Source organism: Haemaphysalis longicornis, unplaced genomic scaffold (assembly GCF_048455015.1).
Source record: "Haemaphysalis longicornis isolate Haplotype H1 unplaced genomic scaffold, Haemaphysalis longicornis Haplotype H1 scaffold_1, whole genome shotgun sequence".
Classification (NCBI taxonomy): Eukaryota; Metazoa; Arthropoda; class Arachnida; order Ixodida; family Ixodidae; genus Haemaphysalis; species Haemaphysalis longicornis.
The window spans coordinates 58347105-58491283 of record NW_027526203.1 but is presented as its reverse complement, the minus strand read 5'-3'; the positions used below and the strand labels follow the sequence as shown (position 1 = coordinate 58491283).

Genomic DNA, 144179 nt, shown 5'->3' with positions numbered 1-144179 from the left:
GTTGTTATCATAGACAGTTCACGGTATTCTCAAGGAAAGTTATGTATGACGGGGAATAGAACTCGCGTCCTTGGGCTCAGACCACGGCGGGGTGCGCGAGTGATAACTGGAGTAATGAAGTTCACGAGTGAACGACGATGAGGCCAAGCCTGCGTTCGCTTGTTTTAAAAGTTCGCTGTGTACAAAAATTTAATTGTTCTTTTTTCGAAGTTTAGGGATTTACACCAAAGTTTTGCTGTTTTTTTTTCTGAGTATTTATAGGCACAATTTCGTCACTGGAATATTCTTGTGCGTTTGGGTTTGTGAGATAAGTATTCATTTCTGCAAAACAGCGCTGTTAGTATCGTGCCTCCACAGAAAAACACTGAATCATCGCACTAGGATGCGATGTCACATATGCCTTTTGTAGATGTAGCAGATTGAATCGCGTTTTAAATGTACCTCCTCCCCACCTACCTTCCCGGAACACAAGGTATCACAGCATTGTATGTGTGAAAAGAGGTAGGGGGAGTGACGACTTTTTTTTGTCCCCAGAACTGGGACCCGAGATGTGTAGCCTCCCCCCCCCCCCCCCCCCGCCTTTCCGTTTTTTCCCGGCGAGATATGCATGCTTCATGATTCCGCTCCAACTTTCCCGGAAGACTGACTTCGAATATGTCCACTGCCGCTAAAGCGGAAGCTTAGCAGCAGTAGTGGAGATTGCTCACTCATTATGTCAATGCGTGCTAAGGTATAAAGAAGAAAATGCGCTGCTATAGCAAGGAAACGATTCCGCGGGAGTCACGTGCCAGAAGAGATGAGTCACTAGAGTTTTGTCAATGTTTATTTCCATTGTTTTGTGCAAAGCATGTTGCGGCAGTATTTGAGGAAATGCAGTCAAAAATTGTCCAATATAATTGATTTCCCCACTTAGCAGGTATAATTATTATTTGGGCGAAGATGCTGCCAGGCGTTGCGCTGCTGAGCACGAGGTCGCGGGTTCTATTCCCGGCCGCGGCGGCCGCTTTTCTGATGGAGGCGAAAAGCAAAAACGCCCGTGTGTGCGAGATTTCGGCGCACGTTAAAGATCCCCAGGTGGTCAAAATTAATCAGGAGCCCTCCACTACGGCGCGCCTCATCGTCTGCGTTGCGTCAGCGCGTTAAACCCTACAATCAATCAATCAATCGAAGATGCTGCTGGTAAAGGCTACTGGCCTAAGGAGTTTTATCAGCTTTGAAAATTAAGCTCGAACCATAAAACATGGACAAAAAAGAAGGACACTGGTATATATTTAAACAACGTAGCACCAACTAGCTCGACTCTCAATTTTACTTGATTTTTGTCAGTAGAAACTCTATTGAGTTTCAATTAAACGAAGTCATTTCATATTCTGTTGAGTTTTGTCCATTGAAACCTTGTTGACTTTTTATTGAGTGCACTCAATAGAAATGTCAATGTATAATAAAAAAACATAAAAGTAACCTAGTAGTCTTAATTCAGCAGACACAGTGGGCAGCGCTGAAAAAAATAACCCTTCAAAGTGTATGTTTCAGCCTGATGAGTTTTGTCAATTGGTTCTCCAAAGAGTTTCAATAGACTGGTGTCAATTGCTTTTGTATTGCGTTTTCTCAATACAAATCCTTTTGAGTTTCTACTGACACATCTCAATAGCCAATTGAGTTTGAATTAAGTTTCTGTTGATTCAATTAAAACTCAACAGGAAAAGAATTGAAACTCAAAATCCATTTTTGTAAGGGCAAGCCGACCTTGAAGAATTGCTCCGGCCTTGAAGCAATCCATCACCGTAGGAATGAATTCCTCGGCTAACAGCATCTCTTGGCCTATTAGTAAGCCGGCAAAGGTCCCTTTGAAAAACACCTTCTTAAAAGTAGCGAATAATTTTACGGCATTCAATGTGAGCCCGAGGTGCCATTTTTACAGATGCGACGGGCAGAGCGAACAGACAATTTATGTGAGTACGTATTGCTATCATTTTTAAGTAATGAAGTAGGAAGCAAAAACATCGAAATAATTTTTTTTATCAAACTTGCAAATCGCCTACTTTATGGGCAGCGGAGAGCGAGCTGGAATATATGTTCAGTGGCCAAATTACACAATGAACAAGGTGAATAAAGGTTCGCTATTCATATAGCTGGCATTTCGTCATCGGTAGCGCCGTACCGTGAGACTGTGCTTCGTACGCGCTTCATTCGGGGACGCCGTTCGCAAGCCGCTAGTCTCATCATCTGTGAACGATAAAGAACAAAACAAACAAATAAAACATGACGCGCAAGTGTTTATCAGGACGCGAGCAGCACTTGCGCCAAAGTCCTCGCAATCGTCACGTTAGGCCCCAAATGTGCCATCGGGAAGGAAGGAATGCTACAAAGGCGTCGCTATGCGGTGCTTGAGTGACCATTGCAGCACCGCTGCAGGAAGCGAGAAAATCGGCGTGCCCGCAAGTAAAACAGGACGCGCATGCGCGCCGCGCCGGACTCTACAACAGGCGCCGGGCCTCCAGAGCGCGCATCGGTGGCTTTTGCCACGCGCTCGCGTGGTCTGCAAAATTAAGTCCCCGACTGTACGCCTGAGGGAGCATCATTTCTCTGTGAAAGGAAAGCCCTACACACACCTGGCGCTGCACTGTTGTAAATGCGGTTGTCAGCCACGCTTCACAGACACGAAAGTTGTTTTTAAGCACAGAGACCGTGCCACCAGGGAAATTGCAGAAGCCTTCCATATCCGGATTAAGGGTTCCGATTGCATAAGTCACCCGTCGCTGAGTATTTTAGATAAAGAAGTGCAACTTCTCAAGGAGAGGGGGTAGATGATGAGGGAAAGGAGAAGAGAAACGAGAAGGGAATGGGGCGGTTGTTCTCTTGTACAGCCGTACGCATGTGCGAAGGGCACACGTGCTTGGTTGCTCGGTCTGGGGGTGGTATAAAAGTGTTTTCGTTTTCAATAAAACTTTCATTTGATGGTAAGCGCCTGTGCCGTTCCCTTTCTCGTCCCTGTAAAATGATTTGCGCTTAAGTTTCACTCATGGAAATAGAATTGGGAAAGTCTGAAACCACTTAAAAATTCCACGCCGCAATCAATAGCTTTCTAGGCGATGATCTGTAGGCCCTGCACGCCTTGTAATGCGCTACCGCGAGCGCGAGACCTATCTAGGTGAAGGGCTGGCTAATTGCTGTATTACGTATAACGTCTACAGCGTACGGTGGGAGAAAATAACGTGGCCATGACGACGAACCAAAAGTTCGTATTTGGCCTAACCTCCCGGTATTAAATAAGCTTCATTACTGTTTACCATAATTTCATGACTTATCGAACAACATAGCCCTCTCTCTTGATTGACACCCCGAACTCCTTCGTAAAGGGGGCCAGTCAAGCTGGACGTTGGCTTTGCGACGCCACGAAGTGTTGGTCACCTGCAGGAAGGGGTTGAAGAACGCGAATATGGACGCACTGCACCACCTTCACATATCGCGTGGAGGGGGCGACAGAATCGATTCCCAGCCTCAAAGAGCCTGTGAAGGCAGAACGAAATATGTAATACACATTGAAAAACTCCAAAATTTCGCATTACAGTGACGTATTGTAGGCAGTGGTGACATAACATTTGGACCAGCATTACAAAGATAGCCATCCCTGTGCTAACTGCATGTTGCCATTCAAGTGATACAATGAAACAGAACAAGATGCCTCCGACAGTCCCCCTCTTGTATTTCCTTCCGGCGGCTTACGTCGGCGGCCGCCAAAAAGAATAAGCAACACTTCGTACCGTCATGGAGAAATCTCAGGAAAGTTGCTTGGGAGCACCACTGCTTCATACGTTATAGTGAACATCTCGGTTATTTTAAATTTTTGCGACAAATCTGGCATTAGCGTTATCCAGAAAAAGCAGCCTTTTTAAGGAACCAGGGTATTTACCCTTCATTGCCTCTTCAATACCTCAACAGCAGTCTTCAATGTTCCCGTTGATCCATTTCTTAGGGCCGTGAATAAGTGTGTGGTTTTTATGCACTCCGAGATATTTTAAGTGCAGAGCACTTTAGGGGCTCGCTTTGTCGTCTTCCCTCACTGTAACGCGTAACGCATAATTAACGCTCTAAGATGTCGAGTAACTGCCGGAATCAAGCGGCGCAGCGAGATAACGGACCCAAGTCGCGCATGGCGTAGCGTCGTAGCGGCGTCCCACAGAGGCTTCGAAAACAAAGCGCGTTGTACAGTCATAACCGCTTGAATCTCGTGAACCGCTGGCGCTTGTCATACATGTCCCCGTGGTTTAGCGCAAAGAAAACTGGAGGTGCGTTTGAGGCAAAATATACGCAATTAACCGACAGCGCCAGCTTTCGTTTAGGTAGGAACGCTCGTTGGATTGGTTTTTACGATAATAAGCGAAAGAAAGTGGCTAAGGCGTTGTGCTGCTGAGCACGAGGACGCGGGTTCGATTCCCGGCCGCAGCGGCCGCTTTTCTGATGGAGGCGAAACGCAAAAACTCCTGTGTGTACGAAATTTGTGCACACGTTTAAGATCCCCAGGTGGTGAAAATTAATCCGGAGCCCTCCACTACGGCACGCCTGATCGCCTGCATTGCGTCGGCGCGTTAAACCCTACAATCAATCAATCATCAAGGGTGTGTGAAAGAGGACTGATACAAAACAGCCCAAAATGGGTTATTTCATGCAACCCCTCAATGTTCTTTATTTAAGTTTCTTCACTATGCTACATTAAGAAGAGAAGGTTTCATCAGCGTACTGTTGACTTTATGCGGGTGTCCCAGGTGTCATGCACCAAGATTTAAAAAAAGACTAATGGCGTAACTCGAAGAAAACCTAATGCATAACGTTTGTAGTACTGTGGAGAAGAGGGCAGCATTTTTTCGTTAATTAGACTTAACTAATAAATTGTAATTAATTATCTATCTCGAGAAGTACTGTCGTAATCACTCAAGTGTCAATGAGGCACTTGTATGTACCCACGAGAGGCATCTAACTGCAGTATTTTCAGCGAAGAACTAATTGCGTACTCATTTATTCTGACTGATAAAGAAAACCCGCGAATTATGAAAAATACCACGTGACGGCTCCTCCGCGCGCGTTAGAGCGCATCGTAAAACAATGCCCTCAAACAGGCTGCCTCTGAGTTAGCCAGAACGAAATAAACAAAAGACAGAAAGAATCGCGACCGCGTTAGTGCCTTATCTGCATACGCAGCCCGCGAATCTTGCTGTTGCTGCTCCTTCCATGCATGCCATTATCAAGGTGATGCGCTGTCTCTTCTGGCGGGTGACAGGCGAAGCGCTTTCAATCAGCTTATTTGGGGACGCTGCTTTACAATGCGCGCAGAAGCGCCGTCACGTGGTATTTTTCATATTTCGCGGGTTTTCTTTATCAGTCAGAATAAATGAGTACGCAATTAGTTCGTCGCTGAAAATACCCCAGTTAGATGCCCCTCGTAGGTACCTACAAGTGCCTCATTCACACTTCAGTGATTAGGACATTACTTCTTAAATTAGATAAATAATACAATTATTCAGTTAAGTATCATTAACGAAGAAAATACTGCCCGCTTCTCCACAGTACTGCAAACATTACGCACTAGGTTTTCTTCGAGTAACGCCATTGCTCTTTTTTTAAATATTCGTGCATGATATCTGGGACACCCTGTATAGATGTTGTTGAATCTCCCAATGGGTATGCGTCAGTCATCATCTGCATCATCATGTAGATTTCCAGTGCGGGTAAAGTGACCATCCCCGCTAAGGGCAGACATGGCACCGGTCTCGCTTCTCTCGTTCTCCCGTTAACATTTGGTGCCGTTAAGCCCCGGAGAATGAACACGTGCGGCGAAGGAGACCACCGACGTCCCCTCCGGCTTGAGGTTCACTGAGCCCAGCTGTTTTGACAGTTTTTTTAGGCTGCTCAGCCCCACCCTCAGCCGGAGGTCAGCATGGCTGGCCCTGACCACCTACCGACGACCGACCGAATGCATGCGAAGGATAAGCTGCACCGGCAGCAACTAATCCTTCGCGGCGCTACTGCGAGACTTCTGAAGGCAGCGACGAATCTTCTGGATACCAGCATTCGCACGACCTGCAAGATGCCATTGACCAGCTGGAGAGCAAGTACACCGCACCTCATGAGGTAGATCAGAAAATTATCGATCTTCTTGAGAGTGAAGTTGAATGTGACTATTTCGAAGCCTTGACGTTCCAAGGAAGGATATGTCATGCCATAAACCGCCTGCGCTCTGCTTTGAAGTGTCGGAAGGCTGTCAGCCTGAGACTTAAGGTCACGTTCGCACATCCAGATGACGCCCTTCAACGCGGCTCACGCACGTCGACCTCGGCAGTCGTCTTTCCAAAGCTGAAGGTTTCTACTTTTGAAGGTGGGACACGTGGGTCCACGTGGATTTGAGTACCATGTGGAAGCGACGGGCGACAGTCACGCGAACCGTCCCGATATCGTCAACGTGAGCACTACGAACCGTTTGGAGGTTTACCTGCTGGCACAGCAGACATATGTCTTGACGTTCATGTCCCCGACGGGTAGCGAACGAAACAAATGCCGATGCGACTACTTTGCGCTCACCATGACGTCCGCAGCCTCTCCTCAGGCTAGCGTGAGGCCAGAAACTTCTCTTGCGAACACCTGCTCAATGACGGCGTTGCAAGAACCCGTTCCGTACAACGCACAGAAGGAATGCCTACCTCAAACTGGCTGCCTACCTCAAACCGAACAATATCAGGTGATCGAGAACAATTTGTCTGACAACGTCCCGCAAGTCCTTGTACAGAAGCAAGCCGTCGTTGCCGCACAAGATTCTTCAGACCAAAAGACTGAAGATTGGGTTCAGCCGAAGAACTTGCAAGAGGGAGCCTTCTGCAAGGTAGTATTCAGCGTCCCAACATAAGACGGGTGTGAACAACGTGAGGCTACGCTTGCCGCAGACAAGGACGACTGGGCTGCTTCCACCCCAGCAGGCGACAAAAAACGTGAGGCAAAAGACATGCAAGAAAACGTAGAAGCCACACCGTACGTGTCCGAGCAAATCGTTGTTGCAGAACTCACACACAGCGAGTCCTTACTTGAAGTTTTGGAAACCCGTGGTACGAACAAGACCGGCGTCGCAGCGCCGCTACACTCGCTGCACAAGGGCTACCGCAAAAGCGAAAGTTCGAGAGCTGCACAGCCTCATCTTCAGCAAAATTGGTGCATCACCGAAGGGCTGGAAACGTTTCGAAGACCTTGGAACGCAGTTTTGTTGGCGACGGCTTCAGCTTGAAGCCTCTTGGCTATCCTGAAAGCGGCGACACGGTGCAAGCACCGCTGGAAATGGAAGAGGAGACAGAGTTTGCCAACAGCTATCCCTGTTTTGACCTGGATGGAGAAGCAACTTTAGGACTGTGGACATATTGTTCGTCGTCGCACCGATTCTCTCGTGGGCGGGAGTGACATATGTGGTTAGTCGTTGAATCAGTGTAGCCTAATGTTATGGTGCCCGTGTCTAACGACCGATGAAACCTAACAGGCTGTCTTATCCCACTGTCGCGCTCTACTCGCTAGACACCAGAACATAGGCATCGGTCCGTCGAGAAAAGGAACGCCGTCGCAAACCCACCAGGAGCGGCTCATCTCGTAGCGGAACGAGTAGTCAAACTAACACTTATTACCCCCGAATTCATAGATGTATCTTCTTCTCAACTTAAACCGAGCTTAACTTGCCGCCGTCTAAGTCGGCTTCCCTCAATTCATAGACCCAACCCGCTCTTCGATCGCACTTCAACCGTACTTCGACTGATCTTGGTCGGCCGAAATTCAAGTCTGCTTCGTAGCTACCTTGAAGGCTTGAAGTAGAGTGAACTAGAATAAAGGAGTGTCCCGAGCGGCGGCGCCGAGCCGCTCCGGTTGGCGTCGACACCGCGAGGTGGCGCGACTGCGCCCTTTCGCAGCTGGTCTGGCGCAGTGAGACTACGCGTCTGGCCTTGCACTATCATGTTCTCGCGTTATCTTTCGGCTTTCAAATGCATTCAGAAGCTAAGCAAGATTCTAAACGGCCACATGTAATTTTTGCTTTATTTACTGCTGCTCCAGGTCGAGCACAAGACCTGTGACCTCGATGTGGTGAGCCGTTCTGGTTGCAGGCACTTTAGATCCGCTATCCACGATTTTGATTAACCCCGAGCTTTATATCTGGCGCGGGTGCTTCTGAATGTCAATGAACTGTCACCTGTGTTCTCCGCAACCCGCCGAATACTGCCTGACGATTGACAATGAACTACTTTTTGCGAACTGGCAGGTGTTCAGCATGGACTGTTAGTCCCTGCAGAGGGCAGAGCATCGCGGTTCTAAAAACACGTCATTGCTCGTATAGCAGCATTTATGAGTGACAATTTTTTTATCCGAGGTGTTGCAGTAAACTCTGATGTATTATTCGGCGCATGTGCGCAAATAAGCACGTTGACCCCCCTCACCCCCAATCTCCTAAAAGGAAGATTAGACCCGCCGCATAGCACAAAAACGAACTGCTGCTTGCTTGCCAATATGGTATGGAGTCTTTACTATTTTTCAGAGATCAAGGATGCTATCAGGCGAAAGGCAAATTATTTTGTAGTTATTTCTTGTTATAATAACTATAAAAAAGAACAGTCACTAATGTTAACACTTACATGCAATGCTACATGTTAAGCAAAGTTATGTACAGCGCTTCACCTTTTTCAAACCCGATTACAATTTTTATAATATACATACACTGAACAAGATAGAACAGATTACCTTTCAGTGTGCTGTCATGTTTATTTCGCAATTTGGTCCAGTACTACGGGCATTTACCTAGTTTAGCATACTTTGCAGATTGCCGACTTTTTGCATTGCTTCTGTTGATGCTTTTGATGTAGAAGTGAATGCGGGTCGTGAGGTAAAACGCACCTCTATCGCAACAGCCTGACAATGATCACTGCACCCAAGTTCCCACTGCTGCTTAGCCTTCACCACATCAAAATGTCAAGGATGCTATCCCAATGAAGCTCAAGAACACTGAAGCATTCAGTGAACGCGTTCTCTATGTTTAGCACAAACCGGTGCAGAACGGCCTGTACACAAAGTGGAGCTCGCACAGTGCAGCCGGTTTGCCCATTCAGTCAGGATGCATCTGTTATTTCCCACACAATTCGACGCACAATGTAAATTATGTACGGAACCAGGCACTCTATGGCACATAATATGGGAGTGCGTCAAGAACCCAGACCTCCCACCTCCTTTTCCTTCCACTACTCCTGAGCAGTGGGACATACTGCGTTCCAGCTCCCTTTCTCAAGATCAACTTCTGCTGGTCGAGAGGGCCAGTAGAGCCGGGACGGCACATGGTTACCTGAAATGAGGAACCACCCCACCTAAAAGCTTGATTAAAAAAAAAAAAAAACTTTGTCTCTCTCTCCTGCCGGGGCAAATTGCGCTTCCACTTTTTTCGAACCTCTTCGTCTCTTGGGGCGGCGAACAAATACGCCTTTGGAGCGCCCTGATAGCCGGCGTGACAGCCTGGTCAAAACAGTGAGCATCAGTTCTTTTCGCCATCTTCCTCACATGCTGGTCCTTGACGAAATGCACTCTCTCACTGTTTTAAAAAACACGTCAGAACCTCCGCACCGATTCCACCGAACGCACGTGCACCCACCGCCTTCCAAGTTCTACGTTTCGTCCGGTCTGAGGGCTGCGGCGACAGCGCGGGCGCGGCTGACCCGGCTGACCGGCTGCGAGATCGTGCACGAGCGCCGCTAGCCACCCTAGCGGTGGTCGACGGCGCGCGGCACGCCGAAAGCAACGCCGTCTCCGCCCGCTCGGGCCACTCCCCTATTCTAGTTCACTCTAGCTTGAAGTCAACTTCGTCGCTTCGTTATTCCAACATGGCGCCTCGGCAGCGGTAGCGGCGCGACGTTGCGCGATGGATCGCCGGCTTCGAGGCAGTCTGTCGTGCCACTGATGGTGTGTTTGGTGACGCGTATACGACGAAAAGCCGAACTTGAAGGCAACTTCGTCGCTTCGTTATTCCAACATGGCGGCTCGGCACCGGTAGCGGCAGCGGCAGCGGCGCGACGTTGCGCGATGGATCGCCGGCTTCGGGGCAGTGTGTCGTGCCACTGATGTTGTGTTCGGTGACGCGTATACGACGAAAAGCCGAAAATACCGCTGCAATCGTTGAGCGGCCACCAAAGCCGGTGTACGATGATCGCCGGGGACTGCCACTGCCTACACTGCAGCAGCTGATGCTGACCCTCCGTTTTCGCCAGTTTTTACGGCGCCGGCTCCTTTCAAGCAGCTACGGGAGACTGGTGAAACCTACTGTGTGCCACACCGTAAAGAGGGTGACGGAGCTGATCGGAAAAAAGCCACTGTTTGAGCGGCTGGTGCACTTCCCGGTCGCGTCGAGGTAGTGCTGCAAATAGTATTATTGCCATTCACGGCCCTCTGATGACTGATATCAGCCAACTTGCTTTTGCGCTTCGGTATCCCTTGAACTTGTCACCGAGTATACCTTGTCGCATCCCTCCCGAAAGTGGCTTCACGTGGTTAGTTTGAACATTTCCTGGTGTTGTTTTTTCTCTTTGTTGCAACATTGTGTGATTGTTAACAGTGTTTTTGGTCTACACAGTAAATCCAGCGAAAAGGGAATGTTGTGCAGGTTATAGTGCGCAGGTTTCTCCTTGAGAGGGACCATGTATACAGCATACATCTTTGTTTTGCATTAAAGGACTGGCCTTCAGTTACACCCAGTTCTTCTGGCCCCAAAAGTGGTCTCACATGCACAAAGAGTTATTGCAGCTCCAATTTTTTTTACTCTACAGTGTAATCAGTAAGGTCATTTGTGAGGTAACCAAACAGCGTAGTTGGCGTGTTAACTGCATGCTAGCATTCAGGCAGCACAATCCAATGGAACCTAGGGCCCAATACAATTACACAGTCATGTTTATTGAAAATGGCTTTTGTCGACCGTGTACTACAGCACTAGTCCAGTCCCAGTGACGACACGGGCAGTGCGAGTTGCTGGCTATAGTCTCCACTCCGTCATCTGGGGACGCCAACCCACACTTACCAGTTACGACGTGCTCGCTGAGATAAACGGGTGGTAATTTCTTGAACAATTATAACGAATAGCCTGATGTTACACACAGTTATGTGGAGACCGCACTGAAGTGCTACTTTTTAAGCAAGCCGAAAAGAAATTGTGGGGAATGCTTCGGTGTCACTCTTTTTTTTCTTTTGCCGCCTGAATAGCTGTCACGTAAAGACTGGGGAACGCTTCATCTTCAGGCTAGAACAGCAGTGATTGTTCTTGGCTTGCTGAACTAAAGAGGCCACCCACATTTACTTGATTTTAATCGGCTTAAATAAATGTTTTTGCAACAACCGGGTTGGCTGGCCGCAAACTCCATCACTGATATCGTGTGATTTTCACATGTTCCTCAAACCGTTATTTTCTTGTGAATTGCATTATCCTGCTATAGCCTTCTTGTGGGGTTTGTTAGCTTGATGCATGATAAAAGTGGATATTGATGACTGAACTTGGGCAGCGACTCCTACGTAGATTCAATACTGTGAGCTGGGGAGGCACATATTCACAAAACGCTGATGTTGCTCAAGCAGCAAACATCACTGCAATGCACCTACATGAACATCCACGTTTCAATTCGAATCAAGCAAGTAGTTCCCTGCCCGCTAAGTATTTCTGTATTTTATTCTAAATTGCTCGCCATTCTTGTTGCCCTTAGTGCAAAAAAGCTGCCACTAGAGTGTGCAAAGAAAAATACCAGACCAGTAACAAAATGCCTGTACGAAGGCATTTGGTTTTGTTCAAGTACTCCTAAAAGCTCTAATAGCCACATTTGTCAAATAAAGGCAGCAGACTGAAATCACAAAGCTTACACATACTTTTATTATTTCTGTTGCAAAGCCTTGGCCATAAAAATTAAAAAAACACTGGCACAAGAAGAGATCCAAACCTTTCAAAGACAAACACGTTTTGGTTTGCCTATGGACAACAAAACTCTAGAAAATCCAAAATGTCGTTTGTTTTTGTTTTTAAAAGTTCTTCGGCTGGTGTCCAACACAGTCCAACAAGAAACACCACTCCAGAAAGGACAAGGCCCTGACAACATCCTCCTGCTCGCAATACGATAAAATTCTCTCTCCCTTCATCCCGACTACACGGGCTCCTGTCGAATTCTCACTCCAAAGCCTGGGCGAGCAAAGTTTTCTCACGCTTAATTTTATACTCAGGAGCTCTAACTCAAGCTCTTTTTGCTGGTTTATCAGCTGGTCCTCTAGCTGTATTTTCTCAGGTGCACCTCCTCATCAGCAGAAGGTGCAGGTTGTGCTCCTCCTGCAGGAGCTCCACCCTCGTGTTATCGTCAGCCCAGAGCTTTCACTCGAGGAGAGCCATATGACCGTTTGGATGCCCTGCGGCCTCCGTAGCGGGCGCTGCTGCATCACTGCCGCTGCAACTGCCGGCTGCGGAAGCTGTAGCTGCCGCCACCAGACTTGGCTCCCAAAGAGACTCTCGTGGTAGACTGTCGTCTTGCGCTGTCACAGCCCATGTTTCCCCTGGAGATGAGTCTGGCTTGGATGAGTCATCTGAAATGAACAAGCAAACTATATCTGTTGAATGTGAAATCTTATGCGATATGTGAGTGCACGGAAGGGTAGGTGGAGGTGATCTTCCTTTCAAGGCAAAGGTGACGCCACTGCCTATTCCACGATACACAAATTGGCTGCCTTACTCTTTACACAGCCATTTGAGTATGTACGGGGAATTAAAGGGGCCATGTGAGTTACCACTCCGTTTTTTTCAGCACATGGCCTGGGGCAAAACTTAGAGTTAGCTTAGAGTGTGCCATGTGACAGGTAAATGTGATGGCATGCAAGTACAAAAGGTGCGCACTGTAGCTGCGGAGAACTATGTTTGTGGGGTAGCCGCGGCGTGACGTGTCGCCAGCCTGCTTGTCCAAGTAATTCGCACCAAAAGACAAAAAAAATGAAAGTAAAGCAGTGTTTGGGTTTTCAACACTGCATCCTTGTGTGTGTGCCACGTCTATTAGAGAGCAGTATGCCACACGTGAGGCTGGTGTGCAGGACACGTCACTCCATCGTTACACCGAAGTGCAACTGAGGTGATTACGAGACGCACCGTAGTGGATAGTTAAGAATTTAGACCACCTGGGGGTCCTCAAAGGGGCCATTAAGACAAAATACACCTTTATTCTATGTTTATGTATTCACTTGTAACTTCTACTGTTTACCCAACACTTGCTACTGCTATAAAAAGCATGTGCACTAAATGTAAATGCAGAGATCTTGTTCTGCAAGCTTTGTACTTTGCATCGGATTTTGTCGGCCTCAGCGAATTGCAGCGAGCTGCCAATAATACGTCGTCAGTTCAGTGCGGAAAAGTAGCTAGGGTATTGCAAACCCATTATCTGTTTTCCTCATTATTTCATTTATTTGAGTCAAGTCTGTGTTAAAATTTGTGCAGTGTTATTCTAACGAGGCAATCTTTCCAGTCAACCAAACTTTAATTTTGTCTTCACGGCCCCTTTAACATGAGCTGACCTTCCTTTTTTCAACCTCAACCAGAAAACAGGCTGCAGCAGCCTGCATTAAACCTGCATGCTAAAAAATGCGGATGGCCACTGCTTTTTCTTTCTTCTGCGGCAAAATGGATTCACACGTGATTAGGCCCCTGTTTAGAAACCAAAGCTAATTAATTCAACCACGAGCCCTCACTGCACTGCAGCTCAGAGATGTTGGACAGTTTTTTTCCCTAAAGATGGAAAATTTGTACCCACCTGTGGCATAAACACGGTGTCCCTGGTGCTGTCCACCATTGCCTGCACCAACTGTAGGACCAGTCGACTCTGCACAGGCAGCAGGTGGCGTGTTCCGACCAAGTAATTCTTGTTTTCAGGCCGTATGCCAACCATCTCCATGGTCGGCGACATGGGTCGAGGTAGTGGTCCTCCCCCTAGAAAGCAATGCGTAACACACCGTCAGTAAAAAAAAAAAAAGGCTGGAGTGAATGTGAGCACTGAAATGGCTCTAACAGCAGCATTCCAGTGAAAATAGTCACACGCACACACACATATACCTGTGCTTCTGTGGTCACATTTTGACTTCTCTTTCAAACTATAGTAGACAGTAGTTGAAATGTGAAAATGAAAGCTTCACTTTAAGGCTGCTGTGCTATAGCTAGGGCAGGCCTCCACGTACTGCAGTATGCTGAGGTTTCACAGTACTGCCGATAAGCTCTCAGTACCTGGATGTGGACAGATTATTTGTCAGGGTTCAGAAGCTGAATCTGGCTGGCACACATTTCCTTTGTGCACATGATGCGCGGTACACTACAGGTTCGGTTACTAAATTTTGTATATCCTTGTTGAGGGGAGGTTTTTTATTTTGAAAGGCTTGAGATTCAAAATTCGGCTACGTTGAAACGGATTATTATTATATCCAAGAACGAAACAGGGATGACATAACATCCGCGGCCCTTAAGAACCGGCAAAGTTCTTTTAACACAGGAAAAAAATCACAGCAGGACGCGTGAAAGAAGCAGCTTTCGAACGTAAGGCGCGACGGCAGTAACATCTATCGGTAGCGCAATGCTAGGGTCTTTCAACGAAATTGCGAACGTGTTACTTACCGGCCTTCAATTCCTCTCGCTTTCCGCGGAACCGTTCCTCGTTCCACTTCTGCTTCATGTTGTTCCAGCATTGTTCAGTCCTGCCGCGTCGCGTTTTGTGACACCAAAGACGGAGTTAAAATTCCGTAGCAACATCTCGCCACTGGGAAGCTTTCGCTGCAACGGAAGATACGTCGTCCTTGCGCTATAATTTGCTTCGCCGCGTCTTTAAAACCAACACAAGAAGAGTCTTTTCACCTTCTGTGAACCTTGGTGCAACTTTTCTGCGCATTTCTTGGATCATTTTGCTGCGCACGCACAAAAATACGAAGAAACGAACATGAAACCAACGAAACGCTGTCGAGAACGCCGATGCGGCTCGGTTGCGAGCGCCCGGGTTGCCAGATCACATCCACTAATGTCTGAAACACGCGTTATGCTTTGACTGTAGATGATTGGGGATTGCTATTTGCTTAAACAGACCATTGTTAACAATTACTATGGGTGGTTTTTAGTTAAAGGGACTGTTTTATGACCTTGATTTGCATCTTAAACGAAATAATTCCCGGTTACTCTCGATCCCAGCCGCGTCCGTCGCCGCCCCGCTCAAGTCGCCCCCTGACTTGATGAAGCAAGCTCGCTCCAACGTCTATGAAACGCAAAGGTCGTCTTAGACCCGTTCAAGCCGCCTGCTGTCTTGGAGCGGACTTCATGAAGTACGCTCGCTGCTTAAGTTTAAGATAGGTCTATGAATTCGGGGAGGCACTTTGCGCAAGCATCCTCCATAAGGAACGTGTTGCAGGACGCAGTAAGGGATCAGTTTGCGCTGCAACGCTTGTGCAAGAACATTGAAGAAAGCTGCTTGTACCCCTTAATAGCAGACGTGAACGTTGCGCGCGCGAGAGTGCGTTGAATCTCCCGATGGGCATGCATCGGGAGATTCAACGGGAAGCCATTACCCAGGTCTGCCTTGCGTCGTTCTTCCGCTACAGATGTTTTTTTTTTTTTTTTTTGCAAAAATACGCTAAAGAGCAGCCAAGGTGGTGATTTAAAAAAAAGGTGCCCATACATGGCAAATTCGTCCAGGAAACGTTGCCCACAAGTTCCACAGACGTTTACGCAAGTATATTCTCAAAATATGCCGCAATATGCAAAACAGTGTATGTACACACAACTCAATCCTCCCGTACAGTGGTTTCTTTGCACAGCGCTTACAATGTCGGAGGCTGGTATGCAGCGCTGTCGATGAAATCAGAGCCAGAGGGAACGCTGGGTGGCTGGTAGCTGGTCTCGGCTGGTGGCTGAGGTGACACGTACTGGTCACCACTGCCAGGTGGTGGCGGGGGCTGGTACGTGTTGTTCCACGACATGGCGGCTGGGCTTTCCTCTTAGAAAAGCCACGTAGAGAAATGTATACCTGCAGTCATGCACGCAATATATTTTGAATCGCAACGCTGTAGGCAAGGCACTGCGCTCAAGATTTGGAAACACCGGGATTCGTTCCCATAAAGTCTGAGATACACTCGCATTGCTACAACAGACACCTTTTCAGCCATCGAACTCAGCTACCAAATTCTGTAGTTTGAACGGAACGACATACATTTGCTGGAGCATGGTCAAACGTTATGCAATTTATTTATTTATTGTTTTTAAAAACACCGCAGACGGTCCAAAGATGTCAAAACGATCAGGTGGAATAGCATGCACACAGTCGGAATGCAGTGAATTCGGTTCAACAGTTCCTACAAAAAAGACTATTTAAATGAGTTATTTTGAAGACCATACGCTGGAATATTTTTTGAATGATTTATACTTGCCGATCGCTGCGGAGGTGGCACAATATACGAACAAGATAAGTTATTGTGCAGTTTATAAAACGTTTATCCTCGCAATTCTTCGTCTTGTTTCGAGCGATTAAAGCCCACTAGAGCAAGGCAGCTTCTGCGTAGTCCACAGCGATATAAAAATAGCACCGCTGCTGGTGTTACTCCTTTGAATGACAAACTATTCTCCCTATATCGAGCACAGCATTGCCTGTGCTCGATACAGCATTGGTCCCGGCCTCTACAGTATATGTCGTATCGTATCTTTACCGAAATGTAAGCATTACAAAGAAATCGCTTACAATAACGCCTGGATGTCTACTACATTCCTAATTCTCAGCTCGCGAAAAGGGGTAGGAAATTACGACAAGACAATTCAAAACTAAGCTTAGTCCTCATATACTAGCTGGAGACGAATCAAGACAGTGCGTAAATGTAACCGTTCCAAATGTAACCGGTATAATAGCGTAAATTCAAATAACTGGTAGAACAAAATTTAGAAAAACAAAAACAATAAGACACATATTAAAAATATAGAAAATGGCTAACCGTGTTACGCCTGCATTTCCACAATGATGCAGATTTCGCAAAAGTTCTAAATGTAATCGTTGTAATAGCATAAATGGAGATGATTGGTCGTACAGGATTTAGAAAAACCCAAAAACTTGGCTATAAAGAACTCGCACTCAATACAACCGGCATAACAGTGCTACGCTATAGTAGATAATTCTCTCCATTTCTGATGAATTTTTTCGTCTCCACCGCGAAGCCGAGCGTGCTCAATGTTTTTTGTGCTTTATATTTTGGTTACACGAGCCGCTATTCGTCAGAAAAGGGTCAGATGCGGACACTTTATACGGACGACATCCGTGAGCGCATTCTGCGGACGATAGCCACGTGCGAGCTTCAAGAACCTAGCGTAGTAACGCTTTTGCGTTGGAAGAGCTCTTTATGAACCCACATTCTGGCCCAAAGAAAATGTGGACTCCCCTTGGATAAATAAGCAAAGGCAAAGAGCCGCGTAATGAGGAAAAAGTGAATTAACGACGGCCGGCTGAGCAAGCTCATAAATAGCGGACGACAAAGGACGACGGCAAACTCAATCACAGGTGATGAATTGCTTCGCAAGCTGGTGCAGTGGCGTCGAAAATAACTAGAAAGAAACAAAAACAGATCTGCTGCACGGAATTGCCCAGCGTGGCCAGGTCACTTTATAAAACCTGGTGGTGCTAAAGTTGACGGGGGAGGGAAAGACAGTCAAGATTTTAAATAAACCTGACGGCTTCAAAAAGCAATAAACAAATGCTTCAATAGTGCGGTAAACAACGCCTCCTGTGTGGGAATACACTCACACGCCAACCCTTGAATGTTAGCTGCCAGAAGGAATCACTCGGATCCTGTGTGCTCTAGATATGTGCGTGATATCTCATTTTGGCAAGCTGAAGTAGGAGGGCTTTGTCAACAGATTGGTCTGTATGGATGCAACGGTAACAGATAAGCAGTTTCAACCGCGTTGCCTCCCCTGCTGGAAAATTCTCCTTGCCTCTGCGGGTCCCCGATAACAGCTGAACTTCGAACTTCCGGTAATAAAGTGTCTACTTCTGAACCACTACGCTGCCATGACCTGGACGCTCCCAGAGAGCGCGTACATAGAAATAGATGTCCTTTGATACTATAAAAAGATGGCTGCTAGTACAGCAGTCTATGCGCAATTACAAGCACGGGCGGAACATATTATTCCTTGTAGAACACAATAGTTAGGCGAGTCGGTGTAAAAAAATCCCGTAAAAACGTGCCTACGAGTGTTATCGAACGGTCCGATTCAGACCGTGCAATCCTCCACCCAAGCAATGTTCCACTGCTTAGTCTTTGTAACTAAAATTTGAAAGATGGCAATATGAACATAGCAGATTTTTTCCTCGAATATGTGTTACTCAGACAAGCTGACAATATATTAGTGCAGATATTATTATTCCGCCTTCTACCGCTCAGAACAGCTTTTATTAGTCCTCATTGGTACTAAATTATATAGAAATGCCCAAAAACGCCTACTTGAGATATGGAAATCAAAGAACCGAGAGTGCAGCGAGAGCGACATATGGCGCTCCGCAGGGACACCACCTGTGATCGCTCCGCACCTTTCGTTGTGCCTCAACAAGTTTCTCACGTGCAGCATAGAGAAAACGCCGATGTATTAAGGGCATAGGGTACGGCGAAATTTGAACGAATGACTTCTGGTTTTTTCGCAACTACCGAAGTATATTTTCTTATTCGCATTTTGCCTAATCACACTTTTTCTCAGAAAGTCGTTTTTCTGCCTCAAAAACAGTTTTTCCCTAAGCAAGTGGTAAGTGACGACGACCCCTTTTAGAATGTGCTCCGTGTTTATTGTCATTTTTTCCATCAAGAAACCTCCAGCTACATATCAAAACGCTTTTTGGTAATAACTGTATTAAGAAATACCTTGGCACCATTGTATAGCTGATTTTTGAGCCAAGGCAATCAGAAGACACTGTGCACGTTTTTTCTACATTTGTCCTTCGGAGCCGCGCATCAAAAAACGTCCTTTTTGGGGTTCACACTCTCCAGATTGCTACATCGGATGCTGTTCTTTCATTCAATGATGATAGCAAAGCACGAGCCAGTATTTTGAAATCATTCGTATCGAAATCTGGCGCAACACCACCACAAAGTGGCTAAAAGAGGTGGATCACAAGCGAAGATATTTTGCGAACAGAGCTATACGAGAGTTCGCAAAATAGGCAAGGCAGGCCAGACCACAGGCTTAATAGCAAAAAAAAAAAATCACTTCGACGGTGATTACGAAGCTGGTGCTTACTAAATAAATCACTCAAGGATAACCACCTGATTTTTCCCTGTCATATACGTACGTTGTCATATCTACTGTGCCAGAACTGAAAATATGCACGCAGCGGTTTTTTGTCACGCAATTTTTAATATGCAAATAAAGAAAAAATTTAGCTACTGGAGGGAACAAAGTTCATAAAAAATTAGTTTCAATCTGTTTTAAATATTTCTGGTTCATTTAAAAGAGCCTAAAATCTGAAACAAATGTGTCTATTATATTTAAATATCTTTAGTAGATGCTGAGAAAAAGGTTCCTGTGTATCCGGAAACATGCTCAACACTATAGAAAGCTACTTGTCTGAGCGAAGTTTTCGCGTAAGGTTGGGAGGATCACTTTATTAGAACATACATTCAAGAAAACGGGGTCCGCAGGGTGGAGCACTGAGTTGCACACTTTTCATTGTCAAAATGAACTCACTCCAAAAGGCACTTCCACCCGCAATTTTCTACACAGTCTATGTTGCTGATATTCAAATCAGCTCTAAATCTTGTAGTCCCTCAATCTGCGAGCGGCAGTTGCAACTGGGTGCTAATAAACTTAGAAAGTGGGCAGATGAAAGTGGTTTCAAGATTAATCCCGAAAAGAGCATAGGCAGCGTGAAGTGCGGCCTCATCCTTCATTTCGAATTAATAATGTAGTGACCCGTCAAGAATGAACACAAGCTTCTGAATATTCTGCTGGAAGAAGCGTTCACATTTATCCCTCACATTAAACAAGTCATAATTAAATGCACTAAAACTATCAAGTTATTAAAACAGTATGCAACCAATCATATGGTGCAGATGAGACATGCCTGCTCCGTCTTTTCAATAGTTTAGTGCGGTCGCGCATAGAGTGAGGAAGTGTGGTGTATGGTTCTGCTTTAAAAACAGCTTGAAACATGATCGATCCAGTGTTGCATTTAGGGCTCCGCCTTGCGTCTGGGACTTTCCGGACAAGGCCTATAGAAAGCCTGTATGGTGAAGCCGACCAGTCGTGCTTAGAGCACCAGCGCACATACATGGCGCATTCCTACTGCGTGAGGGCTATGTCGATAAGGAATCATCCGTTGAATGTTATTATTCGAAACAAATCATCTGAAATGTTGCTTTTGAGCCGTCCGTCACTCCCTCTGGCAGAAGACCTTGGCTTCACCCTGACCGATACCTACAAAACAAAGCTCACCGTGTTTGTTGCACCTTGGAATCTCCTCCGCCTCATCTGTGACATGTCTTTCAAGAAAAGTGGCAAAGGACACGCACCCAACGAACTCACTTTACAACACTTTCTACACTTACAATACAAGTACACATACACTGCTTTTTATACGATACCTCAAAGTCTGCCACTGCTGTGTCATATGCGGCACATGATCCCCACTTTTCCAGCACAAGAACGCTAAACAGGAACACAAGCGTATTTACGGCAGAGGCACATGCTATTTTAATAACCGCCCGGACAAAAAGACCAACAAGACTTTCTTGTTGGGCTGACAGCACGCCTGTGGGGCCAATAAGAAGTTCTGTCGGCACTCTATCGCCCAATAGCCTAGTCTTCCAACAGGGAGTTTAACCTTGATGGCGTTTGTGGGGCCAATAAGAAGCTCTGTCGGCACTCTATCGTTCCCACAGCGTAGTCTTCCAACAGAGAGTTCAACCGTGATGGCGTTTACCGGCTTGCCAACACGATCAGTGAACGCCAACAGACGCCTTGTTCGTAATCAGCGGCGCGAGCGCGCCATCAGACAGAACCGACAGACGCCCTGAAGGTGCTTTTTAGGGCCTAAACAGCAGCGTCTATGTCTCGCATAGACGTTAGACGTCAACGTTTGTGTTCTGATTGTTCCCTTCAATAAGTAACAGTCAGACGGACGATAACATAAAGATGTGAAGATATGCTTTGGCTCATACTGCTCATACCACGGCAAGCACAATCGTTTGTTGCTGCAGCCTCGGTTGCTCCTCGTCCACAACAAACTGAATCGGCGTTACAGCTTTATTCGAGGGCGAGTATGCAGGGGTTCTATCTTCCTTTTTTGCGCAGGCCGCCGGGGGCGGTCGTGTAAAATCATTTTCGCTCGTCATTGCCGTTCTGCCTACCTGTTTGCTGTACCTATTACGTCGCCGCCACCGCATGCTTCGGTCGCTTTCTAATAATCCCCACTTGTTACAAACTCAGAGGTTTTCGCACTCTTAGCAGTCGTTTTACAAGACGGGTTTGATGCGCCTGACATGCCAGGAGTGACATCGCTGGTAGTAACAGCAGCAGCAGCATATAACAGCAGCAGCAGCAGTAGTTGCGGCGGTTGGACGTTGTAACTGACAGTCTGCTTCCCTGCAGGAATTCCTTGGCGCATGTCACCTTATCGGCTGCCTCGGCGCCTTCCAGTCACTCACCGGCAATCTTTGTGAGCGTTCGACAGCCCGGAACAATCCCGCGACTGCGTGAACATCACCAGGAACCTGCACTTCGCCGCCAGGGGCCTTGCATAAAAGGAAGATCCCCCATCACCAGCCATCCCATAACAGCAGCAGCAGCAGTAGTTGCGGCGGTTGGACGTTGTAACTGACAGTCTGCTTCCCTGCAGGAATTCCTTGGCGCATGTCACCTTATCGGCTGCCTCGGCGCCTTCCAGTCACTCACCGGCAATCTTTGTGAGCGTTCGACAGCCCGGAACAATCCCGCGACTGCGTGAACATCACCAGGAACCTGCACTTCGCCGCCAGGGGCCTTGCATAAAAGGAAGATCCCCCATCACCAGCCATCCCATAACAGCAGCAGCAGCAGTAGTTGCGGCGGTTGGACGTTGTAACTGACAGTCTGCTTCCCTGCAGGTTTGTTCACTTGTATTTTTAACCTTTCCGTTTTTCTGACATGCCTTGCCGCAACTGCTGCTGATTGCTGATTTTGTTGGATAGGTCTTGTTTGCACTATCCCTGCCACTGAAGCAAACTTGCATTCGCTATGCCGACCTGCGCAGAGTTAGCGAGGAGGATAGATGAACTCGAATCAGCCTTTAACGATAAGCTGTCAGGGGTATTTAAGGAAATAGAAGCGCAAATTAAACTGAAGTGCTGTGAACTCGGTCTAGATGAAACTGCAAATGTCCTTGAAAGTATAGATTTCATGGGCAAGAAATTCGATGAATTGAGTGCAAAGCAGAATGAGCTCGTCGCTGCCAACAAGGCCTTGATGGCGCAAAACAAAACACTGGGTAAAAAAGTGGCCGATTTGGAACAGCATTCCAGAAAGAACAACGTTGAAATAAAGGGTGTGCCTTCAACTCAAAATGAAGACTGTTCTGCGATCTTGAAACGAATGGGCGAAGTCGTGGGCTGTCCGGTGTCCACGGCTGACATCGACACCATTCATCGCGTTCCTTCAAAGTCTGGCGATAAGGCTATCATAGCTCGTTTTGTCTGCAGGGACAAGCGAGACGATTTTGTCAGGAAAGCACGCAAAGCGCGATTGCGGACTAATCAGATTGGCTTTTCCAAAAGCGCCGATTCCGCTATCTACGTAAATGACCACTTAACTATTGAAAACAAAATGTTGTTCTCGAAAGCTCTCGCACTCAAAAAGGAACACCGTTGGCAGTATCTCTGGACGGAAAATTGCCTGATAAAAGCCCGACAGACTAACGACAGCCGCCAGTTCCGCATATCCTCGGAATCGGATCTGCGCATCTTTGGTTAGACCGACAAATCCTTAGCGCCGATGTCTCTGATTTCCTCAGACGAATTCCAACATGTTCTTTCCGAAAACAATCGCACTTTTATTCATTTCAACTCTCGAAGTTTTCGTAAAAACTACGACAGCATCACAAATTTTATTTCCTCTTTAGATCATTCATTTTCCTTTATTTGTTTGTCTGAGACTTGGCTCACTCCCGGCGACGGCAACTTATATAGCATAAATTCTTACAATGCAGAATTCTGCCATCGCTCTAATAACACTCATGGTGGTTCAGCAATTTTCATATCTACTGACATCGCATACACACGAAGGTATGATTTATCACTCGACGTAGCAAATTGCGAGTCGGTTTGGGTTGAAGCGAACTCATCATTCTTAGCTATCGACAGTTCAAATTTCGTTTTGGGCAGCATTTACCGGTCTCCATCATCACCAATTCAAGACTTTCTTCTTTCCCTTGATAATATTCTTCAAAAACTGTCGTCTGAAAATAAATACGTGATCATTGTGGGGGACATAAACATCAATTTACTTGATATTCATTCTGCAGTTTACAAAGACTATACCGACTGTTTTACAGGCTACGGCTTTGAGTGTTTAATTAACTGTGCGACAAGACGCCCCGCCCGGGGATCTCACTCGCTAATTGATCATGCTCTATGCAACCTACCAACACGGCCAATATCTGGTGTTGTTGAAACCGACATAACTGATCATGACCCTATTTTTATTGCCCTCAAATCCGACGCCTCTCGTTCTGATGTTTCTTATTTCGCCTCAGTTTTCAATGAAGTAAAATTTGTCGAAAAAATTGGCGATACTGATTGGTCCTTTATCAAAGTAATGCTCGATCCTGTGGAGGCCGTTACTTCCTTCTGCTCGACATTTTTGCAAGCAGTCACTATGAGCACCACGACTGTGAAATGCAAAAGAAGATATAAACAATCCTCCAACCCGTGGGTAACCGATAGCTTATTGACGTGTATGCGGAAAAAAGATAACCTATATAAAAAAACTAAAAAACAACCATTTAACAATTCACTTGATATACGTTATAAAAAATATCGCAACATTCTTAGTAGCTTACTTAAGCAAGCCAAAAAACGCTACTACGAAAAAGCGCTTTCTCAAAGTAAGTATAATGCTAAGAAAAAGTGGAAACTCTTAAATGACTTTTTAAACCGACGCCCACCAAGATCTCCGATATCTAGCATTAGCTACAACGACACTGTATATCACATGCCCTCCGACATTGCCAACGCTTTCTGCGATTACTTTTCCTTGCCCCAAACGCATGTACCCTTTGCGGCACTTTCGAACCCACGTCATACACCTCACTCCTTCTTTCTTCGCCCCGTTTCTTCTGAAGAAGTATACGTTACTATCACTCAGCTTAAAATTACAAGCCCCGGCCTAGACAACATTTCTATCCGTCATTTAAAATTAGTTGCCCATCTCGTTTCCGACCCTATCTGCCACATAATTAATTTGATATTCCAGTCAGGCGTGTTCCCTGAAATGTTAAAACGGTCGAAGATCATCCCTGTGTTTAAAAAAGGTAACAAAGACATAGTTTCTAATTACCGACCGATTTCGATTCTGTCCTCTTTCAGCAAGTTAATAGAGAAATTATTCTGTAAAAGGCTAACTAACTATTTAACAAAGTTTAATTTAATACATTCTTGCCAATTCGGTTTTCGCTCGGGCAGCTCTACCAGTCTCGCTTTAATGTCTTTACTCGACTTTGTCAAAAATTCCTTAGATAAATCACTATTCGTTGGCTCAGTGTTTTTAGATTTTACAAAAGCGTTCGATACAATCAATCATGATATTCTATTTAACAAGCTACAGTCCTATGGTGTATCCGGCCCCCCGCTAACCTTCCTGAAAAACTATTTACTTGATAGACAATATGTGATATATGCTGCGGATGCTTTCTCTGAGACCAAAATATCTAACCAAGGTGTCCCACAGGGGTCCATTCTGGGCCCTTTGCTTTTCCTAATTTATATCAATGATCTGCCTGATATCGCTGGTTCATCTCATTGCGTCTTATACGCAGACGACACAACCGTTTCGATGTCTGACAAATGCTTAAATTCCTTGACAAATAAATTAAATTCTGTTCTCATTATTATTTTGGATTGGTGCGAAAAGAATCATTTAATTATTAATCCTAGTAAGACTAAATTTATGGTTTTTAGGTCAAGCCACAGACACTTGCCGCTGGTCCCTTCCTTGTCGCTCGGTAATACTTCAATTCCCCCTTGTGATTGCACTACATTCCTAGGTATCCGCCTCGATTGTTGCCTTAAGTTTAACTATCACATAGACCACCTAAAAACAGCGACTGCGTTCGGCATTCGAGCACTACTCAAGGCTAGGAATTATTTCCCTACTCATACGTTGCTGTCGCTCTATTTTTCATTCATTCACAGCCACTTGAATTATGGTATAATTGCATGGGGCAACACTTATAAATACATTCTGCACTCTGTTCAACACATCCAAAACCAAGCATTGCGCATCATTTCAAATAGTACTGTTTACTATAGTTCGACATTACTGCAACGCAAGTTTAATGTATTGTCAATCAACTGCCTGTTTAATTACAACATTGCTGTGATGTTGTTTAAACTACTCAACCACCAACTCTCTTTTGAATTTATCGATAATCAGTATTTGCGTAATCCGAACCCAACTAGATTTGCCTGTCAACGAAATTTTTTACTGCCAACAGTTTACACTGACTACGGAAAAAGGAGTGCTCACTTCGCTTCGATTTCTTTGTGGAACACTCTGCCTCTGCATCTAAAATCCGGCCTGTCCCTATCGGCATTTAAACAATCGCTAAAAGACCTTCTTTTGCAGAACTAGTATCTTTCTTTGCAGTTCATTTACCCCGGTTTAAAAGTAAATCTTCAATATATCTCATCACACTGTGTTTTAATCTTATCACCTCATTAAGATTACTTTTTTTTTTTTCGGACAAGTGCTGTCTTTATTGCACGAACTATTATGCATCCTGAACTTCTTAGTGTTTAGCATGTGTGTGTTTGTGTGTGTATAGCTATTGTATCTTTGTACAAGGTTTCTACCTACTGTATAATGATGATCTGATAATTATTTTACCTTTGCTATTGCATAAACTTTTCAATGCTGTTTCTTTAAAAGTCATGATTTGTAACTGCTCATCGAGGGTCCCGTGGCAGTCATGGGACTTTGGGACCCTCGTCTGTATATTTTAAGAATTGTACCTCTCTTGAACGGCAAATAAACTCTCTCTCAGTATTAGCGCGACGTTGCTTGTCTGCAAGACGGTGCCCAACAAACAAGCGTTATCAACGCCATAATTCTAACGGCACATTCCATTTCATTCGTGGCTAGCGTCGCTTGCGCAGAAAAGGTCGGGTTGACTGCGATAGCTTTTCATGAGTCAAATCAGGGAGCTTTGGCTCAATCGCTTGCAGCGCTAGCAATGCGGCCTCGTCTGCAAGACCGGTGCGTGAGAAACAAGCGTTAGGACAGCCAGAATTTCAAAAATTCAGCATAAACTAGACACAAGCGACAATATTCGTTGACAACTAACGTAAGTATAGAGTTGTTTTAGGTGCCCTCAAACCACCCGCCGAGATAGCTGAGTGGTAACGCATCCGTTTACTGTTTTTTAGGTCACTGGTTCGAGTCCTCGTCGAACCTCGCTTTTTTTTATGTGAGGGTTACATTAGCTCTTTTTTTTAGGACCAGGGTAAGCGCCTGTTCCTTGCTTTCTAACACGCCGACGTTTACCCCCCTCTTCCTAAACCCAAAGTAGCTCGTTTTCTCGTACCTTCTCTCTTGAGAAGCCCGCCGTGAAAACAAAACCAAAACAAACGACAAAACCTTTTTACAGTATCAGTATATATATATCAGTTACTTTATATATATTCACTTTTGCATTTAAAAACCTTAAATTTAAGTTACAAAGTAACTAAAAATACTCTCTTTTACCTTCAATAATCGTTAAGCGGGTCGCCAGCCGCGGATGCCAAGCGTGAGCGCTTAGCGTGAAAGCGCACCACGCCTACAACAAGCGTGCAAAAAATATCATTTACTCATGCTTTGCACGCGTTACGCATCCCGTGAGTCATGCTTAGGAAGCGTGATTTTTCAGCGTGAAAGCACACCAAGCTTAGAACAAGCGTGCAAAAAATCGCCGACACTCACGCTTGCTAAACGCGAAAACGTTTACAGTATACCTTTTCACGAGGTTCTTGCTCACTATCATCTCTGTCGGAGGGCCTACCCACCCCCTCATTCAAACCTTCTCGGTCTCAGAAGTCGGCATTGAGAATTCTCCAGATTCCCCTTCGCTTCGCGGGGCAGGTGCATTGACTTTGCGCCCAACCTTGAACAGAGCTGAGCGTACTAGAAGTAGGCGTATTGCTCTTCAGCTCATATGTTATGGCAATGTCTTGCGTTACCCGAAGCTGCCTTTAAAAGGGAAGAAGACTGAAAGGCAGCCCTTAAAAACGTCGAACTCTCCGTCCAGCTCCTGGCTGTCCAGAGGGCCTACGAAATGGCCGACGGCCACGCCCTTCCTGTACCTACGTGGGAGCGGCCAGCAACAACAGGCGATCGCCCTCCGAAGGGCGTCCCTACGTAGTTCTTCAGTACTTATATAAACCTATTTACTGATTTCTTTATTTAGCAATACTGCAGGCCCCAAAATGGGACCATTGGAGAGTGGTGTCTTGGTAAAAGAACAAAAGCGACACTATAAGGCTGAAGTCGCGGCACAAAACAATGCAATTCAAGCAACAGAGAGACTGCATGCAAACAAAAGCAAACATTGCTGGTCAGTTAGAGATCAATTTTTAAAATTCGTCGATATTAGGTGTTTCAACAATTTTACTTTCAAGGTCATCCCATTATTTTGCAGTGCGTGGAATACAGTGTGTTTGTGACGTTGTCTGGTTGAATAACCGGAAGATAACTTTAAATATTCACCTGTGGTTCTGTTTATTCGACCATTATCTATTTTTTAAAAAATCGCGCTTTGGCAACTAGTTTAGAGACAGAAGTGTGGCCGTATTGATTGGAAATAAATTTTTGTCTGTGTATCTGTCTGTCTTTGTCTGTCTGTAGTAAATGTTAAGGTATACCCAACAGGCTGTAACCAAAATTATTTACCGTCTCTCAACCTGACGAAATGTGTAGGCAGGTCATTATTTCGTAACAGGGAAACCAATATTTATTCAAATAACAAAAATTCAAAGCTCTATAACCCAACCCAGTCCTATAAATACTTGGTAGGTCCGCCGACATCGTCGTTATCCTGGACTACTTATTTTCAAACAATACTCTAACAAATATCCCGCACCTTTGCTTTTGTCCGGCAACAGCAACGGTCAGCATTAGCCAACATACGAAAATTTCCACTTTTCTCTGAACTCGCATACGCTTTATAGTCCTGGCACCATTTGCAAGCCAACCTCACGCACGATTTAGGCTGCACTCCAACAAAGCTGCACCATGCTCTCGAAACTAGTGTTACTGAACTAAAATGAACACTGTTTCTTGTAAGTCATAGGGCGGCCGTATCGACTCCCGTCCCTGCTTCCATATCTGCGGCACAAAATCGGGTACTTGGTTATTACGGGAATACATCTCACTAGCGAAAAAAGACAAGTACGGAGAAAGTTCCACACATGGCGCTCGCAAACCTCCCGTGTGCATCCCTGTTTGTCTGCGCGTTTTTTCGCTAATGATAGGTGTGCAACCTCCTGCCTTCGTTCTAGGTATTGCCACGCCTAAGCATCCCAGGGTAAATCTTCGAGTCTTCTTGTGCAACGATTCTTTCATCGTGCAAATTCTACGCCTGTATTTCGATATAAAGGGACCAGCCTGTCCTAACTGTCCATAGACAATCAGACGGATCGCTGTGGCAGCATTGAGGCTTCTAGAGACCGCATGACTATAGGTACTAGGCTGAAAAGTAATCTTGGTGGAAAACCATTGTAAGAGTTATCATTGCTTGTCAGAACTTTACATTGCATTGTTAGAGTATTAGGATTGCAGCTTTGCTCCGGTACATTGCTGCTACATTCCGCGTTTACTCGTTCGCCTCAATTATTTCGTGCATAGATATCTTTGCCGACTACTCCCACTGCTGTAAACGTATAACGCCCAGAATTTGCAGAATAATGCCTAATTAGTGAACTTGGTACATTTATTTGCATAATAGAGTAAATATAGATACTTGGTCCTAGGATTTTAAAAACCACACAAATTTAAAGAAATTAAAAATGATAAATAATGTAAAATTCAACTAACGAAAACAAATATCTACCTTTCCACACCCCACAAAATGCCAACACGAATTCAAAGCCCCGAACAAACAAACCTAAAAAACCCTTTTCCACTCGTACTACTCGTAAAGGTGTAAAATAGTTCAGTGTGCAAGACATTTTGGTACACATGAGACGTAGTTGACTCTTTGAGGATTCGTAAATATCAAAATTGGCGCACACAAATGCATTTAAGAGAAGGCAGAGTGTACTGAATGCGCTCTTTCCCAGTGTTCAACGGAGCTGTACTTACCGACCAAGGTTCATCATTCTTAAAAGGGTAATTCACTTATTTCTGTCGGAACCAGGCCAGATTACAAATATCGTTTGTTTGTGTTTATGTTTTCAGTCGGCTACTAAAGTGGTAATTTTACGAGTTGAAGGTTTTTATACCACCATTTTGAAGAAAAAGGTCCCTGGTTGGCTCCCTGCAACCTCCGTTTGGGAAGCGACGCCGACATTTTTTTGAAATAAAGAAAATTGTAAAAAGGTATACTTTGCAGTACCCTAAACAAGTTGACAACTTAACTGAGAGTGATCCTCCACTATCGTATCCTCTGCTTGAGTCTTTTCTCTGATCGTGGCAGCTCGTTACTTTCCCTTAACGTCACTCCTATCATTCTAAGTTTGTTTTCAAGTTGTTCAGTAAGGCGCCAAGTTTCCGCTCCAAATGTCATCCCCGGCAGGACCCACTGGTTGTATATTTTTTCCTTTCACTCATAGACGTAGAGGATACCAGAAGGCATAATTATCGAACAAAATAAATAAAAAGTAAGCGTCTTATCTATTCCTTCCTCAAAGTAGCAGAAAAAAACTCCGAGAAGGAAAGCAGAAATACGAAATAAAAACGTGAAAGCGGGCGAATCATGCAACGTCCTGCATTTGAACAAAAATGCCCATTTTTCGGCATTAACCCTTATAAGAAATGGAGGGATATAATTGGTAAAAGAGAACTTCGGAAAGCAGAAACACGAAACACAGAAAACCGAAGAGTTATAACGAAGGAACCGAAATAAAGATGTCAGTTATGCACCTCCATAACAAAACTAAGGCAAAAAAAGTACCCGGAAAAGCATAACAAAACTGACTAAAAATCGTAAGAAGTAATTACCCGTGCATTTCTGCTTGTACTAGGCACAGCACATAACGGGCAAAGTCACATCGATTCACGCAGCTAAACGGTGTAAATGTTGGTAATTTTCGAAAACAAACACAGGAAAACTCTAAAACGTTACCATACCGTAACGTATTTGAATACTCAGAAAAATCTGGAATAAAAAAATGATAATGAAGACAAGCAGCCTAAATTGCTGCGATCAGGTCACCATTCTCTCTGAATTTCGGCACTTTTGTGCTCCTTTGCCTTCATTCCTCATCACAATTTGAAATGTTTAGGATCCTGGACGGCTCAAATTGAATAGAGGGATTTGTTTTAATTTCTCACCAATTTTCATCACCGCCACCACCATAATTTCTTATCACCATCACAATTAGCCGGCAGACAGAAAGTGCACTACGCGTTTTCTCTGCGTCTGTTTCTGTTACTGCCAAACGTTATGGCCCATTTCTTACAACCTTTGGACTAGTCTGGAAATCTATACGGATACCAACCTGGTGTACAGTTCAAACGCGTTGTACTGATACAGCCATTTAGGATGCAATTTTGATTTCCGCACAGTCTGTTCTGACGGGGCATAAATCGACTCACAACGAAGAGCGACAGCTGCGACACTGACTTTACCAAATAGAACATGTGATGTGTAAAAACGCTTAAAATAGAGGTGAAAACAGGAGCCGTCTGAACTCACTTTTTCACGCGTCACCAGAACAGGATGAGATGCCGTCTACGGACCCTCGAAGCGAAAGCGCTGGTATGGCGCCTATCTTGCGGTTAAGAGCCCATGCTTACGATAAGGCACCTCTTATCACCAACAATCCCCGGCGTTCCGTTTACATGGGCGAGTCCACTTTTCTGTGCTTCAGCTCAGTTGCACTCGCAATGCTCTCTGGAGATAGTTTTTTATATGCAGCAAGTCTAGTCAACACTCAAGGCACGGAGGATAGAGTTGCATACAAACATACGCTTGAGGGGACACTGGCGCTAGTGTCCATGCGAGCCATCGAATGGCGGCTTCAAGCTCTATAGAGGCCACCTGCCTGGGGCCCTATTCTCGACGCTGTAAAGTAACCGTCAACTGTGAATTACCGTAAAAACCCGCGTATAATACGAGGTTTTTTTTCCATATTTTACTATGTCAAATTTGTGCCTCGTATTATATGCGGATCCCAAAGTTTTCAGCCGAAAATTTGCACTTTCGGTTTCAGCGAAGGGTGCGCCATCTTGCGGTGGCGTTAGCTGGCTGCTGCTTCTCTCAGCCGGCGCCATTTTGATTGTTTTGACCACGCGAAGAATCTCGGCACGTGCACCGCAAGTCTATCACGATGTAGGGTGCACGAAAACAGTATTCGGCTGCAATTAAAAGAAAAGTTATTTTATGTGCCGAGACCATTAGGAATTGCGCCGCAGTACGGCAGTTCAGCGTCACCGAAGGCAGCATTCGTGGGTGGAGAAAGCAACTGGTGCTTGACCGGATAAAGTCTGTGTGGTTTCGGTGGCCTGGAGCACTGTTGGGGATTCCCGTCAGTGCTCGTGTTGGGCGCCTTTCGCTGCCACCTGGCCGATTCCTTGAAGAAGTTGTTGCGCGAACCCCGCACCCAACTCATTCTCATGCCAGGAGGAATGACATCCCAGCTGCAACCGCTAGACGTTTGCATCAACCTTTCAAAGACTGCATCAGGTCCTGCTACCAAGAGTGGATAAGGTCAGGAGACCCGTAAGTGACAGCTACCGAATGGCTGACGCGGGTTTCTCCAGCGGTGCTTTGTGGCTGGATCGCGGATGCGTGGGCCAGCATCCCACAGGAGCTCGTCAGTCGCTCTTTTAAGAAATGCGGCATCTCGAACATCCTTGATGGCACTGAGGACCACTTTCTGTGGGAAGACATTTCCGACAAGGCGACTTCAGGAGACAGCGGCAGCGAACCTGACGATGGCTGGACGGACGTCGGGAGACAGTGCCAGCGAAACCTGACAATGACTGAACGGTAACTGCAGTGCAAATAAATGTTTTCTATGCTCTTTACCTCGCATTATATGCGGATGAAAACTTTTTTTCTGATTTTGCTGTCCCCGAATTACACCTCGTATTATACGCGGGTTCGTATTATACGCGGGTTTTTACGGTATGCGCAAGCTTTCTCTGATTGGGTTTCAGTATTACTCACGTGATTCCGGTTGACAAAGAGACTGTGTGTGTTTACGTCAATTTGACGATTTATGACGTTTGCTAGCACTAGTGTAGTTCTAATTCATGGCCGGCAATAAAAAACAAGACGATACGCAGTGTACATGAGAATGTAGGCCTGTCCTTGGTATACAACAACACGGCTTGAACATCACGCCCTCTGTGATTAACTGAGAAGAGGTGCGTAATATAACAGCTGGCGGGAACGCTTACGTCACAAATTGGCAACTTCAGCCTCCGTAAAAGTCACGTGTGTTACGTAACCTCTCGCAAACGGCGGCTGCCGTCGCCGTGAATTAGGACAAAAACTTTCACCGACCTTTGGCGCCATGAAATCCCCGTGAAGTTGCAGCAGGCGCAATTGGCCCGACGCGCGGTTTAAAACTGTATTCTAGAGAAAGAATTAATAGTTTTGACTGTTTCCAAGTCAAGGATTACGGAGCATAAAATAACGTCCCGTATTTAGTTTTTATGTTTGAGAATAAAAGAGAAATTATTTGTTTGGCGTAACAGTAACATAAGAGCGAACGGCATGCCGCTCCTTTACAAAGAACCCAACTCTTGACATTTGTCCACAGTCCTAGTAAGCTGGTGGGTAACATAATCGAAGTCAAGAGACAAAGAAAATTGACTGTTTCATTCCTTTCTGTGAGACAGTAGCGTCGCGGCGGTATAACGGCCGGGAAGGTGATAACGCAACAAAGTTTGCATTGAAAGAGAGGGCTAAACTACAGTGGATTAGAATATTGTAGCTTCACTATGTTATTAAAAACACTTGAAAGAAATAAATACATATGGTAAAACCTATTATGTGATATTGCTTAGCTCAACATCTGCCCGCCTTTCGCTCGCTTTCGGATCAACGTTACTTGATCACCTCGCGGCGTTCAAGCCAATTTTAACCTGAAGTGGATTTTTATTTTTTTTTGTGCTGTATTTTATAGCTTGGTTGTGATCTTTATAAGCTAAGCGTCCAATTACACCGCATGTCATCATAGCTATACGTGCATCACGTCACTGACTCCTTACGTTTTGCTTACGAAAAAAACATGGCGAAGTCACCGTGAATTTACGCAGTCGAGAATATAACCCCTGGACACGAAGCCCGCGACACCGAGCGCTACCTTCAGCAGATACGCGCGAAACTGGGTCGGTCCCTGCAGGTCAGTACGTTCCTGGCTGGGCCGGGCCCCTGTCTTTGCAGTGGGGATCAAGCGTATTAGTCGCCGCTTTTGGGTTTAAAACGAAGTACAAGAATGCATAGTAATTCTGCCACACGATGCAGGTGAATGAACAAGGATTTATACGGGTGAACTCGCGTATTGGAAGGCAAATAAAGGCAGAAAATGAAACTTATATTTTTCAACTCTAAAAAAGAAGAGGGTTTGTTTGCAAATACTATATCGAATTTCTCCGCGATGTTTCGGCGCGGGGTATTCCGCCCATGTGAGTGCACTTGCGACTGCGTAACTACTAATTGGACCCCACGGGTATTACATATCGGTCTTTGATCCGAATGTAATGCTCCATACATGTAAGAGTATGAAATTCACATTTGTTTGTGTATAGCGGAAGCGCTGACGTCTAAAAGTGGAACTTACGATCTTATACGACGTCTCGAGGACTTTCCAGTCCTCTAGACCTCGTATTCGATCCAATGTCGATTTTGAATCCATGACTTCAATTATAACATCAGCAAATTATTATAAACGTGTATCAGGCTCGTCGTGTTATCTGCTTTTCATGTATCTTAGTTCGGTCCTGCAGGAGCAATGTCAGACAGATAATATCCCCCTTTCCAGCGTCACGGATAGGGGAAAATGAGTAGCTTTTGGTCTATGTTGCACCCTCCGCCAAAAAAACTTTATGGGCTTCCAGGTGTAGCCCAGCACGCCAGCGGTAAAAAAACACTCCCCGAAAAAAAGCAACTTTCACGAGAAGGCTATTACAAGAACTTCCATAGGGTCAAGAGGAGGTAGAGGTAGGTATAAGCAGAACATGTAATAGGCATATCGCAATAAATCACAGAATGCTCATATTCGGTGATGTTTTTCTATCTACGCAAACGGGACCGGCATTACACCTCTGCAGCAAAAGTCACGGGAAAAATTACTTCCCTGAAGACAACTCTCCCTGGTCCGGAGTGACCGCAATACCGACGGGTGGAATAGATAAAAGTTTTTCCTCCTCCTACTACTCCTCGAACGCGAAAATTTCGTCCTGCGTTCATATAATTCCAACTCGTAATGCTGCATATCTTGTCTGTTTTTCTAGGCTTTTCAGTGGCTTTGAGAATAATTTCGTAGTTCATTTTGCAAGAAGAGGCTTATTTTGTGCTATCCAATAGCTGTCGAAACATTTCGAAACATCAACGCCTTAAGCGTCCACCCCACACGTGATAGCATGAATTTAATACGGCGATATAAGTACACGAACTTTTAGATAAAGCAGAGAAGAACCGCTGAGTGATAAACTACGCTGTCATAGCTGTGTTCGGGGGCCCTCATGAAAACATTTAATACGCGCTTATGTGTATTTACCGCCTGCTAACCACCACGCAACAAGCCGCTTGTACATCACAGCAGCACGTAATGCGCCGCTTCCAATCTGCAAAAAAAAAAAGAGAACAAAATCTGTGGGAGAACGCAATTGAACAATCTTCGAAGCTGTGTCTACCTACGGCTCGGAAGCAAGGCAACATCAGCACCCAGTTTTATTTGGAGGCTTGCCCCTACGATATAAGATTTGATGATGATATCTGGATTTTAATGGCGCAAGGCCAGCTAAGGGCAAAGAGCGCCAAACAAAAGTGATTTTATGACAGCGATGTGAAAGTAAAAGTAGAGGGTTTTAGTAAACATACACAATCTAAAACAAGCTAATGAAGATGACTGGTGTAAAGGGCCAGGTTGTCATGATGCATGATAAGAGATGAGATGTAAAAAATTTACATCGGTAAGAAACTTAAAAACAAGCTTGGTGGAAAACATGGGCTCATCTCCTAGAAAGTACAATGGGTGAAACGGAACGTGTTGTCTGTATAGTTGTGGGAAGTATTTGCGTCGTGTTGTGTCAAGTGCCTTGCATTGGATGAGTACGTGGATTACGGATACGCCCTCGCCACACCTGCTGCACATGGGTCTTGGAGATCCAGTGAGCAAGTGCGAGTGTGTTGCATGTGTGTGGCCTATCCGTAACCTTGCTAGGGTCACTTCAGTGTGTCTGTTGTGTGAGTCAGTTGTGTATCGTCCCAAGTGTGGCTTTATTACATGTAGTTTGTTGTCTGACTGCTCACTCCAGTGTGTTTGCCATGTTTTACGCAGGTGTTGTCTGATGACTGGCTTCATGTCAGTGTACGGTACATTTGCTATGTCTAGAGTGTTTCTCAGTGCAGCAGCAGCGGCCATTTCATCAGCAAACTCATTGCCCGCGATACCAGCGTGGCCTGGAACCCAGCAGATGGTAACATTCAGACCTGACGCATACGCCGACATCAAAGATTTAAAAACCAGATTGACAATGTAATTTTTGGAAGACCTTTGGGATGATAATGTACGCACTACGCTTAGTGAATCCGTGAAAATGATGGAGTTTGCGATATTATGTTCATTGATGTGATTTAAAACAAGGAGTATACCATATGCCTCCGCTGTAAAAATGCTAGAATTCACATGCATGGTTTTACAAGCACTGAAATTGGGTCCGTGTGCAGCACAAGACACCGCAATGGATGTTTTTGAAGCATCAGTAAAAACTTCTGTTGCCCCATATTTCGCCTGAAGATACCTGAAATGCTGCAAAACGGCAGTTGTGGGCACCGTGTTTTTCTTAAATTGCGTAAACGACAACTCACACAATACAGGACGAAGATGCCACGGGGCTATAGAATCAATGAGAGATGCTGTAAAAGTGTCTAAAAACGAGACAGAAAGTTTAGAGGCTTTCTCCCTCGCCCTGAGCGAGAAAGGCGCAGAAATAGATGGATGATTTAAAAACAGTTGGGATGTAGATAAATCGACATACTCGCGCTGGTATCCAAGACACCATCTGTCACACTGGACGTACAGACTTTGCACGGGGCTAGTCCGGAAAGCACCAGACGCAAGTCGAAGGCCCAAGTGCTGCACTGGGTCGAGCATTTTCAAAGAAGTTTCCCTTCCCGAACCATACAAAACACTCCCATAGTCTAACCTCGAGCCTACCAGGCTGGTAAACACTCGCAGCAGAAGTTTGTCAGCACCGTACGAGTGATGCGACAAGACCTTTAGAATATTCAGTGTTTTAATACATTTTTGTTTTAGTTGTTTGATATGAGGGATAAAGGAAAGTTTTTCATCAAGGACTATACTCAGGAACTTGTGTTCTATTTTGACCGGTATCGAGACACCATTCAGTTTGATGTCTGGATCTGGCCTGATCCCACGCCTTATGGAGAACACAACACAAGTGCTCTTAACTGGGTTTAGCTTAAAACCGTTCTGATCAGCCCAGCCAGCTAGCTTATTAACACCAAGCTGGACTTGGCGTTCGCAAATGGACATATTACGCGACTTAAAAGATATTTGGACATCATCTACATATATTGTACAGGAAATGGTCCGTGGCAACGCCTTTCGAAGTGAGTTCATCTTGACTATGAACAACGTACAACTCAAAACGCCACCTTGAGACACACCATTTTCCTGCACAAAAACATATGAAAGGGCAGTACCAACTCTTATACGAAAGGTTCGTTCTGCCAGGTAGCTATAAAGAGTGTTAAACATATTGCCCGAAACACCGAATGATTTCAGGTGGATAAGTATCCCGTATCGCCAAGCGGTGTCGTAGGCTTTCTCAAGATCAAAAAAGACCGTAGCACAAAACTGTTTGTGGACAAAGGCATCCTTTATATACGACTCAAGGGCGACGAGTTGGTCGTTTGTGCATCGCCCCACCCTGAAGCCGGCCTGGGAGCTCTCGAGAAGACCATTGTATTCTAAGAAGTACACGACTCTCCTGTTAATCATCTTCTCGAGAAGCTTGCAAAGGCAACTTGTCAGGGCAATGGGACGATAACTGGCAGGAGAGGAAGGGTCCTTTCCTTCCTTCAGGAGAACCACTACTGTGGCCTCCCTCCAAGATTTTGGAACTTGCCCCGAAAGCCATATTTTATTGTATAAGTGTAGGAGTGTTTCAACAGTGTCTGGGTGTAGGTGTTGTATCATTGCGTATGTAATCTGGTCTGCGCCTGGAGCTGAAGGTTTACATGTGCTCAGGGCAGCCTTCAGCTCATAGAGAGTAAATTCAGAGTTGTAATCAGAATTAGACCTGTTATTATCACGTAAGGACTTCTTTTTACAAGCGGTTTTACGTCTCAGGAAAGTGTTTGTGTAGTGTGCAGAGCTGGAAACGTGTTGAAAGTGTTGTGCAAGTGTGTTAGCCTGGTCTTCCAGTGTGTCCCAAAATGAGGTTACCCGACGTGGGGTACCGACGGAGGATACTCCACGCCTTGTTCTGGGCCTCCCGCGCCCGCCTACAGTCCTCATTCCACCACGGCCTCCGCTGGTTGCGCGGGGCACCAGAGGCGTGGGAAATGGACTTTTCGGCGGCGTCGAGGATGTGCGCCGTGAGGAGTTGGGTAGCTTCTTCAACGTGTAGGTGCCATATGGATGTGTGGTGTAGTTTGGTTGTCTCTGTAAATGTATTCCAGTTAGCTCGTGCTTCATTGAACCTATTATGGGAAGAGGGACTGCTCGGGCCTGTACCTATATACGTTAATGAAGTGGGGAAATGGTCACTGCTATATGGGTCAGGTCCCACACCCCACTCGAGAAGAGGAAAGAGAACTGCGGAGCCAATAGCCAAGTCAAGACATGAGTATGTGTTGTGTCCTATGTTATGATATGTAGGCTGTTTATTGTTGAAAAGGCATACTCCAGAGGATGTTGTTATGACTCACTGGCGCCATGTTTGCGCGGGTCAGTCGCCCGCCGGTCGACCACCCCACCGCTTGTCGACGGAAACGAAAGGAGGCCGACACAACGCCGCGGCGGCCACTGATTGACAGCGGCTTTTGAGCGGCGTTGAGTGTTGTTGCCCCAAAAGGGATTAAGGAGCCGCCGGTCTTCCCCCGGCCTGAGCAACTGAACGCGTGTGCGCGTGAAAGCCCAGACGGCGACGACCGGACAATGGGACCCAGTGGCGGCGGCACCGCAGCGAAGAAGGCAGTGGCAATGGTCAAGCCATTAACCCTTCCGGGAGTGATTCCACGAACCTTGTTAATCTGTGCTGTTAGGCTCCCTGGGAACGCAGCGCGCGGCAGACACCAAAAGGATACGCGGCGCCCGCGCATCTTCCGTTCTTCCCCTCTACTACAGGCTCCTGACGAGTGGCAAGGGTGTGTGTGTGTGTGCGTGTGCTGTGCATCTGCCGACATACCTGAAAGGCGTGTCCCTCCCCGAGGGCGGTGCTTCACAGCGAGGAACGTACACATCACCATTGGTCCGCATTGTTTTGTATGGGGATCCCTAACCTAGGGAACTAGGGATCGGGGGTCAACAAAAAGGGCGTGCTGCGGCCCGCCAAGAGCTGTCTTCTGTCTTCATCTCGACAACTCACTGTAAAAATGTAAATAAACCTGTTGAGTTAGCTCTAAGCCCTCCCCTAGTCCTGGCTCGACGAAGCGACGGCGACCGGCCCCGCTACCAGCAGACTGCGGTCGCTACAACTCGCAACAAGACGCAACAACTGGATGGCAAGCGGTTGGATTTGAGCCTGGAGGACGGAGAATGAACAACACGCCGAGATCATGGAGACTGACAGCTGTGAACTGGTGAGTGCTGGCTTTGGTTTTTTGGTTGCCATGCTGATAAGATAGAAGTGCAATCTTTTCGCTGGTAGAGGCTACCACAGAAGCAGTTGTTTCCGGAACTTCTGGGTAGAGAGTGAGCCGCACCACACTAGTTCTCTGTCATGGATTGGAAGCGTTTGTTGAAGAATCAGCTGCTGATTCTGGGGAGGAGCTAGGAGCAGAAGTAGATTCGGGGATGAAGAAAGACGCAATTGGTCGCGCTATCGAGGGCTTGAATCTGAGCAGTGAAGATATCAAAGAAACGTGGAACGAGATTCAAAAGCAAGAGGAACAAGAGCGCGAGAAAAAGCGTGAGGAACAGGAGCGTCAGGAAAGGCGAGAGCAACATGAACGCCAAGAAAAACGGGAGCAACAGGAGTACCAGTTAAAGCAAAAAGAACTGGAGGTAGAACAGTTGCGCCTGCAAGTGGAAGCGAGGAAGATGGCTGAGGTTCAAGGAGTGGAGGTAGCAGGCAGACAAAATCTTTGCGATTTATCTAAGCTAATGCAACCCTTCAAAGTAGGGCAAGATGTGGGCCTCTTTCTTGTGAACTTCGAGAGAACGTGTGAAAAAGCGAAGCTTGGTCGTAGCACATGGGCTCGAAACTTGTTAAGTTTGCTGCCATGTGAAGCAGCGGATGTGATCGCGCGGCTTCCGGTGGAGGATGCGGACAATTATGACAAAGTGAAGGATAGCCTTCTAAAGAGGTTCCGACTTTCGTCAGATGCGTTCCGGCAGCGGTTTCGCAATCTGACAAAGAAGCAGGGCAGCACGTATTCAGAGTTTGCCTACGAGTTGAAGGTCAACTTGGTAGAATGGATGAAGGGAGCCAGCGCTTTTGGAAACTTCGAAAAGGCTCTTGAAGTAGTGGCTCTCGAACAGTTTTTTTCTAAGCTTTCAGAGCCAATGAAGCTCTGGATCCAAGATAGGGCCGGAATAGTAACAGTGCAGGCAGCTGCCGACTTGGCTGATGAGTACGCGTCACGCCGGGGAGAAAGGGACGAGGTTCCTCCCGCAAAAGCGGGAGATAAAGGAAAACCTTGGACGGCGAAGCAGGGGGCGGGCACAGGTATGACGGCACAGAAAAAGGCGGACTTCGCTGAAAGTAGTCAAGGATCGCAAAACAAACAGGAGGGAAAGGCTTCGGAGACTTCTTCCAAAAAGAGTCCTTTTGACGCGCGGCAACCACCTACCTGCTACAAATGCAAGGAGGTCGGTCACATTGCCATAGGCTGTCGTAGGCCCAGGCCAGCCCTTTCGTACACTTGTGACTCTGCTACTAGCGAGGAGCTACTTAGTCCTTACCTTTTTAACCTAACAGTGAACGGGAAGCCATGCCGCGTCTTACGAGACAGTGGGGCAACCATTGATCTGGTGCACCCGGACTATGTGGCACAAGCAGATTACAACGGCAAGTGCGCATGGATTAAACCGGTTTTGCAAGAGGGAAGCATTTGTCTCCCGGTAGCTCGAGTAGTCATCACTGGGCCGTTCGGAGAAGTAGAGACGGAAGCGGCGGTGTCAGACAAGCTGCCCTCGCAGTACTCCTACTTGTTCTCGAATCAGACCGACCGTCTGCTTAGAGAACAAGGGAAAAGTTTTCAGGAGGGAACAGTCCAAGCCTTGACTAGAGCTAACGCACGCAAGCCAGCAGCCGAACTAGAGCGGAAAGAACCGAGTTTCACCGGAAGTACAGCAACACCAGCTGGAGTCAGCACAGCGGAGTCTACTATCCCGTCGCCTACTGAAAAAAAAAGAGAGGGGGCAGAGGAGGAGACTAGCGCTGATATAGCTGAAGGGGAATCGGAAGAGGGGCTGCTCGTGTTGCCTGTATCCAAATCACAAGGCAATGTACAGGGGAAAGTGACAGGAGACGAGCTCATCGAGCAGCAGAAAAGCGATCCCAGCCTTAAGGAGATTTGGAACACCGTCAGGGAAGGGGTGGCGAGGAAGAATGTCAGTTTTCCCGTCAAAAACGGCATCTTGTACCGCCACTACCAGGATGCAAAAGGTCGCACGTTTGACCAGATTGTAGTTACGACTAAGTATCGGCATTACATTGTTGTTCTCTGTCACGGAGTTGGTCGGTTGGGGCATTTAGGAGCTCGGAAGAGCAAAGATAGGCTCCTAACGGAGTTTTATTGGCCAGGATGCTTCACCGAGGTTGAGAACCACGTAAGAGCGTGTGAAACCTGTCAGAGAGTGGGAAAACCGCACGAGAAGGGAAAGGCGCCACTTGAGCTCCTTCCGCTCATTTCAGGGCCCTTTCGCCGGCTGGTAATAGACGTTGTGGGACCACTCCCAGCGACAAAATCAGGCTACCGGTATTTGCTTACCGCTGTTTGTCCACCAGCCAAATTTCCAGAGGCGATCCCAATGAAGGAGCAGAGCTCGGTAGAAGTAGTCAACGCACTACTGTCTATTTTTTCTAGAGTGGCCTTACCTAGGGAGATACAGTGTTACCAGGGTTCAGTGTTCAGCAGCGTTCAGACTGCGGGCTTCCTGGAGAAGTGCGGGATAAGGCTGATGAACCGAGTTCTGCAGGGGGCTGAAGAATACGCTGTTCCCTACTTAGTCGACCTTGCTATGTACTACAATACATGGGAAGACCACCTGTACCATCTTAGCGATGTCCTTAGACGTTTGACACACGCTGGACTGACAGCGAAGCCGGCTAACTGCCAGCTAGCTCGCGCCGAAGTACGGTACCTAGGGCGCGTGGTAAGGCAGGGCAGGAGGCGACCTGACGAGTTGAAAGTAGAGGCGGTTAGCGAATTCCCGCAACCAGAAATGGAGGGTGCTTCCCAAGGCCTCAAAACGGCTCTTGTTAGCTCGCCCGTACGGCATGCACCGAACTATGATCGTCCCTTTACTGTGCAATGCGATGCCCGCAACAGAGGCTTAGGAGTAGTACTCTGCCAGGAGGATGAGAACGTTAACGCGAACCCGGTGCTGTACGCCAGCAGGAAACTCTCGGTTCGCGAAGAGGCCTACAGTGCGTCAGAAAAAGAACGTACCTGCATTGTGTGGGCCACCCAAAAATTGGCCTGCTACCTTTACGGAACTTCTTTTGTCTTCGTCACTGACCACTGCCCACTGACGTGGCTGTCGCAAATGTCGGGAAAGAATCCGCGACTACTACGCTGGAGCCTTGCGCTTCAGGAGCTTAACTTCACTGTGAAGTATAAGAAGGGTTCCGCCAACGCCAATGTTGACACATTAAGCAGAGCCTTTTAGCTTTTTCGCTTTTGCTTTCTTTTGTTTTCAGTTGAGGAACGTTTTTCTGTAGTGATTTTGAGTAGTTTTTTAAGTAATTCAGCCTAAGTTTTTAGCTGTGAGCAAGAGTATTAGTATGGTTGCCATATGTAAAAAAAAAGCGTAGGTGCATTGTAACACCTTTGAAAGAGCAGCCTGGTTGCCGAAAACTCATTGCCGGCGCTTGCTGGTTCGGGGAGGTTGGTCTTTGTGGTTTCAATGGTGCTGGAAGAATGCTGCTACTGTGATCTCTCCCGTCGAGCAGCTGATACTACACGACGTCCGAGATATTCCCGTCGGCGGAGGAGCTGTTATGACTCACTGGCGCCATGTTTGCGCGGGTCAGTCGCCCGCCGGTCGACCACCCCACCGCTTGTCGACGGAAACGAAAGGAGGCCGACACAACGCCGCGGCGGCCACTGATTGACAGCGGCTTTTGAGCGGCGTTGAGTGTTGTTGCCCCAAAAGGGATTAAGGAGCCGCCGGTCTTCCTCCGGCCTGAGCAACTGAACGCGTGTGCGCGTGAAAGCCCAGACGGCGACGACCGGACAATGGGACCCAGTGGCGGCGGCAGCGCAGCGAAGAAGGCAGTGGCAATGGTCAAGCCATTACCCTTCCGGGAGTGATTCCACGAACCTTGTTAATCTGTGCTGTTAGGCTCCCTGGGAACGCAGCGCGCGGCAGACACCAAAAGGATACGCGGCGCCCGCGCATCTTCCGTTCTTCCCCTCTACTACAGGCTCCTGACGAGTGGCAAGGGTGTGTGTGTGTGTGCGTGTGCTGTGCATCTGCCGACATACCTGAAAGGCGTGTCCCTACCCGAGGGCGGTGCTTCACAGCGAGGAACGTACACATCACCATTGGTCCGCATTGTTTTGTATGGGGATCCCTAACCTAGGGAACTAGGGATCGGGGGTCAACAAAAAGGGCGTGCTGCGGCCCGCCAAGAGCTGTCTTCTGTCTTCATCTCGACAACTCACTGTAAAAATGTAAATAAACCTGTTGAGTTAGCTCTAAGCTCTCCCCTAGTCCTGGCACGACGAAGCGAAGGCGACCGGCCCCGCTACCAGCAGACGGCGGTCGCTACACTCGCTACAATGTAAGAAATCTCTCTATCAGGCGACCTCGAGCATCCGTACGAGAAGAGCCCCAAATAGAATTGTGAGCATTAAGGTCGCCTGTTAGAATGTATGGTTCAGGCAGCTGGCCAACCAGCGCCTCGAAGTCAGAGCTCAAAAGTGTAACATCAGGAGGAATGTACATGGAGCATACCGTTATCAACCTATTAAATATTATTAAGCGTATTGCTACAGCCTCAAGGATAGTGTTTAAAGTGACAGGGTGGCATGCTAAGGATTTCCGGACGATTATGGCCACACCGCCAGAAGAGTGTGTGCAGCCATCCCTGTCTTTCCTGTATACCAGGTAATTATTCAAGAAATTTGTGTGTTTAGAATTAAAATGTGTTTCCTGAACACACATTTCACTTGGCTGATTGGTATGCAGTATTTCGTATACATCGTCAAGATTTTTAAGAAGGCCTCTGCAGTTCCATTGTACTATGTTCTCTCTTCCCATTATGAAGTGTTCGGAGCTACTGGACTGTGTTGTTTATGTGTCGTCTTTCGGGGCTGTGACTCTCGTCTTTTTTGGCTTGTCGGGAGGCTTTAGCGTCGGGACGCGTTCCTTGCGGTGCACCGCAGACAAGAACGGACCGACGTCCATTTCATCCTCGGATGCCCTCAAGAGCTCCTGACGGATCAGGCTCCTTGGACCGCGAACCCTTTGGGGCGCGCTTTTCCTTGCCCGCAACCACCGAGGGATTCAGGAACACCTCGGATGGCGCAGGCGGTGCGGTGGGGGTGGGAGCTGCCGCTAGTTCCTCCGTCTCCATCTCGTCTGCGCCCTCGCTTGTGCTTTGGGACGCTGGAGTGGAAGTGGACGATGCAGCATCGCTTCCACCAGACGTGGTCGCCTCCACAGCCGCTGCTGGCTCAGCGAGCAGTGCGGAGGCGGGTTGGGCTGCCCGAGGCAACCCAGGAGGGGGGGGCGGAGGCGGGACGAAGTCCGACTCGCGGTACTGGGTCCCCGCAGAAACCAGACGCCGCTCCGCCCCCCGGCGAGCTGCGTCGGCGTACCTCCCCAGAGGGAAAGAGGCGAACCTCTTCCGCGCCTCTGGGAAGGTGATGTTTTCAGTGACCTTGATGTTAATGATTTTCTTTTCTACTTGAAACTTTTCACAGCTGCGGGACCACGCTGCGTGCGGCCCCTGACAGTTTGCACAGGTGAAGGTAGTAGAGTCACAGTTTTCAGTAGGGTGGTCATGTGCGGCGCATTTCGCGCAGGTCGTTTTGCCGCGACAAGAAGTTGTAGCGTGTCCGAATCGCTGGCACTTGTAGCAGCGGCGCGGGTTAGGTATGTACGGACGTACACCACACCTAATGAAGCCTGCATTGATGTGCTCAGGAAGTTTTGATTTGTTGAATGTCAAGATTCTATGCTTTGTGGGGATTTCCTTATTGTCTCGTCTGATGGTGATACGCCTCACTGCAGTTACACCCTGATCTTTCAGGCCTTCCAACAGATCAGCTTCGGTCTCATTCAACAAATCGGTCTCCGAGATCACACCCTGAGAGCTGTTGAGGCTACGATGGGGAGTGACTCTGATGGCCAGATCTGCCATGCAGGTTTGCGACAGGAGGTTAGTGGCTTGTTGCTGCGTCTTGACATTGACTAGGACTTCACCGGTACGGAGTTTCTTAGCATCAAACGATTTTCCGAGGATGCCTTCCAGGAACTTAGTGATCAAGAATACGAACATGGAAGAAACAGGGTTTGTTTTGTCAACTGCCTCGATAACCAAGAATCGAGAATAGTCGTCAGGTTTCGGAATGTGGATTGTTGGAAGGGATGGAAAGGAAACTTCGTTGCGGCCCCTTTTCGGGTGCCGATCACGTCTGGGGGGGTTTGATTTATCCATATGGCATAGAAAAAAGCAGGGAGACGGGGGTACTTTCTTCTTTGACCTTACCCTGGTAGCCAAAGAGGTCCCGGAGCTCCCTGCCTGGTGAACAGACAGGGAGCCCATCCGCCGGAGATTGACCTGGGCTCCGACGACCACCGTTCGTGGTTTCTAACCCTCCACCTATAAACACATCGCCACGGTTGGATCCAGCTTATGTTTGGGGGCTCGGGGTCCGCGGTATCGCCAGTACCATCACCAAGATTGCTCGAGGTGCCCCGTGCGGGGACGATATAAGATTTCTATATGACTTCGTTGCGGTATGTAGCAGATACGCACGCAAATAAAGTTATGGCACACGTTTTTGCAAAGGTGCGGTCACAATCGCTGAAGGCGGTCGGCGCGGCGTGACCGAGCCAGAGTTGCGGCGGTCTGCCGTGACTGGCGCTGCTGTCGCGCGGCAAACTTCGCTGTCCGTAGCCTATACATATATTATTACTGGTGTAAACGATTGGTACGTCGTGCTAATTTTTAACTGAGGTTTGCAAGCATTCTTTTATTATGCGCGAAGAGCTGAGTTTAGCGGAGCCGGCAAAGTGCTTTTTCTTTTCGAATGCGAGTCAGCGATGGCGTGCGAATGAAGCGGATTACGTATACTGCGTACAATTCCATTCCGGAAGACTACGAGGAGGCGCTTTACTCGACGTGAAGTCGACATAATGGGAATATCCTGAAAGGGTGCTGCGTTTATGTGAAGTAAAAAGCGAGCGCGATAAACGTACGAAGGTAGGTACCTTATCAGGCGGCACAGCAAAACAATATTATAACTTATTTCACGTCCACAACACTGCTCTACTGCAATAAGTGATGACTACCTGCTTAGTGCAAATGAGGTTTCGCGCCGCGATGTAGCCACGCGTGTGCAATTGAAGGTTCACTTTATTTGCCACTGTCACCCATATAAGCGAGCCGAAGCGAATGAAGAGTTTTAAATTACGTGCAACGGTTTGAAGTAGTGTAAATGTTACTGATTAGGCAATGCTTCCCTAACCAGAAGCACCTAAACAGTGCTTCGGCGGTATCGTTTCTAAGTTCAAAACATTTCCTGTATTTCTGTGGTGTAGAAGGATCAACATTTGGGCGAGTTGGTACTGGTTATGTCGTCCTGTCGTCTTTCTCTCCAAGTGTCCCCGTTTTTTACGCTGTTTCGTCAAGATGATTTATGTGGTGTATTTGGAGTCAAACATTCCGACTGCTAAAGACATGTCTTGGTAAAACACGACCCTTTGACAAGATTGTTGGGTCCCTGTGGGTACTTTGTAGGTGCCTTCTGTTTGGGTTAAATGTGTGGTTTTCATGGGAAAGCCAAAGCAATTGAATATGTTGACAGAATATAATTCTGCTTTAAACATCTCTACAAAAGCCCTGCGAAACCTACAACCAGGGCATCCATTTCGCTACAAGTACCAGTACTGTCAACAGTGCCACGAGCAGACCAGCAGGCAACACAAGAGGCTGTTCCAGGCGTGCTACCAGTTTATATGTGAAGATCATTGATCAGCAGTGCAATAAGAGGCACGAGACACTGGTCTGTGAAAAACTGCACAATTCTGGTAAGGGCCAACCCAAGAAGAAGGCAAGAGACGTTGGGGAAAGGTTGATTGCAGTCCACGACATGTAATTAGGTGGCCTTTCACTGTCAGGTTCTGGCATAAAATATGTATAAGATTTCAATGGTATTGGCTACAAAATGTGTATATGGGTGTAGAGGGCCCCTCAGACTAAACATGATGATGCTTTTAATGATGAATAAAAGAGGAGTGCTATTGAGACGTGACATTACCTGGATCCTCAGATGGTGATGCGCAAACAGGGCTAACTGTGCACACGAAATAATCATCAGGAGCTGCCTCAAGGATGAGAGGGTCTCAAGTCACGCACTGTACAATATGAGATTCAAGAAGTTGATATCCGCAAAATAGGTTATAACACATTTGTGGGTGAACATGCAGGATGTGCACTCAATACGTGGAACAGAAAGCCGTTCCCCACACTTGCCACAAACTGGTGGAAGTGAGCTATTCAAAAGATACGCGTCTGTGGCATGAGTGTGGCCTATTTGTAATATGCAAATTGACACGTCTGTAAACCTATCGGGTTTATCGGTGACGTATTTCCCTATGTATCCTTTTATTGTGTGTAGTTTGTTCTGCGATTCTATGCTCCATTCATGCTGCCACAGTTCACGGAGTCTCCGTCGCATACTAGGTTTCATATCTAATTACGCCACCAGAGGTTCATCCACGCCAGTGCGAAGAGCGGCCGCCGCAGCATACTGGTCGGCGATTTCATTTCCTCGAATGCTACAATGCCCCGGCACCCATCATACAGTTATCGTTATCCTTGATCAGTTGTACCACCCTCCCATTGCTGGTCATGTGGGGCTCACCCGCAAGTACGATGATGATGATGATGGTTTGGAATTTTATCCCGCAAGGCCGACTAAGGGCAAAGAGAACCAATGAAAAGTTATTTTATAAGGACGAAGTGATAGTAAACGTAAAACATTTAACTAAAAATATATGTGAAATGACATAAACGACAGTGTAGATGACTGGTGTAAAGGGTCAGGGTATCAACGTGCATGGTAAGTGATGACGTGTAAAAACTGGACATCACTAAGAAACTTAAAAGTACGCTTGTGAGTAATTATGGGGTCGTCCCCTAAAGCGTACGATGGGTGTAGTTGGAATGTGTTGTCTGTATAGTTGTGAGAAGTGTCTGTGTCGTGTTGTTTCTAGTGCCTTGCATTGTATGAGGATGTGGATCACGGATAGGGCCTCTCCACACCTGCTGCACGAAGGTCTTGGAGATCCAGTGAACAGGTGCGAGTGCGTTGCGTGCGTGTGCCCTATCCGTAATCTAGCCAAGGCGACTTCTGTGTATCTATTGCGTGTGTCGGTGGTGTATGGTCCCAAGTGTGAATTTATTACGTGTAACTTGTCTGTTTGTTCACCCCAGTGTGTTTGCCATGTTTTGCGAAGTTGCTTGATGCGCGGCTTCACGTCGGCGTAGGGTAATGTGGTTATGTCTACCGCATTCGAGAGTGTAGCAGCAGCAGCCATTCGATCCGCGGCTTCGTTCCCGCATATACCAGAGTGGCCAGGGGCCCAGCAAAGGACCAGTTCAAATTTGCGGACATACACAGACATAATACCTTTGACGATCAGAGTGACAACGTGGTTTTTCGAAGACTTTGTTGACCACAATGCCCGCACAACACTGAGGTAATCTCTGTAGATAATGGATAGTGGGATGTGGCTTTGAAGTATATGATTAACAACAAGAAGTACACCATACGCCTCTGCCGTAAAGATACTAGTATAACTATTGAGCGTTTTAGTGACATTAGACCGGGTCCATGCCCCAAGCGGAACACAGAGGTGGCAGTTCTAGAGGCGTCCGTATAAAATTCATAACACTGACACTTTTGCTGCGAAGTGCTGCAGAATTGCACATCTGGGAGCTCGGTTTTTAACTAAATGTGCGAAAGATGTGTCGCATGATACAGGGCGGAGATGCCATGGTGCTATAAAATCTATTACAGAAGTTTGGATGGTATCTAAAAAGGAGACAGCAAGCTCTCACGCTTCCTCTCTAACTCTGTAAGAGAAGGGCGCAGAGAGCGATGGTCGATTCAGCAGGAGTTCAATCATAGATGTATCATAAAAAAACGATTTAAAAGGATGGTGAGGCATGGATGAAATTTTAAAAGCATGAAGGAGATCTGTGTATGCTCGCTGACGTTGTAGGTTCCAATTATTACACTCGGCATAGAGGCTTTCGACCGGGATAGTGCGGAAGGCGCCACATTCCAGGCGAAGCCCCAGATGAAGCACTGGGTCCAGCATTTTGAGGAATTTATTGCTTGCTGACCCATGAACTGCACTTCTATAGTCCAATCGTGAACCTATCAGGCTAATAAAAACACGTAAAAGAAGTTGTTGGTCAGCACCACATGAAGTGTGGGAGAGAACATTCAGTATTGTAATAGCCTTTAAGCCTATATGTTTAAGTTGTTTTATATACGGAATGAATGTAAGCTTTTCGTCAAGGACTACACCTAAAACCTTGTGTTCATTTCTGACAGGAATTGCCCTTGAGTTTGATGTCTGGACCCGGCCCAATGCCACGTTTTTTCGAAAACAAAAGCCAAGTACACTTTCCTGGATTAAATTTAAAACCGTTGCTGTCTGCCCAGACAGCTAGCTTGCTAACACCAAACTGGACGTGCGCTCGCAGATAACAGGTTACAAGACTTAAAGGATAATTGACGTCAAACAAGCTTAGAACCCCATCTTGCGGAACGCCGTTTTCTTGCACATGAGCCTTTGAGAGAGCGCTGCCAACTCTCACAAGAAATGTTCTTTCGAACAAATAACTAGCAAGAGTGTTCATCATGTTACCCGACATGCCAAAGGACGATACTATACCGCCAAGCAGTATCATAAGCGTTTTCAAGATCACAGAATACTGTCATACAGTACTGCTTATGTAGGTAGGCATCGTTGATGTAGGATTCTAGCGCTACTAGTTGGTCATTTGTGGATCGTCCCACCCTGAAGGTAGGATGGCTGCTCTCGAGAAGACCGTTGTACTCAAGAAAGTACACGAGCCTCCTGTTTATCATCTTCTCGAGAAGCTTGCACAGGCAGCTTGTCAGGGCAATGGGACGATAACTGGCAGGAGAGGAAGGGTCCTTTCCTTCCTTCAGGAGAACCACTACTTCGGCCTCCCTCCAAGATTTTGGAACTTGCCCCGAAAGTCATATTTCATTGTATAGGTGTAGGAGTGTTTCAACAGTGTCTGGGTGTAGGTGTTGTATCATGGTGTATATAATCTTATTTGCGCCTGCAGCTGAAGGTTTACATGTACTCAGGGCAGCCCTCAACTCATAGAGTGTAAATCCGATATTGTAACCAGATTATTGTCATGTAGGGACTTCTTTTCACAAGCCGTTTTATGTCTAACGAAAGTGTTTGTGTAGTGTGCAGAACTAGAAACCTGTTGAAGTGTTGTGCAAGTGTGTTAGCCTCGTCTTCGAGTGCGTCCCCTGTTGTACTGACCAGTGGCAGGCTATGTGTATGTTGTCCTTTAAGTTTACGTATTCTTGTTCATACCTTGTGAGGGTCTGTGTATGAGTTAATGGATGTAATGAAAGCGCGTCAACTCTCTCTTTTCGCGATGAGGTTATCCGACGTGGGATACCGGCGAAGGACTCCCCACGCCATGTTCTGATAATCTCCGCTCGGCTACATGGTTATTGTGAGGCAAGTTAAAAAGAACATAAAATATTTAAGTGCCTCAGCCTGTGCCACTAGGTATAACAGGCTTAACCCAATATTAACATAAAAGAATTGGCGGAAAGGCAAAAGATGTTTTTGACCACCGAAGTGGAAAGAAATAAAAAGGGAAAAGCTACCAAGCCACACCACAGCCAGGAGAGCGTGCCCGGGGAGACTCCCCTGATCTCCCCTAGGAAGGTAGCGGAAGGGGTTGGGATGGAGGAAAAGGGAAGTTGGAATTCCAGCACGAGCCTGCGATTGATCATCTTCTCGAAGAGCTTGCACAGGCAGCTCGTCAGGGCTATTGGACGGTAACTTGAGGGGGACGACGGGTCCTTTCCCTCCTTCAAGAAAGCCACTACAATGGCCTCCCTCCAAGAGTGTGGAATGTGCCCCGAAAGCCATATTTGATTATATAGATGTAGGAGTGCTCAAGTGTGTCTGCGTGTAGGTGTTTTATCATTGTATATGCAATGTGGTCTGGGCCTGGAGCTGAGGGTTTACATATGCTCAGAGCAGCCCTCAGCTCATGTAGTGAAAACAGGGAGTTGTAAGAAGTCTGTGATTTGTCGTTGTCGTGTAGGGACTTCTTTTCACTACAGTCTTTATACTTCAGGAAAGTCTTCATGTAGTGTGCTGAACTGGACACGTGTTGGAAGTGTTGTGCGAGTGTTTCAGCCTGCGCTTCCAGTGTGTCCCCTGTTTCAAGAATATTCAGAAGGCCTCTGCAATTCCATTGAACTATGTTTTCTCTTCCCATTATGATGTGTTAGAGCTACTGGAGTGTGACTTTTTATGTAGGGTCTTTGGGGCTTGCACTTTTGGGAGGTGTGATGACTGGCGTCCCACGAGTGGGGAAAAACCCGGACCACGGCGCGGAGCAGGTGCCTTGAGAAGAAGAAGACGATGGTGACCGGACCAATTTCCCTTAGAGGGTGTGTGCCAGGAGGGGAGTAGCATCATCATGGAGGGCTGGCCTGGGAAGCGGAGCGGGCGGCGGAGGTTCCGGAGGGCAGCTGGACCAAAACGACCGGCAGGCGGGTCGAGGCTTTCATGGGTTTCAAGGTTCGAGGTTCGTGGTCGCTCCAGCGGGGTGATGTCCACGGGCCTGTGACGCGGAAGACCGACGTCGCCATTCGGGAAGTTGTCAGATCGCCGCGACGACCCTGGGAGCCGCAGTTCCGAGGCAAGGCCTAGCGAGCGGAGCCAGCGGCGCGTGACTCAGCGGAACCGCGACTGGTCCACCGCCTTCCGAAACCCTGCGGCGAGGGCGTCAACGCCGTGGCGACTGAGCGCCATCACTGTGGGACAGAGCCGTGAGCGTGGCATTGTTTTTTTTTTCCCCGCTTCTCTCCCGAACTCTGGTGGGTCAGACCTGTTTGTATTTTTTTATTTCGCTTGTGTGCGCGTTCCGTCTCCAATATATGCAGTGTTGAGTTATCTGTTCAAGACAATGGCGTGAATTTTCTTGTGATCTTCCTCCGCGAGTCACACACCCGTCTGCTTAAACCCAACGTCCTCACAATTTTTGGCGTCCGCGACAGGACCTTGCTTTACTTCCATCTGAAGAGCTTAAGCAGGCAAGTGGGTGTGACGAACGAGGATGGATCTCGAGAAGTTGATGCTCATCGGCAAAGAATTAGGGCTGTCAGGGCAGGACCTCAGAGAATGGATCGACGCTGAACGCGCGAAAGAAAGAGAGAAGCGTGCGACCGAACGCGAGGCGGCTAAAGAAGCCGCAAGGCTAGCACAGCAGACGGAGACCGAGACCCGAGCTCGAATTGAGGCTGAACGTGCCATATTAGAACTGAGGCTACAACTTCAGGAGCGGTCGCAGGGTTCCAACGCGAGTTCCGACGCCGTGGGAAGTGACACCGCGACTAATACGGCACAAAGCTTCCACAGCCCTCACAAGTTGATTCCCGCTTTTAATGAGGAACGAGACGAGCTCGACGCTTATATACAGCGGTTCGAGAGAGTGGCAACAAGCCTAGGTTGGTCTTCGGACAAGTGGGCGCTCTCATTACACTTGTGCCTTACCGGTGAGGCGCTCACTGCCGTTGGCCGCATGTCGTCCGACGATGCACTGGACTACACGAAACTGAAGAAGACCCTTTTACAGAGGTTCAGGTACACCGAAGAAGGCTAACGGTGCAAGTTTAGAGAATCCAGGCCGCTGAACTCAGAAACAGGTCGTCAGTTTGTTGTTCGTCTTCTCAGTTACTTCGACAGCTGGCAGGAAATGGCGAGAAAGGAGCAGTCGTACTCCGCGCTCCGGGACAAAATGGTGTCCGAGCGATTCCTGAGCCAGTGCGACGAGAAGCTCGCCATTTTCCTCAAAGAAAGGGCTGCAAGAACCTGGACCAGCTTGCTGAGACGGCTGATCAATACCTCGAAGCTCAAGGCTTAGTCAACCTGGGCAGAGGAAGGGAAGAAAAGAAAGACAGTGGCAAGCCCCCTGGACTCCCTCGTGCTCCCGATTATCATGATCGCAAGACGACCAAGCCACATTGCTTTTTATGCAATAAGCTAGGGCACCGCCCATCAGACTGCTAGGCTAAATCGCGGGGTTCCAGTCAGCCCAGCCAGAAGACGCTCTTTTGCGGACGGTGCCGAAAACACGGACACCGATCTGACGTTTGCCCCAACCAGCCAGGAAACACGGGCCAAGCTTCCTGTTCCTTGACGGGACACGCATCTTGGACGGAACTGTCAAAGAAGGGGATACGGAATCCAAAACACAAAAAACCGAGAGCTAACCGGGAGCAAATGCCGACAGCCGAAGGACTACTTGAAGGGCAACCGGTGACACTCTTACGCGACACAGGCTGTAATTCCGTAATCGTGAAGCGGTCCTTGGTTCGCGATACCAAGCTCACGGGGAATACCAGCACTGTTTATCTGTTGAACCGAACCCGCCTCGTTTTACCGGAAGCGGAAGTGGAGATCGTGTCCCCATTTTTCTCTGGCCGAGTACTAGCCACCTGTATGGAGGACCCTCTCTATGACGTTATCATAGGGAACATCGAGGGCGCCCCCGATGCCTCCATGCCGACCCGCGACTCGGAAAACAGATGGGAGCAGTCCCAGGAGCCGGAATCTCCTCAGACGAGTATCGGCCGAGCGAACGGAACAGGAAGCGTTTCAACAGTCGTTCCAGAAGTCCAGTGTAGCTGGAGCGAACCGCCCTGCCCCCCAACGAACGCGGAGTCAAAGCCCGACACACGCGTGGGTGCAGCCAGACGCGAGGCGTCGAGAAAAACGGCGCGGCTACCAGCAGTTACTGTTAGCCTTTCTACGATCAGCGTTGCTGAGTTAAGACAAATGCAACCACATGATCGTACGCTTCAAAAGTTTTTCGGTGAGGTCGGGAAAAAGTTGATGGTGAACTCGGCTGCTATCCAGTTTGAAATGGTAAATGGCGTTCTATACCGGCGGTACCGTTTACCCTCGAGACAGGAAATAGAGCAGCTCGTTGTCCCAATCGAGCTTCGAGACATTGTTTTGACAATGTCTCACGAAGGAATCTTGGCTGGACACCAGGGAGTTAAACGAACTCTGGACCGCGTGCGTGAGGAATTCTACTGGCCTAGCATGCATGGTGACATAACACGATTTGTGAAATCCTGCGACATTTGTCAGCGGACTGTACCTAAACATCTAGTAGGCCGCGTGCCACTAGGGAACATGACCGTGCTCGTGCCACCGTTCGAATCGGGCATGCTGCAGTCACGCACCGGGGCTTGACTCCGGCCGTGCCAGTCTGCCAGCAGTTCGTCGCCGGCGCCGACGGGCCGAAGCGCGGCACAGCTGGGGGTGCTCAAGCTCCAACACAATGGCAGAGGGCACACCAAAGTCTGAGGAGGACGCAGAGGAGTCCAGCTACTCCATGGCGTTGCGGGAAGCGAAAGGCATCGTGGCCAGGCTGGCGGAGCTGATGGCCACTTCGATTGCCGACATTGAAGAGCCAAGCCTCGTGGACTTTACCCTGTCCAGCTCACTGTCGAACACTCCAGGAGGCGCTGGAGACGTGGCACGTCACCAACTCCACCAGTCTCCAGCAGGACAGAATGAGGCAGAAGGTAGAAAAAACTGCGCGTAAAAGACAGGACCGTGACAAGTAGACAGGACAAGCGCGCTTGTCCTGTCTACTTGTCACGGTCCTGTCTTTTACGCGCAGTTTTTTCTACTTTCATGATGCTGCACCAACTGGCCCAACAACATGCTGTACGAGGCAGAAGGTGCAGTCTGCCTTTTGGACACAACTAACTCGGAGCATTCACTTCACGTGCCTTCCGCTTCACTCTCCACGGCCATGGACAACCTTCTCATGGGTGATCACCGCGATGGCAAGCCATCATCCAATCCAGAGGAGGCAGGTCAAGACGATTCAAACAAGTTCGTCAATGGTGAAGGCCGTGTCTTTGATGATCACGAGCTCTCGTTGCTTGATAGCCGAAGAGTCGGAGCTGCTTCGACTGCTCCGACCTTCACAGCATCTCCGGCGGAGGAGAGTCCAGTTTCGCTCCGGGACTCAATGCCCCTCATCTACTTTTCCCCGATCGGGGCTAAGAAGCCGACCCGTGGCTACTTGGCCAAGTCAAACTCGGAAGCCGGTGTTCTTGACCAGGCGACAGATGACCACTTGGTGGTACCGCTAGACAAGCGTCTTGGCTCCACCGTGACTGAGACCGTGGCCGCTACAACTTCTACCATGCGTGTGTCCTCTGGCACGGCCCTGAAGAGAAGTCTCAGCTTCATCGCAGCTCCAACTGGGGCTCCGGATTATGCTGAAGTTGTCCAGGCAGCAGCTTTTGCGCCAGTGCCCAAAGTGTTCCAAAAATCATTCATGGGGAAAAAAAATATCTACTCTGCGGAGATCCGAATAAGGTAATCCGCTCCGACGTTTTCGCTACTCTTCACGTACTGAACTGTGAAATCATACTCCATCATTGTGAGGCTCCAGCGAAGGACGCGACTGTTAATGTGCCTCGCGGAGTGTATGTACGCCAAGGGCTGGTGGTCACCCTGTAAGATGAACTGCTTTCTGTATAAGTAGATGTGAAATTTCTTGCTCGCCCAGACCAATGCTAATGCCTCTCTCTCAGCAGTGGAGTAGGAAGTTTCCCGTGGCAAGAGTCGACGACTCGCGTAGGCGACTAGGTGAAGAATCTCCGCATGCTGTTGTATGAGGACTGCGCCAATGCTTCTGGACGACGCATCCGTGCGGAGTACGAAAAGCTTGGAGAAGTCCGGCGCTTTCAGTATAGGTTCGGTTGACAACAGTTCCTTAAGAGTGTCAAACGCTGTTTGTTCCTTGTCGCCCCAAATGAGCCTGTTGGGGGCCCGTGATCGAGACACCGTTCCAGCGGGTTGCCATCGACATAGTGGGGCCGCTCTCCCCCACCACACAGAACGGCAACCGGTATGTGATAACGACGGTGGACTTCGCGACCCGTTACCCCGATGCCGTGGCGTTACCAAGCATTGGAACAGAGAGGATCGCTGAAGCTCTCCTAGAGATGTTTGCTCGAGTGGGATTTCCTCGAGAAATCGTCAGAGTTCGGGGCAAGTCCTTCACATCTGGACTTAAGAACGAGCTCAGCCGTCTTCTGTCAGTTGCACAGCTGCCCACTACACCGTATCACCCAATGGCTAACAGGCTGGTTGAACGATTTAACGGCACGCTAAAGCAAATGATAAGGCGGATGTGCCAAGAAACTCCTAAACACTGGGACCGCTACTTGGCACCACTGCTGTTTGCATACCGCGAGGTGCCCCAATCTCGCTTGGGTTTTGCACCGTTCGATCTCCTGTACGGCAGACATGTCCGAGGACCGATGGCTATACTGAAGGAGGTTTGGACAGGAGAGAGCGTAAATCCTGAGGTCAAAACGTCGTATGTATACGTCGTCGAGCTTCGTCAGCGCCTGGAAGATACTTGCCGACTGGCACACGAAGAGCTCCAGAAGGGTAAGTTGGCGCAGAATAAGTATTACAACCGAAGGGCGAAGACGCGTCACGTCGCCGTTGGTGACAAAGTTTTGCTTCTGCTCCCATCGGACAATAATAATTTAATCCTCACATGGAAAGGTCCATTCGATGTTTTGGAAAGGCGCAACAAAGTCGAATATGTGATTGATCTTGGAACCCGGACGAGCCTTTTCCACATCAACATGTTGAAGAGATATGAAGAGCGAAACCGTCTAAGCCAGATCCACAACGTGTTTCCGTCGCCCTTAGATCCGACGAAACTGAAGGAGGCGACGTACCGTGTGTCCCTCTAAGACAAAAAGAGACCTACAGAGATGTGGACGTTTCGGCGGCTATGACTCCTGAACAACACGCCCAGGCAAGTACGCTTCTGTCATCTTACCAGAAAATCTTCTCAGACCTCCCTGGGAAGACAGACCTGGTTCACTGCAAGCTGCGCCTTACAACAGAGCAACCTATTCAAGTGCGGCAGTACCCGATTCCATTTGCCATGCAAGAACCCGTGGAAAACGAGGTGCAGGAAATGCTGCGAATGGGTATTATCGAGCCCTCAGAGTCGCCGTACCAGTTTCCCATCTTGCCAGTAGACAAGAAAGATGGAATGATAAGACTCTGCATTGACTTCAGACAACTCAACCTTGTCGTTGTCGCCGACAACGAGCCCATACCTAGAGTGGATATGATGTTTGCAAAGTTGGGCAAGAGTCGGTTCTTTTCGAAATTTGACTTCACTAAGGGCTATTGGCAAGTGCCTATGGATGCGGAATCGAAGCCATTCACTGCCTTCACTTCTGCCTCGGGACTATACCAGTTTCGGTTTATGCCGTTCGGCATCAAGACCGCCCCAGCGGTGTTTACACGCCTTATGCGTAAGGTGGTTGGTGGGCTTCCAAATATCTACCATTACTTCGATGACGTTCTCATCGCTACCGAGACTTGGGAGGAACACCTAGAAGCGCTCGAGACATTCCTCAGGAGGGTGCAGAAGGCGGGACTTACGATTCGACCTAGAAAAAGCGAAGTAGGCTTCTCCTCAGTAAAATTCCTGGGACACATCGTTGGCCACGGTCTCCTACGCCCGCAAGCAGAAACGCTCAAAAAAGTTCACGACTCCACACGACCGAGGACAAAGCGGCAGGTGCGGTCTTTCCTCGGCCTCACGGGCTATTACCGGCAGTTCGTGCCAAACTATGCTCAAGTATGTCAACCCTTGACGGAGCTGACTCGCAAGCGGGCACCCAACAGGCTCACTTGGGGCGACAAGGAACAAACAGCGTTTGACACTCTTAAGGAACTGTTGTCAACCGAACCTATACTGAAAGCGCCGGACTTCTCCAAGCTTTTCGTACTCCGCACGGATGTGTCGTCCACAAGCATTGGCGCAGTCCTCATGCAACAGCATGCGGAGATTCTTCACCCAGTCGCCTACGCGAGTCGTCGAATCCTGCCACGCGAAACTTCCTACTCCACTGTTGAGAGGCATTAGCATTGGTCTGGGCGATCAAGAAATTTCTCATCTACTTATACGGAAAGCCGTTCATCTTACAGAGTGACCACCAGCCCTTGGCGTACATACACTCTGCGAGGCACATTAACAGTCGCGTCCTTCGCTGGAGCCTCACAATGATGTAGTATGATTTCACAGTTCAGTACGTGAAGGGTAGCGAAAACGTCGGAGCGGATTACCTTATTCGGATCTCCGCAGAGTAGATAGTCTTTGTTTTCCCCATGAATAATTTTTGGAACACTTCGTTTTTTTTTGGGGGGGGGGGGGAGAGGGACTGACTGCGAAGAACCTTCACTCCGGCACGTTCCTTCGGTGCCCTGTGTCGCCATGTGCGAACATTTTTGTGTGCCGAGTTTTGTTTCCCCAAACAACCCTCTCGAGAAAGGGGTGCATGTGATGACTGGCGTCCCACGAGTGGGGAAAAACCCGGACGACGGCGCAAAGCAGGTGCCTCGAGAAGAAGAAGATGGTGCCCGGACCAATTTCCCTTAGAGGGTGAGTGCCAGGAGGGGAGTAGCATCATCATGGAGGGCTGGCCTGGGAAGCGGAGCGAGCGGCGGAGGTTCCGGAGGGCAGCTGGACCAAAACGACCGGCAGGCGGGTCGAGACTTTCGTGGCTTTCAAGGTTCGAGGTTCGTGGTCGCTCCAGCAGGGTGATGTCCACGGGCCTGTGACGCGGAAGACCGACGTCGCCGTTCGGGAAGTTTTCAGATCGCCGCGACGACCCTGGGAGCCGCAGTTCCGAGGCAAGGCCTAGCGAGCGGAGCCAGCGGCGCGTGACTCAGCGGAACCGCGACTGGTCCACCGTCTTCCCAAACCCTGCGGCGAGGGCGTCAACGCCGTGGCGACTGAGCGCCATCACTGTAGGACAGAGCCGTGAGCGTGGCATTGTTTTTTCCCCCGCTTCTCTCCCGAACTCTGGTGGGTCGGACCTGTTGGTATTTTTTTTATTTCGCTTGAATGCGCGTTCCGTCTCCAAAAATTACCCGCATTTCCCCGAGGGGAAGAATGTGAAAGTGCGAATGCACGAGTTGAATTTGCGCGGTTCGGTAATGTTCGCGAAAGAGAGATCACACACACACACACAACTACAAAGAAAGAAAGATGCATTTATTCACAGACACCTATTCGTGTTGTCGTTGTACTTGATTGCTAGAGCGGATCTCAGCCTTGAAATTTCGTGTCAGTACTCCTTTAAGCAGGTGCTTTAGCCCTTCTCACGCCCGATTCTTGGCCAATCCCCCACGTGGGTATGTGCTATGTCAGCGGCCAGGCAGCGCGCGCCCATCTCCCCCCGTTGCCAAGGAAGACGAGGAGATTCCTGGCCAATCCCCCACGTGGGTATGTGCTATGTCAGCGGCCAGGCTGCGCGCGCCCATCTCCACGTGCGCGGACATCGCCGGTAGACGCAGGTTCAGGGTCGCTTAAGAAGACCATGGCGTCAATTTCTTGTGATCTTCCTCCGCGAGTCACACACCCGTCTGCTTAACCCCAACGTCCTCACAGGAGGGGCTTTTTTGCCTTCTCTGGAGGCTTAGATGGAGGGACCCGCTCCTTCCTCTGCAAAGCAGACAGAAAAGGTCCCACATCTATATTATCATCAGATTTGGAAGGGGTACCCGGCGTACCGGACACCCCCAACCCCCCCCCCCCCCCCCCCCGACTTGGCACCCTTTGCGGTGCCTTTCGTTTGAGCCGCGACCGCCGAGGGCAACAGGAGCGCCCCGGGTTTTCGCAACAGGATTCGCAACGCTGTTTTAGTCGCCGACCCATATACCACACTGCCATAGTCTAAACGAGACCCAACCAAAGCAGTATAGAGCCGTAGTAGGAGTTCTTTGTCGGAACCATACAATTGGTGGGAGAGAACCTTAAGTATATTCATTGTTTTGAGACATTTATGTTTAAGTTTCTTGATGTGTGGAATGAATGTGAGTTTGCGGTCAAACACAACACCTAAAAACTTGTGCTCCTTGTTCACAGGAAGCGACACGCCATTAAGAGTAATGTCTGGGTCCGGATGGACCCCGCGCTTCCTAGAGAACACAACGGAGGAGCTTTTTACAGGATTCAATTTAAAACCATTCTTGTCTGCCCAGCTGGTAAGTTTCTTGACGCCGAGCTGAACTTGGCGTTCGCATATTGACATATTACATGATTTAAAAGATATCTGCACGTCATATTCATACATGGAATAAGAAATTGTAGGCGGCAGTGCCTTCCCAAGGAAGTTCATTTTTACTATGAAGAGAGTGCAGCTTAGAACTCCGCCTCGCGGAACACAATTTTCTTGCACGTGTACATTGGACAGTGCCGAACCAACACTGACGCGAAAGGTTCTTTCCGACAAATAACTAGCAAGGGTGTTAAACATATTACCAGAAACACCGGATGACTTCAGATCAGTAAGGATACCATAACGCCAAGCGGTGTCATAGGCCTTTTCTAGGTCGAAAAACACAGTTAAACAGAACTGTTTGTGAATGAAGGCATCCTTATTATATGACTCTAGTGCCACAAGTTGATTGTTTGTGGATCTCCCCGCCCTGAAGCCTGCCTGGCCGCTCTCGAGAAGACCGTTGTACTACAAAAAGTACACAAGCCTCCGGTTTATCATCTTCTCGAGAAGCTTGCACAGGCAGCTGGTAAGAGCAATGGGTCGATAGCTAGCGGGAGAAGAAGAGTCCCTTCCTTCTTTCAAGAATGCTACAACTATGGCATTCCTCCAAGACTTTGGAATGTGCCCCGAAAGCCATATCTTGTGGAAAAGGTGAAGAAGTGTTACAAGAGTGTCTGTGTGTAAGTTCTGTATCATTGTATATGTAATGTTGTCTGGGCCTGGAACTGAGGGTTTACAAGTGCTCAGAGCACCCCTCAGCTCATTAAGTGTGAACTCAGAGTTATAAGAAGTGGCTGACCTGTCATTGTCATGTAAAGGCTTCTTTTCGGCCACGAGTTTGTGTTTAATAAAAGTGTTTGCGTAGTGTGCTGAACTGGAAACGTGTTGGAAGTGTTGTGCTGGTGTGTCAGCCTGGTCTTCGAGTGTATCCCCTGTTGTGCTGACCAGAGGCAGGCTGTGTGTTTGTTGCCCCTTGAGTTTGCGTATTCGTGTCCATACTTGCCGTGTGTCTGTGTAGGAGTTTTACCTCACCAAACCTCACCGCGCACACGTTTTCCAAACGCCTTGGCCCGTTTGAACAAGAGGAGGTTACTCGACGTAGGGTACCGACGAAGGATATCCCACGCCTTGTTCTGGGCCTCTCGCGCCCGCCACCAGTCCTGATTCCACCACGGCCTCCGCTGGTTGCCCGGGGCAACAGAGGCGTGGGGAATGGACTTTTCGGCGGCGTCGAGGATGTGCGCCGTGCTTAGTTGGGTTGCCTGCTCAACGTGTAGTTGTGTTATCGACGTGTGGTGTAGTTTAGATGAATCTGTAAATATATTCCAGTTTGGTCTTGCTTCATTAAACCTTAAACCTGTTTTGGGAAGATGGACTGCTCGGGCCCTTACCTATATATGTTAGTGAGGTGGGGAAGTGGTCACTACCATATGGATCAGTGCCCACACCCCACTCAAGACATGGAAAGAGAACTGCAGATCCAATAGCCAAGTCAAAGTGTGAATAAGTGTTGTGTCCTATATTATAATATGTTGGCTTTTTTTGGATGAAAAGACATGCTCCCGACGATGTTAAGAATTTGTCAATTAGGCGACCTCGCGCATCCGTGCGAGCGGAGCCCCAAAGAGAGTTATGTGCGTTGAGGTCGCCTAAAAGAATGAAAGGTTCGGGTAACTGATCTACCAGACCCTCGAAATCTGTGCTCGATAGTTGGAAGTCAGGAGGGATGTAAAGAGAACAGTGTTATAAGCCTATTAAAAATTATTGTTCGAATGGCAACAGCCTCTAGGATGGTCTGTAGTTGGACAGTGTGGCACGCCATGGTTTTCCGGGCAATGATGGCCACACCGCCTGAGGATGTGCCACCACCATCTCACCCCTCCTAAATACCATGTAACTACTGAAGACATTTGTGTGCATGGAGTTTAAATGGGTCTCTTGGAGACGCATCACACTTGGCTGATTGGAATGCAGTAACTCATAGGCATCATCAAGATTTTTAAAAAGCCTCTGGAGTTCCATTGCATGATATTTTCTCTTCCTATTATTGAAGTTTAGAGCTACTGGAGTATGTATGTGTTAATGTGTCGGCTTTCGGGGCTTGTACTCTTGGAAGGGGCTTTATGATTCTCTCTACTGACCTGGACGCCGGAGCCCGTTCCTTCCGCTGTGGTGCATGCCGGGACGGCTCGACGTCTAGGTCGTCATCTGAAGTCAAGGGGGTGCCCAGCGGACTGGGCACCCTAGACTTGGACTGGGCACCCTTTGCAGTGCCCTTCGTTTTGGCCGCGACCGCCTAAGGCGTCAGGAGCGCCCCGGGTGGTACAGGCGGTGCGGCGGAGGTGGGAACTGCCTCTTTCCTCCAGCTCCATCTCCTCCTGGCCCTCGCATGTGCTTCGGGCCGGTGGAGGGGAGGAGACAGTGGGTGCAGCAGCATCCCCACCAGACGTGGTTGCCACCACAGCCGCTGCTGGCTCAGCGAGCGGTGCGGAGGCGAGTTGGGCCGCCGGAGGCAACCCGGGGGGGAGCGGGGGGGGACCAGGTCCGACTCGCGGTACTGGGTCCCCGCCGAAACAAGACGCCGCTCCGCCCCCCGGCGAGCTGCGTCGGCGTACCTCCCCAGGGGGAAAGATGCGAACCTCTTTCGAGCCTCTGGGAAGGTGATGTTCTCGTTTACTTTCAAGGCAATGATCTGTTTTTCTTGTTTGAATTTTTCGCAGCTCCTGGAATAGGCAGCGTGCGGTCCCTGGCAGTTCGCACAGGTGAAGCTCTCGGATTCGCATTTGTCGGTTAGGTGATCGTGTGCTGCACATTTTGCGCACGTCAGTTTACCACGGCAAGAGGTTGTGCCGTGCCCAAACCGCTGACACTTGAAGCAGCGGCGTGGGTTTGGCACGTAGGGACGAACCGGACATCTCATGAACCCTGCGATGGCCGACTCAGGAAGTGTTGAGCGGTCAAATGTCAAGCTTATGTGTTTAGTAGCTATTATTTGGTCGTTTCGGCGTATGGTGATTCGCCGCACTGCTGTCACGCCCTGATCGCTAAGGCCGTCGAGCAGATCTGCTTCAGTCTCATTTATTAGATCTCTATCAGAGATGACGCCCTGGCAGCTATTTAGACTTCGATGGGGCGTGATCTTGATGTCAACATCGACCATGCGCGTGTGCTTCAAGAGGTTACAGGATTGTTGTTTGTTTTGGACTTCAATTAGGACTCCTCCGGTTGTGAGCTTTTTAGCCTTGTACGATTTGCCTACAAGGCTTTCAAGAAACTTGGAAATGAGAAAGACAGACTGGTAAGTGATGGGTTTTGATTTATCCACGGATTCCATTACCAAGAAGCTCGAGAAATTATCGGGCTTTGAAATGGAGATCGAAGACAAATGAGGAAAAGATACTTCGGTGCGGCCCCTTTTCAGGGACCGATCACGTTTTGGGGGGGGGTTTTGAAAATGCCTGATGATACATTGGAAAACAGGGAAACGGGGGTACTTTCTCCTTTGACCTTACCCTGGTAATCAAAGAGGTCCCGGAGCTCCCTGCCTGGTAGACAGGCAAGGAGCCCATCGGCCGGAGCTCGACCAAGGCTCCGACGGCCACCGTTTACGGCTTGTACCCTTCGCCTTTCAACACCTCGCCACGGTTGGACACGGCTTATGTTTGGTAGCTCGGGGTCCGCGGTGTCGCTGCTCACCGTCACCATGAATACTCAAGGTGCCCCGTGCGGGGCGCTTCTGTCAAGAGGAAGAAACCATTGACCACTTCCTGTTGTCTTGCCGGCGGTTCTCCTCCCTCCGAAATCGTTACCTGGAGGCTCTACTCCGGCGTATGGGTATCGCCTTGTCCGGCCCTATTGTAATTTCGGGCAGTCGGGCTTGATTGGTGCAACGGGGATGTTCGTCGCGGTCTTCACTTTTTTATTGCAGAATCAGGTCGCTTGCCTTGTTAATACATTAACCAATTTTTAATCTTGTATTGAAATACCTGTTGTTATAGCAGTATTGAATTTTCTTGGTTCTCAAATTGTTAGCATCACTGTACCCTATTTTTCCTTATATTAAAACTAATTCATAAGCTTCTTCAACAGCAAAACCACAATCAGACTTGGCCAATCCGCCAGGTTGCGTACGTGTCATTCTTCTTATGGCTCCAACGAACCAACTACTGGCTAGCTAAAGCTGATCGATTATCGCCAAATACATATTGCTTAATGCTTCCCTGTAACAATATGATGGCAGTGGCAACAAAGGTAGGATATATTTATAGAGACAACTTGCCTTAACATAAAGAGGGGTATACATACGTATAGCAGGCGATAAAATCCCAAAGCCAAGCATGTGTCATGTGGTAAAAAGAACCCATACCCGAAGGGGGATTGGCCCGAGAAGAAGATGATGGAAGAAAAGAATCAGAGTACGAGATGCGAGAAGGATTTGGAAGGGGCCAATGAAGGACATACACGGAGTGATTAGGAGGAGGAGGAGGTTAGCTGACCAGCAAATGGAAGCCTGACACGATAGACTGCGAGGCAAAGAAGAGGACGACGAAGTTGGAGTGGTGAGAGTGGAAGAGCACGAAAGAGCGTCCCATTCAGCTGACGTGTCTGCCAGCGTGGTTGCTTGCTAGGACGTAGTTTCGCCCTAGAGCTGTGCAAAAAGGCACAGCGCATGTAAGCCTTACACGAAATAATTTAGCTCAAGTGGAACGCTGCTCGTGTACCGGAAAAAAAAAATTCCTGCCAATATACAGTGAGGGCCGCTTATAACGCATGTTGCGGGAGCTTCTGAAATCCGTACTGTAAGCGATACTGCACTAAACAAAACGTGCGTGAATCCTACCACATTGCAACCTATCTTTTAGACATTCTTTTGTTTATCATAACTCAAACGAATGCCACTTAAAACAGAGGCACAGTCTTTATATTATCTTTGTTCCACACCAGATGCTGGTGCACGTTCTTACAAACCGGCAAGCCAGACCTTAACTTACTTTGTGCATGTGTTGTGAGGCAGCACGGCTGTGTTTCTTAGCGTATAGAAGAAAGGATGCCGCAAGAAGGGAAAAAGCTGTTTTATGTTGCCGAGACGTGATAAGAATTAATGAACGCAAGCCGGGATTTTTTTTTTTTTTAATCCGCACCTTGCGTTCACGATGCAGCAGGCAGTTGCTTATCAGCACAGCATACAGGTAGTGAAAATGTAGGGCATCGCAGCTTGCTACCTCCAGAGGTACAAAAAGAGAAAGGGCAGTTGCTTATCTGCACATTGTTCTAATAGAAGCAACTAACTGCGCTTGTGCAGAGCCAGCTATTGTCAGTCCCTCTCTCTCTCTCTCTCTCTCTCTCTCTCTCTCTCTCTCTCTCTCTCTCTCTCTCTCTCTCTCTCTCTCTCCCCCCCCCCCTTCCGAGTCGAAGTTAGAGGAGAGCAGGGAGCACGTGCCGTGTCTAATGGCTCAATAATCCATCTTTTTTTTTCTTCTTTGTGACCATAAAAACAATGCCCAAGCTGCCTGAGTCGATCAGTGGAGCCACCAAAAAAACCACACAACACATGGTATTGTGCTTCGGGCAACCACATTTTAAGTCGTATGCTTATGCATTGAGTTCTATGGGAGGCAAACAGGCAAACAAGTGGTCAGAAAAACCCGCATTATATCCGGCCCTGCACTATAAGAAGTCACGTTTATAAACGGCATACACTGTGTGGCCTCAGTGGGGTTACTACATGTTGGCAACACTTACAGTAGCACACGGGTCACAACTACTGCCTTTTTCAATTACTGAGTGAACTGCAGCCAATCAAATATACTTTCCATACCCCATGATAGCAACCATTTCAGGAGTTTTTCTTTTTTTTTTTTTTTAATGAGTCAAATCCACACAAACAGAATCTGAGAAAAAAGTGAAAGTTTGTTTGAGGGCCTACATGCAACACTGTCAAAGCTATTATATGATGTTTTACATGTCAGCTAGAAAAAGTTTACGGCCACAAGTAATTAAAATTATGCGGGAGATTTGACCAATATTAAGGTAACTTTGGATATGGCTTGTATTGAATTGAAACCGTCAATTTGATGTGGCATTCTCATGAAAACTTTATCGGAATTGCCTTCCAAATACAATGAAATTTTCACAGAAAAGCCATGAAACATGTGCGACAGAGCTTCAAGAACACTATAACTGTACATGAAGAGCAGGCGAGTCTTCTTGGCAGCATAAGCAGTTCTTCTTGGGCACGCCGCCTCAAGACACCCACGAAGTAAGCAAGCTCACCATTGCCTTGCCTGAAATTTCTAAAACTATTCACAAGAAAACTGACACATTTTCCTCTTCTAAACCTTAATGAAGTAGCTTGTAACCACAGGGGGGAATTGGCGAGGGCTTTTAAGCGGCAACTATTTGGTTAGGTATGAAATGGTAAATATAGGTGTAAATATCCGGAATACATTCTGTGTACACGTTTGCCGGGCGTTAGTTAACTTATTTCATTGCAACCTTTTTTCTAGGGGAAAGTTGCCGAGTCTTTCTTGTCCCTACCATTTTATCTGACTTAGTTTCAGTTTGTAGATTTGACTCATTTCAAAAAAAAAATCTCATCATTTGTTCGACTGCTCAAGTCTGACAAAGGGCAACCAGTGCCAAAAAATTAACCATTGAATAAAAGTAGTGTGCAGTGCAACAGGTACAACTGAAACTGAATGCGTGAAGTTAGATGGTTTAAACGGTAACCGGTGTACAGGACCAGATTGTGTTAGGTATGTGTGATATGAAATGAGATGTAAAAATTTGATCTCTGCCAAACACTTAAAAAGAAAATTACACCATCTTCCCATAGGGGAACCCTGAGTAGTGTGCGAAGCAGCCATGGGTTCGACTGAAATTCCCATTAGTTTTCAGTTCGTCGTTTCCGTTGACGTTCATCTTCGCGTGCCTTCGTTGTATCAGGGGTGAGACAGCTGAATAAGATTTGGGAGCAGTTTTTGGAGCAGCGAAATCTTGATTTTGGGGCAGAAGAACCTTGATTTGGAGCAGAATGATGACATTTATTGTCCCCTTCGGAGCCTAAAAATCAAACTTTTGGCAACTCAGATTGGGCAACTGCACTTTCTAATCCGTTTTGAACGTACATAACACTAAAACAGCCTTTGAATAAAGTTTTTTCTATCAGAGCACCGCAACGTACGAACTGCACTACCTTTTTACAAACCATTTTTAAATTCTTTGGCTCACAATGCATAGAGAGCTTGCAGACCGTTGAAAATATCGCAAAACAACGAAAAAAAAAAAGCAAAACTAAGCAATCGTAAGGCATTTTAATTATCATGTGAATGCGGAAATTATTATTTTTGTAATCCCACACTCGGCTTTACGCACACGTGTAGAACCACGTCAAAAGGTGCGCAAAGCGAAGTGGCAGTCGTCGCACTTCACAAGCCCTCCCATTTCCATTTCCAAGGTGCACGTTCAGTACATTCATACTGTGAGTAACGTGGGTATCTTTAGCCACCTCCTTTTTGGCATTAAATTTCGCTTCAGATAGATGAACCATTATTACTAGCGTGCAATAATGGCCCGTCCCGCTATCGGACACTGCTTGAACATTTTGCGGCGGTGTAGCCTGCGCCGCCACTTCTGCAGTGTTGATCATTCCATTCCCGCCACTCGCGAGCTCGCTGTCAAAGGCAGGAATAACTCAGCGTTTTATAACACCGCAATGAGTCTGAAATTTCACGTCAAGCACGCACTGAGCCTCAGCCCCAAGGCTGAAACACGGCGAATTCGCGGGCGCCATGTTGTTTTTGATGAACTCCCATCTTTCGAGTCGCGCAACTTCCCGCAACATATCAAGCGATTAAATGTAAACCCAGTAACCCTTATAACCAAAACCACAGTAGAAATCGGCAAAGAGCACTCTGCCTGAACCATGAGCAACTGCTTTGCCTGGCGGCCATGTTTGCCAATCTTCACCAAGACGGCGCCCAGTTATGTCGCTCCGGGGATACGGCGCTCCGAAAATTGCCGTTTTTTTCCTCACCTTGCACAGGTAGTTTGTCGCCTCAGTACACATAAGTATTTTTTCTACAGGACATTGGAATGGTTTTCAATGGGAAAACTTTAAAAACTCACAGAACATAACATGTGCAACCCGACATTGTAACTTTCGAAAAAAAATATCTCGGGAACAATTTTATGTGGGTTTTCTATTGATTGATCAATCAATTGAACCTTTACAAACACTATCACCTTGAGGGAGCTGGAAAATTATACCGTCAGTAAGAATCTTTCCCCACTGAAAGTGATGTGAGCGTTAAAAGAGCCCTCAGACTGTTTTGGAGCAGTTTGGCGCAATTTTTGAAATTACCAAGCTTTTGGAGCAGAAAACTGCGCAATATGCGCAGCTGTCTCACTTCTGTTGTATCAGTAGCTTCTTGACGTAGTTTAAATGAGTGAAGGACATAAGGCGCGTTCGTAGCACATGCTCCCGTCTCGGTTTGTGGCGCAGTGGGAAAAGCGCCACGTACCTCCCATTGCGGCCAGAGAGTCGCGGGATCGAAACCGAGCGCCGCCTAACTATTTCTTTTTATAGTGGACTGCGCTGGCATCAGCCCGAGCGCTGACGGGGCTGAAGAGACGCGCATGTGCAGTAGAGTGCGGACGGCGGACGACGACAACGAGGGAGGGAGGGACACAGCCCCGAGCATGAGATGCTTCGCATCTAAAACACGCCTAAGAGAAAACAATGGGATCGTCAGCTAGGAAGTGAGATGGGCACAGTGGAGCGTCGTATCTGCACAGTTATGGGAGGTGTTCATGTTGTGTTGTGCCTGGTGTCTTATATTTAAAGATTGATTGATTGTAGGGTTTAACGCACCAACGCAACGCAGGCGATGAGGCGCGCCGTAGTGGAGGGCTCCAGACTAATTTTGACCACCTGGGGATCTTTACCGTGCGCTGAAATCTCGTACACACGGGCGTTCTTGCTTTTCACCTTCATCAGAAAAGCTGCCGCTGCGGCCGGGAATCGAACCCAAGACCTCGTGCTCAGCAGTGCACCACCAAACCAACTGGGACATGACTGGTAGCCCCATTCCATAAGTTGTCAAGGTATGAAATAGCTCCGTCACATACAACGCTGCACCTGCCGGAGCATCGCACCAACAGCCATGGAGCGGAAATGGCACGCCAGCCGGCCGGGTGTTTCTTCCTCCAGATAGCCAGCTGAATCAGTCAAGTGCCGCTGGGTGCGCTTCTCCGAGGGCTGGCGCCCGTGCAAAGCTGTTGCGTGCAGGTTTGCTCTGGCTGGCTGGCCGCTCTGGCAGCGGCTGCGAAGTCACTTCAGCTTGGCCATAATGGCCTCGCTCTTCTCAATTTCGGTTTCAAAATCGCCGATTTTTGCTGGCCGTTTGCGTCGTACACACGCGTATTTCAGCAGCCATATTTTGTATCTTGTAGTCTTTTTAGGCAGACTTTATGGAAACAAGGGTTTTAAGACACCAAAATTATGAGTGCAGTTGGCCTTTAACCAGGGCGTGAGCTATGGAGAAGTGCTACACAGGGGTCCTGAAGATGCAGTGAGCAGGTGCGAGTGTGTGGCGTGTGTGTGGCTTATCCATAGCCTAGCTAAGGCAACTTTCACGAATCTCTTGTGCAAAACAGTTGTTCATCATCCTAAACGTGGTTTAAATTCATGTAGCTTGCTCTCTGTCTGCTCAGTCCATTGTCGTTGCCTTTGTTTGCAAAGTTATTTCATGATTTGTGGCTTGAGGTCAGCCTGGGGTGGTGTTGTCATGTCACCGGTGTTCTTACAAGCAGCAGTGGTGGCTTTTCCATCCACCCCCTCGTTCTTGGTGATCCCAGAATGGCCAGGAACCCAGCACACAGTAAATTCCGGATTCGAGGCACAAGCTGACATAATGGCATTGAAAAGTATAGACAAAATGGTTCCCACAGGGCTTTTTGGGTGATCAGCTACGTACAACACTCAAGGAGTCTGTGTAGAGAATGGACTTGCGAATATGATTTCGGACAATGTGATTCACAACAACAAAGAAAGTCCTCCATGCCTGTAGCGAAGACTTGGGTACTGAATTTGTATGGCAAGTTCGTTACAAACCTATCAGCAGAAATAAAACCAATGTAATCGGAGATAGCACCAAATGGAAATGGATAGCTGAGGCAGGGGGAACAATTCAAAGAAGTAAGAAATTGCTTACAGAGAATTCGGTATTGACCTACTATAATCCACCACAGGATCTTGGTACAGTTTGCAACACATCGGCTATGGTGTAGGGGCTACACTTTGCCACAAGGAAGGCTCTGCAGAAAATCCAACTGCTTTCGCATCTAAGACTCTCAGCAAGTCTCACCAGGCATGTGGCGCACATGGGAAAAGAGGCACTCGCAGTTCGGTTTCAGTTGCACAAGTTTGGCAAATTTGTTTGTGGTCAAACATTTAGCGCATACTCTGATCACCAGCCCTTGCTGGGTCTGCTTGTTCCCCCTATTATAAGCCAGTTCCCGCCATGGCAGCAGCGCAAGTTCAGCACGGCGCTTTGTTCCTCACAACCTGCAACCACTAGTGGGTCCATCGTGAGGCCAGAGATGTCTCAAATGCTGATGCACTATCGCACTTTCCTTGCTGCTTCCAAACCAGTCATTGGAATGGGTGGGTGTGCACTTTTTTTTTTTTCTGTGCTCGACAAAATTTCACTGTCTACGAAGGAAGTTGACAGTGGAACTTGGAAGGGCCACGGTGCCATAGAAGGTTCTTATTTATACACAGAACTGACGGTCTTGTTATGTCGCAGATGAAGCACTAGCATTTTATTTTGTTCAGCGTAGTGAGCTCCCTGTTGACCAGGATTGCACAACCTGGGGAAACCGGGTAATAGCGCCTGTCCCTCTCTGTGCAAATGCTTTGTCAATGCTGCATGAAAGCCATCAGGGAATTGGTCGCTTGAGAATTCTGTCGAGAAGCCACGTGTGATGGTGGCCGAAGTTAAAGAGAGTGCAACATTTCACCTGTCTCAAAAACGCATCACCTAGCATTCCCTTCTTGTCCCGGGGCTGGCCAATGCACAGGTACGAAAGAATGCACCAGGGCACTTGGAATTTGCGTATGGGGATCAGCAGTGGTTTCTTTTGCTTGACAACGCACACTCAAAGTAGTTGGTAGTGTTTGCGATGAACACGGAGAACAGTGAAAAGACATAGGGAAAACTTCGCGGTGTGTTTGCTGCTGCCTATGGATCGGCAGAAGTGGTGATTAGAAACTACCGTTTGGAATTCACTTCAGCTCGGTTTGCACTGTTTTACGAGAAGAAACGGCATTCAGCATGTGAAGTCAACTTCCTATCATTCAGCCTCAAACAGCAGTGCTGAATGATGCGTACAGACCATAAAAAAGGGTCTCTTCAAGAAGATCCTGGATGAACACCAGTCCGGGGAAACAACGCCTCTTCAGAAGCACGACAACCAGTTTCTGTTCGGTTATCAAAACACCCCGACTACCACTACCGATGAGGCACCAGCCCAACATTTTTTGCCGTGGAAGCTGAGAACACAGCTCACTCTTCTGCGTCCAGACATTGGAAAAAGAAAACAAAAAAATAGGAACAGGTTCAAGGCAACAGTGAACGAAGCTCCAAAAGTCTGCAGCCTGGAAACGCCAAGTGGGTCGAGGGAACAGTACGCAGGCATATAAGCACCACCACATGCATACTTCCTTGGGGTCGGAGAAGAGCGATACATTCATGCCGATGACTTACAACCATAGACAGTCTAATCCCGCTACAACGAAGTCCACTTCAACAAAATTTCCGCTTCAACGAAATATTTCCAAGTCCCCGTCAGCTAGCCATAGAAGTCAATGCAACAAAGTCCTTGGCACAACGAACCATTAGTCTGGCTTGCTTTCGCTTCAACGAAGTTTTTGATGATTTGGGCTGGGTTTGAACAATTATTTTACAATAAAATAAGCATAGCACCAGCTATCTGTAACTTTTTATACGTTCAGGACGCTTAGTTTCACCGAAAACATGCGCGGTGTGCCCACACTGCCACCAAAAAAAAAAACTCATAGGTGGACGCCATTGTGTGATGGTGATAACAATGTGGCGGGCCGTCTTTACACGAGGCGCAAGTCAGGTTCGCCAAGCCGGAGCTATAGCCAATCCGTATCCAGTTAAAATCGCGCGAATGTGCTCTGCTGCCGGCATGGCTGCTGGCGCAGTGCCGTCATGTATGTGTTGTAAGCAGCTGCCCTTGCAGTTTTCCTGCTACAATTCTTCAAAGTCAAGAGCAAAAATAATGTTTTCGTGTTTAGTCTTGAATTTGCGTCATCCTATCTTAGTCGCGAGCGGGCGGTCGCGATAAATGCAAGCGCGTGCGGCTTGCCTGCCAAGGTCAGTTGCCGCCGTGCCTAGTCAGAGGATAATTAAGATAATGGCGCCGTTCCGGCCACAAGCGAGAGGGGGGCTTCCAACCGCGTAGCAGCTATCTGCAAGTAATCAGCTCGGTGGAAACGCCTTGTTGTACAGCAATACGCTTTTGCGCCTGCATTTCTTCTCCTCTCCCCTTCTCCTCAGTATCGCGCTCTTTGCATGCTGGTAAAAACAGAGAATCATTGGTATGTTTGTTATATGACTAAACACGATGTTACTGCACGTCACTCTTTTTTCTAAACATTGTATTATGCTGCCAATGATGCGGAAATATACCGTGCTGTTTTTCTTGCCCTTCCGTGGCGTGTTGGGGCAGATTTCGCCTCAACGAATTTTCGCTTCAACAAAATTTTTTGCACGTCCCGTCAATTTCGTTGTAGCGGGATTCGACTGTAGGTGGTATTCGTTGAAAAGTTTAGCTGTCAATATCTTCGCTTGGCAACACTGGAAACGGCCACAGACATGGCCGATGCGCCACGGACATGGCGCGGCTTGGGTAACTGCGCCCACACGGCGAAGGGAAAAAAAAAAAAAAAAAAAAAAAACACCGCCGTGTGTTGCCTGCTCCGTTTCAATCCGATTCTCAACGGTGGCATCAACTGAGATGTTATTAATCGCACTCACATTGGACTCGAGGCAATACTTTGCATTCGGTAAGGTAGAGTTTGTAACGTGCAACACAGCCATGTGCTGGCACGGACAAGTACCGCCATCTTACGGTTGCCTGCATGCGCGCCTTGCCAGTGAATGCAAGCAATACCTTCCAGGACGTTACGATTGACCACGAGGCCCTGGACACTGACGTTTCAGAGAGCGGGAATTTCTCAGGGCCCTAGACAAAGCAAGGACTGCAGCCCATATTAGACCCGAGGGAAGCCAGTGCCTGTCCGTGGGTCCAAATAAGTCCGGCTGGCTTACAGTCAGCCCCCAGCAAACAAACCCTCAGTTGTACAGCCCTGCACAGTGAACCCGATTGTGGTCCCTGGCTCCATGTCCGGATACCAGGACTGCAGGACCGCTGTCAACCAAACCGAAGCCATGAACCAGAAACCGAGAAGCTCCAGGATTTTTGACCAGTGCTCAGTCACAGCACTTGAAAAACGCTGCCACCGGAACACAACAAAACTGCAGCACTGATTAAGTGATCAACCTTCCACTTGGGAAGGAATGCTGCATCATTGGTGTCGCGGTTCTCTGCGCTGGGACGTGCCCCGTTCCATCTCGTCTGCTCTTTTCTCTGCTGTGGCTGTCACCACAAAAAGAAGCCACGCCTAACCTGCATTGTTCTTTCGACCAACACCAGCAAAGATGGTCTGCGTGCCTCGTCTTCCTGCTGCATTGCTCTAGCCAAGGACACAACATGACTTTTTGATACGAATCCTGAGATCATTCAGTTTGATCGATGTTAGGGTCCAGGCAGATCCTGCACCTTTGTGCAAATAAAATGCCGGTATTTTGGAGGGGATTAGGTTTAAAACAACAAGCTGGGGCGGTATTCTCGAGTTTTGTCCCTTTTGCGTCCCTTTCAAAAATGTCCCTTTTGGCGAGCCCTGATTGGCTAAAAGCAAACAACCGGAAGTGACGTAACGCAAGCGCGGCAAACCTACTCCCAACCTTTCTCAATGCTGCCAACGTCCACTTCTTAACCGGAAGTACGTCACGATGAAAGGGACGCAAAAGGGACGTTTTCAAAAGGGACAGTTACGAGAATACCGCCCCTGGACTAGACTTTCATTCACAAATCGACAGGTTACATGATTTAAAAGACATTTCAGTGCTGACATTTCAACGCTGTTGAGGTACAAAGAATAAGAAATTCACCATGGCAATGCCTTTCCAAGTGCATTCATCCAAACAATAAATACTGTGCACCTTAAAACTCCACCTTGAGAAACACGATTTTCTTGCAAATGCACCTTCAACAGTGCTGAAAAAGCACGAAATGTACGCTTGGGCAGATAGCTTCGGAGTGTGTGCACTACATTTCCGGACCAACCAAAAGATTTCAGGTTGCTAGAGTGCCATAGCAACAAGCAGTGTCGTAAGCCTCTCCAGATAAAAAAAAAAATACTTGGCTTAGTTACTTGGCTAGGGGAAAGTGATGGTAGGCAGTGAAAAAAAAAAAAGAAAGAAACTCCGTGATTCCGGCATCACAATTGAGGGGAAAGCAGCTCACCTGTTCGAGCTTGCGCTTGTTCATGCCCTTGCGCTCGAGTTGCTTCTCGATGATGCGGGCGTTGTTGGCGTACGAGTCTGCCCCTTCTCTCTGCACAGGAGGAGAACAACATGGACATTACCTTACTGGGCTGCCAGCATGCGAGGGTTGGGCCACCAACAGGAACTACTGCTTCTCGTTCATTCGGGCAGCAATCCAAACGCCCGATGGTGAAATGGTTCTTATAGCACAAGGACTGCTTTATGCGTGCCAAACTACTTGAGGCCACAAAGGCAACAGAGGAGAACACACCACACATACACTTGCACACTTCCAAATGCGCACTTTGCTGGGTTACTTGCATGGCTATAAGTACAAGGCCAGGGCGATGTGTTATGGGGACCCATGTATGCACGTTTTGGCGAGCTGGGAGCCGCCATTTTGGGCAGCCCGCACATCACGTGAGTCGTGACCTCCTCATGACCCCATGCAATGCACCGAACCAGCTCACCGTGAATGTGCACGCAAAGGCACAGGGAAAGGAGGACCAGCTTGTTGCCTTCCTTTGTGCCACCCTCTCCCCAAATTGGGGGAGACCTCCTTTCCACCCGAGCTGACCTGCCGGGACGCGCGAGCATTCTGCTGGGAAGTCAACTGGCAAGTTGGTCAGAACTGGTCGGTTCGGGAATGCCTACTCTCAATGCCCCGATGACTGAGAACCCAGTTGGCTCCATGGGACTCTGCGGAGAGATTCAGTCCTGATAGGTCGCAAGGGAAGCCACCCCCCCCCCCCTTCCCCTTCTGCGACTGCAATGACAGATGTCGAGGTCTTAGTGCCCCCGGCTTGAGCGAGCGAGCGAACGGAGCCACTGTCTCCCCGCTAGCAACAGTCATGTTGTCTGGTTTATGCCCTGTATTTGTCAGGCAATAAAGCCTTACTTTGCGTAGCCAGAGTCTGTCTGGCTATCAGAGAGGATTCCACTGGGGCTAGTGTACTGGGGCTAGTGTAGTGTGGGGCTAGAGGTAACACTTCCTCTAGCGAAGCTTGCCGGGGTCCTCTGTTGTCCTGTGCGTTAACCCACGGTGTGCACAAGTGCAGGTTACCTGCCCAGTGTTGTAAACAAAGAACACTATGAAACGCCCTTCCCACACATTTGTTATGTGCTACACATTGTCGTTGTTTCTCAACTCCACAGTAGCCTGAGTAAGTGCAACCCAACTGCATGGTACTTCTTTTTTTTTTTATGAAGTCATGACAAGCTGAATGATGCGGAGGCGACCTTCCTTTTGTTTCTCTCTGTCAGGTGCAGCTTTGTGGTGGTGGCTATATGCAGCGGCTGATCATACGCATGAAAGTAACGTATTCCTCCCTCCCTGCTTCTGCTCCCGAGGGAAGGGAAAGTTTCTTTTCTAGTTTCCTTCCCACCAAGCATTGTGCTGCAGGTGTGAAAGCAAAATACCGAAGGAAAAAGGAGCGCAGGGCGTGGACACCGTTGCTTGCTTTCCCTCTTCCTCTCACCAGCTACTCCTCCCTTATACTGCCGGAGTTGGAGGGGATAAGAGCACTTTTGCAGCAAGAGGGTGAGGCGATACTTCGTTTCCCCAATACACACCCAGCCCCCTCCCCAGTGGCCTGCCTGGAGTGCGACAGCCAGAGCTCTGGGGCTGTTCCATTTTGAGAGCTGCACTGAACAGTGTGTGCCCTGTTGCTGCCAGTTGTAGAGCAGCTTCTTCTGAGGGAAACCCTCTGCAGCCCCGTACTACTGTGGTGAGGGAAACTCCCCCTTAAAGGAGCCATGAAGAGAAAATACAACTTCGTTTAATTTGAAAGAACTAGGACTCAGTATCTCACTCAGCTCCATTGCAGCCACAAAAGGTGTTTTTTTAACAAAAAAAAAAAAGCAAGAAGTATTTAAAACTTTCAAATTTTGTGCCACAGTGACGTGTTATGAGCAAGAATTCCGTCATACGAGCCAACAATGAAACATAATTTTCAGTGCGTTAACTGCACGTTAGCATTCAAGTGATGCGGTCAAATGGAACTAGAGGCCCCATTACAGTCGTCCAGTCATGTGTCGTCGCAACAGGCCAGTTAGGCGGCCGCCAATCGCACAAACAAGGTTCTGTGACGTCATAGAAAAGTTGCGGGAAATTGGCTAGGGGGCCGCAACTGCTTCACACATTTTCTTTCATATCTCCGTTATTTATTTGAAGATTGCGATGATATTAGTATCATTGTTATCGGGACTAAGCAGTCTTTCTAATAAACCCAACTTGTGTTTTGTCTTCATGGCTCCTTTAACTTAGGGATAACGCACATATACAGTGCTGCAGGTGGCACGGGCACCTGTGTCTTTAAGATAGCCCAGTTTGCGGCGGTGATGGCCAGAGCTCGCCACGTGTGCATTTATTTGGACACTCTCACTCTCTTCCATTCGCACTGCTGTTTACACTCGGTAGCTGGCAATGAGTGTAAAGAATAAACTAGCTCCTTCTTTCACACCCTTGCCCGTTTGTTTCCGTTCGTGCAGGGGTGACTGCAATGTACACACTGATATAGTACTTGTTTTTCTATCTGCTGCAACGATGACTTTCAGTTAAAATAACACCACGGATATATATTTACCATTACTCCAGCATGGAGTGTCCGTAATTTTGTGGTACTTGCCCTTTCGGTACAAAATATATTTTGTTTGCAGGACATAAAAATTTTCCCTGAGCTCAAAACATTTTGTCTTGATACTGCGTCGTTTCTCGAATTTTCTTCTTATGAGCAGGTAGTTGCCACAGGTTTTCTAGCGTTTTATTATTCATTGCTGATAAGCCAACTAAAGCAATACAACGTATTCATGCCATCTTTCTAGCGTCAGGTGTAGCGTCAGGCCCTAAGAAGGCGAATTATTCTAGGTACGTTTGCAAAAAACACTGATTTTCAAGAAAAAAAAAATTGTGGGGCTTTAACAACGTGCCAAAGGTACGTCTGGGCTATGAGGTGCGCCGTGGTGTAGGGCTCCGGATTAATTCAGACCACCTGGGGGCCTTTAATGTTTTCTGCTCCGCCTGAAAAGCAGCCGCCGCGGCCAGGAATCACACCCCCATCCTTGGTCTCAGCAGGACACCAGCCACTGAGCCCCAACGGGGGGTCACTGTGCGACCTTCATAGGTTTGTTACTCAGACATGGATGAGGGCGCCGGTCACCTAAATTGATATCCACAACATCACAGTGGCACAGGAGTGCTACGGTTGTATTTGCCGGCCGACTGGGAACTGCACAGAAGATACTCTTTTTCACGCGGTTCCACGGGCCACTGTGCACAAGCTCTAATTCGGTTCCCCTACGCGTGCCACTGACTACAAAGTCGCAGCCCTCTTAGCGACTACTACTGCAAGCGGTCGGATTCAGAAACATAGGATACAGCTCTTGGTCAGGCATCAGAGAGGGGTTGCTGGCAACGCCGCGAGTGTTGATGCATTCCCTAAAAATTGTGGTACATCAGACAAAAATCAGTTCCTAAAAACATGTACATATATACCTGAGAGGTTTTACGTGCTGCAGCTACGCATGGACTGCGAGGCATGCCGTAGCAGAGGGCTGTGGATTAATTCAGACCACCCGCGGACCTCTAAAGCGTGCTGAAATCTTAACACACGCGCGTTTTCATAGTTCAAGTCTAACAGAAAAATAGCCGCTGCAGCACAACCCCTTAGCCACTGAGCCACCACAGTGGATCAAAGCGAGCTTTGGGCTCAACCACTCTGGATGTCAACCTGTTTTAACACTAACACTGAAAGAGTGATGTAACCACGGCGAATGTATCCAGTGACTAAAATACACTCGCTTGCAGGATATCGCCCGAATGGCCTTTCCTTCTTTTGCAGTGCTGTGATGCATATCGCACACTGCTGCATTTTTCTTTGTCGAAAGCAACAGTTACCCCCTCGATCCTCGGCAGCAGTCTATTAGTGCCTGCTTATGCCAAATCATCGCAATACTCAATGTGTGAGCCTCACTGACCTTTGCAACACAGATTTCTGCCACAGGCAAGGGAGCATGCGCAAACGTCACCGTAAAAGCCCGCACTTTGTAAAATTAAAACTATTTTACAACCTTCCCCTCAAATCAACTATTTATTCTGCCACTGGAACAGCAGTTATGCCCACTGCTGGTTCAGCTAGAAGTTGTGTTCCTAATTAAAATTTGATGAGAGGAGAGAAAATATTTTTAATCCATGGGCCTGTTTTCAGGCCAGTTTTCAGCTATGTCTAAATTGCCGAAAATCTTTCCTGCCTCGCAAATATTTGTTTCCTTTATGAGGTTGCAGGTTCGTTGGCCATTAATTGTTTTTTTTTTCTTCTTCTTTTCTCAATAGATATACGCAGACTGGCTGATTCATATGATTTTTTTTTTCAGTAAATCATCAAAGCACAGCACAAGAAAAGTAAGCTGGTAGATAAATAAATAAATAAACATTAATAATAATGATGGTGACAATGCATCAGAACCAGGAAGTGTCTGCAAATGGAAGAGGAACAGCCTATTCATGAAAAGGGGCTCAGACCACATTCAACCCAGAGAAATTCTGAAAAATCCAGCCTCACTGATGTTATAAATGGATGCAGCTTTCACCAGCTCAAGCGCATCCCATGTGTACTTTGGTGCTAGCACAGTCAATATGTAGGTGTGCCTTGAATGCCAACAGCACAGTGGCACCTCACCCCATCTGATAAACCGCTCATTGCACACGTCTCCACTTGGGCGCCAGAGGCTACAACGACATTCGGCAACGGGCAAGTCAGCAGAGATGCATAGTGCCCCTGTACAAATGCAGGGTGGGGAGAGAGACGACGTTGAACACTCTCCTTGCCCTGACAAGGTGCGCACAAGAATGGGTGGCGTTTACTGAGCAGACGCATTGAACAGACTGGCCTGTTGCACTCCACAATCGCTCTCTAGATGCATCGCTCTCAGTCCTTGTTCAAGGGCTGCAAGTGCTTGGGTAGGTGGAAAGAGTGGTGGAGAGAGTCGGAGATGAACACTGCCTGCCCACTTAGAATCAAAATGTGTTCTCGTACCCGAGTGGAGAAACATATGTTTTGCACCGTCTGCACTACCAGATACGTGCTGCTGCTTCTGGGAGTGGCATGTTTGCCTTTCCAGCACCATATAGCGAAGCCGGTTTGTTCTCACATTGTACTGCCCCTTTTAATCCTAGAAAAGACACCACTGCTTTTGCACACGCAATTTTGGTGGCGACCTCAAACTCCGGCCTGAAACAACACGCTCTTCACAGGCTACCACGAGAACAGGAAAGAATTTCGCCGGGAATGAAGTTAAGAACGCTACGTACCATTTTCCAGCCCCATCCCAGTGCAATAAAACCAGAACCAACATTCAACAGCTGCCTTGTCCAAAGTAGGAACACTGCAGTGGGGCACTGCAAGAGTTGCTACTTCCAACACTAAAAAATTAACATTCACCGTTTGCACTGTTAGTGTTGTCCATATCAAAGAGTGCCTCGCAAGGTGGCGAGAGGGCGAAGGAAAAGAAAGAAAAAGGAACCATGCACGTAAACTGCCACTGTCCCTGCGAGGCGCAGCACATGGGCGTTCAGTTCCTCCTCTCCCCCCAGTTAAGACTCACCGCCGCTTCAATTTCTTCCTCCTCCTCGCCAATTGCTGAGACTGTGACCGAGCTGAACTTGCCCATGTTCTTGGTGTGCTTGGTAACCATGATCTGCACGAGAAGTGCCACAAGGGTTCTCTTAGACTACCGTATAATGCGGAATATAGGTCGAGATTTTTTACAGAAAAATTTGCCGAAAAGTCACCCCTCGACCTATATTGCAGTCATTTGGCAGTTGTCATCTGGCGACCGGGCAGCCCATCGAGCCCATCCAAACCCCAAAGGCACCATCGCCACCACCATCAATCGGACGCGACGCCATCTTTGTTTTGTTGCTTCTCTCGCTGTCGGCGAGTGTGTGCGTGCTATTTTCTTCTTGCTCAAAATGAGTTTAGGCACTTGGTGCCAGTTCACAGCAGCATTTAAAGAAAGGGTGGGGGTTTTCCCAGGCCAATGACGCGTCAGCCTTGCGCCAGTTCGCTATCACCAAGAAGTGTTGCTAGCGGCGTTAGCTGAAGGGGCAGCTCTCGGTATGCAACGCTCGGACGACCTCGCTTCATGGGCGCTGCTCTGTGAACCTGTGCTGCTGTACAAAGGGGCAAATTTTGTCCGCTAGCGTCGTGCGATGTCTCTAGGAATGGATACCCCAAGATGTTTGCTGACCGCCTGCACAGACTGGCTGTCGCTACGGTCTCCACACGATGACATGGTCTTGCGAGTGTTTAAGAAGTGCTGCATAAGCAATTCCCTGGACTGCACCGAGGACGACCTGCTGTGTCGGCGACAGCGAGCCATAAGCAGTCGTCCGACGATAGTTCAGACAGTTTTAAATGAGTAATCTGAGACGAAACAAGTTATAGTCTCAATAAAACAATGGTTGGTACCTAATTATTATTTTTTTGCATTTTTCGGCTACAAGGTAAGGGGGTCGACCTATATTCCGCCTCGACCTATATTCCGCATTATACGGTACATCCAAATGACAAGGAAAGCCACACATACCAGCTCCTACGCATGTGGAAAATGCATTGCTGCAATGCCTCAAGACACAACCCATCACCACTGACTGGAGATCAGCCACCTTTGGCAATTATAAAGTACACAAAAAGAAAGACACCACTGCGTGATGCCCTCGCACATGTCTGGCTGTTTACCTATACATCACATGAAAGTGCTTATGCACGCAAGGTTACCGCAATGTTAAAGGGGCAGTGACACGAAATTTTAGAGCTGAGATAAATATGTAAAATGCTTCCTTTTTATCAGGAGATATATCCCAGCAAGTTTCAACAGCAACCGTTCAGTGTAACATACTTTAAATCCATTTTCATCTCTGCCCGCACGAAAAAGCCCAGAGTGGGGCAGCATGACATCATCTGCTACTTGCCCCAAACTGCCGATGTCGGGGCTCCCATGATGTAGCCGACACGCCGGCTGCGGTCGGCGCACGTGCTACTTTTTGTCATGGCGGCCGCTTGGCATTCGTTTTGTCGAAACTGAAACTGACTCTAATAAACAACGTCGTAAATGATTGTTTACGCTGTGATCGACCATCTAATGTGCCATTCTATGGTTAGTGGGCTGGTAGGCACCCATAGCAGCGAAAAAAATGTAACACGAAAGTTTCGTGTCAGTACTCCTTTAAAACAGGGCAGTCGACACCCTCGCAATACCTGTGGAAAGTTACCTGCACAACAGCAAAGTGGAATTTCCTGCTAGGGTAGTTGGTGGGCGGTTCCCATGCTTTGAAGTGCAACGGGAAAACACGGGCAGCGAACACAAGGTAGATAGCACAGGTGCTAACTCCCAACTAATTTTACTGCACTTGACACAAGCTGAACATTCCCGATGATGCTATGGAAATTTGATCACGGGGAATATTCAGCTCACGTAAAGAGCAACAAAATTATAGTTGGAAGTTAGCACCTGTGCTGTCTACCTTGTGTTCGCTGCCCGTGTTTTCCGTTGCACTTCAAACCACGGGAACAATAGCAAAGCTTGTGCCTCGTTGCACACGAGTTAGATGAGGTGCACAATGTGTGAAAGCGTCATACGGGAAGAGCACAGTTCCTGTGGTCCGATTTACAAACACTCACAGTCAGCAGTGTCACTGGCTGCCCAAGGGGAAAAGGGAATGGCAGTACAATGATGAACGTTGCGGTTCAGAGTAGTGTGAATGTCGGATGCATGTGTGCGAGGTGGCAGTCATTGTGTGGAAGCAGGTGTCAAACAAGAGTGTGACTACGCGCCACTTCAACCCGGGCTGCCAGTGTCGCCATTGAATGCGGCTCGCAGTACTCATTGAAGCGCTGCTACAAGAACACTGTGGACCCAGTAAGCACCGGGACAATAAGCACAGTGATCATGCAGCAAACAAAGAACTGTTCGACACATCAGCCACATGTTTGATCGCTGAAGTGCCTCGATTCCAGCACCAAGGCAGCAGGCACGCCACTCCTCCTGTTTCATTTTATAACAACATACCAGGCAACAGGAGGGGATTGATGAATCGGAATATTAAGGTACACGTATATAGCCAGTTTGGTCAGCAAGTTCACCTTGATGATGATGATTCTTGGTGTTTAATGGCGCAAGGCCGACGAGGGCAAAGAGCGCCAAAACGGTGGTTAGGTATGAAGGATGTAACCGTAAACGCTAAAATCATTCAACAAAAACAAAAGTGAATACAGTAAAAGACAATGAGGATGGCTGGTGTAAAGGGCCAGGTTGTGATCATGCGTGGCATGAAATCGGGTTTAAAAACAACTACGCGTGATAGGAAATGAGGTGTAAAAACTTGATGTCACTAAGAAACTTAAAAGTGCGTTGTACAGGAATCATGGGATCATCCGCTAAAAACAATGCTGGGTGGAGTGGAATGTGTTGTCTGTAGAGGTCAGCGAAGTGTTTCTGTCTTGTTGTGTGGAGTGCTTTGCATTGAAGTAGCACATGGATCACGGATAGGCCGTCTCCACAACTGCTACACAGGGGTCTTGGAGATCCTGTGAGCAGGTAGGAGTGCGTTGCATGCGTGTGGCCTATCCGTAATCGAGCCAGGGTAACTTAATTGTGCCTGTTGTGTGTGTCAGTGGTGTATGCTCCCTTTATAACGTGTAGTTTGTTGTCTGCCTGTTCATTCCAGTGTCCTTGCCATGGATTGCGAAGGTGTTGTCTAATGTGTGACTTAACGTCGGTGTACGGTATTGTTGTTATGTCCACTGTGTTTGCAAGTGCAGCAGCAGCGGCCATATTTGATCTGCTGTCTCGTTTCCGGTGATCCCCGAGTGACCTGGCACCCAGCATACGGTCACTTCAAGACTTAATGCATATGCTGACATAATGGTTTTGTAAACTAAATAAATAACATGGTTTTTACAAAGCTGCTTAGATGACAATGCACGTACTACACTCAAGGAATCTGTAAAGATGATGGACTTGGGAATTTTATGATAAACTATGTGCTTTAAAACCAGAAATATGCCATACGCTTCAGCCGTAAAAATGCTGTTTTTCGAGTTTAGGGTGTTAGATACCCTAACATCAGGTCCGTGTGCAGCACACGACACCATACGGGCTGTTTTTGATGCGTCGCTAAAAAATTCTGCACACTTGTATTTATCTTGAAGGAACAAGAAGTGCTGAAGAATTACAATTGTGGGTACTCGTTTTTATCAATCGCTACAAACGACAAATCGCACGACACGGGGCGAAGCTGCCACGGTGGTAAAAAGTCGGAAAGGGTTGATTTGTAGGTGTCTGAAAAGGTGACAGATAATTCTGACACTTCCTGTCATGTCCTGTCTGACACTTCCTGTCATGTGAGAACGGAGCAGAGATAGATGGACGATTAAGAAGAAGTTGGGACATGGGTGTATCACAAATAAATGGTTTGAAAGGATGGTGGGTAATTGACGAAATTTTAAAAGCGTACAGAAGATCTATGTATGTTCGCTGATGATCTAGGGACCATTTATCGCACTCGACCCCCAAGACAATCATTTCTGATTCAAAGACTGCGATCCAAAATTTCGCCACTGGCCGATTATCGCGAGTGGCACTCAAAATCCTGGGACAATGTCCACCCATATCCCCAGGCCAGACAATTCACTTGACCTGGGCACCCGCACATTCCGGCCTCGAGGGAAACGAGACGGCCCACGAACACGCTTGAGGGCTCACGATCCGGGCAGGGCCTAACCTCTATTCCTATCACGGGGCGCGGTCTGCGAGGGATCGCCTGGTCACATTTAATGATATCACCACACACTACCGCCTCTCCCGCCAAATCTACCCACCGGCGGACCAGCAATTAGATAACCGCAAAGCTCACATTTGGCGTTTGCTACAAATGAACACTTTCCCCAACCCAGCCCGTCTTACCCACGTACACCCGTCTCTACCCAACTGCAGCCTGCCACCTGTGCGGTGAACACGCCACCCTATCTCACATAATATGGGCATGCCCCCAGGATCCGTTCCCACTAATCACCACTGAGGAGCACTGGGAGGCCGCGCTCCGCAGCTCCGATCCGGACCTTCAGGTCCGGCTAATTGACAGGGCTGAGGAGGTCGCTGGTGAGTGGATGCCACCGGCTACAAGCGCGACCTGAATGGCATTAACCGAAATAAAGTTTTTCTGTCTGTCTGTCTGTATCGCACTCGACGTATAGGCTTTGTACGGGGCTTGTACAGAAAGCGCCCGACGCGAGGCGAAGCCCCAAGTGAAGCACTGGGTCTAGCATTTTCAGCGCTGTTTTTGTTGCCGACCCATAAACCACGCTCCCATAGTCCAAGCGGGACCCCACCAAGCTTGTGAAGACACGTAAGAGGAGTTGCTTGTCCGCACCATAGGAGTGGTGTGAAAGGACCTTAAGTATGTTTATTGCTTTGAGGCATTTATGTTTTAGTTGTCTGATGTGAGGGATGAATGTTAGTTTCTCGTCTAATACGACGCCTAAAAATTTGTGTTCCTTTTTTACAGGAATCAAGTCACCATTCAATTTAATTTCAGGGTCGGGTTTGATGCCGCGCCTCTTTGAGAAAACGACGCAGGTACTCTTTCCAGGATTAATCCTAAAACCGTTATGATCTGCCCAGCGAGCAAGCTTGTTTGCCCCAAGCTGGATCTGTTGTTCACATATGGACATATTACATGATTTAAATGATATTTGTACGTCGTCCACATACATCGAACAAGAGATTGTTGGTGGCAATGCCTTCCGAACTCCATTCATTTTGACTATAAACAAAGTGCAGCTCAAAACACCACCCTGAGGCACGCCATTCTCCTGCACGTGAACGTTTGAAAGTGCCGAACCAACTCTGACACGAAATGTTCGTAAAGATAGGTAACTGGACAGAGTGTTCAGCATGTTACCAGATATACCAAAGGATTTGAGGTCTCTAAGGATGCCATAGCGCCATGTAGTATCATATGCCTTTTCAATATCAAAGAACACGGTCATGCAATACTGCTTATGTAGATAGGCATCTTTAATGTAAGATTCTAGCGCTACTAGTTGGTCATTTGTAGACCGCCCCGCCCTGAAGCCTGCCTGGCAGCTCTCGAGAAGACCATTGTACTCAAGAAAGTACACGAGTCTCCTGTTGATCATCTTCTCGAGAAGCTTGCCCAGGCAGCCTGTGAGGGCGATAGGTCTATAACTGGCGGGAGAAGAAGGGTCGTTACCCTCCTTCAGAAAAGCCACTACAATAGCCTCCCTCCAAGATTTTGGAATGTGCCCCGAAAGCCATATGTTATTGTATAGGTGTAGGAGTGTTTCAAGTGTATCTGGGTGTTGTGGGGATCCGAGGCAATGCGCGGCTCTTTTCCCCCTTTCTCCTTCGTCTCCTTCGAGTTGCTGGCTCGTCTCGGCGCCGCTGTGTAGAGCCGAGCCGTCTTCTAAAACTCCTGCAACCGTTGCGGCGATAAAACACTGTCACGCAGCGGTGGCTCCGCCCTGGTGTTGGAGCTAACCTCACCTCATTGACCCGTTTGAACGATGCCCGAACACCACCCTTGCCAGGACGCGAACGCACGCCCTGCGCGGGGGTCCGTTCGGGGAGACGCTGAGGAGGACAGCCGAAGGTGCATAACTATTTCCTCACCGCCCGGTCGCAGCTCTTTTGCGCCGGCTCTAAGCCCGCTAGCCCTTCCGGCTGCCGGCCCGTGCCTTCGGTTGATCCTCAGTCCGTTCACTCACTTATTAGCCGTACCTGACACTCGACGATCGCGCCGTGCGGTACGCGCCTGGGAACGAAAGGACAGTGTCTTTCTATTGCGAGCCCATCGGCCAGCACCCCAGATTTTGCCCTTATTGCTGAGCCCACCGGTTCAGCGCGCCGAGGACGCGCACACTTGCGCGTGGCGCCAGATCGCCCATTGCCCCTTTTCACCCACGGGGATGTTGAAATGTAACGGAAGGGGTTGGCGCGAATAAACGCCTTCTGATGTACTACACTGGGCTTATTCCTTCGTCGCCCCCTACTCCACCTGCCCAACAGAGGCGGTGTTGAGCTGGCGCGACGGCGTCTCAGTTCCGTGAGCGTTCTCAAATAGCTCGAACCCGCGGTGGCTCCTCGTACTGTGCATGAGTGCATGCCTTATGCAATGCTAGGGTGGTGCATATTGTGAGGTAGAGACCACAGTGTAGGTGTTGTATCATGGTGTATGTAATCTGATCTGCGCCTGGAGCTGAAGGTTTACATGTGCTCAGGGCAGCCCTCAACTCATAAAGTGTAAATTCAGAATTATAACCAGATTTCAACCTGTTATTGTCATGTAGGGACTTTTTTTCAGAAGTATTTTTATGTTTCAGGAAAGTGTCTGTGTAGTGTGCAGAGCTGGAAACATGTTGGAAGTGTCGTGCAAGTGCGTTAGCCTGGTCTTCGAGTGTGTCCCCTGTTGTACTGACCAGGGGCAGGCTATGTGTATGTTGTCCTTTAAGTTTGCGTATTCTTGTCCATACCTTGTGTGCATCTGTGTATGAGTTAATGAATGTAAAGAAGGTGTGCCAACTCTCTCGTTTTGCCTCACGGCGCACACGTTTTCCAAACGCCTTGGCCCGTTTGAACAAAATCAGGTTACCCGACGTGGGGTACCGACGAAGGATACCCCACGCCTTGTTCTGGGCCTCCCGCGCCCGCCTACAGTCCTCATTCCACCACGGCCTCCGCTGGTTGCGCGGGGCTCCAGAGGTGTGGGGAATGGTCCTTTCGGCGGCGTCGAGGATGGGCACCGTGAACAGTTGGGTAGCTTCTTCGACGTGTAGGTGTCCTATGGATGTGTGGTGTAGTTTAGATGTCTCTGTAAATGTATTCCAGTTAGCTCTCGCTTCATTAAACCTTTATGGGAAGATGGACTGCTTGGGCCTGTACCCATTGCGAAGAACTGTGCTGCACATTTCTTCTGTTTTGGCAACCACAAGATCAAACTTTTCGATAAAACCGTGCCACCTCTGTCAACCCAGAGGGTCTAAAATACCAATGCTTTTACTCCCGTCATGGGGTGCAAAAGGTGCCCCAGAAGAGAACTCCTCACTTCAAGCACCTCCTCAACTCTCCCAGCCCTGCTGCTGCCTTATTCCTTCGCCTAGGTGGAGGGCAAACCGGCTGATGCCAAGGTCAAGGAGAAAAAAGAGGCACTGTGCGGGCCTTTTTCCCCCCGCCCAATGGTTCTTACAAACCCTTGCCCCATATGCACCACCCACGCTTTCCCCTGCACTACACATGAGCAACACTGAGCCTTCAGGGGGGCAAACAATGATAAAACTAATAGGCAGACAGGCAGCAGGTGGCATTTCCAGCCGCCTAAGCAACCCACCCCATCAACATGTGTCTGGGGAAGGCAGAAAGTGTCAATGCGGCACTTTGCCAGCAGATCATTCTTAATTATTTTTCAAACTTTTCCCACAATACCAATGCTGAAAGCATAAAAAAGCGTGCGAGTCAATTATCTTTCTGCTGCGGGGCAAAACCATGGCAGCTGCTCCCCAACTTTCCCCTGGCCCCTCCAACCAGATAGCTTCATGCCTGCTATGTGCACGTGCACATATGAATTGTGTTCAGCAAAATGCGAGACATCGCTGGCAGTAACTCAACTTTTGCTGCAAAGTACGAACGAGTACCCAGTTTCTTTTCTGTGCAGCATGGATGCTTACACTGGCTTCCCTGCACAACACCGCTGCTTTGCAGAAAAGCCAAAAAGGTACACAAACTTTGGAGAGGACTAGTGTGCCGCCTACGCTCGAGTGCCTCTGCTAGGGGTGCCCGAGATCAAATTTTCATGTTTTGAATTCAAACAGCATAGCCATTCAATTGAGCTTTCCAATTCCTAGTGTTGGCATTTACGGCTGATCCAACACAATGGATATCAGGAACACTGGCAATATTGCAGCACGTTCAACTAGGCCCTTGGCTGACATCCCAATGCAAAAGCCCACACAACGCACACTTTAAACAAGCTCTTCTTTTTGCATCCACCCCTTATGGACACGTTCTTGGGGCATGCTGACAGCACGCACAGTTTTTCTGCACCTGTCAGTCCTGGTATACGATGGCAAGCTTTCATTTCTGCAGGTTTCACAAGCATGCAAAAAATCTAGAGGAAATTGGAGATGATGCCACCCGAGCAGGCAGAACTGAGCCACAACATTTGTTTCCCACCTTCCACCTTAACATTGCAACCTTACGAGAAAGCATGCAGAGAAAGAAAGTGCACTAGCATCTTGGGTAACACCACTTCAATTCTGTCACGGTGGTTGTCGACACTTTGCAGCCCCCAATACACTAAAACCACGATATAATAAACACCAACACAACGTAATCCTCCAAATATAATTGTAAAGAAAGAGATGGGCAAAGAGAAGACAGAGACCGTAGGCCGCTGTTCCGAGATTCTACTTCTTTCTCCCCTTATTCATGTTCATCTTCTTCTACAATAATGAAGCTACAAGGTATAAGAAAGTTTCATTCCTCATGAAGATCATGCATGTTTCATCGCGATATAACGAAGTAGTGGTGTATTTTCATTACAACGAAGTCTCTGGACTTCAACTGCCCTGTATGGACAACGTCACCGTGACAGTAATGACCAAAAAGAAATAACTGCCAGTGCACGGGGCGTACAGCACTTCCTCAGCCGAGAGCAAGAGATCAGAAGCTCCGGGCCCCTCACCCTTTTTTTTTGGAGGGTGACACTGCATCCACTCTTTCCCCCCCCCCCCCCCTTTGCCTCGTTGTTGCAGCCTAAACCGGCCTCCCTCTTTCCTGTGTCAGCTATAACGTAGGCCCACGCATCAGCATACATGCCCAGCGAGTGAGCCTGAAGCCAGATCTTGCTGAGCAACCTCTACCTCTGCATGAGAACTCGGCATCCCCCCAAGGCAGCTATTCACTTACTGCGATTGGTGCCCAAGGACACGCGCAGGTGCTTTTCAGTGTGCAACTTATACTCCCTGTTTCGTTGAATTCAATACAAGAGCTCTGGTATTCCCAGTGCTACATTGCCGGCCACTGCCCGCACACCCTCACTATGCATGTCCCAGGGCTCACGGTGTCTGCCACCAAGCAGAGCTGGGGAACGGCGGCAGAGCCCCACCAAGCCCCCTCGTTCCCCATCCCTATGCTCCCCTGTAAGGGTGACCCACACACGCTGCAGCATGCTCATCACAGGAAGGCCTTCATGACACTCGAGGATGTGCCAAGCCCCTGTGCTACCCTGTGCAGTGTCTGTTCACTCCGCGGCTCCCTTAGGTGAGTTTGACAAACCTGGCCGCTTAGACGTGCCCCCACTAGCGCCATCTACTGGCTGGCTTCGGAACACTCCTTAAATTCTCATAAGCAACTGCTAATATGCCTTTCCTGTTTGGCCTCTGTGAGCTGGGGTAGCGTCGTGTGTTGTCGCGCGAGCGGCCCAAGTGCTTCCAATTTTTTTTTTACAAGAACCAACCATTTCTTTACTTTTTTCCTCAACTCTTAGGTCAATTGCACGCATTCTTTTTGAAAACAGGAGTAGTTTGGCATCTTTTAGGTTGGTTTAGCCTAACAGCATGTCTATTACGACTGTGTTTTAGGCGGCCGGAGAAATTAGGGTCATGGATTTTTGCAACAACAGCCAGGGTGCGAGCCCCAGTGATTCATTTAGTAAGACACAACATTCTTTTTTTTCCTTTCTTTTTTACTGCAACATGTTCTCATAAGCCAATTCTAGTCATTCTTGTTGTCGAAAATAAGGATAATCTCTCAGGCCAGTTTAGCCTACCAACATGTTTATTATATTGTTGTCTGGTTCTTCCAGTAGGGTGCAAAAAAAAAGGCAAATGTGGGGTGTGGGGGGGGGGCCTTCTCTGCTTGCAGCTGCCTGCCTGTTCCCACCACAGGCATAGTGTCTGTCTGCCTTGGCTTCGTCACTTGCCCGTTAGCTCATGTTACTTCGGTGTTTGAAATGGGCACTCAAAATGGTTCCTTGCCACTGGTGCCATCGAAGTTTGTTTAGCTGCAAAATTAGTTCGAAGCGATGCATCAAAAAACTGCTTCGATTATTGCATTCACCAGGGTTCATACTATTGGAAAATATAAAGAGTACAGTTTTGTAGCCAACACTGTTTTGTCTATTGTTTGACCAAAAATGGCCAATTATCTCTAATTATCTTGGAAACTAGTTGATCAGCTGAAAAAATAATGGAGTATTTGAAATCAGTGGGAAAAATACCGCAAGACTGGCAAGTTTCACAAAGTTCACTTGAAAATTAAAACAAGTTGTTTTAAGACCAATGTCCCCCCTTAAATAGGCATGTTTGACAGGGGGCGTAAGCTTGCACCCGAATCAACTGGCAGATGCGGCTTCAAATGTACCGATGGAGGGTGATACCAAATTAGGTAACGTGTGTTCACCTTCCTTGCTAAGGTCTAAATGCCTGAGCATTTCCTCCACAGAAAAAAGGTGCATGCAGCACCAACTTGCGCACCCTGTGTTGTACAAGCTCTGATGCTGTTCAGTGCTATGCGCCCACTTGAACCTGAAGGAGAAAGAGGAGGGGGCTACCTTTTTGGGCTCCACTGCGGCCTGGAGGAGCACGCCAGCCTTGAGGGGGCCCTCTCCTGCTCGGTACACGGCACCCTTGACCACAAAGGTCACGCCTGTCGTGTCGTGCTGGTAGAAAAGCAGCAGGTCCCACCTGCACACAGAAGGGCATGACAGGTCAGTCTGCCAGACAGCCGGTCCAGCATTCTTGGAGTAGAGGACATGCCACTGGAAGCCTTAAAAAGGTACCCCTGCAGGCAATGTTCAGTTTCAAGGCAGCTCGCATTATTACAAGACGGTTTCCCTCTATCACTGACGCGGTACATTTGGTTTGGAAATTAATGCAAGCGTGTTACGCAAACGCACTCAATGTCTAAATGCCGTTTTATCTTTTCGTGTAGTGCCAGTTCATGTAACTAAATTAGATGCAGGGCAGGGGCTGTAAAAACCAGAAATACAGTGAAACCTCAATTATACATCCCTTGGTTATGCAACAACCCACTGACAGATTGCTACGCTCCCAGCAAACTCCCTATAGAAACAACACATTAAGTACCCCCGGTTATATGATGCAGGAGTACACAATGGTTCGTGATACAATGGTTCTTGCACCTAGGAATGCCCATGGCAGTTGAGAAAATGGCGTACTTCACACCTCTCATGCTATTTTTTCCTTGCTCTCTCCGGTTATGCTTTTTTCTCCAACACACTGTCTCCTCACTGCTCTATCTGCCTTACTGCCTCTCCTTCCTCGTTTCTTTCTTGAATCGGTCTCTGCTACACGTGTCTTTTACATTACTCATTGTGTCACCCCGTTGCATTTTCTTTTTCTGCAATCCTTTTCTTCGCCACTTTATACCATCATTCAGTTCAATTCTGCTGCCAGCCAGCTCACCTCATTGACGGCCCACCCGCCGTTTTTTTCCCTTGGCTTATCTTGGAAAATCCCCAGACAGCACCCACCTGCGCTTGCTTTTATTGTTATTAGTTCACGATTAGCAAAGAGAGCTACGAAGTTTTGTTTATTTTTCCTTGCCATGCACAACTCTTGAAAACGAATACCCTCGGCGCTTAGTGACAAGATCAACATAACCTAAGAGGCGGGCAAAAATGTGAAGCTACCGCCCACTCTTGCACCTGCAGTCCCTGCTTCTGTTTTCACCAGTAACGAACGCGTGTTTTCTTGCTCCGGTATACGACTTGCCTCAGCCACAACATTCGCACCCTTTGCACGTTCTTGCCATACTCGGCCCTGTCGGCCCTCTCAAGTTTGTTCACACGCAAGTGATGATACACAGCTGGCAGGCTAATGCACAACAGCCCCAGAGTGCACAAAATGTCTTTTGTTTCTTTGGGAATCGGGATTTAGGCTAGGCACTCGCACGTTACGCGTGGAGTTACGCGGCAAGTACAATAGTTTAAATAAGTTCTTACCAAAGATTTGCCACAGACGTACTAAGGCAGTATTTATTCAGACTTCGCTCGTACATTTTTGCGCACACTGAGAAAGTCGTCTAATCGAGGTTCCACTGTACCATGCCAGGCAAAAACAAGAGCAAATACGTTTCTTGTTTTCAGCTGACCTGTTACAAATGCGCAAATGCAGAACACTGCAACGGGCTGAAGTACGCTGTCTCCATCACACCTCTCTCTTTGCAATTAACGGATTTCCAAACAGCGCAGCACTTGTGACAGACCGCTTTGTGCACACACTTAAAAAATTGACCCAGTTACATTCACACAGCTGGGACAGTTTAATGAAACAGGCAGACTGAAATGCAACAGTTTCAACGATGCAGGCCGTCCCCTGTCACTGGAGCCAAGCTTCAAAAATAGAACTGTTAAATTTGTGGGCCGTAAAGTGAGAGGTGGTAGTTGACGAGGGCCCCCCCTCATGAACAGCGAGTCTCGTCCCCCCTCTCTCTTCTTTGCCGAATATCCAGAGAAATGCATCAAAATATCAAAAATGAAAATAAAATAAACCCACAAGATTTCCTGTTGCTCGAAAACAAATACTGTGCACGTGGAGACCCTTGAAAGTGGAGACAAAAATGGGCCGGTTTAGCCCTTCTAAACTTCGTTACTATGAGTGAAAAGTCTATTTGGCTTGGTTTTGCAATGACTATGCACGCAGTACATATTTCGTGAAAGTTATGTCACAGCAGCCACACTTGCACTCCGACGGCTTTGAGCCCTCCATGGCAAAACTGAGCGACCAAACGCCGGAAAAGCAGCCGTTAAACCCTCGCCTAGTCACATGCTACATACTGCAGCAACGAAGCTCCAAGTAAGCACAGCTGCGTTGCCTCTCTGCAACGGATCACGTGGCGTGACGTTGCACCTGCACTCCAGCGACTCGAGGTCATTGCGATGCAATGAATGACCTTGCAAGACATGGCTTTCACTCTAAAAATGCCCTTTTGCAGAAATTGCAGCTGTGTGCAGATGTGAATTTATAAGAGCTTGCTCAGGCTTGTATGAGAGCTTGTATAAGAACTTGTATGAGAGCTTGCTCAGGCTTGCGCACTTTTTCTCCGGAAAATTTTTTGAAAAATTGCATGCGCGTTAGAATCGGATACGAAATCGAAACTGCCGAAACAGTGGAAATTTCATGCCACCCATCGCCATCGCCATCTCAAGATGACGCCAAAGCATTTAGCAGTGATTTTTCGGACGCAGGAAGCATAGGCGCTGTGGTGTGGGTCATACTCCGCACATCCTCCGCACGCGGCTGCCGTGTAGACGGCGCCGGCGTGAGAGGCAGGCAAGAGACAAAGGCAACCGACGCCAACCTCCAAGGGGGGGTTTATTCCGAAAACCTCCCTTAGCTGGCCCCGTCTTCTCGGTCATCGACGGGTCCCGCGTTGCTCGAGCGGCCGGAGTCGTTCGACTCCGCCGCTACCGGTGGACGATGTCGGTCTAGGCTCGAAGGGGAAGGCGCCGGGTCGCTCCGCCAACGCCGCCGTCTCGTCCTCACTTGGAGCGGTCGCCCACCGCCGCCGAGCACTGCAGTTGAAGTCCTCCACCGCCGAAGCCCCCACGCGCGCCGGTGGCGCCATCTCGCGACGCGCAAGCGAACCCCTCTATTCTTGCCGTGGCCGTGCCGAGTCCACGTTCTTGCCGTCTTGTTGCGCAATCCCGCGCAAGCCACGCGACCCTTCGAGCGCTGCCGCGTACCGAGTCGGGATCGCGGGCAGCCACAATCCCCACAGCGCCTAGGCTTTTCTATCGGCGTTCACACAAATCGTCAAATCGTTCCACTTGTGCGCTTGATATCAGCAACGGCAGCGGCACCTCTCACGCGTTCAAAACAAGCGGTCGGCTGAAGCGTGCGCCTCTGGAGAAGCCCGCGGGATGGACGTGCGAGGCGTGGGCCACAATCCCATCAACCATGGTTGAACGTTCGTTCAGAAGTGTGGCATCGCGAACGCGCTTGACGGCACCAAGGACGAGATGTTGTGGTCAGCGGAGAGCGACGAGGAGCGAGATGAGTGAGATTACTTCAAGAAATAAATCGCCAGTTTCTCTCGCATTCGTTTTTCTTGCTCACAAAGTTCCGTGCGCGTTAGAATCGGAGGTGCAAGTTTTTTCGGTTTTTTTGTGTTATAATCGGGGGCGCGTTAGAATCGGGTAATTACGGTACTCTGCTCATCATACCTCTAAGCATTCCACTGTTGCACCTGAATATTTTTCTTCAGGAATGTAGTGAGGCCCCCTAGTGTGCCCGCAGTGGCTCGCTCCGCTGTAAGTGGAACTCCAGAGGACTGCTAGGACTTCTCTTCAACGAGAGTTCTAACATGCGCATGTGCACGCACACACACACACACCCCTGTGCACGAAGAAGCATGAGCACGTAGGAGAGACAGCGTGAACTGAGTGGAGAGAGGTCGCATCGTCACTCAACTGACGCTAGGATACATGCAGTCCCATTCATTTCGGTGTGCCCCAGCTCAAAGGAGCTGAAACACACAGCAAATGTAACAACGCACTGTGCCAACAGTAAGAGAAATCGAACTGCTGCAAGTTGAATGACAGAACTCCCCTTGGGCTCTTACTTTCTGCACTTCATTCGGTGTTGCCTCTCGACTCCCTCTGCTCTGCAAAAATGAGGAAAAAATGTGAGAACGTTTCTTTTTGTTATATACCACCACACAACAATAGTCCGAGTCAACTAGCCACAGCGTGCACTCAAACGGCAGAAGAAATATAAAGAGAGAATTTTACGGTATCAGAGACAATCAAAGAGAGAAAGGTGGAGTTTGCACTGACCAAAATGGAAGTTTAGCAGTGCGCACCGCTGCCTTGGGGGGGAAGCTACCTGTACCCTACCCCCACAATGACACAACCACGAAAGGCTGAAATGAAATGTACTTCCACCTAACATTTGTGAGGCGTTTTTAGGCTTAATCAAAATTACAAGGCCACAGCATGAAAATCTGCCTTTGCGTTTAGGCGTCAAGCCCTTACGCTCTCGGTAAAATACAGCCCAGCACTCCATAGTGGCCCTTCTTTATAGTCACTGCATGCAAGCGTCCGCAAGAGGTAAAGCAGGCCCAAATAACGTTATCCAACAGCTTCGCTCACTATGCTTGCATTTTGGACGAGGTATTCTCTTCCTACACACTATTTTTATTCCTCATTCGCACTCTGCACAACACACAAAAAAAAAAGAATAAGAAGATTGGAGGAGAGAAAAATTGGCCGCGTATCTGCTCCTTTCGTTGCAAATGTCGTCAAAAGACGATAGTCTTTATGGACTTTTGCCAAGTAAATGCCTCCCTTCGCTTTACCGCTCACCTCTCATGTTGTTCCTCTTGCGTCGCGCTCCTCCCAAGGTAAAGACACCAAAGGTTTGCTTAAATCATTTTAAATTTCCCGCGTTCCACTGCTTCAAACCGGGTGTCTCGATGCGAACGCAGCCGTACGGCGAAGACGCGCGTTAATCGAGGCACCCTACTTCAACGTTTATAGAACCGCGTTTCCCTACTCCACGTGCGTTGTAAGCAGAACGTGGAAACTATCTAGTGGAACCTTGCGTAACTGTTGCCGGTTGATTTCTTAAAATGGCGCCAGAAGCTATAGTGGCGCTGGCGACAGCAGGCGACGGCGGAGTGAATTCTTTTTCTGCAGTTGATGAAGTATTTATTTCAACAAAAGTCAAGCATGTTTGAATTTTTATAAAGGAACACTGCAAATATCACTTCTGTGTTGATTTCTTGTCTCATATTTGTGTAATGTCTTGTTCTTCTTCAACAATGTTGACAAGTATGAACATTACACCGGACCAAGACGGGTAGATTTAGCTGTGACTATATAAGACTATTGCGCAGGCATTGTTTTGCTTTGGCCGGGTGGCTGAATCGAGTTACAGACAGACAGACGGACAGACATACAGACACACAGACAGACCAAAATTTCTGGGTTTAAGTAGCCCAAGAAAGACTATCGTCTTTAAAAAAGGTGGTGCAGTCTTTATTAAGCACCTACCACATCAGCCACATCAATACAAATAGAAAATCATTACCATTTTGTTTTTTTAACAAGACCGGTTCACGGGTTACATTTTAAATATCAGAAATGGCTATTTATCTTGGGAAATGTCAGCTGCTGACACTGGGATGTGTATTTACAAGCCCCAAAACAATGTGCAAGCTATATTTTATTCAACTGAAACATAGAGCACTGACAACTAATTCTCACAATTTCGCTTGCGAAACATTGTTATGGGCTTCAAATAAAGGTGCGCGCAAAATGCGAAATACTGAAGTTGAACTTGGTGTATTCACAGTCCCCCATACCGTGCCATTCCTCAAGATAACTTTGCTTGACCTCTTCAGCCTCTGGCTCTCGAATCTTCCACTTTGTGGCGGGTGCTTCGTAGTCATGATAATCATCAGCAGCCTATTTTGTGCCCACTGCGGGACGAAGGCCCCTCCCATATACAGTACTTCAAATGCTCCTACCCTGCACCATCCAAGTTGATCCTTTGCCCCAAACCTTCTCCATTCATCCCTCCATTGAGTTAACAGTCCTCCCTGCTTCTGGTCCTGTTATTCAGAAGCCACTCTGATACCCTGGTGGCCCATAATTTGCCACTTCTCCTCATTACATACCCAACCCATTTTCTCTGAATATAGGATGTCTTGCACCTGAGTTTTCTCTGTGATCTAAAGCGCTCTTTTCCTATTCCCCAAATGTTACTTGTATCATCATTCTTTCCACCGTTAGTTGGGCAGACAATAAAGGGGCACTGACACAAAAATTTTGCATCTTGTTTTTGTTGTTGCGATAAGTAGCTAGTGACCTACTTATAACCTGTAGAAACCTCATTTGTTTCAGCGTGCGATGGTTGTTTAATTAGAGGCATTTTCAATGCGGCCAGTCGCAGTTTCGGTTTCAGCGGGTGCCGCGAAACGACTGATTTTGTGTGAACAAAGCTGACCACGTGACCGTCGGAGGGATATCATAGAGCAGAGCTGCCATGGTACTGTCGAATCCGCATCGCCGGCAGTTTCTGCGAATGTCCCCACGTACTGATCTCGTGAGCCGCTTAATTAAAAAGCGACTGTGGACGTGACGCAGGCACTGAGAGTGCAAATGCTACCGCGACTAAAGAACGACGCGCGATGCTCAAGACAGTGGGTGGCAAGACGCGCGCTGGGAGCAGCTGGCCGGTCTGCCTACAGGTCCACCTACAGATGTGTTCAGCTTAGCACTGCGGCGGATATTCGATTGCCGTTCTCGTAAGTGGTGCAGATGACAATTTTAAAGGGAAGCTGAGGCAGTTTTCAATCTGCTGAATACACAGAAATTCGGAAGCGTTGACCTTAAACACTTTACCTACGAGGTCTTTCTCTTTTTTTTTGGTTGAAATAGTGGCGTAATAGGCGAATAAACAAGCGCCATCGCCACGCCCACGCGACGCGCAGAGCGCAGGGGAGGAGGACGGCACGAGAGTGAAAGGGGTCGTGGTGACGTCGTCGTGAGGAGCGATCGGCAGCCGCGGCAAGTGTTCAGCCCCTGCTGCTGCCTTTCTCAGCGTGCCGTCCGCCAGCGTTTGCTTTCTTGGGCCCCGTGCTGTGTTTTGTTTTTATTTAGCAACTACATAGTAGTTGAAACTTTTTCAGTGCTGCGTTGTACTGCTTCACAATCGTGCCGAGGTTCTCCTCGGCATTCGGTTGCAACAGCACCTATGGCCGCGATAAAGTGGTATTTCACAGCTTCCCGTGGGAGCCGAAACTCGCTGCTCAGTGGGTTGCTACTGTAAAGAGGGAACACTTCAAGCCCACAAAGGCGAGTGTGTTGTGTTCCAGCTAGACATTCCCGGACAGGCTGCTTCGAGGCAGTATCGGGGTGCCATTCTGTCGATGCAACCTCCAGCACAGCCGTGTTGAGGCACACATTTTTCTAGCTTTCTGGTGGTTGTGGCGCACCTGGGGTGCCTTTGCCTCTCACCAACCTCCCGTATCTCCTGGCAAAAGCAGCAATCTTCTTCGTCGGTCATTGTAACGCAGTGCGCGCATGAGCACCTGTTATGAAAACGGGCTTATCGTGATATGAGTGCCTCAGAAGGGATCACTACTGGCTAAAGCGTTTCAATATAGCTCATGCTGAACTAAGTGATGACGCTTCGTAGTTACAAAAGCCCCAGCGGCGGGATATCGGCTCTAAAATCTAGAACAGCAGTGGTGACGTCGCAAAAAAAAATCAAAATTGGAGTATCGTGTCGCCGCTGCATGACGGAAACTGTTCGTGCGTACTGGCGTGTGCGCTGCTTGTACTGTATGTGCTCCTCAACTTCTTGTTGGATCACGGACAAAGAAAAAAGAGCTGTGCGCTGGTGCCGCGGCAGTAATAATATGGATGTTATGGATGAACCCCCGGCGAAAAGACCTCTGTAGCACTTCAAATTTGCATATAAATTATAGCGTACGTCAGCAGAAATTTAACCTCTTCTAATAAAGAATGCCACCATGCATGGTACCGCATTTTCGAGAAACACGGTGCAAGAAAAGGGAAATTAATTGTTGTGGCTCAAGACGCCACTTGCTGTTTCGAAGGAAATTTTCCATTGCAAAGGTAGTTGCTTCTCAAAATCAGCACAGCAAATGATTCACAAATGCATACGCAAACCATACCTTCTAAAAAAACAGCAGAAAAAAAAAAAAAAAAAACAACTGACTTTGCTGGGAATTCAACCCGCGACGTAGAGCGCACGGGCGCGACGCGCGAGAGAACTACGCCACCGCCCAAATGACGACACGCTGCAAAATAGCCTAGGTAATAGATGGGGGCCCATCTTGCCGTGTCATACGTCGGTGTTTACTAACTGGTTTACAGAATTCCTGGCTGGTAAACTGAAATTTCTTAAATAGCGCTTGCACAGCAAGGTTCCCCGAAGCCCCCACAACAGCTTATTGCCATCAACTCCGCTACTTCGCGAAAGCGCTCGTAAAAATGTGTGTGCGCGGCTGCGACTGCGATTTCCCACTGCGGGTATAGTGCTTGCCGTACTTTGGTTTTACTGTTCACGTTAAAAACCTTTGCCGATATTGATTCCTTATTACCCAAATTACCCTACGTAACTCTTCTTCTGCCCGAAACTGACCTTACATTTTCTACAGACGAGCCGATCGCACACGCATTTACAGCTTGCAGCTCCGGGGTAGCGGCGTCGCCGAAGAGCACAGCCGAAGCATACGGATTGCATTAGCGCTAGTGTTGAGTTGCATGGGCTTCGTGGACCTTACTGAGTTTATTACACTCCAGAAACTATCAAAATAGAGCCGCATTCATTGCGGCACGGATGTTGTCGGGGAGCAGTTTTCGCTTCTGGGTCGATTCCCGACGACGCGTCGGGCGACCGGTCGGGTTACCGATTTTGTTGGCTTCTTCGGCCGGTGAGTCAGTCACCCTACGGCGATTTTCCATCGGCCGACGTGTTTGTGTCGCCGTCGGCGTAGTGTGACAGCGCGTTCGGTCGTGGTTTTGGCGACTCAGCGGTTTCTCAGGCGGGTGAACGTTGCCGGTTGGGACACGTATTCCTCAGAAGTGTTGTCATCGTCGCCGGCACTTGTCGCCGTCGCCGCTCGTGCACGGGCGAGAGGGTCGAACAGTACGGGTGTACGATAAACTCACTACTCAGACTGGTCATCGTGGGATCAATTAAACAAAGTACGATGCTATATGTACTACGTAGTGAAGTCCCACCGGAAATTGCTATACGCACTACCCATATAGCGCCATCTATGAGGAGCTGTCAGAAACACTCCCGAGCTTGCTTGGTGGCGGGCTCACGCGACCTCCGTACGAACGGCAACGTACCTTTTCGGTCACGGCAAAGTTTGCGCTGCAGTCATGGGCGCGAAATAGATTATGGCTGCCCACAGGGACGTTTACTACGCGTTTGAGCTTTTAATCGAGGCAGGAACAGAAATTACGCGGGCAGCCGGTGCACAACATACGGTTAATACGGTGTTGATCAACATATCGTATGTTGGGTCGGGCCGGCCGCGTCATTTTTTGCTTATTATATTTTTGAGTTTTGTGTAAGCAAGTATGTGTAGCCCGAAGCTGTTCATTCCTGGGTATTGCCAACTCTCTAAATAATATCCCACGGCGGCTTTATTCGCCTTAATAAGATTTATCAGGCGCCAGATTGCTCAGATTTCGCATGGTCTCTCATGGCTGCAGGGGGTACAATGTCTCGGGTTCGATTCCCGGCAGCCAAGGCTGCGTGGAATTTACGATGAAGGCGAGAAATTACTGCGTGTACCCGATGTTTCGATCAACACTAAAGATCGCTGAGTGAGATGTGTCTACAACGCTGCCCCGTGCCTCTTAGCGCGTTGTGGTTTCGGCGGCGCACAAAACACCAGTTTTGATTGACTACGCAGCAGTTAACTAAAGCATGTTCTACAGGAACTCCTGAGTACAAACGGGAGAACATATGCACCTGTGCTCATATGAGTTTGTACACCTTGCCTCGAGCTGTTAAAGTTGGCTTTTCCGCATGGCGGTTAAGCTGTGCAAGAAAGTCACCGGGGCTAAATGTGATAGTAAGAAACGCTTCTGATGTAAAGCAGCTCATCCATAGTGTTTAAGAAACGCTTAGGAAACATTCCTTTGCAATGTGACCTTTAAACGTTTCACACCCCTCTTCCCACTCGGCCTTCTTTTGGTAAATAAAGGCGCTTACATGCAGACACAGGAAAAGGAAGATGTATAGAACTTTTTTCTTTCACGTACATTATGTCACATGCTAGCAGTGCCATTTGTCCACCACGTTTTACTTTGTTCATTGTAACAGTTTCTTACCAAGCTCCAAAGACTCGCCTAGGAAATTTCACATCACGAATGGTAAAAAAAAAATTATCTATGTAAAATGTGGAAGCAATGCCCATCTCTTCATTGTTGACACTTTCTAGTTTACCAGAGCTGCTGCAGCCAAGCGTCATGTTAATTCTATAAACTAGAAAATACAGGAAAGAGGCCATTTCTAAGCAGACGGAATTATATTGATTAGCATCTGCGTTGTTTGAATTGTATGTTTTCCAACTGGCAGGGCAACTGCTATTATTTCTATGCACATAAGATGCCCATGATTTTGCTCCAGTATGTGACTCTTAGGTGGTTACATGCTGATAAAAGAATTCTGTGCTATCTTCATTCATACAATGCAACTCGTCCGTGCTCATGGTGAGCATGCAGGGTGCACGTGTGACGCTTAGCATGGTAAACGTCAGGCGACGTCTGCTCAGTTGTAATGAGAATATGTCTACTCTAGAATGCTTAAATAACTGAACCAATCGTGAAAAACAGTCAACTCGAAACAACCTGAAAAAAATAGAAGCACCCTCCACCCTAAAAGAAAAAGAAGACAAGAAGAAACGAGTTAACTATTTCACATTATTTTCAGGTTATCCAAAAATAAGTCTCCATGCAGAAGGTCCAAGAAAGGCTGTTGTTTCTTACACTTTCAAGAAGACATCACCACTGCCATTGTTTTACAATATAAAGTAAATTTTTATTACACCATATCCTCAGCTTCAGTTGGTGTTGTCCTTTCTGGGTGACCTGTAAAACCAAAGGTGCAATATAATCAGCAATACGGCTGTGTTCCTTCTATACATGATAGAAAAAGAGCAAAAAAATGTACATGGCAAAACCCAGGACCTTCTTCATTTTGTGTTATTTTTTGTTCTACTGGCCCAATTTCAATTCTTCAAACCAACTTTCGTGAAAAACCTATTGAGCATGATTTTCCATGCCAACTCTTATTACATGAAATAGCTGCACAATACTTTTTGCCTGAATGTAATTGTGGCTAAGAAATTTCTTTATTATTATTTTGAAGCAGCCAGTTTTTATTGCCAGTCACAGAAAATTGGGGCAGATGGTGCAGAGCTGTATGCGACCACACAGTGTGAACTGGTGTCCAATTTTTTTGCAAATCACTTGTTAGCCCAACTGGAACCACACCACATACAGAAGCTGTCGTAGTCTTTGACACAGCCTTATAAATTGACGTGAACCTTTTTCCTCCGCAGTTAGAACTGATATCCTTTTTTTTGCTGCCTGGTGCTGTTTACAGTAAGAACTACCATTTTTTTAGGAAAAAGTGCCACCCAAAGAAAACCACTTCTGATTCAAAATAGCAATGTACAAGATTAGAATCATACTGCAGAATGGGAACGTATACATGTCCCCCCCAGCACTTGCACCTTCCCCCATGCCCTCTGCCTCTTCCTTCGTGAAACTGGATCTGCCGGCCCCCTCAAGATAAAATCCTGACGCCCATGCATAAGGAACCAATAAAGTGTGCCGCTGGCCGAATTGGTTCTCAATGCATAAATACGAGACTGATTCAAAGAGAAACGATAAGAAAAAGGGCACGGGTGCCTTCATGGTCTGTTCCACACCTTTCACTACAACTTGGAACGATGTTTTGGCCTTGAGAAAGGTATACGCCTCCATGCCTATTCGGCACTAGGAAGCGGATCCAAGCATCAGCACTGACTCCCCCCATCTATCATTACTAATAGACGGACTCTGCTAATAGCTTCACACTTGTTGATTAAAAAAGTGCTTGTCCTTATGCGTCATCCCACTTGTAACAATGCATGCAACGACATTTAACAAGGCGAGGGGAAACGCGCTGAAGGCATACAATACGCGCTTGTGCTTGTGTATTCTCTCTTCGTCCTCGTCTTGTTAGCGCGTTTTATCTCATTATACAATACGCGTTCGCACCGTTCAGTTGCACGGGCCACGCGACAACGCATGCATGCTCGCTCATCGGCTGGAAAGGCTGGTGACGGAAACACAAGCTCGGTGGTCGATGCGGGTCTCCTCCTTCAACATCAGTAAAGCAAGGGTTACGGGACAAACCAACGAGGCCAGAAATACCTACCTTCAGATTGGGCAAGCCGTCTTCGAACAACTGCGGTGTGTTGACGGCGCGATCGGAAAGTTGCCACGCCAGCTTGACGGCCCTGGCGCGAATCGTGTACATCAGCCCGGCCCACGACTCAAGACTTGCACTTTATTACCGTGATTTGTCGCAAAAAGATTGTGGGATCGATCCATCCATGGATCGGTCAAAAGCGACGAAAAGCAGCCATGTCGACCGGCCAGACCGGCCGAACGCTTGAGACCACGTACGTTAAAAAACATAAAAAAAGTGTTTCTGACAGCACCCATAGATGGCGCTATATGGGTAGTGCGTATAGCAATTTCCGGTGGGACTTCACTACGTAGTACATATAGCATCGTCCTTAAACAAATGCCATAGCAAATGCGGCCGCGAGGCCCACCACTGGAGAGGCTGGCGCTGCGATCGTTTTGACGTCACTTGTAGGATCACCGTTCCTACCTTGCGGCACAGTTGGCTTGCAGCGCGTGACGCTTAGCTTAGGACGCGCGTTCTAAAAGTATTTTCGTGCTAATTTCCGTCATTTGAAGTTAATGCTCAGTGCGTCAAGCGCAGTTTGACGTCGTGGGGATTTTATAACCGTATCAACTGTGGTACATTCTCCGCAAACAACTTGAGCGTGGTGGCGTACGTGTGCGACCGAAGCGTAAGCTGCGGCTCGTTTCCCCGATCAACAATGTAGACTACGATGATTGCCAAGCTAAGTTTCTAGATTTCCATTGTTTGCAACAAATGTGTACAGCAAGAAATCATGAAGCGTTTACTGCTCGCAGGAACGCTCCGCGCACACACCGCCGTGCCTGCCCGCACGGCCGACGGAGCAGCTCGAACCGACGCAGGTCGCGGCAGCAACAACTACTAGGGTCCAAATGTCATTTGAACCAAATGTCATTTGGCTCAAATGGGTTGCTTCGAATGCCATTCAGAATCCGCCGTGCTACACTACAATTTCGATGGCATTTGAAAGCTTTCACAACTGTTCGCTGTGCTGTAGTGGCGCTGTTGCCCCGTTCCGTTAGTCCGAGGCAGTAAAATGATATCAAATTAGAAGAGACACCAGTTTTGACTCTAAATATGGCTGCCTTGCGTTGTTTTTGTGTGTGTTTTTTGCAAATGACCCACTGGTTTTGATAGTATGAAAATTAAATATGTTGATTTCGTATTTTAAGTAAATAAACAGTGAACAAAGTTTCACAAACAACAATATTTTGTTTGTTTAACGTATGGAAGTATTATATTTTTTATTGCCGATCGAAGACGCTGCGTCCGAGAGTACTGGAAATGGCATTTGAAATCTCAAATGTCTCTCTCGGTGCTCATTTGGCTCAAATTTGAGCCAAATGGCATTTGAAAACCTAGTGTAGCAGCAGCAGCACCTTAAGCTTAAAGTTCCCAACATTCGATTTCGTGCATCCGAAGCCGGCGGCGAGCGGTTCGAGAAGACCCTTTCGTCGCGCGCGCGCGTGTTGCGTTTGTGTTCCCCCATCACTTTGGGGGCCCCCAACGCTCGGTTCTCCTATTTTAAAACTCCCGATTACCCTAATTCAGTAACGACGTGCTTCGCCTCGTACACAGCCTCGCCTTATGTGAGCAATCGTTAGTTTCATTGATAGAGGAAGGCAGGCTCACTGTAAACATAAAAGAGCCCACGTTACAATTATACATTCCCACGCCGAAGTCCTAATGAAAACTAAATATAGCCATGTCCAAACCCTCTCGCAGGCGTTGAAAACTCGCGTTCGTAAGCATTTATACATTGCGGACAAGTTGTCACGAAAAGTAAACATATCAGCCCTGCAGAGTACAGGCTACGGCAGTGATCGTTAATCAAATCCGGGAATAACTATGAAAAACATTGTAGGGGTAATAGGCACTGCTTAAGCCAAACTGCGCATCATAGCAGTACTTTTAAGCATGCGCGGCGAAGCAATCTGATCACCGTTCTCACGTACTCATTCATTTACCAGGCAAGGCGAGCAGTAAGCGCGGTGATATCACAAGTGAGCGACGCGCTTCCGTCGCTGTTACAAGGTGTTTCCTTGCACACACAGTCTCGTACATATGTCACGTCGCAAGTATTTCATAATGAATTTACAGTGTACTTTTCTCGCCATCAGTTGCATCGTCCTTGGCGTTGGCAGCCTGCGTACGAGCTGTGGGGCGCGGTGGTGTCGCCGGGAAAAAGCGAGTCGCTGATTGCTCGCCCGGATTATTCGGGTTGCAGACAATTTTTTTTGGGTAATTTGCATCAAATCCACAAGGAGCGGAAGGGGGGGGCGGTACGGTGGCCACACACACACACACACGCACACGGACGCACGCACGCGGCCGCATACGCACAGGAAATGGGTTGTAGCAGACGACAACCCGACCCGGCGTCCTACAAGTGACGTCATTCGTAGGTGGCGCCACGGTATGTCCTCGGGGCCATATAGCATTTTCTACCGCGACGACCCGCTGGGAACGCGTTTCGTGCTCCGCCTCCTCCGAGGGTCCTCACGACGACGTCACGAAGACTTTACCAATCACGAACGGCGGTGAGGTTCGCCAAATGCCCCTAGGCACCTGTTGTTCATTTTTGCCAAAATTAAGTGGTTTGTAATAGTTTATGCCAAGTTTTGACTTGATTTTCGAGTTCGCCGTGTGAAAAATAATAAAATGGGAGCAAAATCTCTTTTTTTGTAAAAAGTGCTTCAGTATCCCTTTAATGCAACCCACCATCGCATCAACTCCTTTCTCATATAAGCTGCCGTGGTTGGAACTTGGTACAATTTCGTGCAGCGGCAACAATCTATCACTCGAGCTACCTGCGCCGCCGGCCTGGGCCACTCCGGGACCGTGGCCGCCGCCTGCACAGCGACCATGCGGCTCGCTCAGTGGGCTTTTCGTGTCTCCGGCGCGTTTTCGCATCCAATGTAAATAACAAGTAATAGAAACAGAGTGCCTGGAATCGCTGTAGAACTTTGGTCGCGGCCAGCTGCCCGATGAGCTGACGAAATCACGGCGCCTCCGCCGCCGACGATCGGGGTCGTTCGTTCTCGAGAGCAGAAGCTCCGCCCTCCGGCCCTCCGATTGGAGCGGTGAGCCGGGCGAGCCGGCGGAAAACGCCGGCAGTGCGGAAGCGGCAAACTCGTGACGTGTTGGATGTTGTTTATTTACACAATATCCACGGGATGTCGATTGCGTGTGGTCCTCTGCTGGCTGTTCGGTTGCGTTTCGCACACTTTAACATTGATTTTAAATATGTTCTAGGCTGTATTCGCTGCTGATATTTTGCAGATGATGTATGTGTGTTCACACCAATCTATTTCCGAAGTTATCTCGCCTTCGAAATTTTGTGTCAGTGCCCCTTTAACTTCCTTCCACGGTTCTTAGTAAGTCCCCGGAGTATTTTCTCATAAGCCCTCATTAGGAGTACACACTGGCTCCATGGCAATATTTTTAGTGACAAAGACAGCCTCCTCGTGATCACTCGACATTTCTTGCCAAACACACCCCACCGCACACCAATCCTACACCAAATTTACTCATGCTTGGGATCAGCACCCACATTTTGCCCCGGGTAGCTGTATTCACTGACCTTTCAGTCTGTATTTCAATACCCAAGCTAAACGGCAGGCTTTCTACTTCGCTTACTTTCAATGGATTCGCATTTGTCTAAACTCAACCCTTTGACTGAGCTTTATGGGTAGCATTCCTCAAGCATCCTTTGCAGGCGCTCTCCTAATAATTAGGAGAGGACCTGCAGTGGGTAGTGCAGAGCATTTCGCCGAACTTTCCTCCTTCACCAATGTCCCAAATACGAAACCCCCCAGTCACAGTGTTGAGTCAACGCAGCACTATGCCATCCGCAAATACAGAGAGGCTCAAATACTCTCCATTTACTCTTAGCTGCATCAAGCCACCTAAACATCCCTCTAGACAAGCTTTAAATCATTTCGGAGCGATGATGTCCCTTTGTCTGAAACCCTTCCCAATTGTTGAACTTCTCACTCTTATTATTAAGGATTAACGCACCAGCCCATTCTTTCTCATACCCGCACACGTTTTCTGACACCTTCCTCCCCACGCCTATTCAAATTGACAGTATACTATAGACACTTTTAAAGTTCAAATTTCAACGTTTTTCCCATTCGAATTTGGTGCTTTCCGAGTGCACTTTCACAGCTGGCGCCATCTCTAGTGTAGTAAAGACACGGACGGACAGCAACGGACAGCTGCAGAAACACTGGCTCAAGCAATGACCGCGGCCTTCGCACAGATGTGCCAAACAAGACGCTACTGACAAGCATCACAGCAGGCCAGGACAGCGAAATAGGACACGACCACTGCAAGCCCCACAAGTTGAGGAGACACAGGCGTAACAAGAACAAAAACAAAAGAAACCTCACCATATGTCTCCTCAATATGCAGGGAAGCAGCAAATTGAAATGGGCGGAGTTGCAGGACCAAATTCAAAAGGAAAACATAGATATCTATGCCCTAACAGAAACACACCTGAGGGGGCAAGATGAACCTAAACTCAGAAATGGTCTGACGTGGATTGGAAAGAACAGGGGCACACAAGAAAAACGAGGAGGAGGAATTGGCTTCATCACTCAACTCCCCAACACACAAGAATATCCGCCTGAAAGCCAATGTCATGAACACGCATGGATAAAGGTACTAATAGGGACTCAGGTACTAAACATCTGTGTTGCCTACATGGCCACAAACCCCAAAGACAAAACGTGGAATGCCAACATCTATAAATGCATAGAAAAAGACATTGAAGACACGCTCAAGGACCAACCAATATTGGGCGATTTTAACTGCCACATTATGGAACTGGAAGGAAGAGAAAAGGATGCATCAGGCCTTCGGCGCTTGGTCAAAAAAGGCAACCTTCAAATAGCGAACCTTGAAACAGTGTGCCAAGGCAGATACACATGGTCCTGCCGTTCAAGTAAGTCGGCCATCGACTATGTCCTCTACAACAAACAAGCCCTCCTCAAAACAATACACATAACCTCTATGTGCGTTGACGAGGAAAAGGCAAACAGCTGTGGGAGTGACCACAATCGAATAAGCCTGCAACTAAACCTCTGCCCACAGCATAAAGTGGACAAAAGGACAAGGCCAGCAAAACAGCACTGGAAAACCAAAGATAAAGAAAGACTTGAAGCTTTCTCTCTTCAGCTGGAGTCTGAATTAGAGGACGTAGCAACGTACGAAGAGCTCGAAGAACGTTGCCTGAAGATAGCCGAACATGCGATCGGCAAAACCGAACAACGAACAAGAACAAGATCAACACCATGGTTCGACAAAACAGTAAAAGCTGCAATAGCCGAGCGCCGTACCTTGTCCAGACTACACCGGCATACAAAGGAGGACACTGCAGCAAAAGAAACTGCTTGGAAACAGTACATAGAAAAAAAAGAACAAGTACGTAAACTTGTGGCAGAAAAAATAGCTACAACATACAGACAAGAAGAAAACATATAACAAAGGAAAGGAAGCACTACAGTGAAAGGTTCTGGAGATACGTGCACTCCCTTGAACCCAACCAACCTGTTAGAACAACCTTCACCCTCCAGACACAGTCCGGCCTTCAACTAAGCACAAAAGAAGAGATGGAAGCGCACATGACAACCCACTTCGGGGCCCTGCAAGTCGTACACCCTCAGGAAACAACCACCCTAGGGCCAGAAACCAAACAAAGCACAACCCCTGCTGACATTGAAGACTCCCTGGTAGGCCCCATCACACCCACAGAACTCAAACGACGCATACAGGACTTAAAGAACCAAAAGGCAACAGGCATCGACGACATCCCCAACGAGTTTATAAAAGCAATGAAAACGAATGCAAGAGAAACCCTGCGCCACTGCTTCAACACAATCCTGGATACGCAGAAAATACCACCCAAGTGGAAAGCAGGGAGGGTCAAACTAATATTCAAAGGCAAAGGAAGCAACGAAGATGACCTTAACGCCTACCGGCCAATAACAGTGCTAAGCAACGTGTCAAAACTGCTTAGCTCAGTGCTAAACCGCAGACTACAAAGCTACTGTGAAACCAACGGCATCTTAACAGAATCCCAAAACGGCTTTCGACCGCACCGCCGCACAAGTGACCACATCTTCACACTCACTCAAGCAATGGAAATGAAGCACGCAGACAAATCTCAGCTCTATTTGGCCTTCCTGGACATGGAAAAAGCGTATGATTCAATCCCGCACCAAAAGCTGTGGGGAAAGCTGAGTGAGACACAAGTAGGAGCCAAATTTATTGATATTATAAAAGGACTGTACACAGACTGCACAGCCGTGTACAACCTCCACGATCTCAACTCGGAGGAAATAAAGCTGACCGTGGGCCTCAAACCGTGGGCCCACTGTAAAGATGTCGACGGTTCCGCACAGAATCGGGAAGGCCGTTCACCCGGGCAGGATGGCAACCAGACCTCCGGGAATTTCTCGCGGCGCACGGAAACCGGGAGGGACACGCGTGAGCCGCTCGCACGTGGGAATGCGTGACTCATCGCAGGCAGTGGTGTCGGCTGCCCGCGGCAACCCGTTCAGGAGGCCAAGGGACCACCTGCCGCCGGCCTGTCCGCACCCTTCATTTTCCGAGAAACACGCAGCCGATGAGGGCGACGGCCTGGTGGGGAATGCGAGGCGGACAGGTCAAAGAGTACCCCACGGGGGGAGAGGGGTATTTTCGTCTTGTATATTTCTGTGCGCTCTTGCCACATAGAGGGAGCGAGTGTACGTGTCCATCATATTGGTGGTGTGTCATGATTGGATGTTTTCTGCATGTGGGCTGGACTCTCCGTGTTCTAAAACCGGAGCGCGAGAGTCCGGCCGGCCGTTCTGATTTACGGTGCGGTGCGTGCACCATCGGCTTTGCCGAGGAAGTCAGTCCCAATGTTTTCCGCTTTTGACTGTAATGTACAAATGTAAATAAGTGTACATAAATATTCCTTGCATTACTTCAACTTCGTCTTCGAGGCCCCATTTGTCTGCAATGAGGAGATCGGCTACCCGGAAGACCGCAAAGCCACCCCAACCTCCAGTTGGCGTGCGAGGCGGAACTCCAACGAACAATTACTGGCGCAGTCGGCAGAACGGGTAGCGGAGGAGGAGACTGCACCATTCAGGTTTCCATGAAAATTTAAGATGATTGAAATCCCTTAATGATAATAAAACCGATTCTTGCTGTACTTGGAGTTTCAGCATCCTACGGTACCTAGCTGCTGTTATTAAAGGTGTCGGCTCTACGACGTCTACTACAGGCCCAGAAAGTGCTACCCTTGCTAGAGAGTCGGCAGTCTCGTTGTATGTGATCCCTGCATGACCAGGAACCCAAAGAAGGTGAATTTCAGTGAAGTGAGGTGGCAGGAGTGACCGAAACGTCCGCAGAAGGGGAGTGTCTTTAGGGGAAGAAAGGGCTAGGCATACAGAAAAAGAATCGGAAATTATCTCGTCGGAGGGTGAGTCCTCTTTGTTCTTCACCTTGGCGTGAGCATCGCTGTCTGGGTGGGCACTAAGGGGTGCATGAACACGCGGTTCAGGCGGAAGGTGAGAACAATGGGCGACGGAGAGGAGACGGTTGTGTCGGACGGCAGTTTGGCCGCGCCTGGAGCGCCGTTTAGCCAGACGGCAATGGACATGAAAAAACTTGAGGTCAGAGCTGCGGAGGAGCGGCGCCGGGCCCTCGAACTCGAGCTCGAGCTGGAAAAATTACGAGCGAGTAGGAGAGAAGAAAATGCGGCGCAAAACGCCACAGTGTTGGAGAGAAGTGACGCGCGGGCGGAGTTGTGTCGGTACTCAAAATGGTTGTCAGGAGCGCTACCGAAGTTTCCGGCAGAAGCAGAAGTGCCTGTCTGGTTCGAGGCAGTCGAAAACACTCTGGAAGCGTACGCTGTCCCGAAGGAACACTGGGGCCAAATTGTATTCCCTCTGATTGCGGAGAAGGTGCGGTTCCTTTCAACGCGCTTGACACCATCGCAGCACAGGGAGTATGAAGTGCTGAAAAAAGTGGTGCTAGAGGAGTTGAAACTCTCGGCAGGGGAATATCGAAGGAGGTTCCTAACCTCGAAGAAGCTACCTAGTGAAGGCTGGAGGGCGTTCGCAACTCGCCTGCAGAGTTATTTTAATTTCTACGTTGAAGAAAGGGGTGTCAACACGTTTGAAGGGCTAGTTGAGTTGCTAGTAGCAGACCAGCTTAAGAACACGCTATCTGAAGAGGCTCTCCGATACGTAACTTTGCAGGAGGGTGAGGGGTGGAAGAAAACGCCAACATTGGCGGCGCTGCTGCAAACGTTCGAGGAGGCGCGGGGCAAAGACAGCGCGGTGAAAAAGCCCGAGCAGAGAACGGAGGAGAGCGGCTCTCGCCAGGCAGAAGCCCGGGGAAGCGCCGACGGAGGCCTCGAGGGGACATCCCCGAAGGCCCCTCGCGCGCCGAACTGGCGGACGCCTGCGGGGCAATGCTTCGAGGACGCCCTAGGCAGCGTCGAGAGACGGGGTGGCTCCGCGGAGCCTTTGCTCGTCCCTCCTGCAGGCGAACATTCAATAAAGTCTTTTCTCTCTCTCTCTCTCTCGCATACACGAGAGGGAAAGAGAGACCCAGACCGACTCACACGCGATTCGGGAGGCACACAGCGGACAGACACAAAGCAATGGTATTCGCCCCGAGCGCGAACACAGTCGGCCCCTGGCGGCGGCGGGACGAACCGCTCCTAGTGTGGATGGCGCTCTCGCGTCGTCTGCTTTTTCACGTTGCGTGCAGCGCAAGACGCGTGCTGCACACGACAAAACTACCAATATGTGTGCTCGTTTGGCAGTAAGCAATGACATAGTCACCTCTGCTTGCGCATTTCCTCTAGAAACGCAATAATCAGCGGCCGTTGCGGGTTAATGCGCTGGTTTAATTCCACGAAACATCTTCGCCCTGGTCACCGCTTGAGTGTGAAACTTGTTATAAACACTGCTTCCAGACATTGCACTTTTCTTATTGTTGAGTGCAGTCGTCTGCCGTTTCGGGAACGTCGAAGGGTGCTTTTTGAAGGTGGCGTGGTGATTATTAAAAGGATACAAGTTTAGTACGCAAAACGGGTAAGCAGCGACACAAGACCTGTGCATACGGGTGCAAATTCCACACCCTTGTAAAATTGCGCTGTGTCCTTATAGAAAGAAGAAACAAACAAAAACATTTACACTGCACACGACCCGTGCGCTATCGCCCATACATTACCGGACACGTATTTTACACCCGCAAGCGCCTGTGTGATCGGGTCTTTCTCGTACCATTCCTAAAATAAATACCATTTTTCGACAGTCGTTGATAATACTGGGGAGGAGGAATAAACATTTATCCAACTGTATCGAGTTGCTAATTTTACGTATTATTTAAAATACGTTTCTATGGATGCGCAAGAGTATTTAGGGGGGATTTTTAGATAAAATTAAGCAGTTGTGAGTTTGCGTCTGTCATGTGGCATTTCGTGTGTAATTTTCATATATATCACTTTTAAATCCGACATGAATCACCTTGTCCAGAAACGTGTCTCACTCAGCATAACCAAATGCCTAATATGGTCACGTCTTAACCTCTTAAGGTGGACGTAAGTTTAAAGAAAGAGGGGAAAACGCATAATATAATGCGCGTTGTTGCCCACATATGTGAGGGGTGTGTGCCATGACTCGCTGTATTTTTTCTAAATTTTTTTCCCACAACGCTTGCTTTCAATACAATTTTGAAAAAGGCGAGCCACAATTCCTGGGCAATCCCGGACCAAAAGGGGGTTAATCAGTTTTGAAAATGCGTACTGCTTTTTCATCGCTACAGAACACGACGCCTAGTGTAGTTTCGATTGTAAGTATTACTGATAACTATAGTTTGGCTTTTCGTGTTACATGCGTTCTCTTCTCGCTGCTCTTGCAACGTTGGCAGGACCCCCCCCCCCCCCCCCCCCGTCCCGAAAAAAAAACTAAATGCACAGAATTTTATTTTTTGACCAATCCTCAAGAATTAAATGCCAAGACAAAAGCGATATTCTGTTTACAAAACAACGTAGTTACCGGGAACCCGTTGCATGCGCTGATTCGCAACGAGAAATAAAAAGGAAATGTTTTACTACATCTGCAACAGCGCAACTTCATTCATCTTTAGGGTTCGTATACAAGCGGCCTTATACGCAAGAATGCAAACACATCTCGCTGTTGCAGGCACCTCTGAGATTTTAAAAGGAACGCAAATGGTCAACATAGCAGCCGTAACAGAAAATTTGTGCTCACTGTGAGGTCCCAGAAGCTTGGTTTGCACACTGTAAACCTGCTTGTCACTTTGCGAAAACCTAGCTAAACATGAGATGTTGATTGTACTGCGTGCGTTGACAATTCAATTCGCAAGTTCACTTGCGACGAAAGCCGTAAATAAGTGATCCGAAACCATTATTCATCAAACCTTCCTTCAGAGTCGTTAAAATTTCATTTAAAAGACCCGTTGAGCGGTTACATTTATATCTCTGCACTGATCAAAATTCAGTAATTTTATGTTGCCTTTTGAACACACAAAAAATATCGTAAGCTCTTAGAAAGAATTTCGGAGCAGTTAAGTAGTGTTACCATTTCAGGGCATCCCACAAATGCAAGAATGCGTCATGCTACCAGTGAAAGCGATTGAGATTGCCGTTGTAAACTGAATTTCAGAGATCGAGGCTTCCTGATTTGTTTCTATTTATGCTTTTATTGAAGGCTCAAAGCCATAGTCTGGAAAGATCGAGCTTGCTACGAGCCACAGCGTACAAGTTCATTGTCGCTATTACGGCCATTCTGAGATTCCCGATGAGTCGCCGATTTTTTTGGCGTAGTAATGAAAACTGACTTCCACTTCCATGCTATACATTAAACGTTGAGGAACCGAACTACAGCATACCACTCTTGTTTGCACCTTTCGTGCGCACATACGGCGGGAAAAAGGCACGAAGCGCGCCCACAGTGTGCATTCTTATGGGCCGCTCAGCGGAGCATCCACACTAGCAGCGCGACGCTGTCGCCACCTACATGTCGAGCTCGCGGCGAATAGAGGGTGCTTCTCGTGCGGCTCAATGGGACACAAGAAGGCCGACTGCCCACACAACTCGAGGGGAGCGGCACCCAACGCCAAAGGGGACAGCCTCTCCGCACGTGTGGCAACACAGGAAGGGGTCGCCGCACAAAGCGAACTAAGACCGGTAACGCTGGCGTGTCAGGATAGGCGTATTAACGCAATTTTGGACACAGGTGCCGAAATAACGGTCGTGCGAGAGAGCATGGTCCCTCCGGATTTGATTAAACCGTATGGATCCATTGAGTTAGTGTCAGCTTTTGGCGAGAAAGTGCAGGCTAAACTCGCAGTCGTGCGCACCCCTTATAATAAACCGTGACTTGGGCATTTTCTCGGACATACGAGAGGCGGTGCCAGTAGTATGCGCCCTGACCGACAAACTAGTGTCGAAGACAGACTGCTTGCTGTCAGAAGAAGCCTGGGAGTCCCTGAGGGAAGAGTGGGACGTGAAAGGCATGGGAGCAACAGATAACCGCCAGGTCAGAGACTACAGGGGGGTCGAACAGGCAGAGCAAGCGTCGGTCGAACCGGGCGGAGAACCAGTCAAAGAGATCGCAGCGCCCCACGCTGGAGTGCACATCGTCACCGGGAAAGAGAGTGAAAGCGATTTGCATGACGCGGAGAAAACAGATGACAGCGTAACAGGGGAAAGCAGTGCTACGGCAGTTTTCAAAAAGGAGCAACGGAGTGATGTTACTTTGCGAGAATGCTGGGAAAACGCCAGGGTCGGTAAAGCAGGCATGACGGAGGTAGATCGGCTACTCTACCACAAGGATAAATTGCTGGGGAAACCAGTAATGCAGTTGGTGCTCCCCGAGTCCCGGCGGGAGGAGGTTCTTAAGGTGGCCCATGAGTCAAACTGGGGAGGCCACCTTGGGTTGAGAAAAACCAAGGCACGAATCAAGTACAGCTTTTATTGGCCAGGGATTGAGGGAGATGTACGGAGATATTGCGACAGCTGCCATGGGTGTCAGACGAGGTCCGATCGCCGCCAGACGGACAGGGTGCCGATAGAACCCTTAGCGAGGCCGCGATATCCGTTTGAGCAGATTAACGTCGACGTTATCGGCCCACTGGATCCACCCTCAGGGAGGGGCCATCGGTACGCATTGTGCATCATCGACTTGTGCACACGCTGGCCCGAGGTGGTGTGCTTGCGCTCCCTCAGCGCGAAATCTACCTGTGACGCCCTCCTGACGGTGTTCAGCCGAACAGGGATACCCGAGGTCGTCGCTTCCGACTGCGGGACGAACTTCACGGCTGAACTCACAAAGGAATTTTTGGAGAGGTTAGGCTGCTCCCCGAGGTTTTCTACTCCGGGTCACCCCGAGAGCAATGGAGCTGTAGAGCGCTGGAACAGAACGTTCAAAAACATGCTGTACCATATAATCCAGGACGAAGGAAGAGAATGGGACAAATTTGTACCGTTCCTTTTATGGGCGTACCGCGAAGTGCCGCACGACACGACAGGAATAGCGCCGTTCCAAATGTTGTATGGGCGTGAGCCAACCGGCCCGTTAGCCGTGTTAAAGCGCGGCTGGGAAGGGCAGATGAGTGTACCAGCGACACTGGGACCGTCCCCATCACAGTATATGCAAGAGCTGAAGGCCCGTTTGGAGCATGCGGCGGAGGTAGCAGAGTTGATAAGCTCAAAGCAGCAGAACGCGTACGCGACCCAGCACAACCGAAGGGCGAAGGGCAAAGCCTTTGAGATAGGCGACAGTGTACTGGTGTTTGACGATCAGCGCCCAGGAAAGATGTTTCCACAGTGGAAGGGGCCGGGAAGTGTTGTCGGAAAGTTTCGCGAACACTCATACTTCGTGGAGATACCCGAAGGAGGTAGGAAGCTGGTTCACGCCAGCAAGCTGCGGTCGTATCAGAGGCGAGCAATGACGGTCGGGGTGATCTTCGATGAGGACCGGGCGTTCGGGGAAATAGAATATGTACCTAGACCTAGGCCGACACGAGTGGCGGTATCGATCCTCCCAGAGGACATGACGGCTCACCTGAAGCCGGAAGAGCGCAGCCTAATTCGCAAAGTGTTCAGAGAACACCGAGGCCTATTCCATGACAGGCTAGGGGTAGCTAAAGTAGCGGAGCACAGGATTCTTCTGGAGGAGGGCTTTACCCCGAAGTCGGGCTACCCGTACCGAACACCCGCAAGCTTGAAAGGCGAAGTGGGCAAGCAGGTGGACGAGCTGCTCGATATGGATCTTATATACCCCTGCGAAAGCCCCCATGCTCACCCGGTTGTATGCGTCACCAAAAAGGACGGGTCGATAAGAACGTGTGTAGACTTCAGGAAGCTCAATGCGGGGACAGTGGCTGACGCTTACCCAATGGCATTGCAGCAAGAGCTCGTCATGAGCGTAGGAAGTGCGAATTACATCACTCTACTCGACCTTAGGAGAGGGTATTGGCAGGTGCCGCTAGCGCGATCAGCTCAGCTCCTCACCGCTTTTGTCTGCCACCGGGGGCAGTTTGCGTGGAGAGTGATGCCGTTTGGGCTGAACAACGCAGCTCAGACATTTCAACGAGCCATGAACGAGCTCCTACTGCCGCACTCTGCCTACGCGTGCGCGTACCTTGACGACATTGCGGTGTTCAGCGAAACGCTGACCGATCACGTGCGACACGTGCACGCCGTCTTCGCGGCGTTGCAGAGAGCGAACTTGAAAGTAAAGCTCGAGAAGTGCCGAGTGGCAAGAGGGTCCATCCGGGACTTAGGACACGTAGTAGGCTCGGGGAACCACGCGCCCGACCCTGACAAATTGTCCGCAATTAGGGGGCTGAAAGCACCAGAAACCAAGAAAGAGCTCCGTAGTGTGCTCGGGCTGTGCGGTTATTACCGAGGATACGTGCCTAACTACGCGGAGGTGGCAGCGCCGTTGACGGAGCTGACAGGGAAAAAGATTCCTAGCAAAATTCCGTGGCCAGCCGAAGCTGAAAGAGCCTTTCAGAGACTCAAGGCGGCACTCTGCGAAGCCACAGCGCTCGGTACGCCAGATATCGACAAGCCGTTTTGGCTGCACACGGACGCCTCAGCGGTTGCGGCGGGAGCCTGTCTCTCACAGCGCGCTGCGGATAGGGTGCCTCGATGCGCGCCCGCTCCGCGGAGGGTGGCGCCACTCTTTGAAGGGGTCGCCGCCGCCAAGACCGGTTCTCGGGAGGCGCCGCCGCCATTTTCTTGCATCCCGCCCCCGCCGACTCCCGCTCTAGGCGCGCGAAAAGCGGCGCTCTTCACAAAATCTCTTTACAGAATGACTGGGTGCTGCGTTCCCCTGTGTTCTAGCAGCGCTAAAAATTTATAGAGCATGTTTCGTTTCCTAGAGACCCAAAAAGGCGGCTTCTGTGGACGGTGAAGATCAAGCGGGACAAGTGGCAGCCGACGAAGCACTCCTGCATATGCAGTGCAAGTACCCGGCTTCTCAGCAGTGCCAAATCCATTTGGGGCTATTGTAAGCTTGTCTGTGTGGCTGTTTCTTGATACCAGAGGCACGGTTTTGCGTGTTTATGTTGGAGGTTTCACCATGCTTTTGTGGCCTTTTTATATTTTGATTGATGCAAACGGACGTGGCCTCTTAAAAGCGGGGGGCGGAGTGGCGCTTTGCATCTTCAGTCATTTCACTTTGTATCACGAAATAAGGCGCTCGTTGTAAAAAGGTGTGCGACCTTTCTCAGTCCCGAAGCGTCACCCCGGCGCATCACGCTTACTTCACCAAAAGCCCATTTTTTGGCAGTCTGAATGATATATCCCAAAGCGTAAAACTGCATGCGACGCGTTATGCTCGTGTTTCTCCGTGTTGTCTCAACTTAAGGTCTGTTATAAATCTTGTTGTGCGCAAAAATTATAATATTTAAGACATTTATTGTCGCTTATCATGCCATAAAAGTAGCGCATGGAGGTGGAAAGAAATGTGTCAATTACACCTCTATTTTGTGAATCATGTGCGGATGTGAGTCGATACGCGTGGATGCCGGTTTGTTCGATTTGCTTGATTTCACGTCATTTATTCTTATTTCTCGGAAGAAAAAGGCACCTATATTGACAATTCATCGTGCAGGCTCACTTTGAAGGATCCTGTTTTGAACAAAACCGTGCAGATGGATGGAAGGAGCTGAAGCCAAATGCAACGCTTTTCCCAATCAGTCGGCATTTACCATTTCATTCACTGCGTGTTTTCGTATAAGTGCGTACATTACTTAAGAAATCGGTCCAAAGCAGCGAAAGCCACCCGAAGACAGAACGCAGCCTGAGCCCACATCCAAAAATGAAGAGGTGGACAACCCCGCTGAAAAACTTCACGCATCATCAGACAGCGGAAATCCTCCCCGAGTCAACTCACAAGAGACGCCATCGGTATCACAAGAGACGGTATCACAAGAGACGTCATCGGAAAACCTCCAACTCAACAGCCCAGGTGTCGAAGCTTTGAATGTCGAAATTCCAAACTCGACAAATAAAACTCTCACAGCTAGTGAGACACAAAGGGATTGTGCTGAGTTGAAAAATCAGTTGGCAGACCTGGAAAGAAGATACACCGTACTTCAAGAACATCACACATATGCTAAGAACGCAATTCAAAACCTCAAAAAGCAAGTTCGAAAACATTCTAGCGTAATCATCACCTGTATTATAACTGCAGTGAAGTGTGTTTGTATCATTTTGTACATAATGTATTATGTATCAGCAGTGGAGGATGTTCATCACTTTGTGCATAGTGTATTTTTGCTTCAAGGTATTAAATGATTATTCCTACATCCGTCTAAGCCTTTATGTTTAGATTGCAGCCCAAGGACGCTGGTTCGATTCTCGGCCGCGGCGGCCGCTTTTCTGATGGAGACAAAAATACAAAACGCCGGTTTGTTCGAGATTTCGGCGCATGTTAAAGATTCCTAGGTGGTCAAAATTAATCCATAGCCCTCCACTACGGCGCCTCATCGCCTATGTAGCGTAGGCGGTTTAAACCTCACCAATCAATCAATCACGTTCAGATTGCACAGTGCATGCATGACACACTTTGCCGCCAGGCAATCCTATAGGCCTCCTGCGCTGCCCAGGGGGCGCTGCGCAAGCGGCTTCCGGGCAGTACTTCCGGGTAGTACAAAGCTGCGCGGGTCCCATAGGATCCCGTGTTGACAGAAGCAAAATGAGCTCGACGCTCCCGATTATTTTGCGACGTGGTCATAAGCTCATCCCCGACGCGTCCGATCTATTTCAGCGATCAACTTGGCATTAGGGGAAAAAGCTTTGCGGCGCTAAACACGTTTACAGCGACAACGAAAGTGCCGGGACCGTGACGGCGTCTGCTACTCGCAGGTTCGCCGATCGATGGTCGTACGAAGTGAAATTTCTAGGTTAAACTAATACTCTAGGTGACAAAGACTTCTCAAAAACCGCCAATCAAAAAAGAAGAGTGACGCAATCGGCGATGATCGCGCTTTAAAAAGCCCGCGAGTCCGGCGGACCGCAGGCTCGCCTGCTACGGTGCGCCACTCTTTTGCGTACCTGCACACTATGCGTGCACTTTCATTAAACAGTGCTCGTTCGCGTCGCCCTTACGAATACATGGTGCAGCGTTAGCTTGCCGTTTTGTTGCGTGTCTCAGTGACAAAATGCCGCGACCGTCAGAAGCGTGAAATCTGTTTTGCGATTCCGAAATTAGTGGCCGTAAAACAAAGTTGTCGGGCAAACTAAGAGGCCGCTCGCTTTCCTTGTTTGCTCTCACTTTACTTAATTACGCACTTTCAACATACATTCCCAGTTCGCGCTGAATAGCCTCCTAGAATGAGGGTCAGTAACGGCCGAGTTCCATGCAGCCGACACGGCGGAGGGCTGGACGGCAAATCCGGAGAGGGGGGGGGGGGGTAGGGGGGGAGGAGGAGGGGGGCTTTGAATGCAACGAGAAAAAATTCCCCCGCATTTCCCCGAGGGGGAGAATGTGAAAGTGCGAATGCACGGTTGTCGGCCCGCTTGCGGCGCTTGCGCTCGGCCCCCGCAGCCCACCGCCTCGCCGCCTTCTCTTCCATCTCTTCCATCGGGTTTGTAGTATCACGTGTACACCACGCAGTTATCAAATCGCTATAACGCCGCTGAGTCGCCAACGCACGCCGCTGACGACGTAGTTTGAATGCGTTAAAGATATAAGGCGCGTTACTCACACTGATATCAGTGTGGCGTCCGTGGCTTATTCGGTAGAGCGTCGCGCTGCGGCCGCAAAGTCCTCGGATCGAAACCTGGCGCCGGATGCTGTTTCTTTTTTAAATATAGAGGAGCACTGTGGACGCCGCCGGCGGTGGATGGTTTGGGGTCGCTTATAAAGTGCATTCGCACTTAAAATACAGCGAATTTCTAATAATCTTTGACAATAATCTGGCCAAGTGTGAAGATGGGGGGGGGGGGGCAATTCAACTGGAGGACGCCAATTCCCTGTTCTTGTCTCGCTGTCTAACTCCATTTAAAGTCAAAACTGGCGTGTCGACGTTCAGATTCGACGACCCCTGCACTAGAAAACCAACACAGTCAGTGATGATCGTGTGTAAATATTTGGGGCCCCGCGCCGTGTATGCGGCTGTGTTATGTGATGTTATAGAAGTACACATCTCTATAGGCAGCGGGCGTGTGATTTGGTGCATGTTTTGCGTCTTTTAATAGCGCCTAATTTGTTTATTTGGCGTATTGCCCCACCTACTCGCTAGTATACATGTACCCTGCCGTTCGTTAATCGTGCGGCGTAAAACGTTACGCAAGAATCCTTTAGTTTGCGAAAATACGAAACAAAATTTCCACTCGTTTAAAAGGCGGTGCCAGGCCAGCAGTGTCAGCTGAGTCGACTGCGCAATCCTTGCGTTCGCTGGCATGCTTCCGCTGAAGCAACGTTTTGCAGTTACCTCAAGATATAGGATGAGCAGCGTTCCGTGTTTATGCTACTCGTAAACTTTCATTTGTCGACCGCACGCAAGAAGAAAAAAAACTGTAACTGTCATCAAACAGTTACACCACCCGACCTGGCGATACTGTCCCACGCCGCCACCACCGCGACAGCTCGCTCAAAAGAAAGCCGACAAATCGGCTTCTTTTAGCAGATATTATTTTTTTAGCCTCTGCAACTACTGTAAGGGCTATTTGATACAGTATCCAGTCATATAAACACGCCACAAAGCGCCACAACCAACTTTCACTCTGGCTTGTGATTGAAAATACATGGAGGGCGGCGAGGGTCGTCTGCTTTTGTACTACCCAGAGGCGTCGGCCGCTAGGGGCGCTGCATGTCACCAAAACTCCAGCGCAGGAGGCCTATAAAGGCACTTGAGTTCCAGCAACCGATCGGTGTGTACGCTTTTTTCGTCATTCGTCAGCCGACGAGGCAAGAAGGTTCGGTGGTTCAGTTGGTTCAGTACTGCGGCACAAGTTGAAGGAGATGTGACATGTAGTCGAAGGTGACGAAACACTCACGTGCTCACTACATGACCAACACGTGATTTCGTCGGCCGAGTCGCATGAATGTGACGACTGGTACTGTAGTAGCCACTTGACCCATCCTGACGACTCGAGGTAAGCGTTGGCCACGCGCAAATATATAGCTTGCGTTTAGAACTATAGATTTGATACCCGCACCTCTTAATTGTTTCCTTTTTGAGTACAAGAAGACTTGAAACGTGCCTATCATTGCTAGCTGCAGTATTCGAGATGCCAGTCACGCCAGTATTCAGCTAAGCATAGCCTGGATGTTGTAGTTACTATACTGACCCTTCTAACGCAGTTACGAGGAATGTACCAAAATCCTATAGAATCCGCTACGGCGTTATGCATCAGTGATTGAATTAAGTACTTTTTGCAGCAGTATAGGTTATTCATATGATAAAACTTCAAGGTACGTTTTTGTAAACATGCGTTTACAAAGAATAAATACGAGAATGTGTTGTTTCGTATTGATGAAATGAACACTGCCCACGATTTCATGCTGTGAAGTTTCAAAGGTAGTGAAGCAATGTCACATAGACTGAAATAATTATGCTAAAGTACATGCGATTTGATTATCGCAAGCCGATACAGCATCTCTTGCTCAAGCTTAGCACGACATCATGTCGCTACGCGCTTTGTGATTAATTCTTTCGATTACACGATGAACAGTTATTTTTGAAGTATTCCGCTGAAAGTCCCCTGTATGGTTTACGTAAATATGCCTAAGCACTGCGCCGTTTGCTACTTTTCGTCGTCTGTGACGCTTCTGCACGTTGAAGTTGCTCTCGCTCTGTTTTACTTGTTAAAACGATGCAACGCACGATTGAAGATGAGCAAGTGGAGCAGTGCTTGCGGAATCTCATGTGTGTATCCATTTATTGTTCGAATAATTTTCTTTGCATGGGTAAGCTCCCCTGTTAGTAATTTAAATGCTCATATACTCTTGTACAGATTCTGGATGTGGCTTTAAGTCATGAGTTCTCGTTCTATCGTCAGGTCAGAAAATATTACTTTTTGTATTCTGCATATTGATCTATGAAGCATCTTAAAACATGAAGCTCGCAATTGCTGCTTGTGATGCACACCGACAGAATTAGACTATCACATTTTCTTTCGTCTGTTTGCAACCCCAAAGCTCTCTCTGAAGAATGAAGAGGGCAAGTTCGCCGAAGATCGACAAGTTCTTCCTTCCTGCTGCTAAGAAATCCCTACATGTTGCAGTCGAAGGCACGGAACAGGCCACCTCATGAGCAGGTGTGCCAACGCTACGACCGGACGAGAAATACGCTAACACCTGTATTCTTCCCCGGTCGGCAGCATGTAGCGCATCGCTACCTCTGCAAGGCGAATGTTCACCCCTTTCTCCTCCATGCGACCAGACTACCGAATTTGAAAGCGAAAGATTGGACGTGGTATCTCCGAGCATCCCCGCGGAATTCTCGAGTGACATAGGCAAGTTCGTCGGTGGGAAAGTCGATGACTACACTAAACGGCGTTTGTTGGAAACGCATTGGTGCCCTCCGGATAACTACAGTTTTCCATACTCACTTCACCGGAAAAACGGCAAAAATTGGAAGCGGTACGTAAGTCGGTCGCATTTAAACAAGTTCAAGTGGCTTGTCCTGTCCGATTCTAGCAGGGGCCTGTACTGCAAGTACTGCGTTTTGTTCGTAACAAGCGCGATGGGAGGCTACCGGAAAAATGTCCCCCTCCAAAAACTGGTCACCAAGCCACTCACATCCTTTGCGAAACTGCTGGGAATGGACGGCGATCTTTCTGTACATGAAGCAAGCAAGTACCACAATGAAGCAATGCAGGCTAGGGAGGAATTTCTCGCGCGTCTGAAGGCATCCGAAAAAGATGTAACCAACCAAATCAGCAATCAGCGTCTACATCAAGTGAACGAGAACCGAAACCGCCTGGTCCCAATTATAACGTCTATCATCTTTCTAGGGCGCCAAAACATACCATTTCGTGGGCATCGAGACGACGGAAGACTTTTTGAGCGGTCAAAGGAGGCCTCAATGACGACGAATGAGGGCAATTTCCGCGAGCTTCTGCGCTTTCGAGTATCAAGCGGGGACACTGAACTTCAGAAGCACCTTGCCAGCACGTCATCTCGAGCCACGTACATCAGCAAGACGACCCAGAACGAATTGATTAAGTTCTGTGGAGAAGAGGTTCTTGCTACCCTTATTCAGTGGGTGCACGAGTCGGGCGTCTTCAGCATTATGTTTGACGAAACAACCGATGTATCTTCACACGTCGCAGCTAAGTCTTGCTCTGAGCTATGTACACGAGAACGCTGTACGAGAGGACTTTTTCCAATTTTCTGACCCTCGCAAATGACAGCCATCCTGTCGACGCCAACATAACTGAGCCCATCCTGACAGGAAGAGTACTTGGTGAGCGGGTTCTGAAGATGCTGAAGAACCTACAATTCAACTTGGGCAGGTGCGTCGGCAAAGCTACAGATGGATGCAGCCTCATGGTGTCAGAGCTGCGTGGCGCCGTGTCAGAAATTAAACGGTGTGCCACAAAAGCAGTTCACTCTCCGTGTTTTAACCACGCACTCAACTTGTCGATCTCGAAGTCATCGCGCGTTCAAGCCGTTAGGAACGCGGTGGGGGTTATGAAGGAGGTACTTAACTTCTTCACCGCCTCACCAAAACGAAACAGTGTATTAAAGAACAGACTTGGCCTCCAGCTGAAAAGCCTTTGCGAGACGAGATGGGTGGAGCGACATGACAGTGTCATCCAATTTCGGGACTCTCTTGTCTTCGTGGCGAAAGCTCTTGACGCCGTCGCCAACTGGAAGGAGCTTCAAAGCGCTGCAAAAGCAAGGACGCTCCGCGTCGCGGTTGGCGATGGTGAGTTCACAATGGCGATAGTTTGCCTCTCGGACCTTTTGGCTCACACGCTTCCGTTGAGTCGTCTCTACCAGAAGGAGTGCGTTGATGTGCATACAGCAAGGAATACGGTGACAGACACTGTAGCTGCCCTCACTGCTCAAAGGCGTGACAGTGAAGAGGCGTTCACACCTCTCAACGAGAAAGCCGTCGCGCTCGCGGACGAACTTGAAACAGAGCTGCGGCTTTCTCGCATCACGAAGAGACAGTCCTACAGGTCTAACACTCTAGCGCTTGATCCAGAGAGCTTCTTCAGGACATCAGTAAATATTCCTCTACTGGATAATGTGTTGGCAGACCTGAAATGGAGATTCAATAATACTGCCATAACGGCCCTTACCAGATACTACAACGACTGCTGGCGCTCGGGCTCGCTACCCAAACAGTGGAGGACTGCCCGAACCATACTAATACCGAAGCCCAACAAGCCGCCTGGCAACGAAAACCTGCGCCCATTCTCTCTGACATCGCGCGCGGGTAAGGTGCTCGAGCATGTCCTTAACAACCGCTGGCAGAGCTACCTTGAAGATCACATCTACACGGACACGATGCTTGGCTTCCGAGCGAAACTAAGTACGCAGGATGCCATGCTCCTCCTACAACACGACTTGCTCGAGTCCCCCAGCAGAACCGACTGCAGGGCAGTGCTCGGCCTCGACCTCAAAAGCGCATTTGATAACGTGCTTCACTCCGCTATCCTGGCACAGGTCAACCGACTGGGGCTGGGAGAGCGGACATGCAACTACATCTGGGCATTCCTGTCTCACCGAACGGCACGCATCCATGTCGGCCATCTGCAACTGGACGAGAGGGAGCTGGGCAGCGTCGGCACGCCACAGGGGTCCGTCATTTCCCCCTTCCTCTTCAACATCGTCATGATCCCGGTAGCCGAACGCCTTGCCCGACTGCCGAACGTCCATCACGCAATATACGAAGACGACATCACGCTCTTTGTGACCGGCGGCACCAACGGGCACATTGAAGAAGCACTGCAGGAAGCGATCTACGAGGTCGAGGACTGCCTGAAGTACACGGGTCTCCGCTGCTCCCCGCAAAAATCGGAACTGCTCATACTACCGCCTCCTGGACACCGAAAGAAAATAGCCGAGAGAGAAGCTCGCAACATCACCCTCCGCACCGAGGACGGCACGACAATACCACACGTCAGCAACCTCCGAGTGCTCGGCCTCCACATAGACTCGGGCAACACCAACCACACGGCCCTGGACAAGTTGATAACGAAGATGGGCATTGCGACCCGTCTAATCAAGCGGGTCTCCACCCGCCGCGAAGGCATGCGGGAGCCCAATCTCTTGCGACTGCTGCAGTCGTTCGTGATGAGGCACGTCTCGTACGTCGGCGCATTTCACCGATGGCTGCAGCACGAGCGGGACAAAATTAATGCAGCCATACGCAAATCAGTCAAGGCCGCTCTGGGACTCCTATCATGCACGAGCGATCGGGCCCTGGCATCCCTCGGCGTACACAATACCCTGGAAGAGGTATGCGAAGCCCAGCGCACCGCACAGCTCGTCCGCCTCGGAACCACGAGAACGGGCCGCCAGATCCTACAGCGAGTCGGCCTCCGCCCACCGCTCGAAGAAGGCACTGAAGAACACAGAAGGAAAATTCCCATTGCCATCGCAAGACAGCTGGTGGTCTCACCGCTCCCCCGCAACGTCCACCCGGACCGCAACAAGGAGCGAAGGCAAGCCAGAGCCCGCACGCTCGCGGAAACATACGACACAGATAACACAGCGGTGTACGTGGACGTCGCCCAGATTCCGGACAAACCTCACACCTTCGTGGCCGTCGGGATCCGCGCCACAGATGGAAGCACAGCGAACGCCTGCAGTCTCCGCGCACCCAATGCGGAGCAGGCAGAAGAAGCCGCCATCGCACTGGCGCTGCGAAGCGACCACAATACCACGACTATACTGAGCGACTCCCGGTCGGCCGTCGCCAGCTTTGCCAAAAACAACATTGGGGAAACGGCGGCCCGCCTGCTCCCCGTACAGAAGTCCACAGCGACCACCATCAGATGGTTCCCGGCCCACGTCGGACCCATCGCCGGAGGCACGGCCAACCGTAACGAGAGGGCAGACGCCGTCGCACGCGAGCTCGCGCACCGTGCGGCGCCCCCCTGCACCCCGATTGCGGAAGGTGTCGACCTCCAAACGGAACCACTGACCGCCTACGGCGAGATCTTGCTGTGGTACAGAGAAGAACGCCGGACGCTGCCCCCGCCTCACCCGAGGCTAAGCAGACGCGAGGGTGTCCTCCTACGCCAATTACAAACTCGTACGGTGTTGACGCCGGCCCTCGCTCGGCATGTGTGCCCAGACTTCTACATAAGTGATCGGTGCAGTGTGTGCGCGAATGGACTCGCAACTCTTGCCCACATCATGTGGGGTTGTGATGTGACGCCGAACAGTGCTGAGCCGGACTCACTGCCTCCGGAGGTAGTCAATCACATCAGCTCGCCGGACCCGTCGGTGCAGCTGCTCGCCGTCCAGCGGCTCGGGAACGCCCTGGCCCGGCAAGCGCGAACGGGGGGCCCTCCAACGGGAGCGGTCCCGCCTAGTAGCCGGGACCGGGCCACAGGCTCACACCCGAGGTCCACGTAACCGGACAGGTTCACAGATAGGGTGCGGTGAAGCCCTGCGTGGCCTGATCCGCACCTGCGCGCCGGACAAATGAAATTAAGTCCTGTTCTCTCTCTCTCAATGATGATACTCTTGGAGTTTGTGAGTTCTTCCTATTTTTGCCGTCCCAGCTGCTGAATACCATTGCATCAGAAGACGAAGCAAAAGTAGTCAAGCAGATTGCCCAGCGGTATGGATCGCTCGTAAGGCACGGCTTAATGAATGCTAGTGTTATTGCAGCAGAACTACGGCTATGGCGGGAAAAGTGGAAGCGTGAAAGAGAACAAGGAGCGGACATCCCTGCGACTGCTGTTGAAGCATTCTGCATGTGCGACGTCGACATCTTTCCTTCGATCAAAGCACTACTACAAATACTGGCCACTTTCCCTGCCAGCGTCGCCAGCGCCGAAAGATCCTTCTCTACGGTCCGCCGCTTCAAGACATGGCTGCGATCACAGATGAGTGAGCCACGCCTGACCGGCCTCACCTTGCTACATACGCACAGAGACATACCTGTTGACTGTGAAAAAGTTATTGATCGCTTCGCCAACGGAAATCGTGGACGACGGAGGTTGGAATTTGTGCTGTAGCATTGGATGGCTCCCACTAGAACTTTCAGTAGAAGTTCCCAAATCTACCAACCAGACGTCGTGGTGCTCTAGCTGCACATATTTCTGTGGCATTGTTTCTGCAGTCTAGTACATGAACTCCCATTGTATCTGCAGTAATGCTTCGTTATCAATGGGACATTCACTTTTGAAGTGCAGGTATGTGCTCATCATTATGACCCCGGAAATATCCAAGAATTAGTGGAATTCTGGTGACCACGTCAAAAGAGGGAAAATGATTGGACGTCAATCGGCTCATTTAATATGGTGCCGGTGCACCGGAAAGCGCCGTGCCTGTTCACTGTGATCCGGATAACGTAAATACTTGTATAAATACAGCGTTCTTTCTCACATCAACTTGTCCTGATGAATGCCCGGCACGACACCAACCCGTGTTCGCACCTGCCACGCAACCCGATTCCTAACAAAGGCTTAGCACAGCAAAATGTGCCTACATCTGAAGTATGGTAGCCCGATATTTGTGGTATTTCTTGAAATTCATTAAGATTAGAAAACTGATTAGAACAAATGAGTAGAACCACTGTGAGCACAAATTAACAGTATTTATGCTCTGACGGGGTTTCTTTAATAATAGTAACTACTAAAAACAAAAGTCATCCTCCCCCTCTTCATTTGTACTTCAAGTGGCCGCCCCCCCCCTAAAATGAGTGGCTGGATCCGCCCCTGCTTGACGGGGAATAATACCTTCCGGCGCCAGGTTTCGATCGCACGACTCTGCGGGCGGAACGCAAGGTACACGGCACTTTACCGACTGCTCCACGGAGCCGACACAGAGTGGAAGGTTACGCACGCGCGTTATATCCTTGACTCATTCAACCGTCGGCCACAGGTGCGCCCTCTCCCCCGCGTCCTCCTCGCCTTCTCTCCGCTCGCAACACCCTCTCTCGCCGCGTTCGGTTCGCGTTCATGTGATGGCGCGATTTCGGCGCTATAACACTCTCTCGCGAAGGGCATTGGATTGGATTGAATTGGATTGGATTGGATTGGCTTGGCTTGGCTTGGATTGGATTGGATTTGGATTGGGTTGGATTAAAGTGGATTGTGTTGGATTGTGTTGCGTCGTAGCCTCTCCACGTTGCGTAATAGCCGCGGCAGGGGGTTCACGGCACGTTTCACGTTTCACCATCGACTTCATCGACAATGTCTACGCTGGAAGACAACAATTACAACAACAACCAATACGTAATCCATAAGACTTGCAGGCACGCCCCCCGCGGAAATGCTCTGCATTTGATCGTGCCCCTCGTGAGGGGGATGTTTTGATTTACGTGAACACTGGAGGCCACAGGCTTTAGCACATTGGCGTACTAAAAGTGACATGCCATGCGTTGGTGGGAGCTTCCTTTAATTTGAGAAACTCCTAGCACACGCGTAAGGCACGCACAGGGCCGCTAGACATGCCGTTGAAGGAGCGCACAGCGGGGCGTGAGGTCGCGTGACGCTATCACGTGGTATTCAGCGAGAATGCAGGGGGCAAACCCGTAGAGGGCTTGGTGAGTCCACCACCTCTCTTTCCCGTCTTCGCGTGGGCTCGTAGCTAAATCGGTAAGACAACGGGCTCCCGCTTTGTAACGCTATTCGTTCCAGGATCGATTCGTGGCGGTGCTAGTAATTCTTTTATTCTTTCGGTGTCCAGGAGGCGGTAGTATAAGCAGTTCCAATTTCTGCGGGGAGCAGCGGAGACCCGTGCACGAGGTCGCGGGTTCAATTCCCGGCCGCGGCGGCCGCTTTTCTGATGGAGGCGAAAAGCAAAAATGCCCGTGTGCACAAGATTTCGGCGCACGTTAAAGATCCCCAGGTGGTCAAAATTAATCCGGAGCCCTCCACTACGGCGCACCTCATCGCCTGCGTTGCGTCGGCGCGTTAAACCCCACAATCAATCAATAAATCAAGCGGAGACCCGTGTACTTCAGGCAGTCCTCGACCTCGTAGATCGCTTCCTGCAGTGCTTCTTCAATGTGCCCGTTGGTGCCGCCGGTCACAAAGAGCGTGATGTCGTCTTCGTATATTGCGTGATGGACGTTCGGCAGTCGGGCAAGGCGTTCGGCTACCGGGATCATGACGATGTTGAAGAGGAAGGGGGAAATGACGGACCCCTGTGGCGTGCCGACGCTGCCCAGCTCCCTCTCGTCCAGTTGCAGATGGCCGACATGGATGCGTGCCGTTCGGTGAGACAGGAATGCCCGGATGTAGTTGTATGTCCGCTCTCCCAGCCCTAGTCGGTTGACCTGTGCCAGGATAGCGGAGTGAAGCACGTTATCAAATGCGCTTTTGAGGTCGAGGCCGAGCACTGCCCTGCAGTCGGTTCTGCTGGGGGACTCGAGCAAGTCGTGTTGTAGGAGGAGCATGGCATCCTGCGTACTTAGTTTCGCTCGGAAGCCAAGCATCGTGTCCGGGTAGATGTGATCTTCAAGGTAGCTCTGCCAGCGGTTGTTAAGGACATGCTCGAGCACCTTACCCGCGCACGATGTCAGAGAGAATTGGCGCAGGTTTTCGTTGCCAGGCGGCTTGTTGGGCTTCGGTATTAGTATTGTTCGGGCAGTCCTCCACTGTTTGGGTAGCGAGCCCGAGCGCCAGCAGTCGTTGTAGTATCTGGTAAGGGCCGTTATGGCAGTATTATTGAATCTCCATTTCAGGTCTGCCAACACATTATCCAGTAGAGGAATATTTACTGATGTCCTGAAGAAGCTCTCTGGATCAAGCGCTAGAGTGTTAGACCTGTAGGACTGTCTCTTCGTGATGCGAGAAAGCCGCAGCTCTGTTTCAAGTTCGTCCGCGAGCGCGACGGCTTTCTCGTTGAGAGGTGTGAACGCCTCTTCACTGTCACGCCTTTGAGCAGTGAGGGCAGCTACAGTGTCTGTCACCGTATTCCTTGCTGTATGCACATCAACGCACTCCTTCTGGTAAAGACGACTCAACGGAAGCGTGTGAGCCAAAAGGTCCGAGGGGCAAACTATCGCCATTATGAACTCACCATCGCCAACGGCGACGCGGAGCGTCCTTGCTTTTGCAGCGCTTTGAAGCTCCTTCCAGTTGGCGACGGCGTCAAGAGCTTTCGCCACGAAGACAAGAGAGTCCCGAAATTGGATGACACTGTCATGTCGCTCCACCCATCTCGTCTCGCAAAGGCTTTTCAGCTGGTGGCCAAGTGTGTTCTTTAATACACTGTTTCGTTTTGGTGAGGCGGTGAAGAAGGAAATTACCTCCTTCATAACCCCCACCGCGTTCCTAACGGCTTGAACACGCGATGACTTCGAGATCGACAAGTTGAGTGCGTGGTTAAAACACGGAGAGTGAACTGCTTTTGTGGCACACCGTTTAATTTCTGACACGGCGCCACGCAGCTCTGACACCATGAGGCTGCATCCATCTGTAGCTATGCCGACGCACCTGCCCAAGTTGAATTGTAGGTTCTTCAGCATCTTCAGAACCCGCTCTCCAAGTACTCTTCCTGTCAGGATGGGCTCAGTTATGTTGGAGTCGACAGGATGGCTGTCATTTGCGAGGGTCAACAAATTGGAAAAAGTCCTCTCGTACAGCGTTCTCGTGTACATAGCGCAGAGCAAGACTTAGCTGCGACGTGTGAAGATACATCGGTTGTTTCGTCGAACATAATGCTGAAGACGCCCGGCTCGTGCACCGACTGAATAAGGGTAGCAAGAACCTCTTCTCCACAGAACTTGATCAATTCGTTCTGGGTCGTCTTGCTGATGTACGTGGCTCGAGATGATGTGCTGGCAAGGTGCTTCTGAAGTTCAGTGTCCCCGCTTGATACTCGAAAGCGCAGAAGCTCGCGGAAATTGCCCTCATTCGTCGTCATTGAGGCCTCCTTTGACCGCTCAAAAAGTCTTCCGTCGTCTCGATGCCCACGAAATGGTATGTTTTGGCGCCCTAGAAAGATGATAGACGTTATAATTGGGACCAGGCGGTTTCGGTTCTCGTTCACTTGATGTAGACGCTGATTGCTGATTTGGTTGGCTACATCTTTTAAATGCAGAGCATTTTAGTAACTCACGATGTCACCCGCGTTGGCGTCCGTAGTCCGCATCACTACGTAGTCCGCACCCTACACTATATAAAGAAATAATACCTTCCGGCGCCAGGTTTCGATCGCACGACTCTGCGGGCGGAACGCAAGGTACACGGCACTTTACCGACTGCTCCACGGAGCCGACACAGAGTGGAAGGTTACGCACGCGCGTTATATCCTTGACTCATTCAACCGTCGGCCACAGGTGCGCCCTCTCCCCCGTGTCCTCCTCGCCTTCTCTCCGCTCGCAACACCCTCTCTCGCCGCGTTCGGTTCGCGTTCATGTGATGGCGCGATTTCGGCGCTATAACACTCTCTCGCGAAGGGCATTGGATTGGATTGAATTGGATTGGATTGGATTGGCTTGGCTTGGCTTGGATTGGATTGGATTTGGATTGGGTTGGATTAAAGTGGATTGTGTTGGATTGTGTTGCGTCGTAGCCTCTCCACGTTGCGTAATAGCCGCGGCAGGGGGTTCACGGCACGTTTCACGTTTCACCATCGACTTCATCGACAATGTCTACGCTGGAAGACAACAATTACAACAACAACCAATACGTAATCCATAAGACTTGCAGGCACGCCCCCCGCGGAAATGCTCTGCATTTGATCGTGCCCCTCGTGAGGGGGATGTTTTGATTTACGTGAACACTGGAGGCCACAGGCTTTAGCACATTGGCGTACTAAAAGTGACATGCCATGCGTTGGTGGGAGCTTCCTTTAATTTGAGAAACTCCTAGCACACGCGTAAGGCACGCACAGGGCCGCTAGACATGCCGTTGAAGGAGCGCACAGCGGGGCGTGAGGTCGCGTGACGCTATCACGTGGTATTCAGCGAGAATGCAGGGGGCAAACCCGTAGAGGGCTTGGTGAGTCCACCACCTCTCTTTCCCGTCTTCGCGTGGGCTCGTAGCTAAATCGGTAAGACAACGGGCTCCCGCTTTGTAACGCTATTCATTCCAGGATCGATTCGTGGCGGTGCTAGTAATTCTTTTATTCTTTCGGTGTCCAGGAGGCGGTAGTATAAGCAGTTCCAATTTCTGCGGGGAGCAGCGGAGACCCGTGCACGAGGTCGCGGGTTCAATTCCCGGCCGCGGCGGCCGCTTTTCTGATGGAGGCGAAAAGCAAAAATGCCCGTGTGCACAAGATTTCGGCGCACGTTAAAGATCCCCAGGTGGTCAAAATTAATCCGGAGCCCTCCACTACGGCGCACCTCATCGCCTGCGTTGCGTCGGCGCGTTAAACCCCACAATCAATCAATAAATCAAGCGGAGACCCGTGTACTTCAGGCAGTCCTCGACCTCGTAGATCGCTTCCTGCAGTGCTTCTTCAATGTGCCCGTTGGTGCCGCCGGTCACAAAGAGCGTGATGTCGTCTTCGTATATTGCGTGATGGACGTTCGGCAGTCGGGCAAGGCGTTCGGCTACCGGGATCATGACGATGTTGAAGAGGAAGGGGGAAATGACGGACCCCTGTGGCGTGCCGACGCTGCCCAGCTCCCTCTCGTCCAGTTGCAGATGGCCGACATGGATGCGTGCCGTTCGGTGAGACAGGAATGCCCGGATGTAGTTGTATGTCCGCTCTCCCAGCCCTAGTCGGTTGACCTGTGCCAGGATAGCGGAGTGAAGCACGTTATCAAATGCGCTTTTGAGGTCGAGGCCGAGCACTGCCCTGCAGTCGGTTCTGCTGGGGGACTCGAGCAAGTCGTGTTGTAGGAGGAGCATGGCATCCTGCGTACTTAGTTTCGCTCGGAAGCCAAGCATCGTGTCCGGGTAGATGTGATCTTCAAGGTAGCTCTGCCAGCGGTTGTTAAGGACATGCTCGAGCACCTTACCCGCGCACGATGTCAGAGAGAATTGGCGCAGGTTTTCGTTGCCAGGCGGCTTGTTGGGCTTCGGTATTAGTATTGTTCGGGCAGTCCTCCACTGTTTGGGTAGCGAGCCCGAGCGCCAGCAGTCGTTGTAGTATCTGGTAAGGGCCGTTATGGCAGTATTATTGAATCTCCATTTCAGGTCTGCCAACACATTATCCAGTAGAGGAATATTTACTGATGTCCTGAAGAAGCTCTCTGGATCAAGCGCTAGAGTGTTAGACCTGTAGGACTGTCTCTTCGTGATGCGAGAAAGCCGCAGCTCTGTTTCAAGTTCGTCCGCGAGCGCGACGGCTTTCTCGTTGAGAGGTGTGAACGCCTCTTCACTGTCACGCCTTTGAGCAGTGAGGGCAGCTACAGTGTCTGTCACCGTATTCCTTGCTGTATGCACATCAACGCACTCCTTCTGGTAAAGACGACTCAACGGAAGCGTGTGAGCCAAAAGGTCCGAGGGGCAAACTATCGCCATTATGAACTCACCATCGCCAACGGCGACGCGGAGCGTCCTTGCTTTTGCAGCGCTTTGAAGCTCCTTCCAGTTGGCGACGGCGTCAAGAGCTTTCGCCACGAAGACAAGAGAGTCCCGAAATTGGATGACACTGTCATGTCGCTCCACCCATCTCGTCTCGCAAAGGCTTTTCAGCTGGTGGCCAAGTGTGTTCTTTAATACACTGTTTCGTTTTGGTGAGGCGGTGAAGAAGGAAATTACCTCCTTCATAACCCCCACCGCGTTCCTAACGGCTTGAACACGCGATGACTTCGAGATCGACAAGTTGAGTGCGTGGTTAAAACACGGAGAGTGAACTGCTTTTGTGGCACACCGTTTAATTTCTGACACGGCGCCACGCAGCTCTGACACCATGAGGCTGCATCCATCTGTAGCTATGCCGACGCACCTGCCCAAGTTGAATTGTAGGTTCTTCAGCATCTTCAGAACCCGCTCTCCAAGTACTCTTCCTGTCAGGATGGGCTCAGTTATGTTGGAGTCGACAGGATGGCTGTCATTTGCGAGGGTCAACAAATTGGAAAAAGTCCTCTCGTACAGCGTTCTCGTGTACATAGCGCAGAGCAAGACTTAGCTGCGACGTGTGAAGATACATCGGTTGTTTCGTCGAACATAATGCTGAAGACGCCCGGCTCGTGCACCGACTGAATAAGGGTAGCAAGAACCTCTTCTCCACAGAACTTGATCAATTCGTTCTGGGTCGTCTTGCTGATGTACGTGGCTCGAGATGATGTGCTGGCAAGGTGCTTCTGAAGTTCAGTGTCCCCGCTTGATACTCGAAAGCGCAGAAGCTCGCGGAAATTGCCCTCATTCGTCGTCATTGAGGCCTCCTTTGACCGCTCAAAAAGTCTTCCGTCGTCTCGATGCCCACGAAATGGTATGTTTTGGCGCCCTAGAAAGATGATAGACGTTATAATTGGGACCAGGCGGTTTCGGTTCTCGTTCACTTGATGTAGACGCTGATTGCTGATTTGGTTGGCTACATCTTTTAAATGCAGAGCATTTTAGTAACTCACGATGTCACCCGCGTTGGCGTCCGTAGTCCGCATCACTACGTAGTCCGCACCCTACACTATATAAAGAAATAATACCTTCCGGCGCCAGGTTTCGATCGCACGACTCTGCGGGCGGAACGCAAGGTACACGGCACTTTACCGACTGCTCCACGGAGCCGACACAGAGTGGAAGGTTACGCACGCGCGTTATATCCTTGACTCATTCAACCGTCGGCCACAGGTGCGCCCTCTCCCCCGCGTCCTCCTCGCCTTCTCTCCGCTCGCAACACCCTCTCTCGCCGCGTTCGGTTCGCGTTCATGTGATGGCGCGATTTCGGCGCTATAACACTCTCTCGCGAAGGGCATTGGATTGGATTCGATTGGATTGGATTGGATTGGCTTGGCTTGGCTTGGATTGGATTGGATTTGGATTGGGTTGGATTAAAGTGGATTGTGTTGGATTGTGTTGCGTCGTAGCCTCTCCACGTTGCGTAATAGCCGCGGCAGGGCTTCACGGCACGTTTCACGTTTCACCATCGACTTCATCGACAATGTCTACGCTGGAATACAACAATTACAACAACAACCAATACGTAATCCATAAGACTTGCAGGCACGCCCCCCGCGGAAATGCTCTGCATTTGATCGTGCCCCTCGTGAGGGGGATGTTTTGATTTACGTGAACACTGGAGGCCACAGGCTTTAGCACATTGGCGTACTAAAAGTGACATGCCATGCGTTGGTGGGAGCTTCCTTTAATTTGAGAAACTCCTAGCACACGCGTAAGGCACGCACAGGGCCGCTAGACATGCCGTTGAAGGAGCGCACAGCGGGGCGTGAGGTCACGTGACGCTATCACGTGGTATTCAGCGAGAATGCAGGGGGCAAACCCGTAGAGGGCTTGGTGAGTCCACCACCTCTCTTTCCCGTCTTCGCGTGGGCTCGTAGCTAAATCGGTAAGACAACGGGCTCCCGCTTTGTAACGCTTTTCGGATGCCTTCAGACGTGCGAGAAATTCCTCCCTAGCCTGCATTGCTTCATTGTGGTACTTGCTTGCTTCATGTACAGAAAGATGGCCGTCCTTTCCCAGCAGTTTCGCGAAAGGTGTGAGTGGCTTGGTGACCAGTTTTTGGAGGGGGACATTTTTCCGGTAGCCTCCCATCGCGCCTGTTACGAACAAAACGCAGTACTTGCAGTACAGGCCCCTGCTATAATCGGACAGGACAAGCCACTTGAACTTGTTTAAATGCGACCGACTTACGTACCGCTTCCAATTTTTGCTGTTTTTCCGGTGAAGTGAGTATGGAAAACTGTAGTTATGCGGAGGGCACCAATGCGTTTCCAACAAACGCCGTTTAGTGTAGTCATCGACTTTCCCACCGACAAACTTTCCTATGTCACTCGAGAATTTCGCGGGGATGCTCGGAGATACCACGTCCAATCTTTCGCTTTCAAATTCGGTAGTCTGGTCGCATGGGGAAGAAAAGGGTGAACATTCGCCTTGCAGAGGTAGCGATGCGCTACATGCTGCCGACCGGGGAAGAATACAGGTGTTAGCGTATTTCTCGTCCAGTCGTAGCGTTGGCACAACTGCTCATGAGGTGGCCTGTTCCGTGCCTTCGACTGCAACATGTAGGGATTTCTTAGCAGCAGGAAGGAAGAACTTGTCGATCTTCGGTGAACTTGCCCTCTTCATTCTTCAGAGAGAGCTTTGGGGTTGCAAACAGACGAAAGAAAATGTGATAGTCTAATGCTGTCGGTGTGCATGCCAAGCAGCAATTGCGAGCTTCATGTTTTAAGATGCTTCATAGATCAATATGCCGAATACAAAAAGTAATATTTGCTGACCTGACGATAGAACGAGGACTCATGACTTAAAGCCACATCCTAGAATCTGTACAAGAGTATATGAGCATTTAAATTACTAACAGGGAAGCTTACCCATGCAAAGAAAATTCTTCGAACAATAAATGGATACACACAGGAGATTGCGCAAGCACTTCTCCACTTGCTCATCTTCAATCGTGCGTTGCATCGTTTTAACAAGTAAAACAGAGCGAGAGCAACTTCAACGTGCAGAAGCGTCACAGACGACGAAAAGTAGCAAACGGCGCAGTGCTTAGGCATATTTACGTAAACCTTACAGGGGACTTTCAGCGGAATACTTCAAAAATAACTGTTCATCGTTTAATCGAAAGAATTAATCACAAAGCGCGTAGCGACGTGATGTCGTGCTAAGCTTGAGCAAGAGATGCTGTATCGGCTTGTGATAATCAAATCGCATGTACTTTAGCATAATTATTTCAGTCTATGTGACATTGCTTCACTACCTTTGAAACTTCACAGCATAAAATCATGGGCAGTGTTCATTTCATCAATACGAAACAACACATGCTCGTATTTATTCTTTGTAAACGCATGTTTAGAAAAACGTACCTTGAAGTTTTATCATATGAATAACCTATACTGCTGCAAAAAGTACTTAATTCAATCACTGATGCATAACGTCGTAGCGGATTCTATAGGATTTTGGTACATTCCTCGTAACTGCGTTAGAAGGGTCAGTATAGTAACTACAACATCCAGGGTATGCTTGGCTGAATACTGGCGTGACTGGCATCTCGAATACTGCAGCTAGCAATGATAGGCACGTTCCAAGTCTTCTTGTACTCAAAAACGAAACAATTAAGAGGTGCGGGTATCAAATCTAAAGTTCTAAACGCAAGCTATATATTTGCGCGTGGCCAACGCTTACCTCGAGTCGTCAGGATGGGTCAAGTGGCTACTACAGTACCAGTCGTCACATTCATGCGACTCGGCCGACGAAATCACGTGCTGGTCATGTAGTGAGCACGTGAGTGTTTCGTCACCTTCGACTACATGTCACATCTCCTTCAACTTTGGCCGCAGCACTGAACCAACTGAACCACCGAACCTTCTTGCCTCGTCGGCCGACGAATGACGAAAAAAGCGTACACACCGATCGGTTGCTGGAACTCAAGTGCCTTTATTAAGCAAAAATGGTGAACCCCCCCCCCCCCCCCCCCCCCCGCCGGTCCCCGATGGCGCGGCGGCGCAGGCGTGGAACACGATGTCTCACGTGTCGTACATCCGGCGGGTCAGGTAACGAGAACCGCCCGAGCAAGCGTGAGAAAGGCACCTTCAGTGAGCCGTGAAGTGCGCGTCCACTACACTTCTGTTTATTTTGATAGAAAAAAACACAGCGGTCAGAGCGGCTGTAGCAATCCCGTCTACGCAGCGGCGGCCGAGGCTTATTGCACTGTCTGAATAAATACAAAAACCCACAAAAATGCGGGAGGTCACCGCTCTTTTTGTTGCAATCCCCTGAACGACAGCATGCGCGAAGAAAGCGGGGGCAGAGAGAAAGCCCAAGCACGACTGCTCCCCCCGCCGCTCCGCGAAGCTGTCGATTAACTTGCGCCGTTTCACGGCTGGTGCACCTGCAGCTCCTCGGTTTGTGAGGGTAAACCGTGCTTGCCGAGCTCGGTTTGCGATAACCACTGTTAGGAGACTAACTTCGGTTATGCCTGCCGTGTAGCTACCTCTCAAGCCGTGAAGGCCGATCATAACAGCCGTTCTAGCCATTCGGCTTCCACTGCGGTTAGGGCAGTCGTGCCGGGGCAACCTGACCAAGGAGGTGGCCACAGGCACTGAAGGGAGGGGGGGGATGTCGACACAGGCTTTGGGGGGGGGGGGGGGGGGGGCGATCGCCCCTACCGCCCCCCCTCTGGATCCGCGACTGCCGTCAGGGAACAATTCTATCTGCCAGACGCGCATCGTGGCCTCTCCAAACAAACGAAGAAAGCTGAAAAGCATTCTCGCGGCTGCGTTATTCACCCGTCGAACGCCGCGTAAGCTTAACCGGCATGAAAGCAAGCACAAGCTGCGGCACCCTGCGTGGTTATTCGTCAGCCTTTGACTTTTGCGGAAGCAAGTTCCGCTGTAGGGCGCGGGCAAATTGGCCAGCTTGTAGGAAGAGAAACAGAGTAGCGACTTGCGCATTTTTGTACTAGAGCCATGTTATCAAAAACGGGGAAATTCTAGCGATGTAACGTTTTCCAGAAGGAACGCAGTTCCTGCCGTTCCTTCAAAACCCTAACGAGTTACCGTTACAGTTCCACCGACCCTTAATAGAATGGTGGCGTTCCTCCGTTCCTCCAAAAAGGAACTAGTTCCAGGAACGCCGTTTCTTGGAACGCCGTTCCGTACAACACTGGTGGCACCCCACCGCGTCTTCCTTCTCGAACAGCGGTGCCGAGGCCGCACACGACGCCAGCGGTTCCTGCCTGAGCGGTGCACCTCCGGGTGAAGGAAGAGGGGCTTGGCACTCTCAATGTGCGAATGGAGCGAGCCAGGGGGTCTGGCACTGCGGTGAATTGCTTGTTCCCGAGCAGTGTACTTATCGTGTGTGCAAAGATGGAGTTGGGGTTTTTTAAACGCTTGAACCGTTACGTAGGTGTGCCTGCGTCTGAGCCTTCCTGGAGCACGAGAGGTGGGAGCGGGACGCTGCTTCGAGCTGCGCGCCTGGTATTGGAATAGGCGCCGCTGCTTCTCATGCCCGCTGAGAGACACTGTGCCTCCGTCGCCCCCTGTACAACGCTTCTGGCACTGCGGAGCGACTGGCGAGAGATGCGAAAGCCTGGCCCTTCCCTCCCCTCTGCCCCACCCATTATTGCTGAATGGACAATTATAGCGTCGCCGCCAGTCACCCACGGGGCACTCGCGCCTCATCCGTCAGATTTGCCTGTGCGGTCGCTTTTCAGCAAAGCGAGTCCACCGCAAAGGCCCCCACTGCACCCCGGGCGACCAAACGGCGTGGGGCACCAGTCCAACCTGCAATGAAATCCGCTCTGGCTGAGGGCAGGCGGCCTGGACGGCTGCCCACAATCGCCCTGCAATATGACGCGCACTTCACCCGGAGGCCTTCTGTCTTCGCTTCAGCACCAGATCACGCAATAGTGTTGCCCCCCCCCCCTCCCCCCCCCTCCCCCCCCTTTACCAAATCAACCTACAGTGGTGAATGGAGAATGTAGCATTAAAGGGCGGATGTTTGTTGGTATAAACCATGTTGATCTTTCCCTCTAGGCTCACTGTTTTGCTTCTTACCCGCCGCGGTGGCTCAGAGGCTAAGGCATTGTGCTGCTGAGCACGAGGGCGCGGTTTCGATTCCCGGCCGTGGCGGCCGCTTTTCTGATTGAGGCGAAAAGCAAATACCCTCGTGTGCGAGATTTCGGCGCAAGAGCAGGCGTCGTGTGGTGTCTACTCGAGCTTAGTGACTTTTCTGACGGACGTTGGGGTTCATGCTTTGGGGTATGGAAATCGCACATAACTCTTTGCATATTTCGTCTGGGATTTGCTCTGCCTCAGACATTTCTCTGTTCGGGGTAACCGATCTGGCGTAGCAGCGTACTGCCCATCGCGGCTTCTCAGTCTGCGCCTTGACTATTGTTCCTCCGAGTTCTTGAAAGGAGCCCTGGACCTCAAGAATCTCACAAGTTCCGGCATTCAGCGCCTCGGAGCCGGCGATGTTCGAGAGCATTACGGCACGTCCATCAGCTTCAGGCTGTGTGTTGGTGCGCTAGTCGTCTTCCTTGAAATAAATACGAATAAAAACCGTAAATCGTCGGTTGTTCTTTTGAATGTTTGTTTTTAGTCCTGCCTAATATCCGTATGTTCACTTTTGTGACTTCCTCTTTGTCACCCCTTGCAACAGACGACGCTAATCATCATATTCTATTCCTGACGAGCTCTCGACTGAAAAGTATGGTATGAAAGAACAAGACACGATAAAGCTCGTTCGAGCATTTATCATTTCATGAAACCCCCCCAAGATTCTCCAAGCAGCAGACGAACAAAAGCGCAAAAAGGAGATGCTCGCCAAAGCTGGAAGATGCTTCAGTTGCCTTAAGCAGAGCCTCTTGGCGAAAGAGTGCGGGAGACACTTAAAATGCGGAGAGTGCGCGAGAAGGCATGCAACATCACTGTGCTCCTCAGACGGGAGGGAAAGCAACACGGAGACCGGGACTTCTACACCGGCTCACCTAGCCTCCAAACAAGCAAGCTCCGTCATGCTGCTGCGGACTCTGCAAAACTGCTACCGACCGACAACACGACTACCACAAGACTCCACAAGACTCCATGGACGATCCCCTGATTGGAGTCAGGTTCCCTATACTGAAGAAGCCATCGAGATGCACCAGAATTAGATTTTCCGAGAAGCTTCAATGAACACACGTAAATCGGCAAGGAACGACCCTGTTCTATCGATCGCCGACTCGGAACAAAGAATGGCTTCACAGGAAAAATCCTTTTGCTGGCTTTCTGGAACCTCAAAAGTGCTACGGTTTCAATGCAAGAAGCAGTCGGACATCATTTTGCTCAAGTCCATGGTCATTCTGCACTCCAGAGGGGAGGCGTCAAATGAGACAGGAAATCTTCGTGAGCAGACGTCTACGAAACCGACCTAGTCGAAAAGACAACGCCGAAAGAAAGCACGTACCAGGCGACGTCATGCCGAGCACGAAGTGAGGCGTCAAGCGAAAATTGACGCACTGCAGACACGGAACACAACAGAAGTAAAGATGCCAAGACGTCCACGGAGGAAAACACAAAGAAAAGGCTGCCAAAGCACGCCCTCACTGAAGGTTCGACACCTGCAAGAAACGTTTTCCTGCGTTGCGCTACTAAGCACGAGCATGGCCTCCGAAATTCCCCCGCGCGCGTTTTCTCGGAGGCCATGGCACGAGGACGCGGATTCAATTCCCGGCCGCGGTGGCCGCTCCTCTGATGGAGGCGAAAAGGAAAAACGCCCGTGTGTACGAGATTTTGGCGCATGTTAAAGATCTCCAGGTGGTAGAAATTAATCCGAAGCCTTACACTACAGCGCGCCTCATGGTTTGCGCTCCGTCGACGCTCTAAACCCTACAATCAATCAAGAGACGTTTTCCATTTACAGCAACTTTCCCTGCTTTAGAAGCCGTTCCTGCCCCTACCTTCACATATCGGCTCTGGCTTGCAAAACACCATCGACAAATTATAAGAATAAACAGGTTAAGCGTCGAAAACACCGATGGCGGAGAAAGCGCTCTCTCGACGGCGGAGGACTGATGTACAGGAATCACATCCAACCAAGCAAAAAAGTCACTTATTGAAGGAGGACAGTATCGTTCTACTGGGCGAAACACGGCATCCTGGACAACTGTGGACCTCGGCACGAATAGAAGAGGAGGCGATCGGTGGACGGGGCGGAGTCGTCAGGGCCTGCTCTCTACGTTTGGTTTGCGGCACTGCAGTTTAGCTTACCGTGCCGCTACACAGCCCTTTGGAAGCCACTTAGCATCATCTGTCGGCGGGGTAGTTGTTGTTGTTCTTGTTGTTATTGTTGTTGTTGTTCCTTACATTTAATGACGCATACCCAAACAGGGGATCGGCCGAACATCAGTCGTTAAACCGAAAGAGATTACTGCCTAGGTACATTACTCGAGGAAAATTAGAAAACTTTGGAGACTGTTGTGACTTCCTCTTCGTTACCCCTTGTAGAGGCGACGCTAATCATCATCATTTCATTCTGTTTCTCGTGAGCTGTGCCATGCTCTCGTGGCTGCGCAGGGTCGCGCACGATTTCTAGTAGATAAACTAAAAGCCTTATCTCAACAACAAGTGTCGCTCCGATT

The 144179-nt window shown here is 48.9% G+C and overlaps 2 protein-coding genes across 3 annotated transcripts; both read right to left on the bottom strand.

Moving 5' to 3' along the window:
* Positions 1-11950: 11950 nt before the first annotated feature.
* On the bottom strand, positions 11951-15042 carry LOC144176578 (uncharacterized). 2 transcript variants are annotated; one of them, XM_077705220.1, is made up of 3 exons: positions 14675-15042; positions 13820-13999; positions 11951-12612 (listed from the first exon to the last, which is right to left on the bottom strand). In XM_077705220.1, exons 1-3 carry the CDS (start codon positions 14730-14732, stop codon positions 12404-12406), a joined length of 447 nt encoding a protein of 148 aa, XP_077561346.1. In that variant the 5' UTR covers positions 14733-15042; the 3' UTR covers positions 11951-12403. The 2 variants fall into 2 exon arrangements, with proteins under 2 accessions (XP_077561346.1, XP_077561347.1); XM_077705221.1 differs by having other exon boundaries at positions 11955-12612; positions 13824-13999; positions 14675-15009.
* Positions 15043-59684: 44642 nt separating this feature from the next.
* Positions 59685-101089, bottom strand: LOC144164257 (STING ER exit protein-like). Its single transcript, XM_077694778.1, has 6 exons — positions 100790-101089; positions 95969-96010; positions 91935-92067; positions 80912-81001; positions 75288-75377; positions 59685-60109 (listed from the first exon to the last, which is right to left on the bottom strand). Exons 2-6 carry the CDS (start codon positions 95980-95982, stop codon positions 60050-60052), a joined length of 387 nt encoding a protein of 128 aa, XP_077550904.1. The 5' UTR covers positions 95983-96010; positions 100790-101089; the 3' UTR covers positions 59685-60049.
* Between the last annotated feature and the right edge of the window lie 43090 nt (positions 101090-144179).

Bases quoted from the DNA above. Each gene is read 5' to 3' on its own strand.
- LOC144176578 (XM_077705220.1), bottom strand. From the start codon at position 14,732: ATGAAGCAGAAGTGGAACGAGGAACGGTTCCGCGGAAAGCGAGAGGAA. The intron at 14,000-14,674 runs GTAAGTAACACG...ATTGCTTTCTAG, and splicing joins GCGAGAGGAATTGAAGGCCG to GGGGAGGACCACTACCTCGA. The intron at 12,613-13,819 runs GTACAAATTTTC...TGTTCATTTCAG, and splicing joins CGTGTTTATGCCACAGGTGG to ATGACTCATCCAAGCCAGAC.
- LOC144164257 (XM_077694778.1), bottom strand. The intron at 81,002-91,934 runs GTAGCCCCCTCC...CTTCTCGTGCAG, and splicing joins CCGCAGTGGAGCCCAAAAAG to ATCATGGTTACCAAGCACAC. The intron at 60,110-75,287 runs GTGAGCTGCTTT...TCTGCTTTGCAG, and splicing joins ACAAGCGCAAGCTCGAACAG to AGGAAGGAGCGGGTCCCTCC.